The following is a 144179-nucleotide window of genomic DNA, read 5'->3' as shown; positions in this document are numbered from 1 at the left end:
TTGCTATTAAATCAGCTGTGTTGCCATCTTTTAAATGTTTGCGATTTAGGTCCTTGGTCTTGCCCACAGGAACCTGTGCTTCCATTTCCAATCCATTTAAAAATACGTGCTATTGTGTCAGAGACTAACAGCACGCAGAATATTTAGAAAAGTTTTTCTAACAAGTCATTGATTGTTTAAGAAAGGAACTTCCAACTTTAGAGCAGAACCTTTCAATTTACCTAGGAAGATCATCAACTAGGATAAATGATCTCTCTAGTCCCAATTTAACTATTTATTTATTTATTTTATTCACCAGTGATAAAAACAGGCCAGCAAGGGTGTCTATGCTATGCACCCCACTTAATCTATTTCAATTTTTTGCATAGCAAATGAAATAACGTTTGGGATCTAGATAGAAACTACTGTAGGTGTCTCAATCTTTGCTTCTCCCTTTGTGGGAAGTTGTCATCCAGCCCTCTCCCAGAAAAATGAAATATCCTAGGAAGGATTGAAAAGGCAGAATATTTATCTGGATATGAAAAGAAAAAAAACATGTTTTAAAAGACAGAATAGTTGCCTGTAGCTTCCTGCCCATCCCCACTGTTAATGGGCCATTGAGAAGGCCAGGCTAGTCCCTTTTACATAATAAAGACTTCTCCACTGCAGCTGCAGGGGGAAGGGATTAAGGAACTTTACTCAACTGACCACATGGCATCTGAGAACTCATCCATACCTGGATTCAAAACACAGCCTAGAGAGTAGCCCCTGCATGGCCCCATGGGAGTCTGACAACCAATCAGAATATATTTCTTACACAGGAACAGGAAACAGAGAGGTGGGACTAAACAGGTTATAAAAAGCCTAGCAAGCCCCTCCTTCAGCCCTTCTCTTCTTCTCCACCAACACTGAAGCATGTGATCACCTTTTCTGTTCAGGGCTCAAGCCATTTGGCCCTGTCCAACAATAAACCATCTTTCCAAGCAGCCTCCATGTCTCCAGTGTCTTTTTCCCCACTTGGAGCCGAACCCAGAAGGACATTTCTCTCATCACCTTCAAGGACAGAAAAGCAGGAAGAAAGGCTCGTGCGTTAGTTAGAGGTGCAGTCCTGCAACCATCATCACACTCCTTGTTTTTCCAAGTTGTTGGAAAAAGTATCGCCAAGTCCTCCTCTCCCTTCCTGACACTTCCACAGGCAGCAGTGCTGTCCTCAGCAGCTCGGTGGGGTGGTGGCTAATTGCCCCCGTAAATCACTGTGCAGCAGCACGCAACTCCGTTTATTTTTCTGACAGTAATTTAGTGCCTGCTCTTTTCCACACTTGTCATTGCGTATTTTTCCTCACATTAGAAGCCTATGGAAAAAGGACAGTAATTAACAGTGTGGTACACCCTCACGGAAACTCTTTCATCATATTGTGATAATTGTACTTCTTGTCTGTCAAGGTAACCCTTTCCCTCTGCCTTCCCAAGCATTCTTCACAATACTATTTGTCAACTAAAAAAATGGAGACAGGCCCTTTTGTTTTCCTTTCCTTTAATAATTAAAAAAACAACCCGCACAGCTGACAACTGTGCAGAAGCTTTCCCTACTTTATCCTCTCCAAACAGTTTTTTTTAAAATTTGTCCGAACAGGAGGTCATTTGTATTTTTAGGGGATGTGTCAACAATTTTTTTTTCGCCCGATCTGCACTGTTCAATTCATAGTGAAATGCACACCTGGGTTTTTGCTTCATGGTAGAGGCATGATTCCCTGGTCTTGGCCTTTTATTAAAAAAAGCAAAAGTCATCCATATTTTGCAGGTTTTTCAAGATGAGCTGTAGCCCTTGTCATATGGTAGCAGTGTCATATTGCAAATGCCGTTTGTTTTTGTACAGCAAAATCATGCTTACACCCACTGATAGTACAGGAACTGTAAGTAAGAGAAGGCAATACAAACTGGTGTAAGAAGAAGCTTGATGGGTGGATTTAGTTGTGTATATGCTGGTAAGGTTTCGAAGAATAAAGTGGCTTTCACCAAGGAAGCTTAAAAGGACTTTCTAGGGGAGATATGAATCCTCCTCCTCGTATTTCACTTATTTTCATCTCTCTGTTATGTACACCATGCGATGTGAGGCTCCAACTTATTTTTTCCCAATTCAACTTCATGTGCAACATCTTATTTCCCTGGTAGGTAAGAATAGATGGAGCTATCTTACCAAAGGCTTAAAAGTTTTAGAAGAAAGTAGATGCACCTGTGAAGGAAACAAAATTCTACATACCATTTCTTTTAATTATTTTGCTATTCTAGCTTGAGCCTTTTAACTGAAGTGAGGTGGGGGGGGGGGCGCAACCAAAACAGCCAAATCAAAAATTTGGTAGGAATATCTCCCAGTGTTTGATATAGTAATGGTGTGTATTATTGTGCAGTAAATAAGGTATATTTAGTATAAGTAATGTTGTAGGAAATCATCTTTAGAAGATGGAAAATAATTTAGTGTTGTCACCAAACTCAGTCATGTTGCTATTAACCATCCTTCTGCTTAAAATATTACAGGCTTCAAGCCGAAAAGGAAGAAAAAAAGGATAACTGCACATTTGGCTATTAAAAAGTGTTAATAACAAGAGATGAAACATAACCTACTAGGCAATTAGACACTAAGACTATCCAAAAAGAATATTTTTTTAAAAAAAACAAGATGACTTTATAACAGTGTTTCTCAACCTTGGCAACTTGAAGATGTCCGGACTTCAACTCCCAGAATTCCCCAGCCAGCAAATGCTGGCTGGGGAATTCTGGGAGTTGAAGTCCGGACATCTTCAAGTTGCCAAGGTTGAGAAACACTGCTTTATAAGTTATGTACCCACGACTAAAATAAACACTGATCCAAATCTTTTGTGACTGAAATCAAGCTTATCAGAGAAAACAACCTGATGCAAAAAAAAAATGGGCTTCCAATAATAAAATATTCTTGTGAGTCAAAAACACACCAATGTCAGAAAGAAAAACTTCTGCTGGACAAGCTTGCCCAAATTACCTCAAATGAATGAAAGCACATCTCCTTTGTCCCCAAAGTTATTGTGCATACTCATTTCTAGGATTCCAGCACTAGTTAGACAAAAGGCCTTTACTAACTAGCACTGGGGTTCATCCCTTGCCTTAGAAAAGGACAATTAAGGGCTGAATGCTATTTTTCCTGAGCATTAGATGCCCACTTTGTTTTTCCAGGAGTCTGTTCGTTTCATATGTAAAAGAGGAGGGAAGAGGTGATCAATTGGAAACACACATTCCCTCTTAATTTTCAGATGCTCCCTCCAAAAATCTCACCAACAACTCCTTTGTCAGGAAGTTAATTTAACAGTAGCATATGGGGTGTGTAACACTTTTGAAGAGAGGCTTCGGGTTTCCTTGTGGCGCTTCTGACTGATTTCCACCATTCATTCTCCCCCCCCCCTCCCTCCTCTTCCCTCTCCCTGTTTTAGTCTCTTTCTTCCACTGTCACCGACAGAGGCTAATGGGATGTATGGTCAAGATTTTGGGGGGATCCATCACTGCTTTTCTCCCGGCAAGAAATTAGCATGGCCCCCGATGCAGCAGCTGCCAAAACTGTCAGGCCCTCTTCTTCTCATCTTCATTAGAGAATCCTGGTGCGCTGCTACCTGTCTTCCTCGGCTGCTCCTGGAGGCCTGGCAGACCTGACAAAAGGGGCCCGCCACGCCCTTCAGATGTCAACCTCAGGCAGTGGCGGCGGGGAGCAGGAAGAAGAGGAGGAGGAGGAGGAGCAAAAGGGGGAGGAGGAGGAGGGGAAAAGAAGAGGGAGAATGGCCAGGGATGTCCCATCCCACCAGACCAACAATCAGGGCTATTCTGTACGTCCCAAAGCTTGACATTGGGAATTAGGTCCATTACAACCTATTACCGTAATTAAGGAATGGCTGCCCCTTGCGACAGTAAGCCCAGCTTGGCTTCTTTCCCGCCATTTCAGTCAGGCTCATCTTCCCACCTTATTTACCCTGCCTAGCGCGCCTGGCTCTCTTTTCTGTGGCATTTGAGGGCTGCTGGTTCCCCTTCATCCTTGCTTGGGGTGGGGGTGGGGATAGTTTTGGGGGATTCTTTCTTTCTGTTTCTTCCTTCTTTCTTCCTCTCTCCCTCTTTCTTTCGCCTCCCTCCCTCCTTCTTTCCTTCCATCCTTCTCTTTCTTTTTTCTTCTTTTCTTTCTTCCTTGTCCAGATTGTACCAGGGCCCTGCTAAGAAGGTCAGGCTGAAATGAAGAGAGTGAACCGGAGGGGTGCAGCTGGGGACTTCCCTGTTCTCTGCCTTTCCCTGATTAGCAAATCAAAGCTGCCTGAATGATTCACACTTTTCACCTGATTTTGTCCTTTTCACTAATCATGTAGCAATTTTCCCTTGACTGACAGTTTTCTTTATAATTGGCCCTGATCTAGTCGGGTTCTAATAACCAGAAAATCCCCTCTGAGGTCCCCGAGCCCTCCGACGAGCCGTCCCCTCCCTTTCCCGAGGCCATCTGTGGGCTGTGGCGAGGGCCGCGGCGGAAAGCTGCCTCATCTAAATGCTCCATAATGGGGCGGGAGGGGCGGCGCGGAGACCGGAGAAAGGATTGGAGGGAGCAGATTCTAATTACTGTTCATTTGCCAGAGTATCAAAGCCTAATTACTGTTCAGTTGATGCTCCTGAGGAAAGCAGGAGTCAAAGCAGGGTTCGCGGAGCTCCCCCAGAGATCGGCAGGAAGCCCTCTTTCCCTGCCTCTCTGTTTAAATAGGTTGAGTGTGGGACTCGCTTCGATTACATCCGAGAAGCAAAACGCGTTCTGCAAACAAACACCCGGGCCATCCCGGGTGTTCGGGAAGGAAGGAAGGAGGGAGGGAGGGAGGGAGGGAGGGAGGGAAGGAAGGAAGGAGGGAGGGAGGGAAGGAAGGAAGGAGGGAGGGAAGGAAGGAGGGAGGGAGGGAGGGAAGGAAGGAAGGAAGGAAGGAGGAAGGAAGGAGGGAGGGAGGGAGGGAGGGAGGGAAGGAAGGAAGGAAGGAAGGAAGGAAGGAGGGAGGGAGGGAGGGAAGGAAGGAGGGAGGGAAGGAAGGAAGGAAGGAAGGAAGGAAGGAAGGAGGGAAGGAGGGAGGGAGGGAAGGAAGGAGGGAAGGAAGGAAGGAGGGAAGGAAGGAAGGAGGGAAGGAAGGAAGGAGGGAAGGAGGGAGGGAGGGAAGGAAGGAAGGAAGGAAGGAGGGAAGGAAGGAGGGAGGGAAGGAAGGAAGGAGGGAGGGAAGGAAGGAAGGAAGGAGGGAAGGAAGGAAGGAGGGAGGGAGGGAAGGAGGGAGGGAAGGAAGGAAGGAAGGAGGGAAGGAAGGAGGGAGGGAGGGAAGGAGGGAGGGAAGGAAGGAAGGAAGGAGGGAAGGAGGGAGGGAGGGAGGGAAGGAAGGAAGGAAGGAAGGAAGGAAGGAAAGAAAAAGAAGGATTGTGGAGGGGGGGTTCGTTCTCATATTTTGCTTCGCGTCCCTCCGCCTGATTTGTTTTTTTTAATGGGGGCAATAAATATCTGGGAGAAATTTAGCCAAACTCCTCCGCAGCCTCTTCTGCAGTTGGCGCTTTCGCTGTCTCCCTCCCTCTCCTTCTCCGCCTCCCTCCCTTCTTTCCTCTTCTTTTTTTTTTAAGGCAGCGGTTAATCTTTGAAAGGATTTTCGCACCTTCGGCTAGGGCGGGGAGGGGGGGGGAAAGCTCCCGGAGTCGCTATCTGCCGCTTATTTGACAATTTCTGTCACCAATTAGCAGCTAAATCAACATCAGCACAAACAAAAAAAATAAAAAGCCAGCCGAGGCGCCCGGCCGTGCGCGGTGCCTCTTTTTCCCGCCTCTGCCTGTCTCTATATATTACACGGCGCGTGTATGTTTTCCCATTGCCCCATTAAGGAAGCATCATATTGCTATCAATTCACTGCAGCCCTCAGCAATAGATCAATGTGGTTCTCCCTTCTGCAGGCAGAGGATTGATGGGCCGGATTGAATTGTCTAGTTTGCCTTCCTCCAACCCTCTTCTCCCCCCCCCCCAAAGCCCCGGCTTCCTTTCCCTCCCCCTTCTCGGAAACTTTGTCAGGTAATCTGCTAGCTGCAGCCTGGAATTTACAAGCCTCCGACAACAACCTAATGAGGCAGGCAAGCTGTTAGGCGAGCTGCTCGCTCCATGATGAGATGCTAAATGAAAAGCTGGTGCGACACACGCAGTTTGTTATCATTCAATCTGCTTGAAACCGCAAACTGGTCATTATCCAGCCATTATTTTCGTTGATTTACAATCGGCGGTGGAGGAAGCAATTGCTGTGGCTTGTTCCCAGTCCCCTGGCGGGGAGATGGGAACCAGCTTGTAATTTGCATTTACACGATCTGACTGAGCAGCTTATTAGATCGGGATATTTATTTTCCACTTAACCGATGTTTGATTACACTTTAATAAAGTACAAGAAAACTGTCTGGGCTGCCTGCGACTGATTGATCCTGCCGGGTGGCTTCAACTGGGATTTTGGATAATGAAAACGAGAGCAAGAGACCAGCCAAGGATTGCCCGCTTCTTAAGACAAAGTGACAATAAAATAAAAATGAGGGACTCGCGCGGGGAAGGCGCGCCAGAGAGGTGAGAAAGGCCAAGTGTCAATCAGAACGGCAACTTGCCCCTCCATTCGGCACCGAGGCTGCCGCCGAAACGAAAGAGGCGGCTCGGTAATTAAAATAAATTGTTGACTGAGCCTTTCATTGCCCGAGATTGATTTGGGAAGGGCACCAGCAGGGGGCGCTCTGCAAAGGCGACGTCAACGGCCAGAGATGAGAGTTGCCAATTTTTCTAAAGCCTAATCCTCACCAGCCTTAATCTGCACAAGCGTATTATTTTTCAGGCCCTCTTTCCTCTTGGGGTTTTTTGTTGTTAATGGAACTGTATAAACAGAAGGTGGAGGAGAGCTCAGGAGTCCAGCCAAGTTTTGCCTCCCCCAATGCTCTATATGGCAAATGTAATTTTAAGCATCCTGGATTTCTATCCTCTTTTTGGAGGTAGAAATATTGCTAGTTTCAGCAGCCTTGAGAGTCTGAAATTATGAGCTTTTGAGAGATCCCAATTTGAAGGTTTAAAGGCTTTTTCTCTCACAGTTAATCTGCAGACTGTCGCTAAATACAAACTCTTAGACATCAGTATGGGTTCCCCCCTCACCCCATCAGCTGGTTTACCTAAGAAAGAATGTGAATGCTGGCATACTTTTTATGATCCTGAACTTCCTTAATGCAAATAATTCCTTAATGTAAGATTTTTAGATGTCTTACTCTGTAGTTACATCAGGTCCAATCCAAGATGCTGGTTACCGCCTATAAAACCCTTTGAAGCACATGGCTTAGTTCTCTGCCTCTTTGCCATTATTTATGCTCATTCGGTAACAGGATGGATGCACATGACACCCTATCTATTAAATAGAGGCATCTGATGGCTCCTTGGAAGCATGCCTTCTTTGTCAACACCATCCCATTGGAATAAAACCTCCTCTCAAAAGTTTCAGACCAACTCAAGCCTGCAAAACTTTGAATTTTCTTAAATTTTCAGTTTCTGGGATAAGTTGTTGTGCCTTGTTTGTTCTAACTGGTTGATGTTTCTCCCTGTTGAATGTTTTTTTAAAAAAAGATATTAATATTTTGAGGCGGGACAACCTTATACATTGAAACTATCTATCTATCTATCTATCTATCTATCTATCTATCTATCTATCTATCTATCTATCTATCTATCTATCTACCTACCTACCTACCTACCTACCTACCTACCTACCTACCTACCTACCTACCTACCTATCATCTATATATCTGGCTGTGTTTGTGTGTGTATGTTCCAGCATAACTCTGGAACGCCTCAAGCAATTTCAACCAAACTTGGTACTAGGTGTGCGTTCTGTTAAGAAACAGCCTGTTGTGCCTTAAAATGGCTTCTACTGTACTGCCGTAAAATGGCTTCTACTGTACAGCACAGTGGAATTGCTATGGTAACGGCTTCACAGTACTCCACAATGGGGCTCCCTCTGGTAAGGGGGGAAATCCAACATTAGAAATTACATTTGGTGGGGACATTTCTCCCCTATAAATAAATACCCTGCCAACGCCGAGTTATCAACTAGTAAATAAATAAAACTGACCATCACCCTCAAAGATTCTGGGTTGGCTCCTGAGCCTTTTAGAAGTACCTGGCTGTCATATTTATAAGGCATAGATGATATGATAGAAAAAGCTCTCTACAGCTGTTGAATTTGGGCTGTATGTTGTTCTGAGATAAGATCTCAGAACAATTCTAACGTTTTCAACGTCTACTAAGCATAGGTCAATAATATCTAGGCTGCAAAAATCCAGGCAACCACTAGATGGCAGTAAGAGATAAAATGAGGCCAGATCTAGTTGCTCTAGCTAAGAAACTGGGAAATGACTGTTGTCTGTAGATCCTTCCAAATCCATGTATTGCTCATGAGAATGAATTGCCTGGAAGAAACCAGGGTTGGGTTGGTGATGTGTGAGTATTGCCTCTGATCATAAGTGCTATGCAGCATTGTCATGCTGTACATACAGTTGCTTGTTATGGACGTCTATGGGTGATAAAAACAACTCTTCCCATTGCCATCTTTTGTCTTTTTAATTAATTGGTCTATTTTTAGATTCTTACCATCTCTAGAATTATGCAGCTCCTTTATTTTATCACTCAAAGGGAGTACCACCCACTTTCCTTCCTTGGTGATATCTGAGCATATTATGGACTTTCACTCCTACTTTTCCTATTACAAAATAAAATTTAACTGGTTTCATGTTTCTAATCCACCCAATGACCATGGGTCTCTGGGCGGATTATAACGTTATTTAAAACAAAGCCAGAATAAAATGTATTAACAAAATAGCTCCTTGGTAAAGTATTTTCTCCATTCTATGTTGCAGTCCAATATTTTTTCCTTTAAAATAATGAGTTAATGAGTCTCATTCTTTTCATCCTTTGTTAAAAATGTAGGTGGAAATGCTCCATTAGCAAATATGAAGAAAACAGAGAGCCATGTAACTATTAAATCTTGTTTGTATCATAAGATGTCCCTCCTTTCTGGGTATTGTAGGTCTTGCTCAAGTGGAAAAGATAAATCACAATCCATGGATTGTGGGACAGCTGCATTAAGTAAAAGACATGGACTTGAGACAATCAAGTTACAGTAGACTGAAAAGGTTGTACAAGTAATAATTTCTTACACTATTAATTTGGTGCTGCCCATCCCAATTTACTTCTTATTCTTATTCTTATCTTGGTGCTCTGTTGTGGCCCAGCAGGAGCCGTTGGAGCTGCCACCAGACTCCAAAAACAAGGGGCCCTATGAGTTGGCTCTGGAGGATGTGGAAGACCCTGGACAGGGTTCCGACTCCGAGCAGGGTGCAGAGAGGCTGGCTGGCCACCAGGTGGTGCCTGAGCCTTGGACCAGTGGGGAGGAGACAAGGGAGGGTGATCCGGACGCCAGCAGTGAGTTGTTCCTGGATGCCCGGCACCGAAGAGCTAACAGGCATCAGGAACAGTTGCGCAAGTACAGGAGGTAATTGCACTCAGCTGGTGGTCATTAGGCTCCTCTCCAGACTATAATAAGGACTGCTTGTGCACACGCCCCTCTTGCAGAAGTCAACATTATTTGATGAACATTATTGTGAGCTTGGCAGGTTGGATTGCTGCCAAGCCTTATCCGTGCTGGATTGCTGCCCAACCTTGTCTGTGCCGGTTTGCTGCCAAGGACCTGTCTGTCTGTTAATTAAATGCTGTAACTTATCTTTGGCTCGGTGTGTTGGTGTGGGATGAGGGGGGTCAGAACAGTGCTCTATCTTCAAATCATAACACCCTCATCCTTCATCATCCAACCAGCCACAAAACAGAGAGAAGAGCAAAAGGAATCAGGACAGTTTATTATTATGATCTGTTAAAAAGAACCCTAGTAAGAAAATAGTTTGTCAACTTTTTCCTTCCAAAAGATATGACTCTTTAAAAAAACAGGTAGAAAGCCAGCATAAGTTTCCCACAAATAGACCTCTTTGTTCCAAATGCCCTTTGTTATTGCATCTCCATGCCAGATTTTTTTTTAAAAAAAAATACAGAATTGAATCTTATTTTAAGTTGTGATTGTCAACTTTATTTATCAACCAGTTGGGGTTGATAAATAAAGCTCATTTTTTAAATGGTAATACTGAGTAACCACACTTATAATTTTCTTGGGAGTAAGCCCTAAGGATTTCAAGAGAATTGATTTTAATATACATGTATTTAAAATTACATTCTTCAGGCAGGGGAGAGAACTGTGCCACGTAACCAATTAGGACATGATTTCTGAAAAATGACAAAACAGCAATAATTAAATGCAAAGCTTAAGATGTCTATATTCTGATATTATGTAAATGAACTGCAAGCCGTCATAAGGAAAGTGAAGGAACTTGGTAACAAGATGGAACCAAGATTAAATATAAGGAAGACCAAACTAATGAGAACAGCTGCAAGAACCACCTTTCAACTGACAATGAAGATGTTGAAACGATGGGTAACTGCTCCTTTTTAGGATTGAATATCAATAGTAAAGGAATAAGTAATTAGGAAATGCACTGTAGGTAACATCTGGTAGACTAGGAAGGAAGGCCTTGATGTGCCAACCCTACAAAGATGGTTTTCATGGTTTTCCTTATGGAAGCAAAAGTTAGGTGTTCTTTTTTTTAAAAAAAAATGATAAAAACAGTATAATGTTGGCATTTTTAAACTTTGGCATTGGAAAGGCTCTTGAGAGTATCATGGATATCCAACAGAATCAACAAATGGATCACAGATTAAATAAACTAGAGTTCTCACTTGAGGCAGAAAATGGCTAGACTCAAAGTATCATATTTTAGGCATGTTATACAAAAACTTGAGAAGTCCGTGATGCTGCAAATAGTGAAAAGGATGGAAAGTAGCAAAGTGGAAGGACTTGATTACAGCGGAGATAGATGCACTACTGGAAGCCGTAGAACAGGGGTGAAAAACCCGCATTATCACGGAGTCATCACAAGACATAGCGTGACTTTCCCCCCCTTCGCTAAACCGGGTCTGAGCGTGGCCAGCGCGTGACGCATCTGGCCCATTGGGTGCGAGTTTGACACCCTTGGCCTAGAAGGACAGACTGGAGACAGATCATCCCAGATAGACTGTATGTATGCTGTCACTAAGAGTCGATATTGTCTTGATGGCACTCAATTAAACAATCAAGGTGCTTGATCTGCATTCTCAAAGAAAACCAAACCAGTGGGAGATATTTCTCACCTGTGGGAATTCAGCTCTAAGATACGCTGAAAAGTAAAAACAGCAATGGAAGGAAAATTTCTTTGCATTTGATGCAGAGTGGCTATCTCAGAGGGCCTAAAGTGCTCCCAATTCCTAGTGAAGTGGTTCACTGACAAATGGGCGCCCAACAAATGCGCGCGGACAAAACCATGCCGATGAAACCGCGCCCACAAAAAGCGCGCCATCCACAAACAACATAGTGGGACGTGAAAACAACATTCCTAGCCGTAACCCTAAAACGTTGTTTTAATGTCCCACTGTGTTGTTTGTGGATGGCACGCTTTTTGTGGGCGCGGTTTCATCGGCGCAGTTTCGTCGGCGCGCATTTGTCGGGTCACGTAATGAAGTTCAGGCTAAACAAAGCCTTGTACTGCTTACTAAGGGATTATAATCATTGTTATTTATGATATCTCCCCAAAGACTCTCATCTAGCTCAAGCTTAGTATTGCTGAAACATGGGGAAGAAACATTATAATAAACCCCAGATTCACTGAACTCAGAGAAACACAATTTAGTGAAAATAGGATGTTTTCCTGCCCAAACATCAGAATGATAAAATAGATCCAAATAATACAAAACAAATGCAAAGTAATAAAGACAGCTCAGAAATGGCAGAGAAGAGAGAATTAAACAATATACACTACATTGCCAAAAGTATTCGTTCACCTGCCTTTACTCGCATATGAACTTACTGTAAGTGACATCCCATTCCTAATCCATAGGGTTCAATATGACATCGGTCCACCCTTTGCAGCTGTAACAGCTTCAACTCTTCTGGGAAGGCTGACCACAAGGTTTAGGAGTCTGTGTATTGACTATTCTTCCAGAAGCGCATTTGTGAGGTCACACACTGATGTTGGACGAGTTTACGTGGCCTACCACTTCGTGGCTGAGTTGCTGTTGTTCCCAAACACTTCCACGTTCTTATAATACAGCTGACTGTTGACTGTGGAATATTTAGGAGCGAGGAAATTTCACGACTGGATTTGTTGCACAGGTGGCATCCTATCACAGTTCCACGCTGGAATTAACTTGAGAACGACCCATTTTTTCACAAATGTTTGTAAAAACAGTCTGCATGCCTAGGTACTTGATTTTATACACCTGTGGCCATGGAAGTGATTGGAACACCTGATTCTGATTATTTGGATGGGTGAGCAAATACTTTTGGCAATATAGTGTATATGGGGCATGTTCAAAATGAAAACACCTGGATAGTGCCAAATAATATTAAAGATTCCTCCTTATTTGCATGTGTGCCTATATATCTATACCCCAAGTAGTCCACTGCAGTATGAATACTACTAAAAAGTAGTACAGAAAATGATTAGGCTATTGAGTCATTTTGGAAGTATAGAGCAAAGGATGCTAACTCTTTTGAAAAACAAGCTACAGTTCAAGTCCAAAGAAAAAAACATCATTTCTATGCATTTTGTGATTTCTCAGCCTTCTGGCGTACTGAGTAAGGGAGAAAGCAGTAAAAATGCTAGAGAACCTTTATACTGCTATCATATCCAGCTACAGACCCAGCTCTCTATGAGACCTCCATCAGAGGTACAGGTTAGCCATCAAACTTGAAAGTTTCAATGGATTAGAAAACACTAGAGCATTAAAAATAGTAAAATACCATAATAATGTACTAGAGACACATACAGTTAAAGGAAATTTCAAGAGCTGCTATGTATTGCCAAAGCAATAAAAATGTGTCTCATGATAATGGAGAAAATTATGGCCAGATAATACCTATCTACAGTGTCTGCTTCTAGATGCTATTATATTTTAGTAAAGGACTTTAAAAGCTCTGGATCTCCTCTCTCATGCTCCTTTTTTTTTTTTATTAAACTGGATTTCCACATCAAATTGAGTACGTCTCTACACCAGGACAGATGACCAGCTTAAGTTGCATGAAGTATCTGTGTCAATTTTGCTATCTATCGCTATATTTAAGAAATACATTTTCCTTGTATCAATAGAATGTGTACTTCCCCTAACAAATATAACACATAGCTGTAATTCCTTGAAAATGCTGGCTTAAAAATTATCAAATAGTTTTCAGCTTAAAATATAAGTATGCACAATAGCAATTTTCTAAACCATGCACAATATATTCCATAGCTTTTTTGGGGGGGGGGGCTGTGAGTGATGTGTGGACTTAAAGGTTTTTCCAAATTGAACATAGGTTGTTAGGTTGCTAACGAGCCCATGGTTTAGCGATGTAATTATGTTACCAATATATATGATAGGTGATCTACTTGAATGAAACATTCGTGAGAATTTCTTCAGCAATTGTTCCAGAAATATCAGATGTGAGTCTTTGATACAGGAAGATCTACCCTGTATACAATATTTATTTATTCTGCGTTTGCTTCTATTTAGCATTAAAGATTATTGCAGTCAGCATGAAAGATGATTGCCTTGATTCATCGTTAGCTGAGTTCAGTTGCATCCCAATAACGTCAGAAGAAGCTATACAACTCCAGAGGTATCTGTCACATTCATTAGATATGATTCAGATACAGCCTTTTGACCAGGATGTATGGTTATTAAAAATTGAAATGCAATTCTGCGGGCATGATTAAATTAGTTATATAGGGTAGTTTTTTGCTTTGTTACAGGGCAATGCACTTTACTTAAAGCTGACCTTGTAATTCATACATTATAGTCCATACAAAATGTGAACTGCAAGGAGGTAGCCAGGAGTAATCAATATAATTTTGATCCTGAAAAAAAGGTCTCTGTTCATTTCCAGGATCAATTCAGTACTGATGGTGACTTATAAAACACTAAACAGGTTTGGACTAGTTTATATCCCTATATCTAAGCCTGCCTTTGTTTTTATCATCTGAGGCACAAGGGAGTATTTTCATGTCTTACCGTGAGTGTGGGTAGATATATAGATATATATGGCGATGTGTGATGCAACCATAGCTGTAGGCAGCTTTCAAATGTAGAATGTCACCCTCCAAGTAAAATTACAAGTGTCAATTCTACTGATATTTGGCAAAGAGAATAAAAACAAGTCATCCCACTAGTGATTTTTGGTGCCCATTGTAAAAAGTGGAGAGTGGGTTTCCCCCCACTTTCCCTGATAGCAGTTTTAGAGATAGCATATATTTGTTCATTTAGCAATAGCAGTTAGACTTATATACCGCTTCATAGGGCTTTCAGCCCTCTCTAAGCGGTTTACAGAGTCAGCATATCGCCCCCAACAACAATCCGGGTCCTCATTTTACCCACCTCGGAAGGATGGAAGGCTGAGTCAACCCTGAGCCGGTGAGATGTGAACCGCTGAACTGCTGAACTAGCAGTCAGCTGAAGTGGCCTGCAGTACGGCACTCTACCCACTGCGCCACCTCGGCTCTTTAAACAAGTAATTGCTTCTTTCACAAAAATGTGTGCTGCTGCAGTAATGGAAGCTGTAAAATTTATAATAATTGCAAAAAAAAAGTTGATTGCTCTATATCAGAGTTCCCCAATGTTTCAGGCATTGGGGACTGGGGGAGGGGGGGAGGGGTTGGTTTCACATGAGCAGATAGCAAGTGCGTGCAGCTTCATTTGCGCAAGCAGCGTGAACGTCCTGCTCAGGATCCCGCTCAGCGTCCCGCTCAGCAGCGTCCCACTCACACAAATGGAGCGTGCACACCAGTGGTGGGTTTCAAAAATTGTTCGAACCTACTCTGTGGGTGTGGCCTCCTTTGTGGGAGTGGCTTGCCGCCCATGTGACCGGATGGGAGTGGCTTGCCGCCCATGTGACCGGATATGAAGATGCCGACGACACTTGTCAGAACCACCTTAAATTACCTCACACACAGCACTGGCATGCATAAGAATATGATGTCAACTTGTTTTTTAAAAGGCATCTTTGGTTTGCGTTAAAACAACTTCAACACACGCAATGTTCTGATTGCACCACAAACGCAGTAGTCATCCTTACCTTTCACAGAGGCACTGAGTTTTATAAATATGAGCATGATAGTGTAGAATAATCATATCCAAGGACCAGTGGTGGGTTTCAAAAAATGTTGGAACCTCTTCTGTAGGTGTGGCCTGCTTTCCCGGTCCACTGGTGGAACCTCTTCTAACCGGTTCGGTAGATTTGACGAACCGGTTCTACCGAATAGGTGCGAACTGGTAGGAACCCACCTCTGGTGCACGCATGCACTCGCCTGCTGCTCACACAAGTGATACATGCACACATGCACTTGCCGCCCATTTCCACAGCCCATTTGCAAACCCCTCATGGCCCACTAGTGGGCCGTGACCCAAAGGTTGGGGATTCCTGCTCTCTATTACGGTTATCTACACTGCTGCTACTATTTTTATTACTTTATTATTTTGAAAGGGCGAGGTACAAATAATAGAAAACAATTTCGCAAATGTTTACATTATGGTCAATCTATATTTAATCAAATGTAGATTGATCATATACTTGCAGTGCATTTATATTCAATTTACAAACAAAGCATTGTGTGTGTGTGTATATATATATACATTACATACACACACACACACACACACACACATATATATATATATATAATTTATCACCCTGTTTACCCCTTTTACTCCATTTAACACCCAGAAATTTAAGACTTGCCTACAATTAGCAATTCCTCGCCTCTTCTCCCTCTAGATTTCTGCAATCCAAACTCTTAATAAAGCCAATATTGTGTGTTGATTGTGGACAAGGTTTTAAGTTACGGGTGATAAATAGGCGACAAGCTTTCATTAGGAAAGCTTAATTACAGCAGCTTCTTAGAAGGGAGAAAAAGCTCTGTGGGCTAATATTTCTCAGGCAACTTCTCAGCCGAAAGGTGTTCTTTTATAGTTGCTGGCATGGACAAAAATAAATATCTTCTCTCTCTCTCTTTCTCCCTCCCCTCCCTCCCTCCCTCCCTCCCTCCCTCCCTCCCTCCTCTCTCTCTCTCTCTCTCTCTTTAAAAAAGGAGAAGTAGGTTTCTTTGTGAAGCCTCTTAATATAGATTTCGTAATGAATTGAGTGGAAGTTAAGCAGTGATTGGATTGGGCCAGGAAAGTGGTGGTGGGGGGAGAAACAATTTTCACACTTTCACACATTTGCTGATTATTTCTTTGCATCCAGAGAGCTAGAACAGTTTTATTTATATCATGTCATTCCTGGCATAGATTTAAGGCCTGATCCAGCACTAGGAGGGAAAAAGAAACAATAGATCAAAGACGTTGTTTCAGAATTTTTTTCTTTTCGCAGGAAGAATTGCTCTCAATTATGTTGAATCCAACTGTCCGAATCCATTCAGAAGTAGAGAATTCTCTGTTCGCTCTTGTTTACACATAGGCCTACATTAAGTGCTCTTTTATATATTCCTTTGCTACCTGGTAGTTATATGATCTGAGTCCACATTAAGAAAAAGGTTTCATATAATCTGTTCTAATAGTCTTATTAATGACACGTGCAAATTAGCCTTTGACATTCCATTGTTAAGCAATAAATATCTATATGTGAATCAGGCAGGGTTGCCTGTGCAGAACAATTTGAATTTCCTATTTAGTACGCAAATTTCAACTTGTTTATTTTAAGCTGAGTCTTACTACCTATATGGGAAATAATTCTAGGACTGGGCCCTAAATTTATGAAAGTTTAACAAAGCCTGCTTTATTTGTTTGTTAAATTTGTTTGCCGCTTATCTTGCTTTGGGGCTGTTCTTGGCGGCTTGGCAACTACTAATCAAGAGAAATTCACACCAATTCATTGCAACGTATTCCCAAGCATTAAGATTGCAATTAATCGTTCACGTAAAAGGTGGCATTCCCATTTGACTATTAATTAAACGATTGTCACGGTATGTAGATACTGTAATAGGGACAGAGGTATTTTATTTAACATCTGTTATTTTCTATATCACACACTGAAATTGTTGCTTCAGTAGTCTTGTATTTGCTGGGATAACCCACAAGCTACATCAAGAAAGAAAGAGAAGGGCTGTAATACAGTATCTGAAAACATGTGCATTTATAGACAGGTATCCCATGGTGCATTTGTATGTTATTATTGCATTGTATTCTTGAATATTATTATATTTTAGATGCCGTGCATTCTGCATAGATTTCAACTTACCTGAGGGAGCTACATTTTTAATGCTTCTCATTAAATCTGATCGGCCAAGGTATTACAAAAATGGCCTGTATTATTCCCTTCCCTCTTCATCTCGAAAGGGGTCACCAAGAGTTTCTGGCCAAGGTAGTCCCTAGCTAATTTGTTTTCTTGTCTACCATCTTGAACTTTCCCCCATCTAAACATAAGGCTATTCAATCTATGGAGAAAATGGCCGCTTTTGAAGATCATTCTAGTGGAGGTAAGGTATACGATGTTGACTTCTACTCAAATCTTCTATTAGAGTTGAGGGAGTTGTTTGTACAGTACTCTATTCCACAGACTTCAAACTGTGTACTGCAACAATAAGTGAGTTGACATTTCAGCCCAGACTTCTTCAAGCATTCTTATTCTCTCTCAAAATCTGTCCCTAAGTTTGGAGTGAGAACATTCACTTATTTTGGAAAAAGTCCCGAAGTTCAGTTGTGGAACACTTGTTTCATACAGGTGGTGATGGTCCTTGACTTATGAAAAATCTCCCCAAATGCTACTTAACACCCAGATTTGAAATTCCAATGGCCACCCCCACCTCCATGGTCAGGTGATTGCATTTTGGGCACTCAAGCAAGTATTCTACATTTATGGCCATTTGCAGTGTCCCACAGTCATGTGACCACAATTTACGACATTTGGGGAGAGAGGAGAGCTGATGTTTACTTCCCATTCCTGGCAAAAAAATTTTTTTTTGCCAGAATATGGATTTGCTTAACAACCATGGCGTTTGCTTAATGACTGCAGTGATTCACTTAATATCTGCTGCAAAGATGGTTGCAACATCTGGCATGGTCAATAATGAAGCACTTAACAACAGACATGACTTATGACTGTAATTCAATTACGGTTGTATGTTGAGGTCTATCTGTAGGCAATAAAAGTTTTGATTTGAATACCTTAAGGTATTCCGTTTGAGAATGGATCTCTTATCTGTTTGAGATTCTAGAGAGCTTCTGCCCTCTAAAATAGACAATATTAGACTACAGGTTGTAAAGCAGTTTCCTATATTTATGACTGATACGAAAACACAGAGACTACAGTTATGGACTTTGCAGCAATATGATGAAAGCCTACTATTATACCCTCTCCAGCTGTTCTGACCTAGGCTTCCTGAGAAAGCATAAATCACAAACTTTGTCCCAAAAACTCTCTTTATTTAGATGGCTTGAATTACAGTCATTCACAGCCCATAATTATTCACAAACATTCTGTGAAGATTCCGACAGATGTCTGCTCGAGTTGACACAGTCTTTCAGGGTAATGTTGATAAGCACCAGAGGTGGGTTCCTAACAGTTCGCACCTATTCGGTAGAACCGGTTTGTCAAATCTACCGAACCGGTTAGAAGAGGTTCCACCAGTGGACCCGGAAAGCAGGCCACACCTACAGAAGAGGTCCCAAAAATTTTTGAAACCCACCACTGATAAGCACCTTTTTCTCCCTTGAAACGCTGCCAGAAACCTAGTTGCCAATTAGTTTTGCAAAACCAAACATAGCACAGAGTCAAACAGGACTTCTCAGAGCTTGAACCGACTATTTGAACGAATTGCTTCCTGCAAAGGCTCATGTCCGTTTGTTCCTCTTTTATGTCATATGGGAGGGGCCAATCATCTCTAAGCCTTACTCCTGAGTCGCACTTTTTTCTTAATTGTTCTTGCCTTCTGGCAGTTCTGTGCATGCACACACTGGGAACAGGCTCCCACTGTTCTTCTGCCTCGCTGATGTCAGACTCTGGAGATTCCGGAGGCAGCACATAACTACCAGATGGCCCTGGCCCCCTCTCTCTGCCTCTGATGCAGAGCCCTTGTCCGAACCTTCCCCAGACTCCAAGCCTGGCCCATGTTCCTCCCCAACCTCCTCACCGTCTGATTATGCTGTCATCTCTGCAGGCCGCTGGTGGACCACAACACCAGCAACATAATCCATAGATTATGAATAGCAGCAAAGTAAGGCTATTAATAATACAATCAGCACCTCCACATTCTTGGTGGATCTCAAAAAAGCTAAGCAGAATGTGGCCTCTTTTAATTGGAGGTTAACAGAAAATCCAGAGAGAGAGGCTACCCTGGGAAGTTTCTAAAAAAAAAAAAAATCCCAGGAAAAAGTAGTGGTGTATTGCTGTAAAGAAAACTACACCATCATATCGTAACCGGGAACTGAGTTCAACTCAAGGGAGTCTTTACATTTTATATACCTCCAGTTAGAAGTAAAGTCCACTGATTTCATTTGGACTTACCGTCTCAGAAAGGATCTCATAAAACGTTGCCCTGAAATATCATAGTTTTAAGGCTATCTTCCTGCATGGGAATCTTGTCACATTTTGGTAGAAAAATAAACCTATCATGTTCCTCACCACTATATCATACAGAATCGGGGGAGAAAATTAAAATCGTAATATATGTGTTGTTGTTATTGTCTTTGGCAACTCTTGAGGCTGGTTATCATAGCTGCGGCAATTAATTAGAAGTATTTCACAATTAGCTTGAATTATTCAAAACCAATTATCCGACGTGGCTATTCTTCGGTCAAGAATAGGAAAAAGGAAGAAGTCTTCCGCTTTTGTGAGAATCCTGATCATTGATAGTTTATTTGAAATATTAAAAGTCTAAGTTCACATTATGGGCCAGAAGCATCATAAAGCAGCATCTTGAAAGCACCTGAGTGGTCATCATTTTTTTTCTTTTATCAGTTCACATTTGATGAAAATCTGATGCCTGTAATAAACCTTAGACTGTAAATTTGTGCGATATATTCAGCTAGTAACTACAAGGCCATGAGTTCTAGTTTAGTCTCAGACATCAAAGCCAGCTGGGTGACATTGGGGGTGTCATTTTCCCTGATCCATGACATCAAATCTGAGTGACAAGCCGATCAGTCAATTTCTGTTGCAACCAAAGGATTGGCACTCAGTTGATCTCACCCCTGCCCCAAAAAAGCAGATCCCGCACTTGTGGGAAAAACCGCGATGAAAAAAAAAGATCCATAATAATAATAATAAATTAATATCAAACTTTAACATTATTAATCCATTAACGGTACTAATATGCTATTACTTTTAATTAGTTATTTTTAATCGTGGCACGACAAAACTGCGCCCGTCAAAATAGCGGTGATAAAATCGCGTCGCTAAAGCCGCGACGTCATCACCGCCGCAACAACAGCGCGGCAACAGAAGGGCGCTTTAAAACGGTGCCGCGGCAGAAAGCCGATTTCAATTAAGGTAAGGGTTAGGATTAGGTTTAGGGGTTTGTTTTAGGGTTAGGTTTAGGGTTAGGTTTAGGATTAGGTTTAGGGTTAGGGTTAGGGTTAGGGTTAGGCTTAGGGTACTGAGTGCTTGGGAATGCGTGGATTTGCCCTCCGCGATTATGTCATCGTGGTAGGGTCGCGTTTTTCCTTAGCGCTTCGAACGGCGCGAATTAGTCTTCGCGCTTATGTCTCCGCGGATAAGGGCTTCGCGGATTTGTGGTGGAACCATTTTTAATATTAATTGATTTAATATTTCTTAATATTAATAATAAATTAATAACAGAAATACAAATCATCAAATGCAGATTGCACAAAGAAGCAGAAGCAGCAGGAGATCATATGCTTCGTTCACCCAAGATTGCACAAACTGATTAAAATAAATAAATAAATAAAATAAACAACTGCATAACACCATCACCAAAATAATTCACCGGAACTTCAGAAGCCATGAGCTTCTTACTGTATTTATTAAACACGTTGCAGTCTTTTCATCCTACCCCTACCAATACTAAGTGTTTGGGCTTTTTGGTATAATCTATGATTTTCAGCTAAATTTCCCACTTTAATTTTCAGTGCATTATCAGAAAGCAACATTGATGTCGTATTAAATGTGAATGTAATTTATTTGAGCTGGTTAACATATTTTGCATTGGTCCTCCCAAGGTTTATGTTTTCAAATGATGGCTTATGCCTAAGGATGCTGAATGAATCCAGTCAATTACCATTGAGTTATCGCACCCCAAACTCTGCTGTTAGCGTGTGTGTAAACATCGAAAGGTATGTTGCAATTAAGAAACCAGGCCCCCCAAAAAACATCACATGTGTACAAACTACAATTTAGAGCTGCAGAGAAAGGACCCATGATAGGAATCGAGGTTAAGGACTATAATAGCTACACTAAACATATTTTGATATGACGATTCTGTCTTTAGAATTATGCTTTGATCAGAAAGTACCAAACAATGCTGGCTTTTTGGAGTTATTCTTTACAGAGGTCCTTCTTCAGATGCCTTTTTTTTTTTTTGGCTTTGCTGCTGTGGACCTGAAATCTCACTTGCTAATGCCTCTCAATCTGATTCTGTAGTTGTAGCTGTTTACGGAGTCTTCGGAATGAACCGTCCCTTTTGTTTATGATCTGGCAAACAAGCCTTGCTAATCCTTATATTTTATTTCCCTAACATATGGAAAAGCTATTTATTCCAGCCAATCACAATAAAGTGAGGGAGAGAAACCCCATTTTATGGAAAGGTATATATCACAAGTTTGTTCATCATTAAAGATATGATTACCCGAGAAAAGCCTCCAAAAGTGGCACATTTATGATGCCGGGAACAGATGGGAACATCCATTTTCCTTGCAAATACTTTGGAAATTGCTCTACTGGTAGCCATATAAAAATGATATACAGATGCAGCAGCCACGGGACGGGGACAAGAGGTCCAGATTTACACAGTAAAACCTTCCCAGGCACCCTGTCAGCTTTGATTGATCTGTCCTCTATAACAGAGAAACTTGTTGAGGTGGGGGAGAAAGCTGGCAAATAATTCAAAGGGAGAAGCTTTGCATGCCTCACCAGATCGGGCCTTCTGGCTACAAATCCTTCCTTGAGAAAGGCAACGGCTAATTTTTCTCTGACAAGAAGGTCAGGGTTCGCGTTCGAAGGCAAAAAGATGGAAGTGGGACGTGGTGCTCTCTGAATAGTAAGTGGGGTTGTTAGTGATGGAAGTTGAAACTCAGGTGCTCTGAGCAGTCCCAAGATATTTGGCGACCTAGTGAAGAAAGACACACCTATCAGACACAGGGGACTTCTGGACTTCAGGTAGTGATCCGTTTCAAAACAAGCCAGCATCATCTACTACTTTATGCTAGCTTGTTGGATGCAGAACAGATCAAAGGGTACTTCCAGCTCTTTCTCACCCGTAAGTCCCTCAGAGGCTCTCATGATCTACTGCAGGGGTCGGCAACCTTAAACACTCAAAGAGCTACAAAGGTCCTAACTGGAAGCCCACCACCACCACCACTGTTCAATTTTGGAGCCAACCGGAAGTCCGATTCCCCCACCACAGAGTCTCTTCCTAGCGCAGCGTCATTTTTCCTCTACCTGTCCTAACCGAAAGCCTTATCAATTGTGGAGCCGACCAGAGACAGGGAGCCACAGCAGAGGGATGAAAGAGCCACATGCGGCTCCAGAGCTGCAGGTTGCTGACCCCTGATCTACTGTAATCACTCTCAGAACCTCCTTCCCCCTTTCCTGAAGGAGTTAGTTGGCTTTAAAACAAGCAAATCAAATCGTAGGCCGAAGTCAGCCTAGAAAAATCTGATGACTTTGCCATTCCTAGAATTCCTGGACAGGTTTGACTTTGGCTGAATGAACCTGAGTCTTGAGGAAAAGGATTCTGGGAGCAAGAAAAACATAGTCAGTTTAGTACGGTTAACACAAAATCTCGATGGCCTCTAGCAGCTAGAAGTTTTGGAATTTGCTTTCTACCATCTACCAGGCTTCTAGATATTTGCAGTCCAAATCAGGTGATCCAGTTTAGGGACAAGCACCAAAATGTATTTTGATTAGGGCGTAGAGAAAACCAGGATGGCTTGGACATTGGCTGGATCCTTCTGATTGTGTGTTCAGTGATACTTTGCCATTACCACTGTTCTCTATCTATCCATCTATCCACCCACCCAGCCACCCACTTACCACCAACCCATTACACTTCTTTTGCCCCATTGTCCCTTCCTTCCTTGCAACCCTTGCTCAATCCATGCATCCGTTTGACCTCCCTGTCCTGCCTTTCCACCACTCATGCCTTGAAGCACCTCTGTTTTAGTACTGCTACACACATCTGGCTTTCTGTCTTCCCCTCTGTTTTCCAACCCAAAACACATCTCCAGGACTCCAAATCCACGCATAGATTAACCCTGGATCTCAGCCCCAAAGAACTCCCACATGCTTTGGCTTGAGTGCAGACTATTTGATGCTTCCTGAATTGAGGCTTAGGATCCTGTAGACACAGAACATGTGTGCATTATCAAATTTTGGTGCTAGTCTTCAGAACTTGGTTCCAGGCCTCATATCTCATCCATACAGGCATATATTTTCCATAAGTGCTATTTGATTAAACATGAAAAGCTGGAGAGATTGATTGGTTTGGTTTGGTTTGGTTTGGTTTGGTTTGGTTTGGTTTGGTTTGGTTTGGTTTGGTTTGGTTTGGTTTTGGTTTGGTTTGGTTTGGTTTGGTTTGGTTTGGTGTGGTGTGGTGTGGTTTGGTTTGATTTGATTTGATTCATTGAATCTTCCAAGCCTCAACAAGACCAATCAAAAACACGCTTTCTGTGTTGAGGAAGATCCAAAAATGACTGAGGAAGGCTGGGCCCTGGGCCAGAATCTCTCTCTCTCTCTCTCTCTCTCTCTCTTTGCAAGAAATAAAAACAAAGAGGTTCTTAGTAGGAACAATACATTCCAGCCCCTCTACCTGCTTCATTTCAGCCCTCTTTTTCTCTTCCCTGCTGCCTTTCTATATATGCACGGATACAGAGCAGAGAGGACAGCTCTAACACCCAATTGCCATTATCATATTGATGAAGTTCATCCGAGTGCAGTTTTGAGTTTAACGCAGACCGATTGGGGAACGGGAGCAAGGAATGATCTAAGGAGAGCACTGCATTCTTACCAGAGGGATGTTTCCCTGTTCCAGTTCATTGATGGAGTTGATTAAGTTTAAATGAAGCAGACACTGGATAAAAGTAAAGGGTATTGACCAGCGGTGCAATGCCGGGCTGTGCTTGAAAAGGCCTGATACATGCAGAAAAGCAAGATTTGCTAATGCTCTCACTCTCAATCAAATCTTACATCAATACAGACAAAGTTTGGTAATGAGAGATTCAATGAAGCTGCGGGAGAAGAAATTAATTCTTGGTCAAACTGGGTTCAACTTTGAAGCCTGTCCGAAAGGCAAGGCAGTTATCTAAATGCTAAATAGAAACTTGTACTTTTCAGGGCAGCCTAATCTTTTGTCTATTTCATCTCCATGATTTGTATGCTCATAGATGGCAAGTTGTCATGGTGATTATATCAAGGTACTCTGCTCAGGGGCCTTTAAAAAAAGGCAACTGAAGCACAGGAGGGAACAAGAGCACCATCTGGCTGGTCTCTCAAGATCAGCTGTGGGTGTGTGCTGTGAGGTTGGGGTTGGGGGGATTGGAGGTGGGGAGAAGCACTGCGTTCCTAAGTCCCTCTTGTTCCCCATGCTGCCTCAAGGAGGGCAGTGTGCAGAAGGAACCATCCCACAGAGATCCTACTTCTTCATCCTCCCTAATGACAGAGTAGCAATAGCAATAGCAATAGCAGTTAGGACTTATATACCGCTTCATAGGGCTTTCAGCCCTCTAAGTGGTTTACAGAGTCAGCATATCGCCCCCACAGTGGGTCTCTTTACCACTCGGAAGGATGGAAGGGGATCAACCTGAGCCGGTGAGATTGAACCGCGAACTGCAGCTTAGCAGTCAGCTGAAGTGGCTGCAGTACTGCACTAACCACTGCGCCACCTCGGTTCCTACGGTACACAGTAGGGTACACAGTGGCTCAGTAGCTAAGACATTGAGCTTGTCGATCAGAAAGATCAGCAGTTCAGCAGTTCCAATCCGTGTAATGGAGTGAGCTCCCGTTACTTGTCCCAGCTTCTGCCAACCTAGCCATTCGAAAGCACATAAAAATGCAAGTAGAAAAATAGGAACCACCTTTGGTGGGAAGGTAACCGCGCTCTGTGCACCTTCGGCATTTAGTCATGCGGCCACAAGACCATGGAGACGTCTTCAGACAGCGCTGGCTCTTTGGCTTTGAAACAGAGATAAGCACGTCCCCTGGAGTCAGCAACGGCTAACATATATGTTCGAGGGAAATCTTTACCCTTACCTTTATATGACAGAGATAGTAAATCCTGACTCAGGAGGCAGCTGGCTTCTAAGTATTCCAAGGGCTGGTCTCGTCCTTTGACTTAAAGGTGTTGGGAAGCCAACACCCAGCCAAGCAAAGGGAAGGGATCAAGCGGGTAGCTTGCGTTGAGTCTTTGAAAGCCATGCAAGACTTAGACCTGACCTCTTTCAAGTTCCATAGGACCTTCTCTGTTTGTTCCCAAGAGAAGTCAAGCAGTCTTGGGAGATTCTTGTACTATAGACAGAACACACTAAAGCAGAGGTCTCCAACCTTGGTAACTTTAAGACCTGTGGACTTCAACTCCCAGAGTTCCTCAGCCAGCTTTGCTCTAGGAGTTGAAGTCCACAGGTCTTAAAGTTACCAAGGTTGGAGACCATTGCATTAAAGTAGTTAGCTTGAACCCTTTACATGTGGATCTGGTTCCTTGTCGCTGACAAAAGATCTGGATAGCTAACCTAAGATTGAGGGCCATGGGAAAATATGTAATGTGTGAATATGTATCCTGTTTCCCTGAAATAAGACCTCCCGGATAATAAGCCCAAACGGGCTTTTGGAGCATGCGCTAAAATAAGCCCTTCCCTTAAAATATTGCAACACAGCAGCAGCCATGGGTTGACCCACTCGCCGCCTCCTGTACCTCAAAAATAATAAGACCTCCCGAAAATAAGGCCAAGCGCTTATTTCAGGGGACAAAAGAAACAAGACCCTGTCTTATTTTCAAGGAAACACGGCAGATGGTAACTAGCAATAGCAATAGCAGTTAGACTTATATACCGCTTCGTAGGGCTTTCAGCCCTCTCTAAGCAGTTTACAGAGTCAGCATATTGCCCCCACAGTCTGGGTCCTCATTTCACCCACCTCGGAAGGATGGAAGGCTGAGTCAACCTTGAGCCGGTGAGATTTGAACAGCTGAACTGCAGAACTGCAGTCAGCTGAAGTAGCCTGCAGTGCTGCATTTAACCGCTGCGCCACCTCGGCTCTCTGTTGTTTGGTAAGCGATGGCTATGCCTGCTTCTCTTGAACCCCTATTTCTAACGATGGGCAGGTCAGGAGACAGTGCTCCACTGTTCAAAGGTTCATATCCAGCTTTCCCATTAGACGTAGCAAGGCAGCTGACTCAAAGCCTGCTGTTCCTTAATTGCTTAATGATCATTGTATCCTTTTTTTTTTTTACTGTCACCAAGGGGGAAAATGTCCTTGTGAAATCTGATGCCTTGGGTGCTAAAATAATTCAGCTGGATTTAGGTAAAGTGTACCTTGACAGCAGTGGTGGGTTTCAAAAATTGTTCGAACCTACTCTGTGGGTGTGGCCTCCTTTGTGGAAGTGGCTTGCCGCCATGTGACCGGATATGAAGATGCCGACAACACTTGTCAGAACCACCTTAAATTACCTCACACACAGCACTGGCATGCATAAGAATATGATGTAAACTTGTTTTTAAAAGGCATCTTTGATTTGCGTTAAAACAACTTCAACACACACAATGTTCTGATTGCACCACAAACGCAGTAGTCATCCTTACCTTTACAGAGGCACTGAGTTTATAAATATGAGCATGATAGTATAGGATAATCATATCCAAGGACCAGTGGGGGTTTCAAAAAAATTTTGGAACCTCTTCTGTAGGTGTGGCCTGCTTTCCGGGTCCACTGGTGGAACTTCTTCTAACTGGTTGGGTAGATTTGACGAACTGGTTCTCTTGAATAGGTGCGAACTGGTAGGAACCCACCTCTGCTTGACTGGGGTAAGGGGAAATAGGTTGGTGCTCCATATTTGGGCAACAAGAAATCCTGGGCGACCTTTTAATGGTGAAAGTGTTAAACCAACAGCTCATCCACACTCGAGAATCAGTGATGAAAACGTAAGTTATTTTCATATTTTCATTTGGGCTGAATAATAAAGGAAAGGATTCTTCACTGAGTCAATTTTTTAAGTTTTTTTTAAAATCCTGGTTTTATTTTAATGAATAACTCAAGGCAGCAATCATACCTAATACCTTCTTCCTCCTATTTTTCCTCACAACTGTGAGGTGGGTTCGGCTGAAAGCGACTGATCGGCCCAGCTTGTTCATCTACTCAATGTGTCACCGATTAGAGATTGGAATGCAGCATAAGATCTTGTTAGCGAAGGTATCCCTAGGCATGTGAAGAGTGTTAAAAGAATACTAAATAACGAAGCAAGTCCATCTAAAAAGAATAAAAATACTCATAAGTTCGCTGTTGTTTCGGGTGCAGAGTGGGCACTTAGCTGTCAATTAATTCTAGCAGACATCATTATATTTGAACTTAGATTCGTTAAGAAATATGTCAGATAGGAAACCCTCAATTTTTACCTCAGCTACATGTTGAAGAGAGGGAAGTCCAAGAAAAATGAGGGTTAATTTCTCACTGCTCACTCCAGGAGTTTGAATATGAGTGGCTCAGGGTTGACTCAGGCCTTCCATCTGCAGTCAGTAAAATGAAGCCCCAGATTGGGGGACCGTGACCCGTCAAATGCGCGCTCGACAAAAGCGCGCCGACAACACCGCGGCAAGAAAACCGCAAGTTCGAAATCGCACCCACAAAATGGTGCCGACAAATGCGCACCGACAAATGCGCGCCGACAAAAGCGCGATTAGGGTTAAGGTAAGGGTTAGGGTAAGGGTTAGGGTTAGTGTTAGATTTAGGGTTAGGTTTACGGTTAAAGTTAGGGTTAGGGTTAGGGTTATTACGTTGTTTTTGCATTGTTTCTTGATGTCACGCTTTTGTCAGCGCGCATTTGTTGGCATTTTTCAGCGCCCTTCTGTGGGCGCGATTTTGACCTCGCAGTTTTCTCACCGTGGTTTTGTCGGCGTGCTTTTGTCGAGCGTGCATTTGTCAGTGAACCGTTGGGGACAATATGCTGACTCTATAAACCAATTAGAGAAGGCTGTAAAGCACTGAGAAGCATTATATACGTCTAAGTGCTATAGCTATTCTCTAAACCAGTGGTCCCCAACCCCCGGTCCGCGGACTGGTGCCGGGCCGCGGAGTACCTGGCACCGGGCCGCGCAGCGGCCGGGGGCCATGATCGCTGCAGCGGCCGGGGGCCATGATCGCTGCAGCGGCCGGGGGCCATGATCGCTGCGCAAAGGCTCCTGGGCCGTGCGCAAAAGCTCCTGGGCCGTGCGCAAAGGCTCCAGGGAAGAGAGCCCCGCGCTGGTACGCACGTGATATATAAACAATCAATGTGTCGTCGTGAATAACCCCCCCACCCTGCGCGCGCTCAGCGGGCCACGGTAAAATTATCAAAGGCTGACTGGTCCGCGGCGATAAAAAGGTTGGGGACCACTGCTCTAAACCAACAATAGGCCAGACACGGGATCTCTTTGAACTCTTTGCCTTTTGCCCTTATGGTCAAAGCAGGTCCTAGGTGCAAAAATATCATGCAGTCCCCCAGTCCAGAGGTGGGTTCCTATCAGTTCGGACTGGTTCGGCCGAACCGGTAATGGGTTGCCTGACATGCCTCCAAACCAGTTTCCTGGTTGGCGCAGCATGCCCCCCTCCCCCGATTTTTAATGTTTGCACATGCGCAGACCTATTATGGGCAACTGCACACGCATGCAAAATTGCATGCGCACCAAATCTGCAGTAATGCTGGCAGCATCCCACTCCTGCCCCAGTCACAGGCATTTCCGATAAGTTTTTCTCAAGATTGGCATCTCTGGGCCCACTCCATCTGAGGACAAAGATTGTCTAAACATCACTGGAAGAAATGGGTGCAGCAAAGAGAAGTGCAGCTCAAGGGCGAGGGTGGAAGTTGGAATGAGAAAGCTCCAGTAGTGGGATTCAGCCAGTCTGCACCTATTCGGGGAGAACCGGTTGTTAACTTTCTAAGCAGTCCGGAGAACCGGTTCTTGGAAGAAATCTCCTTTTGTTTTTTTTCCACTTTACAGGGCTAATCCTGTAAGGAAGGCAGGAAGGAAACATTCTGGTGTTGATTCTAGCCTAATCTTTATTGCCCTGCTTACAGAAACTGCCTCTCCGGTTAACCCTTATTACATGTCACAGCTAAGGTGAAGCGCCCATCGACCTGAGTCATGTTGAGTTGGCCATGCCCACCCAGTCACATGACCACTGAGCCCCCCCCCCTTGCTGGTCATTAGGGCAGAGAACCGGTTGTTAAATTATTTGAATTCACCACTGGAAAGCTCCTAAAGTTAACTTTCATACCAAATTAAGACTGTTTATGAACCCACTCCAGAAAAGCCAAGTAGACAAGATTCTAAGCCTGTAAATAAGACTTTGAAACGCCACCAGTGTTTTTTCAGCTTAATATGCGCCATCTTTTTAGCTCTATCATTGATCCACCAACTATCATGTTGGGATATAATCCACCACCAACTTTAATCTAACCTGTCTGCCTTACAACATTTAAATGGAAAATGTGATTTTTTTGCATGCTTTAAAACCAGATTTAAGGGAAGGGGGCCAGAAAACCAGCCAGGCTGAATACACAATCGTCAGCTATTTCCTTGAGAGAAACAGAAGGAAAGACGGTGCAAGAAGACTTAGCTCTACAGAAGGGACATTAGCATCACTGAAGAAAGGCTGTTCTTTTACTGATGTCACATTTGATCAACTTTCAGATGCCACATCTTCCCTAACTTTGTACCCTGAAACTAGAATTGTAATCCAGAGTTGTCTTAGATTAAAACTCTGAGAATGGCTGGGTCATTCTAGAATTGGTGCTCTTGTGATGTGGATAGACCGGGGGAACCTAGACTAAAATGAAGTCAAAACCTGGGCAATGTATTGGGAGGGACGTTTTCCCCTCTGTTTTGCTGAGGGCAGTCTAGGATTCCTTTGGGGTCTGGTCAGAGGTGGTATTCAGCAGGTTATGACCAGTTCTAGAAAACCAGTAGCAGAAATTTTGAGTAGTTCGGAGAACCAGTAAATACCACCTCTGGCTGGCCCCGCCCCCATGTATTCTCTGCCCAAGTCCCATCTGATCAGAGTGGAAATGGGGATTTGCAGTATCCTTCCCCCTGGAGTGGGGAGGGAATGGAGATCTTACAGTATTCTGGAGAACCGGTAGTGGAAATTTTGAGTAGTTCGGAGAACCGGTAAATACCACCTCTGGCTGGCCCCGCCCCCATGTATTCTCTGCCTCCCGAGTCCCAGCTGATCGGGGAGGAAATGGGGATTTTGCACTAACCTTCCCCTGGAGTGGGGAGGGAATGGAGATTCTACAGTATCCTTTCCCTGTCACGCCACAAAAGCCACTCCCACCAAGCCACGCCCACAGAACTGGTAGTAAAAAAATTTGAATCGCACCACTGAATCTCTCATAGAGATTTCACCCATACCTCTGCTGCTCATGGAAATCTCTAGAAAATAAATGAAATTCCACACCCAAAGAAAAAGAGCTGGGGAAAGAGATCAGCAGAAATTGTGGGGGGTGGGTTCCATCTTGTGGGTCTTCTGGGCTGTGATGGAGTCATCTGAGCGCACAAAAGTTGTGCCAGAGCTTTTATGTGTTTTACAAAAGTTGCTAAATTAAGGTGGGATTAAGGCTCCCTTCATCCAGGCGTTGGGAAAGGCATTGCTTTTAAAAGAGGCATGGATCTGAAAGCCTTGAGGAAAGTTAATCAAAGGGGCAGAAAGAAAGTAACATGTATAACTCTTTATTAAAAGAGCAGCTTGTAGGGAGGCCCATAGCTGTGAACTTGAATAACAGGTTGAACTTTAATTTGTTCATTAACAGGATTTGCCCCTCACTGAGAATGTATTAGTTCCTTTAAAAGTCCCAGGGACAAAATGCAAAGCCACGGTGAAAGCGTCTGGCAAAAAGTTAAACGCCTCCTAATTCTGCTCATGGTCTTGTGAAGAAGGAAAGAGACTGATGGAGGGGCAGAGGGGACAGGTTCCGGGGTAAAGGCTCACCTCAACTGAAAGGGCCTACTCCCCTGTTGAAATCTCGTCTGCGTTCAAAAGTTGCCCGAGAGACTGATGCAGAAAGAATCAGGCTCCTCCCGAAACAGGTGAGCTCTTTCCAGCTTCAGACAGACATTACAGCATTAGACTTAGAATAATTTCATTGTCACTTGAACGTACACTGATCGGCATAAGTTAAAATGACATTTTGATCATTCAGCTCTCAAAGGATCACCACCTCCAATATACGCTACATAAACATGACTAAATTAATAAATAAAAATATTCATATGCCCACATATTATATGACACAGACAGAGGTGGGTTCCTACCAGTTTGCACCTATTCGGTAGAACCGGTTCGTCAAATCTACCGAACCGGTTAGAAGAGGTTCCACCAGTGGACCCGGAAAGCAGGCCACACTACAGGAGGTTCCAAATTTTTTGAAACCCACCACTGGTCCTTGGATATATTCTACACTATCATGCTCATATTTATAAAACTCAGGCCTCTGTGAAAGGTAAGGACTACTGCGTTTGTGGTGCAATCAGAACATTGCGGTGTTGAAGTTGTTTTAACGCAAACCAAAGATGCCTTTTAAAAAAACAAGTTTACATCATATTCTTATGCATGCCAGGCTGTGTGTGAGGTAACTTAAGGTGGTTCTGAAAAGTGTCGTCGGCATCTCATATCCGGTCACATGGGCGGCAAGCCACTCCCATCTGGTCACATGGGCAGCAAGCCACTCCCACAAAGGAGGCCACACCCACAGAGTAGGTTCAAACAATTTTTGAAACCCAGCACTGGACACAGAGAAACAACACAGTCTAGTTTTGGATGTATACATCCACATTCATTTACATAGTGAGAAAAACGAATCTTGCGAGTTTACCAGGTGGATGGCATAGGGAACGAAGGTGTTACCGAATCTGGTAGTCTTGCTAGAAATACCTCGAAACGTCCCAGGGGAGGGACAGAAAGAGACAATGAAGTGGGTGTGTGGGGGACTCTAACAATGTTTTGAGCTCTAAGCACATAACACTTATAAGCAGTATCCTGAATAACGAAGCGAGCTTCTTGTATCTTCTCAGCTGCCCTTACCTCTCTCTGTATGGACTTTCTATCTGAGGCATGCTGCCACCAAACCAAACAGTGACACAAGACAAGTGTTTTGGGATTCACCCTTTAATTTACCCCCAACTCTTCTCAGTAAACATTTCAATCATCTTCAAAAGTTGAGGTTCCCTCAAGCCAACAACATTTCCATCTTAGCATGAGTGATGTCATTTCATTAAAATAGCATTTCAAATCCTGAATAAATCCGAGTAAGAGAAATGACATAGTTTATGCTTATAGATTGCACATTTGTCACACACACACACACACACACAACACACACACACACAAAACACCATACAGTTGTAGAGCTCCCTTGTGATACACAAGAATGGCGAATAGTAGATTTCTTACTACTGAGGTATGTATGTTTCGCATTACAAAGAGAAGATACAGAGACCAAATAGAGCTGTTGCTGGGGAATGCATTTTGGGGAAGAGATATTTTGGAAGCATCGGAATATTTCCTTTCTGGAGTAGCTTTTAGGAGTCATTAATTAAGGCTGTAATTGGGAGTGGAATATGTATTTTATTTTTGCTTAGGGAAAGGGTTTACTGTATTTTAATGCTATATTTTACACTTTTAATTACTCTTAACTGCCTCATGCCTTCAAGATGGAGTGCATAATAAAATCAGTGCAATGCTATAACTCTACTAACTTTAGCTATTATTTATTATTTATTACAGAAATATCTATACTGCTCTTCCGCAGAATTCCAAGGCACCTTGTATTTACCAAAAAAATATGCAAACACAAACAAATCAAACAACATATATAATATATATATATATATATATAATTATATATATATATATAATATATATATATATATATAGCTAGCTGATGAGAGCTAAATAGCTTGAAATAGATCTATACTAGTCTCCCTTTATTTATTATCAGCACAATATAACATATATAATATATATATATATAGATAGATAGATAGATAGATAGATATAGATGAGATAGAGATAGATAGATAGATGAGAAGAGAGAGATAGAGATAGAGATAGAGATAGAGATAGAGATAGAGATAGAGATAGAGATAGAGATAGATAGAGAGATAGAGAGATAGATAGAGAGATAGATAGATAGATAGAGATAGATAGAGCCTGGCTTTGATTTTTGGCTGCTAATAAAATCGGAAAGTGAAGATTGTTGCCAAAAGCTCGGCCAAGTGATACGAGGATGATGGTTAGTTTAAAGAGACCTTTTGCTCCCTCGTGTTCTTCTCCCACTAGAAAATTCTATAGATATATATATATATTATAATATATAGATATATGAGCCATCAGAAATTTTAAAAGCTAAATAATAAAAAAAATAAAAATAAAGAATCTGGAAAGCTAAAAGGCACTGAGAAATTAAAATAAAAACACGCTTTATCCTATGCTGGAAAAACCACACAGAAGGGGACCGTGCAGACTTTCCCAAGGATAGAATTTTACTTAGGGAGAAGAACACAGAGGGAGCAAAGGGTCTCTTTAAACTAACCACCAGCCTCGTGTCACTTGGCCGAGCTTTCTGGCAACAATCTTCCACTTCCGATTTATTAGCAGCCAAAAATCAAAGCCAGGCTTCCTAACTCTGGTGCGTTGTATGACCAATGAGGTTGTGCAGGATTTGCATCTATATTTTTTTAAATGAGACGTGGGTGGGTTGATCATCAAATCTGCAAAAGATGCTCAAGGATCCGTCCTTCTTATTTGGGAGGGGGGGTGATCAGGAGCTGCACGGGGGCCGGTGCTGATCCTACTAGCAAACGCTTGAGTGATTGAAAAGATCACGCTGCACTCTCTCTCTTTTTAAAAAAAAGAGGGGGGGGGAAATGACATCATCTTTCTCCTTTTGTTTTCTTTTTTTCCCCCACACAGCAGGAGAGCCCTGTCTTATTCCCCTTTAAAGTCCTGAGCGAAACACGGTGTCAGATCTCTGATCTCATCTGTATGTTGTATCGTAAACTGGGCCACTTTAAGCTCTTCTTCCTTTTCCCTCTCCTGTGCCGCATCACACAAACAGTCAATAAAACACGGGAGCTGCGAAAGAAAACAAACTCCGCAGAAAAGCTGGTGACTTTGTACTGATATGTTTGCCTGTGAACTCAGAACTGGCTGTATTCAGTTTATTCCCTTCTTGATGTGTGTAGATGTGTGTGTATCTGTGTCATCTGCATCCTCCTCAACGGGAACGCGCAAGCAGGTCACAATTAAATATACACATTTGGGCGTTGTTAGCAAGATGCCAGCCTTGCATTCCATTCAGAGGGGCAGCTGAAGGGGTGGATGAGCTTAAAGGAGAATTCAAACGCCCCTTTGATATTCAGTGGCTTTTCAGCCTCCCTTTGCTATGGTCTTCTTCTGCAACGCAGTTATACTTCATTTTACGTCTTTGTTTCTTACCCTTTGCAAATAAAACCGTCATTCAACTTCCTGGGAGTCTTTTCTTTCTTCGTAAATATTTTTTTTCTTTTCTTTTCAAAAGCAACACAACCCGGGGTTGGGGGGGGCATAGAAGTGCCCACAGATGGAGGAAAGGCAGCAGGATTCATCAGCAGTCTTGGGTATCACTATTTTTAACCAGTGTATACAACATGAAAAACAACTGGCATATAGAAAGAGATATACAGTAAACTCAGTTAATCTCTCTAGAACTGGACATAAGAGAGGAACATTTTTTAACTGGCTTGCTACCAAATTCCAGCCTAAATGGACCGAAGTGCAACATACAGTTTTTGATAGAAGTGTACCATCCATTGCTTCAAAAGATGGTAGGGGAGATGATTTGACCCTTGTGTTGATTTCCATATTCCATCAGTTCTTAATTTGCAAAGCTTCTGCTGGCATTTCCATGACTTATTTTAGCACAGGAACATTTCAGGTTCAATATTATGGTTTTTTGCACTTCACTGGTTGGGATGAATCCTGATTCTCCCTTACCCTGGTGAGTCACATCCACTTCCTGATCTGGGAAATCCCTATTGGTCTGGGTTGCATGCAAAACCATGTGAGAGGGAAGAACGTCCAGAGTTATGCAACTACGTTTAGTGCAGAAGTGTCCAACCTTGGCAACTTTAAGATTGGTGGACTTCAACCAGAATTCCTCAGCCAGCCATGGGGAATTCTGGGAATTGAAGTCCACAGATCTGAAAGTTCCCATGGTTGGATATCCTGATGTAGTGCATAACCAAGACATTAAAAAAGAAGTGGAGGCTCTTTGTTAGGAAAACTGGAAGTGCAGGAAGAATTCTGGGCCAGACCAAGGTTCCCATCCGGAGACTGACTCCATGGTGTGTCAGCATGGGAATCTTTATTGTCATCTGCAGCCAAACTCCTCCTTTCTGGAGACCATCCTCTGCAGCGAGGGGGTGGATGGGTGGGAGGGAGAGTGTGGAGAAGAAGAATCCGGATGATCCTTGAATGGAAGCCGGAGGGGAATTTACATATGCAAGAGATCAGAGAGTGGAGTGAGGAGAAAGGCTGAATTATTTATTTACAAGAGCCTGAATCATCTCCATCTTCACTCCAAAGGGAGGAGAAATGAAATTGCTCACTCACAATGTAAAAAGCACTTTTTTAAAAAAAGAAGAAGAAGAAGAAGAAGAAGAAGAGTAATTACAGAAAGGAATTTTTATACAGCAGCATCCAATTAAATCAATTAACTCCCATCAACCCGAGTTTTCTTACATTCTGGCTTCTTAAGCAACTTTCCGAAAGAAGTTTTAAACAGCTTTCCATGGACATTGGTTAACACCAGCCAGCCCCCCCTTGTGAATGAGATGGAAAGGAAGACAAAAATGCAGGGGGGAGCTATTTTCCTTTCCATGTACAGCCGATACTGCAAGGCAGATAGAATCCTTTTTATTCTACGCTTTGCTTCCCTGCTTCCCGAGTACCGGAACAATAAGCCAAATTCTAAAAACTGTACATTAGCAAACCTTTTTGAATAAAATGTTTCATTCTGCTGCTGGATAAGAGCAATGAGAGGCTATCATCAGCACTAAAGCTCTAGCAAAACAGGCTAGTAATATTAACAGGTATCGCCTTTTGGTTTTTCATTGTTAGATCTTTAGTCATCTATTTTAAAAAGCCCAGATAATTTGGGTGCTAAGTGTAATACAGTTCCAACCTGTACAGAGAAAAAAAAACCACCATACTTTTTATTCATCTTGAAATATATTTTAGAATAATGCACTGCCAGCTACTAAACAGAAGACCAGGGTATTGTTTTTTAATGATCTTTAAAAAAATGTTAAGTTTGGTTCTAGCAAGTCCTTGGAGGAATGTAATGTTAAGTACATCTGCACTAGCAATTTAAATGATAGTTTCATTGTCACAGGTTTCCTTGGAGGAAACAAGGAGTTGCAGTTTTTTTGAGAAGGCTGAGAATTATGTTAAAACCCTTAGCAGATGTACAGACCTTGTTTCCCAGGATGATATATAATAGCATCTCCTTTACATATCATGTCAGTGTGACATCTTATAATTATGGCATATCCAAATTATCTGAATTTCAGATGGTTATTTTTTTCAGATGTACCCAAAACCCTCTACAGAGTTCCCTGTAATATTTTTTTAAACAAAAGCAAGACAGAAGAGACGTAGGGAACTTTATAGCCTCCCAAATTAAAAAATTCTTAATTCCATTTCTTTTTCTTGAGAAGCAGAAAAAAAGGTAAGACCCAAAAGGTGCTTTAAAATTCCAGTGGATGGGTTTTGTATTAAACATGGGGAAGATCTTTTAACCACATCTATATTCAGTCATGCAACAAGTAAGAAGAAAGAAAGAAGATTCAGAACAAAAGGGGAAAATAATATTCACTTTTAAGGGGTAAATTTGGGCATATGGCTGCCTTTCCCTGTTTGACCACCTCCCAATACAGTAAGATTGCAAAGCCTATCATTCCCAGACAACATGTATTTGGTATAAGGTTACCTATTCCTAGGATTGTAACTGGATGAACAGGATCCTATAATTGTTGATAAGTCAAGACCACATGAATTGCGTATTTCTCAAGAGATTTTTCTGAGGAAAATTAAAAAAAAAACATTATTTCCCTTTTGCCCTTTCCTGGAAAACAGGCCCTTGATGTGCAGGCTAGCTGAGATTTTCCTTTTGTAAGAGTAGGGCTACATTTGATTTTTATAGGATAGCATGCTAGCCTAGCTCTTAACATTATAAGGGAGGGAGAGGAGGAGGGAAGGGAAAGGGAGGAGGAAGGAAGGAAGGAAGGAAGAAGGAAGGAAGGAAAGAAGGAAGGAAGGAAGGAAGGAAGGAAGGAAGGAAGGAGGAAGGAAGGAAAACAATGTTGACAAATTTCTTTTTCTCTACGCAACAGTATTTAAGAAATAATATCCACAGTTTTGCTAATTTTACTCACTAAATGTATATTTCCACTAATTAATTCATGTAATAAGAGAAAATAAGTGTGCCCTCCCCTCTCCTTCATTTTTCAGATTTGCTCACCTATACATTATGCTAAGTTTGCAAACACTTTATCTGTATTATCACCTAGATGCAAGCAGGTAATATAAAAGTATGCCGATAAAAAATGTCAGGAATTAGTTTGAAGATGAAATTGAGACAATATATTTTGTGTGATGTGCATGTCGTGCAACGAACCTTTAAAGTATACATCTGTGTTTACTACAACAGTGGTTTTTTTCCCCCTCTCTTCTGGCAGAAGGAACTTCAGAAACTTCACTCAGATGTCCTGGTTTTCCTTTCTTCAAATACATTTCGTTATGCCTGTACAAAAATTGTGCAACAAGGTTTGCATTTCACTGTGGCAGATTTTATGAGTGCAGAATTCTAGGTAGAAGGGGAAAAAAAATCCTGAAATCAATGCCCTGGAGTTCTTGCATTTTAGAGAAGGATAATTTCTCATTAGCACAGCATGAATAATCAGAAGTGGAATTATGTGTTTTGGCAATTCATACTCATAACAGCAGTCTTTTGACTGAAGTAAATGTTAACACTAACTCAACAAGAGTTTGCCTGAATAAAAAATGAAGATAAGTGCTGATGTTATGCTATGAATTATCTTTACCAGTTCAGGCATTCTTACATTTAGGTACTACAGTATTTTAATGGGGTAAATTCTGATTTAGTCGTGTTTATAGGTCTCTATGGAGATTCATAGTCATTTGGGTCATGATAGCCCCAAAATACTTTTTCAAACTAGCCTCTATTTTTCCTTGAAAAAACTTGAAGCTTCTTGGATGAGAAGCAAAATATCTTCAAGGAAAAGCAAAGTCCAGTTGCTTTTTGAAAAAGCATCTTTGGGACAGTCATGTTTAGAATTGCTCCACTGAAAACAGTGTGGATTTAAGCTAATTATGAATATCTTGTTGTTCCAATTATAGTCAGAGCAGCCTGTCACATGATATGAAGTCTTTCTTTGTATCACCTTGGTGATAACACATAACCCAAGGCTAGATTGATACAATGGCAAACTATGATTTGTTAAATAAGCCACAACTGATTGAATCCTTCCATAAACCAGGTTTAAAATCCACAATGGTTTGGCTCATGCCTTCTGAACCATGATTCAGTTTGTTCGATTTTGGATTAGTAAACTGTGTAAGCCTACCATTCTCTCATAAGTGGCCTTCACAACAGATTCTGACTAGGTGGCTCAGTGGCTAAGGCACTGAGCTTGTCTGTCAGAAAAGTCGGCAGTTCGGCGGTTCGAATCCCTAGTACAGGTCTCCTGCGTGAGTAGGGGGTTGGACTAGATGACCTTCAAGGTCCTTTCCAACTCTGTTACTGTTAATCTGTTAGATTTGATCAGGTGTGTTGTGGAAAAAAGTGGCACAAGCCTGAATAAAAAGGAAGGAAGTGCTAATTAAGAAAAGCTGTTGTGTGTTTCAACAGTGATAATTTCTACAGAAAGTTCTTGCATACATATTTTTCCCATAATACAAGACTAATCCTTTCAGCTCTTTGCAAGACTGCCCAAGGAAATGCCTGAAAGATTTATTTATTCACCTCGAACTTTCAAATACTTTAGGCCATTCTTCATCAGACAAAACTTTCTAAAGCCAAACACATCTGCCATATTGCCCTACTATAAACATGGTGAACTATGTTTACCTGAAAATCTGTGTATAACATATACACAAGTATATAGTTATATATATTATAGACAGGTATATTCTCTGTGAATTTGTGTATAACGGGAAGCAATATACTATGCGTTGTACCTTTTTTTTCAGAAAATCATTGATTTCTCATCAAGTCATTGGAGTTAAAAAATGATGCATTTAATTAAATAAATATCTTAATTCTTCTATATTAATAGCATACCCCTAAATGTACTAGTTTACCTACAGTCAAAATATTTTTTACTTTACATAATGGAAGAATTAATTACCTCTCTTGGCTTTTCATTTTACTATTAGATTACATGCAGGGGTTTTATTAAATTGTTTGTCGTTGATATGAACTAGCATCCTTAGGTGTACTTTTAAAAATATTTTATAAAGCAATAAGATCTGGAAAGAAATCAAAACAATTTCTTTCTAAGTGTTTAAGGGGCTTACTAACCCCAATTAGCTCTGCTTGTTTGTTTCCCCTTTGATCATTCAAAAAATGATCTATAAAAAATTGATCTACAGACCCTTCACATCCTGGACATAAATTGTTTCAACTTCCACCCTCAAAATGACACAATAGGGCACTGCACACCAGATCAACAAGACACAAGGACAATTTTTTCCTGAATTCCATCACTCTGCTAAACAACTAATTCCCGTAACATTGTCAAATTATTTACTAAGATTGTATTACTATTATCTTCTTATCCTTCCTAGTGTCTATCTTTTCCCACTTGTATGTTGCTTGTATCTTTACAATTTTTGTTTTGTTTCCTAGTATGATTTGATTGCTTATTAGTAACCTATGACTATCACTAAGTGTTGTATCTTGTGATTCTTGATGTATGTATTCTATTTTATTTTTATTTATGTACACTGAGAGCATATGCACCAAAGACAAATTCCTTGTGTGTCCAATCACACTTGGCCAATAAAGAATTCTATATTATATATTCTATTCAATTCTATTCTAAAAGGAGGACTTAAAAATTGAAGAGTGGTGATAGTGGGAGTAATCTCATTAGAATTTTTCTCTTACTAATTTGCGATAGTCACTACCTCGTACAATCCTGGCTGTTTTAAATTAATCCAGAATATTACTAAATCAGTTTCAGCCATGCAGTTAACTGGCAAAACTCAATCCTGTGTTTCCAAAAGAATGCAAATAGAGCGCCCCCTGTGGCCATCATAGGTAGCTGATAGTTGCTCAACGGTCCATCCAGTTAACAGCAACGTGGTTGATTTTATAACAAAAGACGAGCAAGGAAAGACACAGCCGGCATTCTACAACAAGAATGAACTGTGATATCCTTTTGATGGCTGTAATTTATTCTGCATAGTCCCCGGACTGAAACGATCAATTAGCAGCCTGAAATGCACTGTGAAGTAAATTGTCACACTCCCTATTACAGGATGGTTCATATATTTATAAGGTGCATTTTCTGCAATCAGAGCCAACAAGGTGTTGAGTGATAAAAGCAGTTCTTGGGGAAAGGAGGGGGGGGGTGGATGGGAGAATCCTGGCCTTGTAGAGGAAGATGAAATGTTTATGACAGTCTGATGTTGCCCCTTCTTTCTATAGATGCTACATTTTACATTTAGGATTCAAAAGGGAAGTTAAAATGGCAGCCTAACTTCTTGCCAAGTAGAAATTTTAAGATACTTCATCAGGTGAAATTCTTGGTGAAGAAATCTGATTTTTGTTTGAGACAGCACATGCCTCTAGAAAAAAAAAATTGTGATATTCCATCTAATCTTTCCAAACTTGTGTTGGTTACAGATGATGGGCTTTGTTATCCAACATATCTGAAAGATACCGGTATCAGTATGGAGATCTTGGAAATTACTGCATTTTTTAATGTTAGCTTTTTTCCCCAGTTTATAATACATGGACAGTTAAACCAGTCAAGTGTTGGTCAAATTGCAAAGCACACCTTTATTTGAACAATGCAGAGCAATACTAATGCTGATTAGAATAGCAACAATTTTCTGAACGGTTCTGTAGTTCAATTCCTTCTAAAAGAATCCCAGCACAGTAGGAAAAATTATACAAGCCCCTCCATCTCCATAAAAACAGCTACAAATTTAGATCCCTTACCCCCATTCCTCTCAGGTGTCCATGATTCCCCCCCCCAATTGTTGACTCCACAATTGTTATTTGATTTTAAGTTTGATTCTTGCTTCAAGTTGTGTTTAATGTGCAACTTTGATGGCCTGGAATTCAGAGACTCATATTTCCAGTTCTGTGTATCTAAAGGGGCTCTGGTGGCTTTAGCAGCAGTGTGCCTAATTTGCAGCCTGGAAACCAATGTTTGAAATAGAAGCATTTGTCGAACCAGTTGTATTTAAATAGAGGCATGTGGTCTGGTATTCAGCTAAAACATTTGCAAATTTCACTACATCCAAATTGGGGAACCTGTGTCCTTCCAGATGTTGGCGCATTGTAGTTCCACAACTTTCACAAGTAGCAATCGGATGAAGGATGCTTGGTTATTGCTCAGCTGGTTGTCAAGAGACACAAGTTCCCCACCTCTGTGCTAATTAGTCTATTTAAATTCATGGTGCATAAATGTATGTGGTCTTTGGAAGGAATCCAAACATGGCTACTAGTTTGGCCAAATGGTCAAATCAATTCATGGCCTGACAGAAAGACCTAAATGAAAACTATGAAGCATCTCCCTTAAAACAAGGTATGTTTTTGCTTCATGTGGAAAGCAAAGCAATTCTAGAGATTCTCTCAAAGAGAAACATATTATAAGTAGCTGTTTTTTAATCTAGCTAGCTATCAAGTATCTATCTATATCTAGGTATGAAGGGCCCTGGGTGCTCTCTGAGCTTGCTTGTATTCTTTTTTTCCCAATATATTTTTTATTATTTTTACATTTAAAACAATGCAGTACCGCGCAGTCGGAGTGACTATACATTCACATTATATACAGCTAGTCACAACTATTGACAATTAGCCTACTTAATACATTATCAATCCTTCTGTCCAATCACAGTAATACAGTTTGTTCCAGTCTTGTCACCTTGTCTTATACCAGTCATAAAATCTATTCCAGACTTCAAAATATTCTGATTCCCCTTTATTTTTAAGTTCAAGAGTGAGCCTATCTGCTTCCACACAAGCCAAACCTTTCTGATTATATTTAGCTCTGGTGGTGAGCTTGGTTGTGGACATCATCAATACTAGTCATATTCTATCTATCTATCTATCTATCTATCTCTATCTATCTATCTATCTATCTATCTATCTATCTATATCTATATCTATATCTGTCTGTCTGTCTGTCTGTCTGTCTATCTATCCATCTATCCACTCCATCCATCCATCCATCCATCCATCCATCCATCCATCCATCCATCCATCCATCTATCTATCTACCTACCTACCTACCTACCTATCATCCTATCTCTATCTCTCTCTCTCTCATGTATCTACCTATCATCTGCCTGCCTGCCTATCGGTCTCTCTCTCTCTCTCTGTCCTACCTATCACCTCTCTCTCACTTTCCTCTCTTCTACCTACCTACCTGCCTTAGGGAACAAGATCTAGCAATTATTCAGATAGGTGGATTTGCTGTTTATTTACCATGCTACACCTGCCGTAGGGGTAATCCTAAATCTTCGGTGACCATAAAAGCAATCATATATTTTCTGTACTTGGGGGGGGGGGGGGAGTATTTGATGTTTTATACTGCTACCAGTGATTAAGGTGGCATTTTATACATTGATGCCAGCATCAGTCACTTGTTCTGACCCCCCTCCTCCGTCCAGGAACAAAGCTGAGACAAACTAAAAAACAAATGAGAATGTTTTTTAATAAGTCCAGACTCTCGTTGGCTGAAAGCCAAATCAACAAAGAGATAAGCACTTTAGCAGCAAGTCCTACAAACCTTGGCAGCAATGCAAACAAACTCTGGCAGCAATCCAGCCTGCCAAGTTTGTTTCTCGTTAGTCCCTAACGTTGACTTCTGCAAGAAGGGCGTGGCACAAGCAGTCCCTTTTATAATCGGGAGGGGAGCTTAATGAGTATCAGCTGAGCGTAATTACCTCCTGTAATTACGTAGTTGTTCTTGACACCGAGTAGCCCTTCGACGGCGTGCATCCCGGAAAAACTCACAGGTGGTTTCTGGATCACTCTCTCTTGTCTGCTCCCCACTGATCCAAGGCTCAGGCGCCACCTGGTGGCCAACCAGTCTCTCTGTGCCCTGCTCGGAGTCGGAACCCTGTCCAGGGTCCTCCACATCCTCCAGGCCGACTCATAAGGCCTCTCACTGTCGGAGTCTGGTGGTAGCTCCAACGGCTCCTGCCGGGCCACAACAGTCACCTATATGTTTTGCCATGGTTTCTTCAGAGGCTTTCCCCCATTCAAGTGCTTTGCTTGTGTGTCCTGGTGCCCCATTTGTATGCTTTGATCTTGCAGAAGAAAATTAGTTTCTATCTATTTGCAGCTCCTTCTAGCTTCCATTCCCTTTACACATAATGGGTATTTCAAGATGTTTTTTTAAAAATCAATACGATACTTTATTAACAGATGTTTATTGGTATGGGGGAGGAGACATTTATCTCCCACTTGTGAGGTCTTCATGTTTCTACAGCTGTTTTTTTTTTAAAATAAAAACCTAGGGAGCTAGTGCCCTCTGCTTGGAAGCATTGAATGCTTGGGTGGGACTGCATACTGCAACAATTATTGATCATGTTGGCTGGCCATTTTGGTAGTGTAGCTCAGAGGTGGGTTCCTACCAGTTCACACCTACCGAACCGGTTAGAAGAGGTTCCACCAGTGGACCCGGAAAGCAGGCCACACCTACAGAAGAGGTTCCAAAATTTTTTGAAACCCACCACTGGTCCTTGGATATGATTATTCTACACGATCAAGCTCATATTTATAAAACTCAGTGCCTCTGTGAAAGGTAAGGATGACTACTGCGTTTGTGGTGCAATCAGAACATTGCGTGTGTTGAAGTTGTTTTAACGCAAACCAAAGATGCCTTTTAAAAACAAGTTTACATCATATTCTTATGCATGCCAGTGCTGTGTGTGAGGTAATTTAAGGTGGTTCTGACAAGTGTCGTTGGCATCTTCATATCCGGTCACATGGGCGGCAAGCCACTCCCACAAAGGAGGCCACACCCCAGAGAGGTTCGAACAATTTTTGAAACCCACCACTGGTGTAGCTCTAACATAGCTAGAAGTCACCAAGCCAGGGGAAAATGCATTAAATGATATTTCAATTATATGAGCCTTAACATGTAGATCTATTGTACAGTAAATTAAGTTTCTGGAGGATTAACTTATACTTCTTAATCACTTGGCAACAATATTATATCATTTACACATGTGGGTGAAATATTGAAAATTGTAGGTTGCATATACATAAGCAATAGCAGTTAGACTTATATCCCGCTACATAGGTTTCAGCCCTCTCTAAGCGGTTTACAGAGTCAGCATATCGCCCCCACAGTCTGGTCCTCATTTCACCCACCTCGGAAGGATGGAAGGCTGAGTCAACCTTGAGCCGGTGAGATTTGAACCACTGAACTGCAGATAACAGCTGAAGTGGCCTGCGTACTGCACCCTAACCACTGCGCCACCTCGGTTATACATGCAATCTACATATGGAGTTCCTGTATCTTTCCACAGTTTTTTCACAGCTAGCCTTAGACATGCAGCCAAGACAACTAATACCGGTATTTACTATAGAAGTAATAACATGCATATCAGAAGTGTCTTAGGAGAGATGAACAAGGAATTCATGGAATAGATATATGAGAACTTCTGTGAAGATTCACAGTCATCCAGGTCATAGTTTTCTCAAAGGTGCTTTCTTTTCAAAAGGCAACTGAACATTTTTCCTGATGAAGCTTCGTAGACACTTTCATTCATTCATTCATCATCATCTTCTCCTCTTATTCTTTGCATCACTAATATTTAGGGTGAACTGCCTCAAAATATGTAAGTTCCACATAGCTATTTAATTGTAGAACTGCCCTTGGTGAACTAAATTAATAGCTGCCACCGTATCTTTTGATAGTTAACTCCAAATTAATTGTATTTTGTATCTGTCTATTATATATTGCCAACTATATATATATATATATTTAAAGTCACAACCCCTGGTATGCCCAAATATGGGAGGAAGATCACTACTTTCCGTTCTCTGTCCTTCGGCTCATCACAAGAGACCATCCAGACAGAAACCCAATATTTTTTTTTATAAATCCAAAAATATTGGGTTTCTGTCTGGATGGTCTGTTGTGACAAGCCGAAGGACAGAGAACGGAAGTAGTGATCTTCCTCCCATATTTGGGCATACCAGGTGTTGTGACTTTAAATAATACCTTTCACCCTGGCTTCGCTGATAAGGAGTCGAACTCTGTAGCTCAGTGGTTAACACATCTGCCTAAGAGGCAATACAGCACAGGTTTGATTCCCAGCAAGGGTATGGCTAGCTGATGAGAGCTAAATAGCTTGAAATAGATCTATACTAGTCTCCCTTTATTTATTTATCAGCATAAATTAACATATATATTCTGTTTTTATCAAATACTATCTCATCCACTCTTTTCTTCATAAGTAAAGAAGTCTTCAACATCTTCGCTTCTTCTCAAGCTTGTTTTGGTTGCCTTTTTCTCTAATCTTTCCAGCTCTTGTGTTAACTATTTTTGGAGCTGGAACCTAAAAATCTATTTAGGGGAACCTACACTAATTCCCAAATCAATTAGATTGCGCACACAATCATCAGAAGATTGGTTTTATTGAAGTAATCCCAACCAAGTTGCCCCTAACGTTATTTCCAGTGAGCTCACCACTTTGAATTTGAGATGTGTTTCCTTAATTAGCACCAATTCCAGTTCATATGTTTTCTTTTTGAAACAATAAGCGAAGCTTTAGTTGTGCTCCCTGATCAACCTGATGGAAAACCCAGGTAGCGTAGTTCTTCCACTTCCAATTGCTTAATACTTCCATATGGCAGGTAGACATACCCAACTTTACATAAATGTGGACACATCATATGCCACCAAACTGTTGTTAAATTATTAAGTTTTTATATTATATCTTCAGTATATCATCACTGTCATTTGTTGAATGGGCCAGAAGAGAAAGACGTCCTTTGGTTTACAGGAGCTCTGGTTATTTTCATTAATTAGTTAGAAACTTGTATCCTGTCTATCCATCAGCAGCTCAGGGAACAATGGATATGGCCTTCCCCACTTCTCCCCAGAACCACCAGCTGACAAGGTAATTTATTTATTATTACTTATTTATTTGTCTTGTATGCCGCCCACTCCCGGAGGACTCCGGGCGCTCACAAAAGACAAGGGAAAGGGGGAAACGAGAACAAAGACAACATATTAAAATAAAACCAACATTCACAATTTCCATGGAGGTAGGATGTTTCTCAGACCCACCCAGCCTGCTGAACAGCCAGGACTTGGGTGGCTTTGCGGAAGGCCGGGAGGGTAGTAAGGGTCAGATCCGACAGGGAGCTCGTTCCAGAGGGACGGAGCTGCAACAGAGAAGGCTCTCCCCCGGGGAGTCGCCAGCCGACATTGGCTGGCAGATGGATCCAGAGGAGACCTAACCTGTGAGATCTAATTGGTCTGAGAGAGGTAATCGGCAGGAGGCGGTCTCTCAGGTACCCAGGTAAACCGGAATGATTGGCCTAAAGTCATGCCGACAACTTCAGTGACAGTAGATAGGCTAGAAGTTGAATCTCCCTCCTCCTGATGTTGGCATCAATCTTCTAGAGTCCTTCCATGCATGAGATGGGGGGGGGTGTCAACAAATTTTGGGATGCTTGGGGCTCACAAGTGTATTTTAATAACTTCTGAATAGAAGAGGAAGTCAAAGCCAATTCAGTGAAAACTGAGCATGCTCGTGGACCATATAAGGGCCAAGTAGACTGTAGATGATGCAACACTTGCTCGCCCTTGTGAAGGATTAGTTAGGTCAGTTGCAATATCCACTTGCCCACATTTCCATTTCTTGGTCCACCTAAGTATCTTATTATTTCATTTTTACCATATAGCCTTCCTCTGCTGCCTAAACGTTTGAGGCCTGCCAGTCATAGAAGCTTAGTGTGAAAGAGAGAAAGTGGCCAGGGTGGTGGTGGTGTAGGGCAGGGCAAACACCACCTTCCTCATAATGACTCAAAGCATGTAGAGGTATCATCAAGAGCTCTGGGAAAGGACCTCTTAAAGGAGTATCAATTAACGTCTTCATGGATGCTGAAGGGACCCGGAGAGGCTCTGAAACGATAGCATTGTTTGTAGTAGGTATGGGTGTTCTTCAAGCAGTTGACCTGGGCATTCGGAAGGCATTCCTGCAAAGCGGGCTCAACCATCCGGCCTCTTTCAATGCTCACACCAAATGCCCACTTTCCTAAATGTTCCTCTAATGGACTTATCAAGAGACACTGCTTGCTCCTCCTGCCAACCACTCCCCCCAGAGTGATCCTACCCCCCAACTCATTTTTTCTCAACTCTGTAATCAAGAGCCCAATTTTGTCATTTGAAGTACTAATTATCTAATCACGCCATGCTGCTGAAACGCACTTGTCTGCCCATTAGCTAGGACAATTATTAAAATTCAGAGGCCTAATTATGTCTCTATTTAATGCTGGCAAATCCTGCCACTGCAGCAGTAATTAAAATCCCTCTCTTTTGCCTCTGCCTTAAGGGCAGTGGCTGATTAGGAACCTGTCAGAGGCAGTGCTCAAGCAAAGCAGCCAAGCATACGGTGCAACATGACCCTGCGTTGTTACGCGTGTCAACATATTAACCTGAATTCCCTTAAGCTCAGACTCACACGGGCGGGGGGGGGGGGAATAAACTATGTATCATTTTATTTTAAAAAGTTCTTTTTAATTAATACTATTAAGAAACCTGATATGAGGTGTGAACCACGGAAGAAAGTCACAGGACTACTTCTCATTTAACTTATGAGCAAAGTGCTTTACAGCTCTAGACTTCCCTTTTATTTCTTTCTCCCTTCCCCAATTTTCTTTTTTTTTTTTATTAGAATTATATTAGAATTTGTTAGGCCGCCCTTTTCCCTGAGGGGACTCAGGGCGGCTCACATAAAACTAGGAAGGGGGATAGAGACAACAAAATAGAGACATATACTAAAAATAGTAGGCAACATCCATACAACATTCGGGAGGGGCAATTATCCTTATCCCCAGGCCTGACGGGCGAGCCAGTTCTTCAGGGCTGTGCGGAAGGCTTGGACGTGGAGAGGGTACGAATCTCCACAGGGAGCTCGTTCCAAAGGGCCGGGGCTACTGCTGAGAAGGCCCTCCTCCTTGTGTTGCCAGCCGACACTGGCTGGCCGATGGAATACGGAGGAGGCCTAATCTATGTGATCTTATTGGTCGTAGGGAGGTAATTGGCAGAAGGCGGTCTCTCAAGTATCCAGATCCACTGCCATGTAGGCTTTATGGGTGATTAATAGCACCTTGAAGCGCATCCGGAGATCGACAGGTAGCCAGCGCAGCTCGCGGAGGATAGGTGTTATGCGGGTGAATCGAGGTACACCCGCAATCACTCCGCGCGGCTGCGTTCTGCACTAGCTGAAGTCGCCGGATGCTCTTCCATCCGGATGCTTTTTTCATTTCTTTCCTCTCTTCGACTTAGAAATTTCATTTTTACCACCTTCTCCCTCCATTTTTTTCTTTTTTCCCCTTCCTTCCCTCTCTTCTACTGTTAATTGCCGAGAGAAAGCCAATGGGTCATCGACAAATGCGTGCACGACAAAAGCATGCTGACCAAACCACGGCGAGGAAAACCGTGACATCGAAATCGCGCCCACAACAGCGCGCCGACAAAAGCGTGTCATCAGCAAAACAACGTGAAAACAAGGTAATAACCCTAACCCTAACCTTAACCCTAATCGCGGTTTTGTTGGTGCGCTGTTGTCGGCGCGATTTGACGTCACGATTTTCTCGCCGCGGTTTTGTCGTGCAAGCATTTGTCGGGTCACGAGCCAATGAAACCTGAATGTTGAACGACACAGAGCCGGAGTCATAAAATGTGAAAATATGGATGTAACATTTTAAGAAGTTTATTAAAAGTTTAAATATCAGATTAGGATAATCCCCTCCTTTTATTGCAGCTGATTAACCTGGAAGCCATTATTAGACAAAGGAGTCAGGCCAAATTAGATGGCAAACCTCTCGGCTCTTCAGCCAATGGTTTGATCTTAAAAGAAGTTCCCTCAGGGCCCATTTTAAGTCAGGATTTTCAAAAGGATCACATCTCTGGGATGTCACAATGAACCTGGTCAGGGGGAGGAAATACCCAGAGAACAGCCTTCAGGTGTGTGGAGCGTGTATCAGATTGAGGTTTAATTCCAGAGCTGCCCTGGTACATGCCCTACATCTTGTCAATGGCCTTACTCCCACAGCCTCTTTTGATGAAGTGCAAATCTGCCTTCTGACTTGCTCTGTTGATGTTGGCCTGTCAGCATGTTTTCTTCTTGTCAGCAGCAATTGACTGGTTAGGTTCACCCTTGGACGGTAATTGTAACAGCTCATTGACAGGCTAGTGACCCAGCCAGACCCGATAATGGAAAAGTATTGATTTTTATGGGGCTCGGCAGATCCGGAATGTGTGGTCCATGTAATGCCATCAATTGCCTTGGAGTCTGATAGACGGTGGATCAAAGATCTTCTTTTTGGCTTGACAGTTTTGCTGGTGAAAAACACAAACTGGACTTTTATCAGCTTCGCCTCAGAATTAACTAGCAGCAATAAAGTTCTCAGTTGAACGATAAAGGAACACATTACTTTTTGCAAAGGGTAAGCAATGAAATGGAAGGTTTCTCCTGTGTTACCTTAGGCGAAACGTGAATATTTGTCAGAACATGCGTAAAACAACTGTTTGGAACAATCAATCTAGCATAGACATGGTACTGAAATTGACTAGAAGTGGTAAAACCGGATTAATTTCAACAGGAACACTTGGTAAGACCAAATTACAGCCCATGAAGTTCCTTTTAACCATAACAAATGGGCCAGCGCTGAACCTTGCTTTATATTCATTGGACATAACAATAGGTTTGATCCCACCCCAGATTAGGGTTGTTGTGGGGAAAATAGGAGGAGGAAGAAGTCTTATGTACGTTCCCTGTCTTGCATTACTTACAAAATAATAAAGGTAGGATAAACATCCAATAAATAAATGACTTTATTCACAAATCATTCTAAACAGAAACAAACTTTTCAAATGAAGGTTGTTGCTATAATTGTTTTTTTTGCTAATTTAAAGTAACTATTTAGGTAAACAGCTATGTATACTGTAGTAAAAGGATAGAGAAATTGTTAGTGTCAGCTCCGTTGCCTCTTAATAATGTGCATTGTCTATAGACAACACTACCATCTTTCTCCTGATTTTTTCAGGATAACATTAGCAGTTTTACACAGTAGGGAAGATCAGATGTTCTTATCTAGAGTCCACTGTGGACTATAATAATCATGTTTTGGACCTTTGTGGCCCTTAGATCTCATTAAGAACCAAAATAACTGTGCCAGCGAACTTCCATTAGATGGACCTGGGTGACTTTTATTCTCCAAACAGCCATAGATGAATTACAATGGCAGGTTGTAAGTTGATAATTGGTTTAGAAAATAACAATAGGAATAACAATTAAGACATCTGAAATGCCCTACAGCAGTGGCCTCCAACCTTGGCAACTTTAAGACTTGTGGACTTCAACTCCCAGAGTTCCTCAGCCAGCAAAGCTGGCAGAGGAACTCTAGGAGTTGAAGTCCACAAGTCTTAAAGCTGCCAAGGTTGGAGGCCACTGCCCTACAGCGCTTTACAGCATTCTCTGGACAGATTACAACGTCAGCCTATTGCCCCCAACTATCTGATCCTCATTTTACCAAACTTGGAAGGATGGAAGGTGAAGCCAACCTCGAGTCTCTCAAGATGAAATTCCTGACTGTGGGCAGAGTTAGCCCGTAATACTGCACTTTGACCACTGCGCCATGAGGGCTCATATAAAATAAAGGAAATAAGCTACCAAATGTGGTCTCATTTACTCATTCAGATCCCCTTTATGTGAAACTAGGACTCACTCAGAGTGAGTAAGCTCTGATAACATTTAGTCGCAAAGGGGAAATTAGAAAAAAAAAATACAGACAAAAGAGTGCCAATTCTTCTTCTGTCCACAAAACCGTAAACCTCTAAAATAAACATAATACGGTTGAAGAAATAAAATACCACATCTGACAAACCAGTGGTGGGATTCAAATAATTTAGCAACCGGTTCTCTGCCCTAATGACCAGCAGGGTAGGTGGGGCTTGGTGGTCATGTGACTGGGTGGGCGTGGCCAACTCAACATCACTCACGTTGATGGGCGCTTCGCCTTAGCTGTTACAATGTAATAAGGGTTAACCAGAGAGGCAGTTTCTGTAAGCAGGGCAATAAAGATTAAGCTAGAAACAACACCAGAATGTTTCCTTCCTGCCTACCTTATAGGATTAGCCCTGTAAAATGGGGAAAAAAACAAAAGGAGATTTCTTCTAGCAATCGGTTCTCTGAACTACTTAGAAAGTTACTAACTGGTTCTCCTGAATAGGTGTGAACTGGCTGAATCCCACCACTGTAACAAACCTTCAAATCCTGAGCATTCTGGGTAGGCTACCTATCTTCAATTGCAACTTTCAGTTTCTCCAGTGTACTCCCCCACCACCACTAAGAAATTGAACACAAGGCATAAGCCCCCATCATTACCTGTAGCTTTCCCTTCCAGGATGAAGCTGTGTGGGACACTCTTTAGCATTACAAACCATTATGAGGCCACCTGGGGATTCACAGCCTTCCTTGCTGGATGTGCATAGTGCAAATGGAACTAGGCAAAGAGTTATCTCCTCACATCTGGCGCAAAGCCATTGTTGTTGGTTCTGAAGCATGCCAACTGAAGCAGAGGGTGAGTAACTTGTAGCCTGAAGCTCATCCATGGCCCCAAACCCTCTTTTTGATCATTGGAGCCTCCAGAAATGACGCTTGTGAAATTTGGCAGCAAATCATTTGATTTTCAGTAGGATGATTTTTCAGGTTATGAAAACAAAAAGTTAAGCCTCTAGTAGGCTTAATCCCATGTTTTTTGCTTTAAAACAACCTCTATTAAAAGCATTTAAAAAAACCATAATGACACAGTTTATGGTGATGTTACTGCCATGCCTTCTGCAACCCAGAGGCCTAAAACAGGTTGGCAACAAGGACCAGCTCCTGACTGGAGAAAAAAAAATGTTTATTTGTGTCCTAAAAGATCACCTATGAATTCAATCCTGAACAGTGCTGACTGCTTATAGCAGGGGGGATTAATTTCAGTCTTCCAGGATGCTATTTACAGTAATAGTAGTGCTAGTACACTACTATTAACTCCATAATGAGCAAAACGATGAATGGGTTGCTCCTACATATGACTTTTCATAAACACATCATAGTGAAAAGTGGAAATGCACAAAATTTGATCCTCAAAAGTGCATCGCTTTAGAACAGTGGTTCCCAAACTTGGCAACTTTAAGACTTGTGGACTTCAACTCCCAGAATTCTCCAGCCACTGGGAGTTGAAGTCCACAAGTCTTAAAGTCGCCAAGTTTGGAAACCACTGCTTTAGAATTTAAAAAAGTCAAGGCTGAAAAGTTGTGGTAACAGCTATTTGTGAAGCTTCAGGCAATATACATGTAGTAGCAGAAGGGTTATTCAGGGGACAGATAGACCAGGCTTAAATTTAACCCATCTTTTGGGATTTGTTTTCTTGTTTCTTTTTCTTTTTTTTAATATGGCTGTAATTTCGTCTTAGTAACTGCCAAGATCTCAAAGTGTATTAGATTGACACCGCAGTGTTCATACTCTATTTTATAAAACAACACCTTGAGCAAGCGGAATTGTAAAGCCAGCATTTTTTTTCCACCCCTAATTAAATCATTTGCCATCTGCTCCATATTGCAAAGAAATTATGTTAGCCTGTAGGTATCTTAATTTGTTTGCTTCTGGTGGTGATAGTATGAGCTTATCTGGCATATTTCCAGGAAAAATAGTCAGAAATTGCCTTGAATTTTTAATATTTTAGTGACGTCTTAAACATTCATTATTAAGTAGAACCTCACTGTTTGGGCCTTTATACTCAAGTGTTTTTATTTAAGGTTTCCCAGTAAGGGCAGGATTAGAGGACATAACTTAGTAACTTAGTAGGAATCAAACCCTTTCCATGGCAAGATAGTGGGAAGTAGTACTTCACTTCCTTGGTTCTTCCTTGATTAACCATGTTATTAATTCGGCTATGCCAGCAAAGAACGACACGAGTCTTCATAAAGAGTAGTCTTGCATGAAAGCACACATAAATATATGCAAGAAATGCTGGCCATTCCATATTAAAGTTGCACTGCAGCTTTTAAGAAATTGCCAATAGGGTTTCCAGCCAATATTTTCTAATAACTTTCAGCTGTATTAAATTTCAAGGATATAATTGTGAAGGTTATGAACTATATGGCGAACCTTTTTTGGCTCGCGTGCCATAAGCGGGGGCAGCGCTGGCGGGTCGTGCGCGGGCATGCCACACCCATAATGCAATGCGTGACACACACCCCAACGCACATGCGTGCAGGACAGGCACTTCCTCCCGTTTTTTTGCATGCTTTTTTCACCCTCCCCAGGCTCCAGAGGTTTTATAGGAGCCTGGGGAGGGCGAAAACAGCCTCTCCCCCCCAGGAGGCTTCAGGAGCTTCCGGTTTGCTCGTAGGGGCGTTTTTAGTCCTCCGGAGCCCTCGGGAGCCTTGAGGGACCTTCAGGAGACTTCCTGAAGGCTCCCGAGGACTAAAAATGGTCCTATGAGCAAACCGGAAGTAACTTCCAGTTTGCTTGTAGGGGCGTTTTTGTCCTCCGGAGCCTTCAGGGAAGCCTCCGGAAGGCCCCTGCAGGCTCCGGAGGCCTTAAACAGGCCCTACGAGCAAACCGGAACTCCGTCCCCAAACTTCTGGTTTGCCCGTAAGGCCAGGTTTTTTGCGCTCCAGAGGCTTCAGGGAAGCTCCTGAAGCCTCCGGAGGGGCCGGGGGGAGGCTGTTTTCGTCGTCCTCAGGTTCCTATAAAGCCTCTGGAGCCTGGGGAGTGTGAAAAATGGCTTTTAAAAAGGCTGAACTCAGTTTGCCAGCACATGCGTGCCATAGGTTTGCCATCCCGGATATAGCTGCTTAACTGAGGGATGAACAGCAAATTAAGACAGTAACAAGTTAGACAGTGAACTTGATTTTGTGTTGTTGTTGTCCAGTTGTTGCTACTTGAGTTTTAATTGTGTTTCTTACAGCTTCTACAACCAAGTAGTTAGTTCTAATTTTACATATTACTGGTTTCTTCATGGAAAAAGGCATAACAAAGGGAGTTCGAGTAAGTGGCGCTACACTACAGTATGTTGGCACAATCAGTTTAATCCTATCAGTTGCTTTATCAGTCTTTCCTTTTCACATTCCAGTCAGAATGAGAAAAAATGAAAATTGTAGGGTTCCCCCCCCCCTAGAATAAATAGGCTAAACAAGCTATATTGGGCTGTATTTCGGAGAACATAATAATTTGTTTTTGTTAATTAAGAGACACAGCAACAATAGATACAGTAATAGATAATTAAGAGATACAGTTAACAATGGAGGTTACTTTAAATGTCTCAAAATTGTGCTTGTAACAAAACTCTAGAAAAACAATTCACTCAAAATGTATTTTTTGCATCCAGTTTCTCCAATAAAATATGGTGATTGGAAAGGCCCAACAGAGACTTCATTTCCTTAGAGTCCTGTGAAAAAATCAGGTGGAACAACGGCTGATGATCTCTTTCTATCGGTCCACCATAGAAAGCGTCCTCACATACTGCTTTACAGTATGGTATGCTGGTTTAACAGCTGCGGACAGGAAGGCACTATAGAGAGTGATCAATTCGGCACAAGAAATCATTTGTTGCCCTCTGACACCACTGGATGACATCGCCAGATCTCGCTGCTTTAGCAGAGTAAGGAAGATACTCAGAGATGATTCACATCCTGGTCAGTGTCTCTTTGCACTTCTACCAGAAGACATCAAAGTATAGCCAGCCGAACAAACAGGTTTAAAGATAGTTTCTATCCTTGGGCTGTCAGACTTTTAAATGCAACCACAATCCCTCCATGCACACGCTAGTTTTTTTCTTTTTCTTTCTTTTTTCGTTTCTGCTATAATTTTGCACCAGTGAGGTTAAAACCAATTTCGTTGTATTTATTTTGTACAATGACAATAAAGATCATACTTATCAGTGGTGGGTTTCAAAAATTGTTCAAACCTACTCTGTGGGTGTGGCCTCCTTTGTGGGAGTGGCTTGCTGCCCATGTGACCGGATGGGAGTGGCTTGCCGCCCATGTGACCAGATATGAATATGCCGATGACACTTGTCAGAACCACCTTAAATTACCTCACACACAGCACTGGCATGCATAAGAATATGATGTATACTTGTTTTTTAAAAGGCATCTTTGGTTTGCGTTAAAACAACTTCAACACACGCAATGTTCTGATTGCACCACAAACGCAGTAGTCATCCTTACCTTTCAAAGAGGCACTGAGTTTTATAAATATGAGCATGATAGTGTAGAATAATCATATCCAAGGACCAGTGGGGGGTTTCAAAAAACTTTGGAACCTCTTCTGTAGGTGTGGCCTGCTTTCCGGGTCCACTGGTGGAACCTCTTCTAACTGGTTCGGTAGATTTGACGAACCGGTTCTACCGAATAGGTGCGAACTGGTAGGAACCCACCTCTGATACTTATACTTATCTTGAATCAGCAATAAAAACTATAACTAGATAGCTGCTAGCTTTCTTTTATTTTGAGCCACGGTGGCACAGTAGTTAGAGTGCAGGACTGCAGGCTACGAGTGCTGACTGTCAGCTACCAGCAGTTTGGCAGTTCAAATCTCACCAGGCTCAAGGTTGACTCAGCCTTCCATCCTTCCGAGGTGGGTAAAATGTCCTAGTTAGCAGGGGCCGCAAAGACCCTCTGAAAGACCCTCCTTCCAAATGAAGCCTCAGTCGAGGCAAAGGAGTCCAGTTCGTAATTTTGAATGAACGGAGACGGTGAGGACCAAGTAGCCGCCCGACAGAATTCCTCAATAGGTGCTTGAGTGGCCCAGGCGGCCGTCGTCGCGGCGCTCCTCGTGGAGTGTGCTGTTATACGAGGAGGGACAGGCTTAGCTTGTTGTTCGTAGGCCAACTTGATTTGATTGATTGATTGATTTTATTATATTTATATGCCACCCTTTTCCCCCAAAGGGGACTCAGGGCGGCTCACAATTCAAATCAGGGAAGGGGGGTACAGACAAAAAATGAAAAACGAAACATAACAATACATAATTTAAAAACACACAACAGTCATACCATTCGAGACGGGGGCAACAGTTCTTTAGCCCCAGGCCTGCCGGAACAGCCAGGTTTTAAGGGCTATGCGGAAGGCCTGGAGGGTGGTGAGGGTTCGAATCTCCACGGGGAGTTCGTTCCAGAGGGTCGGAGCAGCCACAGAGAAGGCCCTCCTCCGGGTAGTCGCCAGTCGGCACTGGCCGGCGGATGGAATTCGGAGGAGGCCTAATCTGTGGGATCTAATCGGTCTAGTGGAGGTAATTGGCAGCAGGCGGTCTCTCAAGTACCCAGGTCCAATACCATGAAGGGCTTTATAAGTGACGACTAGCACCTTGAAGCGTATCCGGAGACCAATAGGCAGCCAGTGCAGCTCGCGGAGGATAGGTGTTACATGGGTGAACCGAGGTGCACCCACGATCGCATGCGCTTGATGCATGCGTGCAGCCCACGACCTATGGTGGAAGATGATCCTTTCCTGCCCATTGAAGTGGGCTGGAATGAAATGAAGAACGATTCCGACTTGTGAAAGGAGGCTGTCCTCTTTTTGTACACCCGCACAATGCGGCACACATCCAGTTTGTGCCAGACACGCTCTCTGGGATGGCTAGGGTGCGGGCAAAAGTCGGGTAGGATCACCTTCTGCGTCCTGTGGAATAAGCTGATAATTTTTGGTAAAAAGGCTGGATCTAATCTCAGAATGACCCTGTCCGAATGTATAATACAAAGGTCCTCCCTAACGGAGAGTGCAGCCAGCTCCGAGATTCTGCACACCGAGGGAATGGCTACGAGGAAGGCAGTTTTGAGCGACAAATGCCGTAGACTAGCCGAGCGAATAGGTTTGAATGGCGGTGATGTTAAGGTCTGCAAGACAATTGACAAGTCCCAAGTTGGGTAATGGTGCACCATCAGAGGGCGTAAGTTGGTAGCCCCCTTCAGGAAGTTGAACAACCTCCTGCATCGCTTGGGATAACTCAGGAGCCTCCCCAGAATTAGGGCCAGTGGGAGGAGCCTCCTCCCCCATTAGAGAACAAGCTCTTCCATGTCTACCTCCTCCAGAGGAAATAGGAGACCTGGGGGATGCCCTGGAAGGGTTGGGAGAAAATCCAAAATCCCCTTCGTCTGCCAGAGATGGAGAGCCCTCCCGTAGAGTCTCCACCAAGGGAATGTCTGTAGAAACTGGTGGTGGAGGTGGTCCCTGGCTTATATAGTTTGTGCCTGGGCACTAACTGCCTTTTGAAACTGTTTCTCCAGGACCTTCTGCCTCCTTTCAGCCAACCTTTCTGCAGCTTTTGAGACTTTCTTGGCTTGGGGCCGTTTCCCTTTTGCAGGGCAGCCTGCACTGTCCCCCTTAGCAGCAGCAGGGTTGGGCCTGCTGCGCTTGTTAGCGGGAGGGCCAGCTTGATCCCTGGCTTCAGAAACAATCCTGCTGGCCATGACACACTTCTATCACAGTCACAGCTTAGTTGTAATATTCCCAGTATATGAAATAGTTCTGGAAGTATGCCCCTTTAATTCAGTCCAAGTTCTGAGGAAACGGGCTTTGCAGGGATCAGTAACAGTCAGTAATATTTTTTGGCGCCAAAATTGGAAATCCCAAGGCGCTGCAGATCTGCGCTGTGATAAAGGAAGGAATGGCCCAAGAAAGCCAAACTCCTTGCAGCCGCTCTCAATAGTTTTCCTGGGGAGGGGGGACCTGCCTGGAGTCCCAGGGCGAGATCCCAAATTAAGAAGCCCTCCCAGCGGCGATCTGCTATGGAAAACAGGTTGCGGCAAAGCAAACGGCTTGAGAATAAAGCGTGCCGCTTTTTTCCTGTCCAAAATGGCCGCCGTAAGCTTCGGAGCGTAAGCGGGGAGCTGTTGGCAGTTCGGAGAGCTCAGTAGAGCCTCCGTTCTAATTTTTAAAACAGTGACAGCGATCTCAGGGGGTCCCCAACCTACCTACCTGCCCCCAGAGCTCGCCAGCAGCCGCTGACAAGCCTCCCGGTGGTTTCTCAACTGCGGTGGTCGCGGAAGACAGCAGCGCTCAAAGCATCTGTTCCGCGCTTCAATTAGGAGGGAACTTTCATCCAGAGGGAAAATAAAAAATCCTAACACTTCCTAACCTATGCGCTAAACACAAAAATAAGAAAAAAGGCTACACTAACTGCTTGGAGAGTCCAACTTGCTGTTCAAGGACTGGAGCTTCCCAACTGCATCCTTTTAGGGCAACTGAGTTTTTAAAACTGAGCCTCTGTGGGGGAGCAGGAGGCGTGGCTACACAAAATTTGAACTCAGTCCTTGGGCAGCAAGCTGAAGTTAACCCATGCTTGGACACTCCAAGCAGCGCCTAGAAGGATAGCTAGTGTATCACTGAAAAGGGGCAAAACGATTCAAATGTAATAAAGGTTGTTATATATAGAATATATAGAATGTTATGTATAGAATGAAGAAAAAAGTTGTATGAAATAATATAAATGCACATATGTATAACATTATAGCTATACAAGAATTATGTATACAGATAAAAGAATCACAAGAAATATGTAAAAGAAGTGTAATGTGTTGCAAAGATGTGAAGTTTGCATAAACAAACTAAAAAGTTTTAAAAACGAAAAAAAGGAGCATTCATTGATCCAGTCAACTTTCCAATCTTCCTCCAGAGCAGGACTGAGCCCAAAATGCAATCAGTCTTGCATAGAGTTAAGCTATCTCAACCTCACCAGCCAATAATGGAAACCCCAAAACCCAGTTAATTGCTCCATTTTGTCAACTTAGCTCACCAAGAGAAAAAGCTGTAGAAATTAGAATGTGGATGCTGCAGAATGGGCATTAGCTGTCTACTCTTCAAGCAATCCACACATCATACAATTTAACTGAACTGTGCCACATATCAATGGTGATGATTAATATTGGGTTATACTCAGGGGTGGGTTTCAACCGGTTCGCGGCGGTCCCTGCGAACCGGTTGGTCGGCGAACCCGGAAGTTACTTACTTCCGGGTTCGCGGACTGAACGGCGAAGGGCGCGCCCGCCCGCGGTCCTTACCCGGTTTTGATGAGTTCTGCGCTTCTATGCATGCGCAGGACGCATACAGCGCCTGCACGATCCTCCAGGAGCAGCTGGAGCGTCGCGCAGACGCTAGTACGCATGCGTGCACCGTGCGTGTGCACGAGGACGCCGCCGGCTCCGTTCCAACCGAACCGGTTGGAACGGGGCGAGAAACCCACCCCTGGTTATACTATACAAACTGGAGTCACTTGCTACATTTTATAAGCTAAAAGTTCAAGTAAATTCTTTTTCTAGTGAATAAGCAAATGCCAAATCCTTGCTCTCCCCCCCCCCCCAAAAAAAAACTAAAGCAGGACAGAAGTGCAGTAGATTGAAGAGAGCAAGATTTCAGGCAAGAACCACAAGGGAAAAGTACAGCTCTAACCACAATCTACAGAACATATAAGAAAATGTGAACAATAGGGACAACTGAGAAATAAGGCTTGTAAGAAAGGTGAAGCCTAGGAACAAATCTCTAGCTCTTGAAAGGAGTTAGAATTGAAATCCTTCCAGGTGACGATCGTCAGTCATCATTATATGATGTCAGCTCCAATCCCTATTGGTAATTAAATAATATACTTCTAGATGCATATGTATGCAAAGAACTAGCCATTGCATTCATTACCATTTCATTTAAAAAAAAACACCATTAATTCCATCCTTTTTCCATCTGAACAGCTAATCAGTACTATGTCTTGTTACTTCCCTTGGCTGCTACTCATGTATAAAGAGGAAGTAAATGTCTCTCCATCTGAATGTGTGTTTCCTGACACCAAATCCATAAAAGGTGACAATAACTGCAAACATGTGTGATTGCTTAAATTAATTGACATTCTGCACTGGCAATTGGATTTCAACCAGATCCAAGAACTATATTTAGTTTATATCCTACAGCACTATATCAGAAGATAGATTTGTTTTCTAAAATAAAACTGATAAACATGGTATATTTATATGGCTACTTATGTTTTAAGAGAGCCAGTCTGGTATAATGGTTAAGGCATCAGGATAGAAACTAGGAGATGGTGAGTTCTAGTCCTTGGGCCAGCCATTCTCTCTCAGCCCTGAGAAGCAGACAATGAGAAGCCCCTTCTGAAATCTTGCCGGAAAACTGCAATGACATAGTCAAGCAGTCCCCAGGAATCAATACTGACTTGATTGAAGGCACGTTCACACATGCACCCACCCCAACAAACACACATCTTAACATCAATTAGACATTTTTAATGTCTAATTTCATAATGCCTTACTTTCAATTACAAAATTTCTCTAAAAAATAAGCTTCATGTAAGTTTATTTATTTATTTATTTGACTTATATACCGCTTCATAGAGCTTTCAGCCCTCTCTAAGCGGTTTACAATTTTTTTAGCAAATTGATTCAGCAAATTGCCCCCACAGTCTGGGTCCTCATTTCACCCACCTCGGAAGGATGGAAGGCTGAGTCAACCTTGAGCCGGTGAGATTTGAACCGCTGAACTGCAGATAACAGTCAGCTGAAGTGGCCTGCAGTACTGCACCCTAACCACTGTGCCACCTTGGCACAGTGTTAAGTTAAGAATAAACTGGCATTTAATTATAAAAGAGCACTTGGCTTACCTTATAGAAGCTGTTGTTCTCTAGAAAATGCATCAGACAGCAAAGAGCTAATTCTAATCAGAAGGCAGGGCTTAAATTTCCATAACCTGTGGAAATAGCCCCACCCAATTCAGTGGCCTATTAACTTCATCTACAAAAATAACAATATATTGTATGTATGTATGTATGTATGTATGTATGTATGTATGTATGTATATAAAATACACACACACAAACAAACACAATTATATATTAGCCAGTAACACTGAACTGCAATGAAGAAAATGAGTTATAAAAATCACACATTTATATTGCAAACCGAAGACAATTCTGCATGCTCTAAGCAAGCTTTTACACTGGGTCCATATTCTGGTAACCAAGATCACACCCCACATCAGTGGTGGGATTCAGCCAGTTCGCACCTATTCGGGAGAACTGGTTGTTAATTTTCTAAGCAGTTCGGAGAACCGATTGTTGGAAGAAATCTCCTTTTGTTTTTTCCCACTTTACAGGGCTAATCCTGTAAGGAAGGCAGGAAGGAAACATTTTGGTGTTGATTCTAGCCTCATCTTTATTGCCCTGCTTACAGAAACTGTCTCTCTGGTTAACCCTTATTCCATTGCAACAGCTAAAGCGAAGCGCCCATCGATGTGAATGACGTTGAGTTGGCCATGCCCACCCAGTCACATGACCACTGAGCCCCCCCCCCCTACCCTGCTGGTCATTAGGGCAGAGAACCAGTTGTTAAATTATTTGAATCCCATCACTGCCTCACATTAACTGTTGTTCTCAGTCCCTGAAGAGGGAGCCAAGAATGAAGATATATTAAAACAAATTAAAGCAGAACAAAGGTGCAATGTGGGCTTTATAACTACAGTAGATCATGTATCCAAAGGAATATTTCATGGAGGCAAATGCTTGATTAAGGTTTGTGTCTCATGTTGATTTATTGCTCAGTTGCCAACACCATCGAAGTTGCAACTCATTTTAAGACCATTCTCGGGATGGCCCCCCCAAAATTACTAAAAGTGTCTTGTCTCTCATGATTTCCGGCATCAGTTCGATTTTTTTTCTTCTGTTGAGGCTTCACCTTGGGCATCATCTATCCTTACTGACCCAAGAGCACTTTCCAGAATAAAAAAATGACAGATTGTCATAAACCGTGTCACCCACATGCCTGTCGCAATTTTATGAACTTTTCTTGTGAAGGTCATTAAGCAAACCCTGTGATCGTTAAGCAAACCAATTATTAGTTATGGATTAGTTTTCCTATGTTGCAAGGAAATGGCTATGATGCAGGCCATTTGTAATAAGCATCTGAAATGTAGTCATGTGACCACGGGGGGGGGGGACATCAGAAAAGGCTCATATGTACCGATTCTAAATTCTTCATAATTTTGAAAAGTTGCTAAGCATATGGTCATAAGTCAAGGACTACCAGTACAACGTTGATGGAAAATTTAACCTCCCTTTACACTGGAACTAGTGTCTACTTGTAGGTAAGCTGAGAATTTTACGTGCCAAATTCCACCCTCACCCCCAATTGGGTTCAAATTATCTGCAGATGGGCTTTTCCAAAAGTATAAACAACCGTCTTTCCCCTTGGTTTTGTTAAAATCCCGCTTATTCCCTACATATTGGCACATAGGCCTATCTGTAGATAAACAGACCCTTACATTTTTAGCCAAAATACCAAGAAAAATGGGCCACCCATAGATATGCCAAGGGTAAAAATTAAAACATAAAAACATGCACCTGCGCACACAATGCATTTACTGCTAATAGAATCTTTGTAGTCTCTTAAGAGAGTTTCAGAATTTCCAAATACAATGTAAGTTACAGTTAGTCTTTAGCAATAATATTACAATAAACTGACTTATTTAAGAAGAAACATAAATTCCTTTCAGTTTATGAAATTGAATCAGAAAGAAAATAGGTGTTTTTAATGAGCCTAGAATAAGGCATGCACTACTAGTATGAGGGCATTTATAATTAAGCATCTATTCATTTATGGATATTATCAGTTCATTAAAGATTTAGTCACATGGGAACTTTCTACACAGTGCAATCCTTAGGCACTAGAAGAACGAAAGTCTTGAGTCTCGAGATGATGCACAATTATATTTCCTAGCATCTCTCATCAATGACCATACCCTTTGAGGCTATTGACAATTATATTTCTATAATATCTGGAGGACAAGATTCATTCCTAACGCACATCACCAAAACCATTTAATTAATTGCACACTTAACTTAACATTAATCAAGAACACAGGTCAGGAATTAAAATGTGGCCAGAATTCTACATTTTATAAACTCAGCAATACCAGTCATTTGACTGAAGTAAATCAATTTTCCATTAATTAACCTGTTAGATATTGTTACCTAGAGAATGCAGAGAGAAATTCTCTTTACTCAAAATCTACCACTTACAAAGGTTATTTTTAAAGTACAAATAAATACTTAGCTGTATAACTAATTATTTTGCATTACCAAGTATGTCTACAGGAATGAATTCTCCACCTTTCAATATGCTGAGAGTACTTTAGAGATGCAGATGAAGGTGGTTAGAAGTTAGGAACTACAAATTTGTCATTACTTTGAATGGCCTAATAAGCTGGAAAGAATGAATCCCTACAGAAAAAATGGGATTGTGATTATGTTGCAAAGATAAAACTGGATACTACCTATGCCCCTTTGGGAGAGTTAAAATATAATGTAAAAATCAACCATTTGAAAAATGTTACTAAATTCCCCTGAAATACTAGTGTATTCACACACACATCCCCAACCATATTAGGACAAGAAAAGCTCTAATATCCGCAGTATATAAAATATTGAATGCATTGAATAATTATGAAGTGAAATCTAATCACCATCATCAATTAAACTTGTATGCTGCCCAACTCTTAAGTAACTGTTCGGCTCACAAGAAATGAAGAAATTAGAAACATTAAAAAAGGAAAAAAAGATGACAAGCAAAATGAAGTATAGAGTCTCTCTCCTATGCTGCCAGTTTGGACTATAGATAGTCCTCGTTTTACAACCACAATTGAGCCAAAACTTTATGTTGTTAAGTGATACATTTGTTCCATTTTACGACCTTTCTTGCCACAGCTGTTAAATGAATCACTGCAGTCGATAAGTTATTAACTCGGTTAACAGAATCAGGATTTCCCATTGACTTTGCTTCTCAGAAGATCGCAAAAGGGGATGACAATGACCACAGGACATAGCAATGGTTGTTAAGTATGAACCAGTTGCCAAGCGTGTGAATTTTGATCTCATGATCATAGAGATGCTGCAAAGCTTGAAACAGCAAAAAATGGTCATAAGTCACTTTTTTCAGTGCCATTATAACTTTGGTCACCAAATGAACTGTTATAAGTCGAGACTACCTGTAGTTGAAACCTAGGTGATTTTCAAGAGCAGCCCCATGCAGAGAGCATTGTAGTTGTCAAGCCACAAGTTGATTAGTTGATGAGCCAAAGAGCCCTCTGATCTAGGAAAGGGCATAACTGCCACATCAGATGTACAGATGTACACATCAGTGTTGTACAAAGGCCTTCGTAGCCACAGCTAACATCTGCTCTTCAAGCAGAAACTGCAAGTTCAGGAAGATCCCCAAGTTTCATACCGGCCTTGAAAGGAGAAATGCAACCCCATCCAAAGTAAAAGATGGTGTATCTCCAGATTTGGGCAGTTCAGACACTTACATTCACTCAGTCTGTTAGGATTACATCAGAGATGGTTCTTCCCTATCCAACTTACATGCACCGGGGCAGACCTATCGGGCCCGTGATGAGACAGAATAGGACACCATCAGCATACTGATGATACCAAACACCAAAATGATGCATAATGTCACTCAGTGATTTCATGTAGATGTTGGAAAGGAGGGCTGTGTGTGTAGAACCCTGTGGCACCATCTCACACAGGAGGGCTTAGGGAGTGATCTCTCCCCCACAACCACCACTGACTGGAATTGGAGAAAGGAAGAGAACCGTCATAAAATGGAGACTCTGGAGCTGGCTCAGAATAGTGTGGTCAACAATAATGTTAGAGAGAAATAAAGGCAGAACTGGACCAGAGCAAAAGTTACCTACTATGTTTCCCCAAAAATACGACAGGGTCTTATTTTCTTTTTACTTACAAAATATGGACTTGGGCTTATTATTGGGGGGGGAGGGGTCTTATTGTTTTGGGGTTGCCGGGCGGCGGCTTCCTTGCAAACTGGCTCCTGAAGAGCAGAGCACAGCCTCAGGGGCGAAGCAGCCATGAGGTAACCAAGCTCACGAGCAACCACCTGGGAAACCCCCTCTCCAGCCGGGCAAGAGTACCATTCACTGACCTAGGGGGTATCCCTAAGACACCAAACCAAGTGGTGTTCTGCCCGCTCCCCTGCTTCTGCGGCTTGGCACATTACGGATACCCCCTAGGTCAGTGCATGGAGCTCTGCCGGGCTGGAGAAGGGGGTTGCGCGAGCGCCTGTTCCGCCCCCAGCAGGCATGCCTCCTAGCCTCAACATGTCCAGGCCCAGCTCTCCCTGCAGCAGCTGCCGCCGCACTCCAAGCATAACGTCTTCTCCGGTTCCAAACTCCCAAATTCAGCTGCCGAGTCTTCCAGCAGCGTCCGCTCTAGGAGTGCGCTCTATGGTTGTGGGCTGGCTGCTGAAAGATTCTCTGTCCGGAAGGCTCTCTTCCAACAGCCAGCCCACAACCATAGAGCGCACTCCTAGAGTGGCCGCTGCTGGAAGACTCAGCAGCCGAGTTTGGGAGTTTGGAACCGGAGAACAGATTATGCTTGGAGCGTGGCAGCAGCTGCTGCTGCTGCAGGGAGAGCTGAGCAATTCCCCCCTCTGGCCAGGCAGAACACCACTCCCCAACCTAGCGGTATCCCAAAGGCAGCAAGCAATGTGAGCGCCTTTCTCCCCCCCCCCGGCTCCTGCGGCTTGGCGCCTTCATGATACCGTTATGTCGGTAAGCAGTGCTCTGCCTGGCCGGAGGCGGGGGGTTGTCCAGGGGGTATATTTTCGGGGGTGGGCTTATATTTTTGCCCACGTGAAAAATGTGGCAAGGCTTTAATTTCAGGACAGGTTGTATTTTGGGGGAAATACAGTAGGTCCAGCCAAAAGTAAAACAAGCCCATGCCACCATTCATACTGAAATTTTTAGAAACTGATATAGTGATACAAGGGAACCAGTTGATTAGTTCTTCTCAGTTCTAGCTTTTGATCAGAAGTGGAAAGCAGACTGAACTGACCAGTTCAAATCTGTAGTACAGGGGTGTCAAAATGGCGGCCCATCGCAACATGTGATGGCAATGTGACGTGGTGAGTTTGACACTCTTGCTGTAGTAACATAACAAAATATATGAATTGTTGCTCTGAATAGACTATATAGCATATAGTGATTGATAATACAGAGAAGCACATATGTTGCTTTTAAATGTATTCGGTATTTCCATTTAAAATTTAATTTGCTAAAGCACCCATAACTGGCAATTTTCTGCTTTGTAGTTTATACAATGGACAATGAAGAACTTTGTAGTTGTCCCGCCCACTTCTCTCTGATCCATATATATAATTTGTCTGTACTGCGATTTTTCATGCCTCAGTCATGTGAAATACTTTCCTTCTTATCTTCATTGCCTGGTCTTAAAAACCATGATCAAATTTAAAAAAAAAACAATTTGATTAAAATACATGATATTCATTTTGATAGATCTGTTACAGTTATTCCCCAACCTGGATTCCTTCTAGAAGTGAACTTCAACATGGCTGTTGCTGAGGATTCTGGGAGCTGATGTCTACCTGACTGAAAATTGTCCAGGCTCAGAGGGTTGATTTATTCTAATCACTGCAAGAAATCAAATGGAACAGTATCTATTCCTCCTGCCATCTTAACAGCACTGCATTGGTTGAGTTTTATTCTGGTGGTTTCAAAATTCCTCTGGCAAAGTGGAATTTTTGGTGACATACAATTCTATAGAAAAATATGGGGAAAAAGCAATTTATACAACAGTGGATTCTGTCCAGATATTAGTTCCCCTGCGAATGATATATTTTGAACATATTTCACGTTAAAACTTTCTATAGCATGTATTTAGAAGAGATTAATCAACTTCAGAACATGTACGTAATGCAGAACAAGAATTACTTCACATTACAGACAAATATCACATTTTCTTTTAACCTTTTATTTAGAGAGATATAGTCTTGGTTTGGAGATATACCATGAGGAACGCAATTTCACTGGCTGTGAGGTATGTATATTCTCCACCAAAATACTCCTCACATCTCAACTGTTTTATAATTTTATTTACACGCAAAACAATATCAATGCATTTCCTTGGCTTAACTACAGTATTAATCACCCTACATGAATAAAAGGAAACATTACTTGCATTACAGAACCAGTTTTCAAAGAGGAATTTGCTTATCTGCTGAAAAGTGACATTTTTGTCAACAGCCAATATTAATTTTGATCAAGACACTTGCACCATATTTTTCTATCCTCACAGCACATTTATTTTAATAATTCTGTAAATAGGTCCTTAGCATGAGCATAGTGTTACAGTTTTCATACATATAATTACACCCAAAACAAATTCTAAAATTCAAATTGTAAACATTCTCTTCATATGTGGAAACTTTTCTATTTATGTCCAATGATATTATGATTTATTTAAAAACAACTGCAAAAAGGCTAGTTTAACCTAAGCCATGTAGTGAGCAATGCTTTTAATACATTTCTATAGTATTAAATAAAAGGCAACAAAAGGACTTGTATAAGCAACATACTTTTAAGCAAAGCATAAAGGAACAATGTCATTAGCATGTTCTACAATAAAAAAAACCATGAGTAAGTATGTGATGCTACAAATGGAAAGGGTAAATACCATTACTGCTGACAAAGTTGGAGGTAGCATGGATGCACCATTTTATTGTCAGTGAGAAATGCAAGTGAAGTAAAGAATCTTTCCTTACCACAAATAATTTCCAGTATTATGTACATAGGTTTTAGAAATTTGTTTAACAAGTTTCCCTCCACTTTTAGTAAAAAAGTCTCGTGTGATTAAAAAACACATACACAGCTAAATAGTACTAATTGCCCTATTTGAATGGAACAGTCTCCTGATCTATGAAGTACATGATTTTTAATGCCCTAAATTTAATAAATTGCATTAGCATTTCTTGGTATTGTACAAAACACTACATACATACAAACAAAATAAAATATTTTACTAAGCAAGTTTTTTTTTTAAACAAAGCATTGATTCTGGTAACACTGTAAAGAATGCTTTCATTTCATAAAACGTATCTTAAGATCCCATGTGCAACAATTTAAAAACATCTTCTTACATGTGATGGGTTTGTATCAATAGTGAACACAGTAATTGACCCAAAAACATAGTAAACTTTAAAAATACATCTTCCACCCTATATAAAATATAAAGACTACTTACGGTAACTGTGTTAAGTACTCAATTGTTTGGATGTTAACTGTCATTCTCCTCCCACTCCCATTTTCTTGCTTCAAATTTTATAAACAGATAATTTAACTTTAAAAAAATTAACAAAAGGATTTCAAATGTACATCCAATGCAATATGAAGTGTTTCCGTATTCTATGAAGCTGCTTCAGCCATCAGGAAAGAAAATGAAGTTTCAGTGATTGAGGCAGGTTTTTTAAGCAGTGATGTCACTTCCACCATGCCAGCCCCAGTCCGAGGAAGATTTGCGTTGACAATGTGGCGTTGAAGGTGCTTTATCCAATCTTCTTGAACAGATAAGGGTCCTCGAAATACTAGACCACAAAACCTATATAGTTTTTAAATGATCCAAACAAAGTACATTAATGTTTTTAAGCAACTCTGTATCCAGTATAGCGATTGCACAAAGTAACGTAAGGAAAGTTTGCTTTAGCACAGATTGTCCAAATATGGATTTTATGTATATTAATACAGTGATTTTTTTATTCTGGATTTAAATTGTTCTTGATATACAAATTGCTATAATTTTATACCCAAACTTTATCTCTATACATAATCCATAGTTAATGGCTCATTAGCAGTGATAAGCTTTTTCCCCTAAGAATTTCATTTTTGGATACATCAAAAACATGATAAATCTAGGTAAACTTTGAATCAAGATAAAATATTCATAAATGAAGGTTCTGGCATACTGGAGTATGGGTACTGTACATTAAAATGTCCAAAGTGCAGCTGTACCCATAAATCAATTCTTTTCCTTAAGATCAACAAAAAATATCACACTTAGCAGAATATTTGGTATTTCTGCTAACTAGCTAGAAAATAACCAGTGTACAAAGTTAAACCACATGTAGTGCAATATAGTGTTCTTCACCATCTATTCTTTGTCTCTAATGATAAATCACTTAGTATTATCTTTCCAAAGATAATACTACACACTTCACTCATTTGTTCATTTGATTTATATGGCTGCCCATCTTAATAAAAGCAATTCTAAGTGGCCATAACATAAACATAAAAATTCCAAAAACAGAATAAGCAATACAAAAAAGTTTAATAGCAACGAAGAACAAAAACAAGGATAGCATCTCATCTGTTCAAATAATCTCCCATACCTCTTGCCTGGGAAAACATTCAGGTCATTAAAGCTTTCCTAAAAGATACCAGGGTCAAAACCTCAAATCTAAACTTGAGGTTTTCAAAGGACAGACATTGTGACAGTAAAAGCCCATGTCAGAAATTTCTGTTCTCCCAATGAGAAAGTCCAACATACCTGTTGTCACTGACAGTGTAAGAAATAAAAAGCTTTTAAAAGTGCATCTTTTGAGAGAAACTAAAAGGTTTATCCTATGTTGGATAAACATGCACTGTTGATGGAAGAGAAAGTGAGCAATAGAAAGCAATTAGCTGAAATATTATAAAGTTGTAGTTTCCTGAAGTATGCCAGATTCAGAAACAGGACTTTATAGAATTAATAACTAGCATTTGAATTGGAATTAAAAGTCAATGATTTAGTTGATTTGTTGGAAAGTTTTGTTTTGACATGAACCTGATACACTCTAGCAATCTACAATAGCAGAGGGATCAAAACTTTGATTTCACCCAATATAAGAAAAGTACCAATCCACCCAATAAAGTTAAATAATGGTGCAGAAAACTGATACAAAGTTACTAAAATTTTGGAAGATACTGGCAGATATGGTGGTACTTAACTACTGTACTTGCTCACAGCATTATTAATTCTTTATATCCTCTTTGGCTCTCATCAATGTTTTAACTGAAAATTGCAAAACTTCCGGTTTGCTGGTTTTATAAGTTTTTCAATGACATGTCTGTATCTTAAACCATGTGGCAATATGCCACAGACTCAAAACATATTCCAGTCTTCTTTTGTTAAGATTTTATCTGTATTATTAAATAGTGAAAGTCATTTAGTTAATACAGTTATTCATCTCAAGTACGTACTCGGAACATAGATCTACTTAAATAAAAACTCCAATAAACTCTTATTAACAATTAACTTATTATATGTCTATATATACCTGCACCGGAGTATGTAAACTTCATCAGCACCATGAGGTAATGGTAGAATTTTTTTCTTGCTTCCAGATCTTGATCTTGATTTTTTTTGCTTACAATCTATGGCTATTGAGAGAAAAAAAGTCCATATATAGATATAAGTATATATGTATTGTTCTTGACAAAACTATTGCCCCTGAAAATGCATTTAAGATTTTTTTGTACTTTCTATAATTTTACAAAGCTGTAGAAAATATGCATGTTACAGTTCTTCATAATGCTGCGGTATGTTTTTTCTAGCTTCATGCACAACTAAATATATGTTTGAACTTGCTATTAAACTTTCATTTCTCAACATACATAATTCTAAAAAACACTTAATACTTTTAAGCTATTATAACCGATCACACAAACATCATGCTTTGCTTGTGAACAGGGCAATTTTGAAATGTTATTTACTGTATTGGAAATGTTATAATTTGTTCTCAGCATGCAGTCATAATGCAAAAGGATCAATGATTAAATGCAAAGTATGTTTTGAGAAAATTCATAACTAGAATTTTGGTATATATTAGTTTGAAGTGTTTTCTGTTCTTCATGCTAAAAGGAGTCTCGTATATTGGCTATAGTTTAAAAGCTTGGAAGTTGTCGAAGACTTCAGCCATCATCTATAGTCATTGCTCAATATTTCTTCAATTAAATGTACCAGAATAATGCAGAATATTGCCTCACATGGAAAAGAAAAAGAAGAGGAGGAAGGAAATTTTTGATTTGGAAAAATAAACTCTTAGCTATATACTGTATTTAAATTCAGATGCATAATATACCTAAGTTCCTTTCTCTCCAAATAACTTGCCTATTCTCTTCTCTCTTTTTTCCTCATCTCCAACTCCACCCCAGGTGTCAACATCTAAAATGCAGTAAACAAATCAAGAATACTACTTGCTAATTCCTACATATATGTGTAAACCTTCAGGAAAAAAGGTCAATAGGTACAAAAACTGGTCTTAACACAGGACACCATGATTTTTCTGCCAAAACACCTATGAGCAGAACCATTTGTAATTTCAAACTAAAATATGTACTTACTATTACATACTAACTTTCAGGCATTTTGTCAGATTAGTAGATAAGATAGAATCAAGTGTGTCAAAAATACCTGAAAATCTTAAGGATGTCTTAAGGAAACAGAAAAAGGAAAGTGAATGCTGACTGATAGTATTAAGTCTTTTCTATCACCTTCTAGGTGATTGGAAAAAATATAATATAAAAAAGCAGAAATGTATTGGCCTGTATCTGTATACAGATATATGAACATCCAGAATTTCTTCTCAAAATGAAATATGAACTATATTGATTCCTAGGGACAACATACTATGTATACAAATAGTATTTTTGGACATTGCTAAAAAGACAGACATTGACAAAAAAGTAAAGAAGCATAACTATATGTATATTTTGTCTCAGGGATGACAATGGTAATACATTAAAACTAGGCTAAGATATCATTTAAAATGCTATTTGAAAAACACAGAGGTAAGTCCCACTACTGTGCAATGATTTATTCCTTACCTTTTCTTAAACTTGATTTCCCAAGATAGCCAGCTTCCAAAGCAAATTTTCCACCCTGCTTCCCAACTCTCACCAAATGATTAGATTTCTGCCAAAGCAAATACTCTAGGGATTTAAGATTACACTAGTTATCTGTTCTAATGCTAGCTTCTTTTACACAGATTACTGAGAGCTAAAATAGTTTTGGGACTCTGATGTGAAACTTCTCCTGAAGGCAAAAACGTAGGTTTCTATAGGCCTTACAAGAAAGCGAGCCCTGAATCGGAATGATTCCCAACACTTGGTCTATGCAGGGCTCAAACACAAAACACTAGAATCTGATTTCAAATTCATATTATCAAGTGGTATTGCCACCTGATCAGGAAATATGATAACAAATTCGCATCTGCATTTGATCAGCAAAACTTATAAATATGAATCTAATACATTGTGTTTACAAAATAAAAATTAATGCTGACTGCCATATATCTACCTTTCATATTTTCTGTAGCAATGCCTGCCCTCTGGAATGAGGTCCCCCCCACAAAATCCAGATGGACTCCATTCTGCTGATGTTTAGAAGTCTCACAAAAGTCTTCAGCCAGACCTTCAGTGAGGGAGAGTGAGACCCTGTCACTTCATTATGTTTGCAGAGTTGTTGAGATATTATTTTCACTTGGTGAGACATTAATGATTGGTGATATTCTATTCAAACTTTACTAACATAAATTATGCAGGATAAATTAGAATAAAACAATGCATTAGATATTCCTTGAAGAATAAATGTAAGTATTTGACAAATGGGCTGAAACATCATTATACAATTTTGAAATTTAGTTTAGAAAAGCCAACATAATGGGAACTGAATAGAGCCATGTTGCAGTAACCAAGACTTGACATGATCTTTGCTGGGATTCCTCTATTGGAGGTGGATTCTTTTCCACCATTAAATAAACATATTCTATATAGTTTTGACTTAATTGTTAATTCATGAAATATCTTAAATTATCTCCAGGTCTGTTACTATAAAAAATTCTATATTGAATTCTATTCTGTTTCTTGCTTGCCAAAAAATTTGATGTATTTGTCACTGGGTTGAAAGAGCAAGCTATGGGGAGATTCAGTATCTGAAACCTGTCTCTCAGTGCATTTAAGAAGATACTTTGTATAGATTCAAAGAGTCCTCATTGTATTTAAATCTGCGTTTAAATGTTTCTACCTAATGGTGAAATTTTAGAAATTGGAAAGCATGAAGCTTTGATAATCTTTCAGTTGACTTAATAAAGCATTTCCTTTGTGGATTTTAGGGTTTTCTTAAGCCCCACACAACCTCTTTGCTTTATATATTTAGTACTCTTTCACTTATGACTGTAATTAAGACCAGAATTATGGTTTTAAATGCCAATCATTGAGCAGGTCAATTTTACAACTTGATTTTATATTTTTTTGCAGCACTCATTGAGCAATCACCATGGTTGTTAAGTGAATCTGCAGTCATTAACTGAACCCATTATCCATAAAGGGCATGTTTTACTGGAAACTGTAGGTAAATGCTGGTTTCCAACAAAAAAACCTGAGGTAAGAGGGCGATGGCTAGGAGATTTTCAAATCTGGATCATAAGTATCTTTTTCAGGGTCCATCATAACTCTGAGTGGTCACTAAGCAACTGGTTGTAAGTCGAGGACTACCTGTACGTGAAAATATGTATACCTTTTTTGCAGTAAAAAAAGGGCAACATCTCTGCCAATGAATAAAGATACTTCCATCTTTAGACTTCCCCAAGGCAATTCTAGTTGAAAAGTTATATTAACTTCTTTTAAACATGAACGAAGTCAAACATTTATTAAACATCATTATCAAATCTGCAAGACCACTCAACCCCATGATTCTAGACAGTGTACAGTATAAAAAACAGATGGAAACAAGCACACAACAAATAAAAATGGTGAACATCCATAAAAGAACAAAACAAGTACTTTTTCAAGCATAATAGCATTCTCACAAGGGGCCAACCAATCAAATGAGCCCAAGGCAAAAACTGGTTTTAAATGAGTCAATTACGGGCAATATGAATCTCTGGTGAACATTGTTCCAGAGGATAGGCACTACAATAAAAAAAGGCCCATTTCCTGGGTCCCATCAAATAACACAGTTTAATTGACTGACCCCAAAGCATTCTAATTATGTAATATCTAACAGAACAGGCAGACACTACAGCAGAGACAGGAGGTCCCTCATATACTCAAGTCCTGTGCAACCAAAGGTCTTGTAGGTGATAATGAGCACCTTGAGTTGTATCTGAAACTCTACTAGTAGTTGTAGCTCCCGGAACAGAGGTATTACATGGGCAAACCAAGGCATGTCTGTAACTGTCCATTCTGCCGCATTCTGGACTAGCTACAATTAAAAATATTTTCCTTTCCTATAACTACTTGCTAGAGATAATGACTCCTTGAGTCAACCTCAACCCATACTGATCACACAGATATTTCCAGAAGGAGAATTTTCAGTATCTGTACTAGAGGGGTTTCTCAATGCTTTCTTGTGGGATGTTATTTTTGACTTTCCAATTTAGTAGCCCCAATCCAAATCTGATCCTCTTTAACTTTTAAAATCAACTAAGGACAGATAGGCGCTGCCATCTGCTGTAGACAATTAGTAGCTACAATGAATTATTAATATATTTTTATTTGGGAAAAATAATTATCGCAAATTAATTTTTTTCTTCTATACCAGAATAAGAAATATTTTGTTAAGCAGTAAGAATGCATAAATATATTTTAAAATAATCCATATTAACATTATCTTGGGTAACTGAGAATTTTAGCCACAAGGTTCAGTGAGATCAAATGAAGGTAAACATCATTTCTTTAAAAATGCTGTAAATAAATTTTAAGAATTATTCTATGAAAAATGCAAAAGATTTACATGCTATGAGAATAAACCACTAGAACAGGGGTCCCCAACCGATGGGCCATGGTCCACTGCTGTTGAGAACTGAGCCGCCCAAAGTGGTGGGCCAGAGCTTGTGCACGTTCCATTTGCGCGAACGGCGGGTGCAAAGGAGCTGCGTGCATGTGTGCTTGCCCACCACTCACAAAGAACCATCCCCTCCCCACCATCCCCTGCCAGCTCACAAACCTGGAAAAATTGGGGAACACTGCATTAAAATGATGAAAAAAAATTCTACCAACAAATATAGGTGTTGAAATGAATATCTATTATTCACCTTATAAAGAGGATGAAGCAGAATAAGCTTACATCTTACTAACATGTTATGTTTTAATTAGAAGTATTAATTTGATTACTTGCAATGATATTTTGACAACTTCCTGATTTGAATCTCTCCTTATTCTGAAATAAAGGTTTGATTTTCTACTTTTGGACTTGTACAAATGTATAAAATCAACAAAAACTTAAGTAAAACCTATTTTGTCATTGGAGCACTTGTAGAGGTCAAAGTAATATTTTATTGTTCTATGCCGATTTAACAGGAATCTCCCAAACTAGCACTTTTGCCTGGTAAACACTAGATATGGCTTAGGGTACCAATATTTGCAGCTCAGGATTCAAATGAGGGGTCCTTGGTGTTATCTGAACTTGGCTGTTTTTTGCGCAGATGTTTCATTACCCAAATTAATAATGTTACCTAGTTTGGGTAATGAAACATCTGCAAGAAAATAAGTGCATCCTTACAGTTTTCACTGCTACAAATACCTAAAATTAGAATTAGATTAGGTGTACATGAATAGAACATGGCTAGATGGGATCTAGAAAGAACGGTCTTATTTAAACCACAGACATTTAGTTTGATTTGCTCTTTGTTGTAGAAGTGTGTGGTATTCCCATGCATAGATCAAAAGAGCTCTTTTGAGGTTTTCCGAAAGGAGGTTATAGATACCTATGAATCCAGGAAGGGATTTAAAGATTCTCAAACAATTGGACATCAATCATTCCGCTGTCTGGAAGATCATCTACAAGTAGAAAAGATTTCAGACAGCTGCCAGGGGAAACCATCTCAGCAAGTTCAGTCCAAGAACAGATGTATTTTCAGAAGTCTTTAAAAACTCCAGAATTTCATGAAGTAATCGATAGGTAATTCTTGCCACTATTATTGTCAAAGTGCATGCATCTTCTATTAGAAACTGTGTTAATTAAGTGTAAAATGCATTTGCTTTCATCTTGGACAAAAATTCATTTCAGTGATGATATAATGAAACAGTTGCAAGAGACATGCAAAGTAAGCTATAGGAACTCTAGAAATATGTAAAGCTTTCGGATTTGGCAAATATTTCCTGGATAAATTTTTAATATAGGTAGTAGTTATGCTCATCATGGAACATTTTAGAAAAAATATTTCTGAATAGGATTATTCTGGAAGTATCCTGACATTGAAGCAGATCATTCAGGTCCAGACATTTCTGGATTCCCCAGAACAGACTATTTCAGTGTCAGAATAGTCCAAAAGACAGAACATTTGGACATTTAATAGGCAAAGCATGTTAAGCTCCTACAGAAACACTAACAATCCCTAAATCTCTAGGGATTTTGAGGGCAGAAATCAGAGAGCTAGCAGAAATGCTGTACGCATTTAAGAAATGGGAAGCCTTGGGATCCAAAAGATCCTCACTTTTGCCTGGGCCACAGTCCGCCACATCTTGTTTTGGACCTGTTTGTGGTCAGAGATTTCAGATCTTGGAAATCCGACCACTCTGGAAGTTTATGGAATGCTAGAAAGAAAGAAAAAATCAAAGTTATTTGTCAATCAAAGATCAGAGACTTCCCCAGCAATGATATGTAAAATTCAATCTATCCTATGAGTCCTAGAATCATGGTGCCAAGAACTATGTCCTAAAGCACAAATGACATTGATATCATCATCTTCTTCTTTTAACAAATCCATAATCCCTTGCGGGGTGGAGGCTGGGCAATTGAATGGAACTAACAGAGTGCTTTAATGGCCGGATGCCCTTCCTGTCGCCAATGCAGTTTTGTTCAGCAGATATCTTCTCAGTGTGCCCAGAGAAATATCTGCCTCTGCCTAGGATCGAACTCACAGTTTCCTGATTGTGAGACTAGAGCTCCAACTCTAGGCCATCGCACCCACTCCAAAGGACATTAATTGATATCAATGACAAATATCCCTCTGTACCTATATTTCTATTCTAGTTTAAAATGCTTCAGAATTATCAAACTTTTTCATGTATAATCTTCAACAGAATATTAGTGATTCACTAAATAAACAATGAATATCATACTCTTATGTAATATTGGGGATATGTAATATAGGTGTAATCATTCTATACTAATGATGATAAAATGAACCTAGGAAAAGTACAAAGCATCATTAATGTTATACCACTTTCCAAAGCAGAAGAAATTTGGAGATAGATTATGGCATGTTAGTGTTAGAAATACAACTATGATAAAATAGAAATTATATCGGATACCAAGTGCTCCAAAATCCACCAAATGAAACTTTTGTAGAATCATAGTTATTTTGGAATTCAATATCCTGTTGAGTATACTCAAATATAACATAGAAGTAGATATTTTAATTTTATGAACAGTTGTGATGGAATATAACATGGTATCATTTCATATTTAGCATTTGTGATTAATTATAAGCTATTTGTCTGCAGTAGGAAATTATAAGTACAACTGCACTGTATTTTGTTTTAAAAATCATCCGCTCCCTTTAAAAAAAAGAAAGAAATGTAAGCTTGATCAAATTCTTCAATGGGCCATGAGTTCCACTTTAATCTTTTTTATTTATATTACATTCAGATTTCATGTTTTAAAAAGTAGCTTACTTGAAATCTATAAGAACTACTTTTCCCCTTTAAAAAGACAGTTCTAATATTGAGTTTTAGTCAGCATGAATTAAGAAAATTGAAGTATGCAGTCATTCCATCCCAGACTGAAATTATAAGCAAAAGAGCAAGAACTTTCAGTCTCTCAACATCAAGCTAGCAAAAGTGATGCCATCGTGACTGGAGAGGCCAATTCTCTAAGCAGCTGGCCAGGGACACTGCAATGTTTGTACTGACACTGACAATCCTTATTTTAAAAGCTCATCCAATTGTAGCATCTCTATCTGCTACTGGTGTACTACCCATAAAGAAAAAAAAGGGGTATACTGATATTCTTTACAAGCCACAAAATAAACAGAGACAGAAAAAAAAAGTCAGTGTCTTGCCAGAAGCAATTGTAGCCCTGGGAAGACATTCCATTCAGCATCAATGACTTTGATAGTTGATAGCTCTTCTTCTGCTGAAACACAAAATATAAAAAGCTCCTATAGCAACTGTCAAACATAAAATAAAGGTCATTTATGCATACAAATATTTAACTGGGGCACAAAGTAACAAAATGCTCAAAGGGACTTATGGCCATGGTATTTTCGTTAAAAATGTACAAAGAAATCAAAAAGTAGTACAAATTGAAGAAATTATAAAAGGCAGAAAACTCAGTTATGACCTTTAATGCCAAAAGCATTATATTTTCATCACAATCAATGTAATTTTTTTTCTTAAATTGCAACTGAATTTGCAGATAACATTGAAAGTATAAAATAGTCTCAAAATATATTGATGCTGGAGGAAGGATAGCTCTGCTATCAGCGGAACTGATGACAACAGCTAAAGAGGAGCTGGCAAACAGATTGGTGCCTCATAATTGTTCTCTAAATAAAGGGAAGGAGTTGGGACCACCACACAGAGTCCATACAAGGCTTCCCTTGGGGAGACCATAAAACAGTGGTCTTTGGTAGGTTTTACAGTTCTGGGAGCAGAGGGGGGGTTAACTTTGCCCAAGCCTCAGTTCAGTTTTTTCAAACAATATAAGGTTCATTTATTTCTTAATCGCTTTTGGAAATTGCTTGTTAACTACTTTTTGGATATTATGAACCTTCAGAATGACAAGTTTTCTTGGTTTCTCTTTCAATCCTGAGTGAAGTTCAAGGACTAAAAAAATCATTTTGAAATAAAACAGCAAAAAGTATTCTTGGAATATTGATTTTGGAAAGTTAAAAATGTACTAAGGAGCCAGGTGGATGGGAAATAAGATTCTGAAATTAATTATAAGAATCCTTCCAGGGTTGTTTAAAATCCTATTAAAAATATATGAAGATTTTGAATCTAAGTATAAGAAATTGATTAGAGAAAAACGCTACAAAAGGACTTTGAAGGTTGGATACTAGAGGCAACCAGAAAAAACTAAAGATTATAATTAAAGAAGAGATCCACTAATGGAGAATTGAGAAAAGTATTTTAACTTTGAGGGAAACCAGTTAACAGCTGTTTTACCCTGCTCTAGAAAGGGTTTTTTGCTCAAGTATTGCAGTGAAATGAAGTCCCCCTCAAGACGTGCATTATCATTAGTCTTTAAACCCTACTCCCTACTACCATCATTGTTCAAAATCTGCCAATTATTAATGTATCCATTAATTTAATATATTTCTGTGTCATCTCACATAAACAAGTAACACACTTAAATACTTTACATGAGCTACATTCATTAAAAGATGGGAAAAGAAAAAAAAGAAAAAAGCAATCCTATTCAGCCAGATAGAGTATTTATCACTGATACAATCCCGAGTTTCCATTGAGAAAGTTAACTCTACAAGCTCTCTAAAATGATGCACATATTCCTGCTAAAGTTATATCCCATTTTAAACAAAGAATCCTTACTAGTTTTCACAATCACCTATGTGTATTTCCATCTTGTTACGGTTCTTCTTCAATTTATTAGCTGAGCTTTATTACTTATATAAATTTGCATATATAATATATACATAAATATAAAATTACTTATATAATATATATGTAAATATTACTTATATATTAGTTTTACACCCCATAATTTAGTTTACACAACTAATTTTTAGTTCAGAATATGCATTGCTTCTCCCGACTCTGACATTACAGAGCTGAATGTCACCAGTATATTAAAAACATCTTTTCCCCTCTCAAATTGTCATTTGCCCTCAAGAACTTCAATTAAATATTAAACTCTGATAGTAACAAAGCACAAGTATCTACTCCAAAACTGCCAGTATGATGCAAGCAGAAATTATATTAGTGGCTTCATCTTCCAATTTAGGAAATAATCTAGAATACTGTTATCAACAAAATCAAAAGTGTCTAAAGCACTCTAAGACTTTCCCAGAAAGATAATCCATTGATGAAATTAAGGTTAACAATGTTTCAAGTTAAAAGGGCTGAGAGAATGAATTTCAAGAACTTCACCTTACTCCGAAGTAGTATCTATGACTTCCCAACAATCAGCTAATCCTCTTACGACCAAGGATACAGATAGGAACTAGTAGCAGTTTTTAAACTATGTTCCTTGCCAAGCAACTTCCAGTGAACAACCCTATTAATTTCTACATGGCACTGCTGGTCCTCTTTCTTATGGAAAAAAGTGTTCATATACTACACATCTGCTTATTCCAATACAGATAGTCCTTGACTTACAACCAATTGTTCAGGGACTGTTTGAAATTATGATGGTACTGAATGAAGGCACTTATGACCTATGTGACCAGGGGGGCATTTGCCCAGGTTCGCCTGGTGCGCCAGTTGCGGCCCTACCTGAACCGGGAGGCTCTCACAACAGTCACTCGAGCCCTTGTGATCTCTAGGCTGGAATACTGCAATGTGCTCTACATGGGGCTGCCCTTGAAGAGCATCCGGCGACTTCAGCTAGTCCAGAACGCGGCCGCGCGAGTGATCATGGGCGCACCACGGTTCGCCCATATAACACCAATCCTCCGTGAGCTGCGCTGGCTACCTGTTGATCGTCGGGTGCACTTCAAGGTCTTACTTACCACCTATAAAGCGCTCCATGGTAGTGGATCTGACTATTTGAGAGACCGCCTCCTGCCAATTACCTCCCTGCGTCCCATCAGATCGCACAGAGTAGGCCTCCTCCGAATCCCATCCGCCAGTCAGTGCCGACTGGCGACTACGCGGAGGAGAGCCTTCTCAGTTGCTGCTCCGACATTATGGAACAACCTCCCCGTGGAGATCCGTACCCTCACCACAGTCCAGGCCTTCCGCACAGCCCTTAAGAACTGGCTATCCCGTCAGGCCTGGGGATAGGATTACTCTCACCCCGCCCGAATGTTGAGTGAATGTTGTGTTTTTATGATCAATTCTCTTTTAATCACGATTCTTTTCTTTTTAAGTCTTGTCTTGCACTCCCTTCCCTTCACTGTTGTAAGCCGCCCTGAGTCCCCTCAGGGAAAAGGGCGGCATATAAATTTCCAATAAAATCTAAAATCTAAATCTATACTTGAAGCTGTGGCAGTGCCTCTGTAATCATGTGGTCAAAACATAGCCACTTGCAAGCCCATCTGCACTTACAACTGTATGGGATAAGCCATCTACTTATCTGCCCCATCTATGCTCTTTTGGCCACCTGTTGCCCTGCACTCTGCTGTCCCAGCTCACCTTTGCCATCTTCTTGCTCCTACTGCTAATGAGGTGCATCCAATCTGAGGCTGGCTAGAGGGGGAAGAGACTAAAGCAGTCCTTGAGCCATAGCATCCCTTTGCAAAGAGTTCGAGGGTAGGTCTGGGTCCGGCTTCACTCTGAAAAGGGGGCTAAAAGGCTGCATTGGGCTCTTTATTTAGGGAAAAGCAACTGCCCCACCCAGGAATCTCTGAAAGGGATGTTTCTTTGCAAACAACTCCTGGATAAGTTAGGGCTCCAAAGGGGGACAGGGAGCTGAAAACAGCCTTTTCTTTTCTTTTTCACAATGGGGGGCCAATCCCAGTCCATCGAGGAGTTGTGGGCAAAGAAACTGCCACATGTAAAAGGGTACTGGGTAGGCTTGGGGTTGGCCTGGTGCTGAGAAAAAGGAAAGAAAAGCCAAAAAGCAACCTCTCCTCACTCCTTTTTATAGCGTGAAGCCGGACCCAGACACCTCATCATCATCAGGAGCAAGAAAATGGGGAAAGTGAGGTGAGGTGGTAAAACGCAAGATGGCAGGCATCTCAGAATGCAGAGTGGCAAAGATGACAGGGACTGAGCTGGGGCAACGGCAGTTTCCAGGCTGTGGCAAGCAATTGTGCAGCCATGTTTCTGGGGTTGCTTACTACCTTGCAAGACGAAAGGCAGGGAGATGGGGTGGAGACAGATGGGTGGGTGGGGAGTTGGAAGCAATCCCTTACCTTACTGAGGCTTGGGGCTGGGATGGACCAAGCTTATAATGCATAATGTCTTGAATTGGGATGAGTCCTCGACTAATGACTGGTAAAATTACTGGGATTTTGGTCACTAAGAGATGGAGTCACATGACATCCAGTATTATGTCTGTATTGCTTAGCAATCAAAATTCTGGTCCCACTTGTGGTTGTAAGTTGAGGACTATCCGTACTTTGTCATTTTTTTTTTTTACTTTCATTGTAACAGTCCAATAGTTGGGTTCACAGGAAATCCCACATCATTTAAAATCCAATGCATAGTATAAAGTAAACAAATCCACACACGAGATATAACTGTGTTGTTACTCTTACCTGCCTGTCCAACATTTAAATAAATACATATATAATAAATATGAGAAAGCAATGGAGTTTTGATTGAACATGTTGTATTGACAATTGTGGAAACCACATAAATGCCTGTGTTTACTCTGATATTAATTTATTTAAAGAATGAGATGTGATAATTGGTAAAGATTCTTGATCAAAACTTGGCAAATTCCTTTAATTAAAAATTCAGCTCCTTTTGCATTTAGCCAGAAAACAGAGCATTCACTCTTGAACTGTTCATATACATGAAAATGTTTGATAAAAAAATAAAAATAAAATAATTCATGAAAAAAATGGGATAGCAACATACTTTTATAAGTTGCTATAATTTTAAATTCAATTTCTTCAGAGAATTTTAAATGTCAACTGAATTATATGAGTTCTTTCAAGTCTGATGAGGAAAATGTAGATAGACAGACTTGAATTTACATCTGTAACAAACATACCTGTCCCAGTCAAAAGTCCAGCACTCTTCTTTCGTGCATAAGCGCGCAAGTGGTTGGACAGGCTAACAGCACTTGTAAACGCCGCATTGCAATGCACACACGTTCTAAGCTTCATAGGCATACCTATCATTCAAAAGAAAACTATAATCCAGTTCTCTCTTTAAAAATGAAACTCTCAACTCGTTTTGAAAAACCCTGAATTAAAAGTTGTTTTAAGTATGTTCAGTGCATCAGTGCAATTGTTTCACAAGGAAGGATCTAGCTCATGGTTATTATTTTCTTATCTGGCACAAAATATCCTTTTGGGTAAGAAAAATGAAATGCATGATTTGAATCCCTAAGCTTTGCTGAATTTAACAACTATTATCACTTTGCTGCTGATTTTTGCATTACACAGATTCCTTTCCTAACTCCAAAATACAATTCTGCAATTTGAATAGGCACAGTTCTGTTAAGAAGTTTGAAAGCTTGCAATGTTCCCAATAAGGAGAATTAGAAAGTCTAGTTGACAAAGTGGTAATTAAAGTGTTTTACCCACAAGACTGTAAAAGGCTCAATACTAAATTAGGTTGCTGATGAGGGCTTGGAGAAAAAGGTGGTAAAACACACCATTGCACAGCTGTTAGACAAAACATTTTGTTCCGTGCATTTTATCTTCATTACTCTGAATGCGCAATCAATAATGAAAGTTAATGATTTGTAGTTTTTGCTAAAATCTGTGCTAAATAAATGATCAACAAACATCAGTTATCACAGAAAAGAACACACAGTGAAGCAATACCAAACTACATCAGAAAAAATACTACCAATGGTTTAACTGTATTTCCATGCACATATAAAAAAATAGTCTTGGACAACACTGTCAATAATTTTTTTCACATTATTCACATTTCAGTATGTTAGAAAAAAATTTGGTGCTATTAAGATTTTATTTTTAGATGTACACAACACAAAAACTAATTCTCATGTATTTTAAACATTACTGCTCAAAAGCAGGGTTACAAAAGTTTTAATAACTAAGTAACAGTATAAAGTAACAATCAAATCCTATATTAATTAGAATTAAAAGTTGTTATTATGCAATTTCTTTTATTATTTTTCATTGAAGTCTAGAGAATAGCGCTAATCAGTATTAGGCAGCATAACACAAATATCAAATACTTCATTTTTAGCTTACTATTGTCTAACTGACAGGCTTTATTGAACTCCTACCTCCTATTTTAAAGCAATTCATTGCCATTATTCATGTATTTCATATTAACTCATCTTTTCAGTCCATTGTAGTTAGTTAATAGAGGTTTTCCTGTAAAGCTAGGTTATCTTACTTAGGTGAAAGTAAAAACATAATCAGGAGTCTCATGTACTGTACCTGGTGACTTACTATATAATTTCAGACTGCAAGTAGAGAATCAAACACTTTAATGCTTCCATTTAAGACACCTCATTTTAATTACAACAAGTTTTATATGAGGAGGCATTTAATTCATATAAACATTAGACATAAGCAGATCCTTCAACAGGACTCTTCACGTCACTCTTCCAACATACTCTATTGGACCAGAAAATGACAGTACCCACAAGCTCGTAAAACCCCAAGAGTGTCAAGCTGCTGACTTCAGCCTTTGAGCGATGTAGCTTTTTGTAATTTCATGCCACAAATCCAGAGAGGCAGTTTGTTCACTGAAAGATCTGCACAGGCCTAATACACATTTGTTTTCACTACCTGCAATCTGTAGTGGTACAACAAGCAAATCACATGAATCTACTGATCGTGTAATGTCTTCCAGTGACAGTCTGATTGTTGCATCATACTGCTACTGAAAGACCCATAAAACAACACCCTGCATTTTCGACGCAATTACAAAATAATTACTCAAACTAGAGCAAGATATTATAGTAGCTGGAATACACATTATGCAGAGATCTTGGGAAAGAACTCCAGCATAATCGCTGAGAATTATGATTGAAAGACATATTTAAGAAGAGCATTCTAAAACTATACTAAGGACCCTGAAATAAAGAGTGAAATTACTGACTGAATTTCTAGAGAACCTTCATTCAAAATAGATTCTGTATCAGAACCCTGATGGTAAACAGAGCTATGGCTACCAAAGATGCCAAATATAATCTAACAATAGCTCACATATAACCACACATCATCCATTTAACCAATCAGGCATATATCAACATGGGAAATGCTGACATTTTTTACTACAGATAAAGAAACAACGTCTCAGCTTTTTTCGGTTATTTGACTACCAATACATTTTATCAAGTATGTTATTAATTATCATGCATTCTTTTTATATCAAACATAACATTAAACATAAAACAAAGAATTAAGAAGATGTTCACATGTATCTATTTCAATTACCCCTCAGCAATTACAAAGCAAAATTGTTTTCTATTCAGAACTTGGCCTGCACGTTCAAAATATAGGTAATTTTGGATAAGAAAGTATTTTTTTTCCTGAGAAGAACTTGTCAAACAAAAAGTTTAATAAGAATTGATTTTGGAATAAAGAAATACAAACACACAAACATACGTATCAACATGATTCCAATTATAATAGAATAGAACAGCAGTTACAAAAACAATCTCTTACCTGACTGCATAGTCAAATCCATTTTTTGTGGGTGATACATCAAAGGACCATCTTCATCTAATGGAAGAACACATTTTTGAACAAACCTCTTTCTTGCGGTTTGATTATGAATCTTTTGAGGAGAGATATCAAAATTTCTTTCTTCTCCCATTCGTTTATTTTTCAAGAGTTCTATCAGTGTAAGTGACTGGGTTTTTTTTTCATCATGCAATAATGATTTTGCTTCATCACATTCATTGAGGCAATTCAGCCTTTCTTCCTCTGATGCAGACACTGATATATCTTCAGTCTTTAGGCCATTGCGGTATGCTTCAAGAGGTAAAACATTTTGAGACAAAAAGTCATCATCTGATGAAATTTTCTGAGCAACAAATGGTCTGGGAATAACACGACGACTGTTCAATGCCTTAAGGATTTTTTCATATTTTTCTTCATTTTGCATCATTTCATTTAGAACACAGATTGGAGATTTATGCGCATCCCATTTGGTTTTACCAAGCCTTTTTAGGTGTCCTCGCACATGATTAGATAATCCAATTTTAGTGTCAAACCAACCTCCGCAGAGCTGGCATGTGTGTTCTGTAGAACTTTCAGATTTCTCAATTGCTACAAAGAAAAATGAGTGATTTATCCATTTGCAAGACATTAGGATGTAGTTTGTTTAAAACATACACATTAAAACATTCAAATAAGAGAACAAATAAAAAACTAGTCAGGATACTATAACATGAGGTAATATTTATGTTAGTCTATATTTCTTGTATGCTGAAAACCCGAAGAAAAAGCTTACCTTTTCTAACTCGCTTCACTGGAGTTCCCGTCACAGTTCTTTTGAAATGCTGCATTTTGTCACTTGTAGCTATTTGCTCAGGTGAGACAACATGGCGTGCCTCATAACTTAACCCAGCTCTGTGAAGATGTCCACGGACATGATTAGATAATCCAACACCAGTTTCAAAAGTTGCTGGACAGTATGGACAGTTTTTTTTCTCAAGTGATAAATCAGTCCAGTGAAAAACGGAATTATGCTTTGGCAATGTTGTACCTATGTTTTCCAAATGATGATGATCTTGGAAATCATGCAGATAATTGTTACTTTCGCCATCTTCATAATATTCAAAATAAAATCCATCATTTTGTTCATATCTAAGAGACGATTTACCACCACCTTCTTCTTCCATTTTACCTTTAAATAAAGGGAACAGGTTTACATGGTCCTGATTAATATCACTGTAAGAGCCATCCTCCACAGACCGTGTAGTGTAATCACACAGTTCAACATTATCCCATGAACTTTCATCGTCCGTTTCATAGCTGTCTTTTTTCCCAGCAAGTTTCTGCAAAACAACAACAGTCATTTTATGTAGAATGTCTGGAAAACTGTCCAAATCATCTCCTGCTACAGATCCTCCCCTTTTGGGTCTTTTAATTTTAAAAAAAAAATTTTTTTTTTACAGTTACATGCTTATTTTTATAGACTCTTGGTCTTTTTTCATCACAGTTAAGAGAATCCACAATAAACCTTAAGAGAATTATTTGAAGACAATAAAGGTAATAACCTGACAGATCTTGCAGTATCCCCTTTTAAGTGTAAAAAAAAAAGGACCACTATATTTCACAATCCTAGATATGCCTATGTGTGTGTATGTATATAAACACAGACACATACATGCATCATTTTTAGATTTCCTGTATGATGTAAATCTTTAGGATTTGGGTCAGTGCTATTTCTATTCAAAATAAACCTGTCTGCAGAGCTTTGACTATATACACTTACAGCTGACTGTGCAACGCTTTTCCGAGCCTTCTGTATCCTGGAGGGTCTCTTGTGGAGTTTTGCAAAGTGACTCATCTGGAATGCAGAGCCAAAAGGTCGTTTCAGATCTTGTTTTAAAACCGAAGTCTTTGGAAAGGCAGATGCTTGCTTGATTAAATGTTTAGTCCTGCTACCAAAATGTAGAGCTTCTTCTATACCGAGCCTTTTTCTTTTATCTAGTCTAAGGCGACTACCAAAGGGATCTATGCAAGCTGATGGGTGCAAATATTCCACATGTTTTTTTAAAATGCTTCGGGCTGACGTAGTAAAAGGACACATTTTACACATATAGTCAACTGTCTTTTTTGAGGACTCCATATAGGAATCTTTCACTAATGCCTTTTTGTGTGTTTTTCTCTGGGTAATGTCTGTAGTGATCATTGCACATTTCACTACTGCCCCATGAGCAAGCCCTCGATGGCATTCAAGTTCATTCTCTGTCACAGCCATAAAGTTACATTCTTCACAACAGTAGTATCTTTTATCTTTTTCATGGGTTTTAGCATGCTGCACAAAGGTTTTGGGACAATTGGTACCAAACACACATTGTGGACACTGTAACCGTGCACTCCTACCCTCATCCTGAAGTTCTTTTAATTCACGAATTTCCTCCATCAATTTCTGTCTTCTTTCCTGATGAATTATCATATGTTTAAGAAGGGAATTGCGATCTCTAAAGGTCCGGCCACATTCCCTACATGCATAAGGCCTCGAAACATTTAAATGACGAAAGTGTCTGTTGCCATCCAAGTGATACATCATGTGCCTGTGCAGATGTTTCTTTTCCCTAAAATTCACATTGCACTTTGTACAGGGATAAAAAGATGGCTCATCAGAAATGAAGTTAGAGGGTGATTCCAAGTCATCTTGTTCACATTTGTTCAATAAAGTATTAGAAAGGAAAGTGCTACTGTGAACAGGGGAAATATCATCTGCACACTTATTACTTGGATTATAAATCAGTTGCTGGATGGCATCCACAACTTCCAATTCCTCATCTGTAGATTCAGGCTTTACTCTGGCTAATGAATATTTTTGTGATTCTATTATTTGTACATTCTCACTCTGTTCCAAAAACTCAATATCTACTGATTCAGAATTGTCAGGAATATAATTGGATTCGTTAAAACAGTCCTCAGTATAGCGAGTTATTTTGCTAACGTCCATCTTTCTTTTTCTCCTTTTCTGTATGGCAACTTTAGGTTGAATTGGTGGCTCTTCTACAGTTTCTTCATTTGTCATAAGGAATTCTATGTATTCTTTCTGTGGATCCCAGCTTACATCACTTTCTGATCTGAAGTCACCTGCAGCTGAGGAAATCCCTGTTAGTGATTTGCTACCATCATCTTTTCCTAATAATTTTTTGCTATCCTCACTCACATCTACTTGGCTTACTAAAGTGCTATCTGATTTTATGCTTTTTCCTATTGATGGCTCTACGTCACAAGCAACTGAAGCAGAGGGAGGTAGATTTTTCATGGAATGTGATAGGTTCTTAGCATGTGCTGCTTCAGGTAACAAGAACAAAACCGGACTTGAATTTTGGGTCGATGGTTTTGTAGGAAGTTGAAGATCAGGTACCACTGTGACAGATGATGAAGAATCTGTTTGATGGCCCAAAGCTTGTGCATTAGTTAATGAAATGCTGCCTTGTTTCATAATGGAAATCTTAGTTAAACTGGAGTGTGGTCCATTAACAGAAGTTTCTGTAGGCAGAACAAAATTTTCACTAGAAACAGCAGGAGCCCCAGTATGTATAAATATAGATGTTTGGCCCCCACTTAAGGCGTTTTCAGACTTGTCTGTTGATAGATCTTCAGGCAAAGTCAATGTATTATTCTGAAATGATGTTTCACTCTCTTCTAATTTGGGAATGCCACACTTCTCAGAGATGAAATTATTGTCATCTAGCAGTCCTTTAGCACCAATGATCTCAGTGTTGATTTCTGCCTCATCCATACTGCTGACATTCTCTGTCCATTAAGCACTTTTAATCTAAAGTAAAAAAATTAAAAAGATCCATATTAGAATGCAAATTAGCATAACAATAGTTTTAACATTAAACATGATAGTTCAAAAATATTCTTGTCACTGAAAATCACACATACAAAAACATACTACCATATTAACAAAGAGATTAATAATTTCAGAAGTGTACCTAGTTCCAAAATTCAAATTCAATGTAGAATTATAGAGCAGACATGCACAAATCGTTCAAGAGAAATGCATTGAGATGTAAACAAAGCTTCATGTACTACGTATGCACTTTGTATGGAAGTATTTCTTCAAGTGGATTTCAGTCTTCTTACAAACATTCCACAAATTAAAATCAAGGAAGATTTTATGTTTAACAGAATAAAACACCATATTATAATATACATAGTTGAAAAGCAAAGCATCATTTTATATAATGAATACACCACACATTTTCATCAAAACAATACTTTTAACAACATGTGGGGGAAAAAAATAAAGTTTACAAATAAAGATGAAATTCGACAAACACTTCTACAAAAGTAAGATGATCATTTCTAGTCAACAGTCTACCTTACATTCATCTCAGTACTCAAGTATGTAATCATATTTGTACACCCATTATGTAACATGAAAGATTAGATTTTTTTAAAAAAAACTATAAAATCAGCTAAAGTGCTTACCACTTATAAAAGTTTTCCCCAAGCAACAGTATATGAGAAATGCATGTAATAAAAAGAGTTGAGATTTTAAATGCTAAGTTGTAGTCTCTTAAATTATAAATGTCACTGCATATGCAGTAAGTGAAGAAATGTTGTCCAATTTAATATTGTAGGCACAATGAACACACTGGAAAAATCAGGAGATAAGAAAATTAAAAGGAATATAAAGGATTTACACTGTATGTTCTATCAATGTTAGATTATGGATTTATTTTTCCCATTCAGAGCTACCGTACACATGTAAAAAAAAAAATACTAATACAGAGTGAAAAACCTGCAACCTTCCAGTTATTGCTCCATTACTAATGTACCAAGGACAAATGTTCATAAGGTTATTGAGAAAAAATAATGTCTAGAGCAGCGGTTATCAACCTGTGGGTCGCAACCCCTTTGGGGGTCGAACGACCCTTTCACAGGGGTCACCTAAAACCATCGGAAAACACATATTTTCGATGGTCTTAGGAACCGAGACACCAATTTTATGCTTGGGGGTCACCACAACATGAGGAACTGTATTAAAGGGTCGCGGCGTTGGGAAGGTTGAGAACTACTGGTCTAGAGTATTCTCAATTCTCAATATCAATTTAAAATTATATTTGGAGAACATACAGAGAATCCTTGATTTACAGTCATTCGTTAAAAAACTGTTCAAAGTTATGACAGTCGTGAATAAAATGATTTATGACTGGTCCTCACCCTTACAATATCCCAGTGGGCAACTGATCTAAGTTCAGGCACTTGGCAACCAGGGTATTTTTACCACAGTTGCAGCATTCTAGGGTCACATGATTGCCACTTATGAGGTCCTCTTAGAGCAGGGGTGTCAAACTTGAGCCCATCACAGGCTGCCTCAGAAGTTTGTTTGCTCTTGGGGGGCATGGATTGGTCATCATGGTTGATTGGGGGCATGGCTGGTCCCAGGGAAGCAGGGGCCTGTCTCTCGCTGTCTCCGGGATGGCTCCGCAGGCTAACCCTGCAGCCTAGAGCCGAGGTGGCGCAGTGGTTAGGGTGCAGTACTGCAGGCCACTTCAGCTGACTCTTATCTGCAGTTCAGCGGTTCAAATCTCACCTTCCATCCTTCCGAAGTGGGTGAAATGAGGAACCAGACTGTGGGGGCAATATGCTGACTCTGTAAACCGCTTAGAGAGGGCTGAAAGCCCTATGAAGCGGTATATAAGTCTAACTGCTATTGCTATTGCGGGTCAAATGCGGCCCATGGGCTTGACACGTCTGTCTTAGAGGGCTTTTGAAAAGTAAAATCAATGGGGAAAGCCAAGTTTGCTCAACAACTATGGCAAAAAGCTTGTAAAATCAGGAGGTTCTAGTCCAGTGATGGCGAACCTTTTAGAGACGGAGTGCCCAAACTGCAACCCAAAACCCATTTATTTATCGCAAAGTGCCAACACAACAATTTAACCTGAATACTGAGGTTTTAGTACCTAAAACAATGATAAACAAGGCAGAGTTCAGCTAATTGTTCTAAGAAAAATGTGATAAATGCACTTTTATGCCCCTTCATTTTTTTCTGCTTTTGAAATATTATGTTTAGCAAAAATAAAAAAGAAAAACTTTGTAATATCAGGGCAGTTGGTCTTACCTGAACTACTATTTTCAGGGCTCGGACAGGAGGCTCCAGTGGATGCTATTAACACGCCCATTTGGCCAGGAGACTGGGATGAAGCTGAAGACACACCTCTGTGCTCCACCCTTTCATCTCCAGTTCATCGAAGTGAGCTCCTCCCAGACCTGAAAACAAGGCACAAAGGAGAACTCCCACCACCCCAGCTATCCTACTACCCAGGGCGGGAACTAGAGCCTTCTGTCCGAGCCCCAAAAATAGCAGTTCAGGTAACCAACTGCCATTTTCCGGAGCGAGGGACAGGAGGTTCCAGTGGATGGGACCTACCAAAGCTAAATCCCATGGGCGGGAAACTCATGCTCTGCAATAACCTGCTGTAACACCTTGCACCCAAACGCCGCATCAGCCGATGCGAACGCGTCCAATCTATAATGTTGGATAAACGGCGATGGAGATGCCCATGTAGCTGCTCTGCAAATGTCGTTTATCGGGGTCTGGGAGGCCCAAGCCGCCGAGGTGGCAGCGATCCTCGTCGAGTGTGCCGTGATGCTGGCCAGCATCGGCAACCTCTGGGATTCGTATGCTAGAGAGATGGCTAAGGAGATCCACCGGCTCATGGTGGAATGCGTTACCCTCTTACCCAGAGATGAAGGTTGGAAGGATAGGAGGAGTGTTTCTGACCTCCGGAAGGAGGCTGTCCGCTTCAAGTAAAAAAGGAGGGCCCGTCGTACGTCCAACCGGTGCCACTGCTGTTCCCATTCCCTAGCCGGATTTGGGCAGAAATCTGGGAGAACAAGTTCCTGGGAATGGTGGAAGATGGAATTCACTTTAGGAAGGAAGGCTGTGTCTAACCTCAAGACAATCCTGTTGTTGTGGAACATGCACAAGTCCTCCCTGGAGGAAAGTGTCCGTAAGTTCTATAGATGCCATGTAGTCCCCCTCCCGTATGCCTGCTAGAATGGATTTAACGAGGCCATCTCATCTTGAACTTGCGGTAAACAAGATGTTGGTTCAAGAGCTTCAAGTCGAGAATAGCTCTCCACCCCCAAGGCTTTCAGCATGAGGAACAGGTTTGAATAGAACCCCCAGCCCTCCTGGTCCAAGGGGACCGGTTCTACTGTGGCAATGTCAAGCAGATGCTTAATAGCCTGACGCATCTGCCTGCGCTTGTCTAGATTTTGCGCTGGGGGAAATATGAGAAAGTGGTTTGGGGGAATGGGAATGGAGAGGAACTCTAGCCAAAGCTCATGTGAGACTGTGCTAATTACCCAGGCGTCAAGAGGAAATCCTCGCCCAGGCTTTGGAGAAAAGAGCCAGGTGACCGCCAATGGGTGGGGTCAGGTTCGACCTATTTGCCCCGGTGGTAGGGGCGCCCACCTCCTCGTCAAAAGGGCCGCTTACTCTGAGACTGGAAGCTGGATCTGTCCCTATTGAAGTTGTGGTCAGATGACCTCTCTGACCTGGGAAAAAGTAGCTGCTCTGCTGAGCCTCCTGTTCCGGGGGATGGTACGAAGGCTTACGGTAAAACGGGGTTGAGCCTTGCTCCGCCTTCTTCACGGAGGTGGATAAGACTTTTCTCTTATTTTTATCCTCCATGAGGAGCGGTTCCAGGGCTGCCCTGAAGAGGGAGCCCCCATGTAGTCGGCCAACGCCAGCTGCCATTTGGACTTGCTGTCCACCTGCCACCCCGAGCCAGAGGAGGCAACGGGAGGTCACGGATGATGCCATAGCCCTGAAGCAAACTTTATCACGTTTAGTATGGCATCAACCCAAAACTGCGCCACTGCCACTAACTTGTTTAAATCCTGATGCAGTCGCACATCTTCTGGGGGAATGCGTTCCTGGATCTTCTCCATCCACAGGATAGCCGTGCGATTGAAGAATGAGGCCGATGCTGCTGCCTTCATGGCCCAGGCCGCAGACTGGAATGTCTTCCTCAGGGTCATCTCCACCTTCCTGTCATCTGCCTTAAGGTTGTCTGCTACGTCCTTGGCCACCAGAGATGCAGGAGACACCAGGGCCACCACAGGTGGGTCCACAGTGGGTAACTGTAATGCTTGGGAGAAATCTGCCTGGTTGATGGTCCCTCCCAAGGGGAGCACGGGAGTGAAGGAGACCTCCCCGCCTCCTCCGCCATCTTGGCCACGTGGGGGAATAAGAAAAATAAGGAAACAACTACTCACTCTCCTTGCGCAGCCTCCTGGCTCTTCCTCTTCTGCTGCAAACAGTTAAAGGGCTGGTTTCTCCCCTTCTGGGAACCCCATGCCTCAACATCAAGAGTGGTGTGCTTGGGGGCTGCCGCCGAGGGTTGCCTCGGCTCGGGTAGCTTTGCATGCTCTCCTCCATTCTGCAGCACGCTCAGTTTGAAAAAAGCTTCTTCACGCTCTTCTCAGTGCTCTGCACTCACCGCGGCTCAAATCCAGCCACCAAAGGTTGATTAGAGTGATGGGGGGGGGGGGGACTCTGGGCTGGGAATCCCTAGCCTCTAGCATTCCGATCACAGGAAAGCCTCAGGGATTGGGGCCACGTGTTTGGCTAAGCCGGAATGGCCGCCACAACCATTGGCGCTCTCTCCGATCCCTGGGATGCAAAGTAACAGTCCCTGGTGGTTAGGAAGGAAAACCACGTAGAGCTACTTAGAGGATAGAGCAGAGAGCTAGATTCAGAGGTTGCAGAGGCAAGGAGGTTCCAGTAGAGATAGAAATTGCAGGAGAGGTTTAAAATACGACTTGCTATTTGGCCGGACTGAGATGAACTGAAGAAGAATGGGTGGAGCATAGAGGAGCGTCTTCAGCTTCATCCCAGTCTTGTGGCCAAATGGGCATGTCAATACTGGAACCTCCTGTCCCTCACTCCGGAAAATTTCTTAGTTTTTCTCTTCATTTTCTTATCCCAATTTTCTCTGTATATTTTTAACAATAGCAATAGCACTTAGACTTATATACCGCTTCATAGCCGATTTACAGAGTCAGCATATTGCCCCCAACAATCTGAGTCCTCATTTTACCCACCTTGGAAGGATGGAAGGCTGTGTCAACCTTGAGCCGTTGAGTTTTGAACTGCTGAACTGCACCTAGCAGTCAGCTGAAGTAGCCTAGAGTACTGCACTCTAACCACTGCACCACCTCAACTCTTTACTTCTTTTCTTGTTAAAATAAAATAGTTTTAATTTCTGTTATTGAAAGAGACATTACCTCCCTCATAACTAAATACCCATCAATTATTTATCTGGAAGAAAACTGTATCACTATAAAATTTCCTGTCCAGGACAATCTAAGCCTAGATACCTTTGGTTACAAGCCAAAAAAAAAACCAAAAAAAACAATTACCTTTGGACAGGAAAATCAAAACAAGAAATGGGGGAGGTCAAAGCTATTGGTACATGGCCTGTATCTTGCTGGAAAAGACAAGGTTAGGGATGCTTTGAATCCACGGTATGGAGACCAGATTTTTTGTCCATCGCAATCCGCGAGGGAAAGAAAGGTGGAAGAAAGGGCACACACGGCTGAGTGCACTTGGTGGTAGGAGAGGCATGGCGTGACTGTTTTGTTCATCGCCAATGGAGCCACTAGCCTATTGAAGCTGAGCCCAATGTAGGGGAGACTATGGGGTTAGTTTGGCCAAGCAAATTATCCGCCCACGCTATCAAAATGGATCCTGGGCACTGCGCTGCAATGTAGAAACTGGAAATGGAGGGACTAGCACAAGGGGAGGAGGAGGAGCAGGGAGAAGAGAGGGAAAGCGGTCTCTTCTTACCTCATAGCAGCCACTCAGTTGCCCTTTTCACCATTGCAGCGCCACACCATGGACCATGGACCTTTCTCCACCCACCATCACCGCCCAGATTCCTTCACTTCCCCCAAGCAGGAGGAGCAGCATTGCTTGTTTCGCCATTGCAGCGCCACGTCATACAGCTTGCCCCACCCACTACCACCCAGACCCTCGCTTCCCCCAATCATTTCTTTGCCTAGCTGATTTCCAGCTTCATCAAGTTTCTGTCGCATTTCTTGCTATTGTGTGCAGGGAAGCAAAACAAACTTCGCAAGATCTTTTTCTTTCACGAGAAGTTGGAATTGAGTGAACTTTTTTTTAGCCCCACAAACGTTTGTTTCCATGCAAACAACGGTGAGAAACACGATGGAGCTGGGCTGAGATGACAGTGTGCGTGCCCAAATTTAGGAGAGGTTGTAAATAGATTTTAAATCCAATCTATTAACAGTACACAAGCAATGTCAGAACTATGCTTTAAATCTAGTCTAAAACTTATCCAATTTCCATATAAAATAAAGCAATACATATGCAAGTATGAAATATCCATTAGATGAATGGATACGGCTCCATTAGATAAAATTGCTTAATATTTTCACTTTTAGAATTCCCTGCAATTTTCTAAGTCTATAAAAGAATAAACATCAATTCCTAACAAATTACGTATTGTGTAATCAGTACAAAAATGACAATAAATCAGAATTCTAATTAGTAAATCATATGCATAGAAATTTAAAAATAAGAACAAGCTCAGGCAGCAGTAAAATATTGCAAGGAGAATAAAAAATGAAATCTGAAGCATCACATTTCTATTCTTCAAAATGCAAGTAGAGAAATTATTTCAGTTTCTAAGATACTTATGCTGTAAAAATATTTTTATTTTCTCCAGCCTCATGACATTCACAGACCTAGACAAATATATGCTCAGTCAATTTGAGAAACTATATTAGCTTTTCTCAACAGGAAGCAACGTTGTTAACGAAGTGGTAAATTCAGTGTTAATGAGTGGCTTCACTGTTGCCACCTCTGAGGTAAAACCTTTCATGTTCCATGTTCCACCCATCTGTTCTGGTGTTAGGGGTTCAAAAAAAGAACAGACGCTTCCCATTTAAAACAATTTTATTGGTGCCCCCTGAACAGCAGGGTGATAAACTAAGAATATTATATTTGCTTCAAAAATACAATGATCATTTTCAGAATGACTTCAAGAAAAAATTTCCTAACTCTACATGAAGACATCAAGCTGCACTATTAACTTGTTTTGAGTTCAAAATTGAAAAATACAATGGACAAAATTATTAAATTGGATAATTATTCAATTATATTCTGTAAATACTGTGTAAAATTTTGTTTACATACAACAAAGCTTGTTCAATTGACATTTAACTGGATAAAGTGTTCTGAAAATCAAACAATTGGATAAAAAAGTCAGAAAAAACACCCAGTTAAGAATATAGCTATGCATCATTTTTTCAATATTCAGTTAATTAATGTATCAAATTCACTGTCCATATATCAAACTATTTTAAGCTGTAGTCTTATCAAAATTATTGTTAATTTATACAAAGACAATGTAACATCACCCGTTTCAAATTGTTGATTTCAGCATTTTAATCCCTTTTACAGGACATTTCAACACTTCTGATAGTGCTTTGAAATACCCTGGAAAATTGAGATGCACATTCTCACAATTAAAAATTCTGACTTTGTTTATTCCATAGTAAATGTAGATTTAAGTTTCTAAGATTAACTATAGAAGAGACTACAACGCATTTGTGTACTTTTCAGTTCAATGCTAACAAATACAAAGCAATGAATTCCATAGACAGAGTTTATGTGTAAAACTAGCATGTTTTCAACATGCTAGTTTAGATTACACTTTAGAAAATCTGGATACAAAAAGCGCTATATTTAAGAAATTTAATAAATGCCATAAGATTTAATTACATAGTGAAAGCATTTAAATTAGTTCCATCCTAATTTGAATTACTGATTTAGAAAATTAATCGGATGCTTTGATTCAAATGTGATTGGGTAAAGGGTAAGTAAATGTAGAAACCTTGAGTTGAATCTTCAAATTTAATCTTTGAATAATCCTTTTATACAGGTGTAGCATTAAGAAAATCAAGTTGTGCAGATGAGATATAAAACAAGCTACAATATCTCCTTAAAATTTTATTAACTGTAAAAGACCCATCCATCTATACCATCATTGAAAGTATTTTTCCTTCCTGTTTAAAAAAAATGCAAAACACTGATGACAAATGGATAAAGCGTTACATGACAAATAAGTACATTAAAACAAATAATTTATTTTCCTTCCATTAAAGCACTTTGAAATGCATTTCTCTTTATATACTTCTAAAATAAGATGACACATGTATTAAAATTCATTTAATTATGGTCTCTTTTTTAGTCACTGAATTATAAATTATACATTCAAATCCAGTTATGACATCATATATGCATACTGATATCATACTTCCTTCACATTCTAAATGTAGGAAGTTACATCCATCCCACTCCTAGAAAAATGAAATATTCTAGGAAATGTTAAGGCAGAATATTATATTTCCCTGGATGAGAAATGGAAAAATATGTTAATTTAGGCAGGAAGCAGACTCACTCTTAATAGCCCACAGCAGATGTCAGCCCTTAAGAGATAAAGAGAGAGTTAGATCGATTCATAAGCAAATGTCTTCATCCAAGATCCAACTAAGGTAGGATTAGTCCTCTACCCATCTAGCAACAGAACTCACCACATGGCACCTGGGGAGGCTACATCACCCAGCAAGATTCAACCAAGCTTGGGACTCAAGACACTACAAAGTTACCCCTGCATAGCCCCATGAGAGTCTGACAACCGATCAGAATACATTTCTTACACAGGACTCCAAGGCGGGGCCCAAAAGTACGTATAAATCTCTCTCTCTCTCTTTCGCCCACCCATGTGCCTTTTCACTCTTGCCCAGGATCTCAAACCATGGGGTCCTGTCCACCATTAAACCATCTTTCAAACAGCTTCCATGTTTCCAGTGTCTTTCTTCCCACTTGGAAATGAACCCAGATGGACATTTCTTACAACATAAATATGCAATAACACTGACATACAGCTGGCTTATTAAGGTTACTTTTTGAAATTAGTTTTGTATCTACTTAGAAGTAAGTCACATTGTTTTCAATATAGCTTGCTTCCAGGTAAGGGACCAGTTCTTAAAACATTTTGCCATCATATCACCTTTTTGTACAATTTTAATATACAGACCTGTCCTAAATGAACAATGAAAATAATACCATAAAACCTTGGGAAAGGTGGATTTATTGCAACAAGATAATTAAAGGGTTATCCATGCCTCCTCTGAGCTCTGCACCTACTCTAGGAAGGTATACTTCTACTTTTGGGAAAGTCTACTATAGATGAAGTTGCACTGAGTCAAGCTCAACTCCTGGTGACTGTGTTGGTAAATCAATATAGTTTTCTTGGCAACAATATAGAAATTGCAATGGGTTGACATTGCCTTTTTTCAGTTTAGCTTATATGTCTAGTAGCCCCTAGTGAGCTCCCATTCATATATGGCTCTCCTTAAGTTTTAAGTCCACACAAGGCCCGTCAGTGTTACATCTTTACATAAAACTCTTGATATGTAACGGACAAACATTTCATTCAAACTTTTTAAATTGTGAGTTTTCCCATTAAGCTTTTTCTGCAAATAATCTTATTTTTAAGAACCACATAATAGAACAAATAACGTAAAATCAGATTTAACAGCCATTTGGGTTGAAGGGACATCTTCTTTACCCAAGTGATATATTAAATCTTCATTTACTGATAGCTATTGAACTGCAGCTCAAATGAGTTCAAATAGACAGCTCTACAAAGAATCGTCTTGAGATATTCTTTCCTTTTCCCTTCAAAACTGAAAATAAACTTTTTAAGTGGTTCTTTTAAAAATGATTTTATTTTTATAGAAAATATTAATGAGTTCTGCAGTTAGAGCTGCCTATAGCCATTTCATGGAAGCTTTAAGAAATGAAGCACAAAGGTCAGATCCATCTTCAGGATGACAGATTATCACTTAAATGCCCTAGGCTAGTCTTATTGTCTAGGAAATCACAAACATCACTATTTTTGCAAACTATCAGCACTTGCTATAACACCCTTACTACACTACATCTTGAAGTTACTACAAAAGAAATGAGGTGATAATTGCATATTAACATAATTATTCGGTAATCCCCTCTGAGCAAACTTCCTAGGTCATTCTATAATTCAGGTTAGATTCAACCTTCCTGTCATATCCATGCTGCCCACTTTCTTTTGATGAAGAATTTTTAAAAATAAAATGCACATCATTTTTCTTCTATGTACATTATTAATTGTATTTATTACAAGTAGGTTAATATTCACTGAATACTTACTGCGTAAGTGACAACCTTTTCTAAGGTATTATTATTACACACGCTATAACGGTGTCCTCATTCAAATGCTAGCTCGTTTAACCATATAACCAAATTAAATGCTATGCTGATGCCCACTAATACAGGTAAAGTTAAAGATTTGTCAGATTCAATTAGAAATTATCATAAATTGGATTTCAAGCGTCATGAGCAGAGGAAAAATAGATTCTAGCATTGTGTGGTATAAAATAACTGATTAGCAATGAAAGTACATGTATACATACTCACAGTCATGCAAATTACCTACTACTTTTCTTTCCAAATAAAACAAAAGAACCCTAAATAGATCATTGCTTTCTCTCCATTTTCTTACACAATATTTTTTTTTGGGGGGGGGGGGGTTTAACTTCATGTTGAAAGGATATAAAGATTCTACCTTACGCTTTATAACTTTAATATATGTATTATACATAAGAAGATATAGCAGTTGTTCATTAGGGATGATAATGGAGAGAACAAGATGGTTATGACTAAGTGGATCCAAGTCCACGCGGAAGCAGAAGTCATGATATGAGGAACCAATACTAGACAATAAACTTCAATCAAAAAGAAATTTCAATATGAACCATATAAAAAGCAGATGTTCACTAGGCATATGGTGTAATCACATATAGTTAATGTGAGGGTTTCTAATGGGTAAACTAATGATTGGCAGAGTAACCTCAAGTTTAAGAATGTAAAAGAGAGCTTGGCTAAGGCTATATAACTCCCCTTTTCTGAAACAATTTTTCCTCATTTCAGATGGAAGGTTGGCTTAAAAAACATTAACAAGAATCATCAGGCTCCTGCTGTATATGCAAGATTAAGATTTAGTTCTAAAGAAAGAAAGAAAAAATAGGGAAATGGTACATCTTTTGAAAACAAGATGGTCAATTTCCTTCTTTTTATCTGAAATCATTCACACCTTTCCAGAGAGTTCCCCAGCAATTCAATCAATAGAGATAGATATCCTCTCTGATTCTCGTAACTGCAAAAATCCTCTAGACAAAATAGTAAGACTGACTGCTGAATTCTCTAGGCTCACACATCTCACTGTTCTCTCACAAGCCTCTCTCCCTTATTTCCATTATACTTGGGAGAGCTTCATGAAACTTTGTTCGCAGAGAAGAATGTTTATGTAAGGAAGCAGACAGAATAAAATAAGATTACCAGCAGTTTCATTCTATTAAAAAAATAAACAGCTCTTCTATCCATTCACGTGTAGAAGCCTGCATGCTGAAGGTTAAAGGAATTTAAGGAATAACAGATCCATCATCAAATAACTGGGATCCTTGCAACCATTTTTAACTTCTGATTAAATAACAAGAGCACAGAAGAATATCTGATATACACACACTGTCATTGCAATACCATTTCTCTATTACAATAATAAATCTGAATCTTTTGGATGGAGATGGTTACCTTCTTTCCCTGAATTCTTATCTTTCCCTCCTCTAAATCACTAGGTACTTTATTACAGTGTTTTTCAACCTTTTTTGTGCAAAGGCACACTTTTTTCATGAAAAAAATCACGAGGCACACCACCATTAGAAAATGTTAAAAAAATTTAACTCTGTGCCTATATTGACTATATATAAAGTAATTTTCCCACGGCACACCTTACACTATGTCACGGCACACTAGTGTGCCGCGGCACAGTGGTTGAAAAACACTGCTTTATTATTAATTTCTACTTTCTCTGAATTGTGTGAATAATTTAAATAATACTCCCAATTTCAGCATTGAGTCACAATTCAGCCCTATTAATTTAGGAGCTGTAATGGCGCAGTGACTAGAATGCAATATTGCAATCTAACTCTGCCCACTGAAATAGTTCGATCCTGAGCAGTTCAAGGTTGACACAGCCTTCTTTCCTTCCGAGGTTGGTAAAACGAGGACCCAGATTGTTGGCGGCGATATGCTGACTCTGTAAACCACTCAGAGATGGCTGTGAAGCAGTATGTAAGTCTAAGCGCTGTGGCTATTATTTAGGCAGTGTCTTCATAAGTATTATGGATGGAAAGGAATGGAAATCTGTTAAATTCCACCAAGCAAAGGATTATTGCTTCATTTTTCATAAGCAGTAAAATTGGCACATTTAGGTATCACCACTTGAACTGAGCTTAACATCTGGTGCCTTTATGGACACAACATTGCAACCATACAGAAGTAATATGCCACTTCTTTTTTCTTTTGTCCAAGTTTTTTTCACAATCCAAATCTGATACATTCTAAAATGTACTAGTTTCCAATCCAAGTACTGTCCTAACCTTAACTAAACTAAATGAGACATTGCCATATCTACATCCCAATAAATAACCCAAACCTTTAATCTATTCAAAGTGGGTTATTCTCTTTGAACATAAATAACACACATTATGTTCTATTAACAAACCTTACCTATCTGAAAAAGGAAAAACAATTACCTGAAATAAATTAATCCCATAGTCTTCTCAATTTAGAATAGTGAAATGTTACTGTTTTGTGTACTAAGAATTTGCATAGCATGCACCTTTGTCACATGACTATCTTTAAAATGAGTATCTTTTCAGTGGTAAATAACTAGCAGTTTTCTCTAGCTGCGATTCAACACTCATTAAAGCTGCTAACAAGTTTTTGCTTATTACATACGCAATTTTTGTTTCACTTGTGATTGCTGAGAGATCCGTTTAGTATAAATTTCAATAATTTAAGACCATACCCATAGATGTTGCTCTAACAACCATTATTTATGTTAATCAGAAAAACATCTAGAACAGAAACTACATTTTTTTAATTGGTATTACATTAATACAGAATATTTATACACCGTTCATACAATGACCTCTAAAATTGACTCTCTCCCCTTTAATCGGATTTGATGTAATCTTATGTTGAAAGAAGATAAAACTTGTTACTTATAAATCACAATCACAAGGTTTTTTTTTAATGGAGATCCTTCTTATATAATCCAGTATTTTGTTCAAATATCTTGATCAATATTTTCTCCAGTTATATATATAGAGAGAGAGTTACAATCCCCGGGATGACCAACTATGGGAGGAAGATCACTACTTCCATTCTCTGTCCTTCGGCTCATCACAAGAGACCATCCAGACAGAAACCCAATATTTTTACTGTTGCCTTTTTGTTACATTTGTGCTGATAAATAAATAAAGGGAGACTAGTATAGATCTATTTCAAGCTATTTAGCTCTCATCAGCTAGCCATACCCTTACTGAGAATCGAACCTGTGCTGTATTGCATCTTAGGCAGATGTGTTAACCACTAAGCCACAGAGTTCGACTCCTTATCAGCCAAGCCAGGGTGAAAGGTATCTATTTAGAATTACAACCCCCGGTATGCCCAAATATGGGAGGAAGATCACTACTTCCATTCTCTGTCCTTCGGCTCGTGGTCTCTTGTGACGAACTCAAACGCCGCCATGCTGAATCTTAGTGGGGGAAGAGCCCCCCCCCGCTCAAAATTGTCCTTTTGTTGCTCTCCTTAGCTAGTTAAAGCACTAATTAGAAGAATCCAAGTATGGATAATGAGTAAAACATGTCTCTCTAGCCAGACCGAAAAGAAAAACTGAGATCAGCCGAGAGGAAGAGGTGTGGCCAAAGGTTTTCACTTCTCAATCTCTGGCTAAATAGACAGAAGATAGCCCATGCTTGGACTCTCCAAACACCACACACCTTTTAGCCCACCTCACAATGTTTCCACTAAAAAGCATTGCTACCATGTGTGAAAACTCTTATCTTATGGAGACAAATGTTACATACTGTATTTTTCGGAGTACAAGACGCACCTTTTCCCCCTCAAAAAAGAGGCTAAAAATTGGGAGCATCTTATACATTGAATACAGCATTTTTTGCCTCCTGAAACTCCACCCCTTCACCAAAATGGCCGTGCATAGCCTTTAGGAGGCTTTCAGAGTACTCCTAGGGGCTGAAATTTTTCCGCTGAAATAAGCGGAAAAACAGGCCTTTTTTTTGTTCAATTTTGCCCCCCCCCCCCAGTTCCCAGGACCACTCTATAAGCCTCCTAAAAGCTATGCAAGCCTGTTTTTTGCCCCCTCCCCAGAAGCATTCTACAAGCCTCCTAAAGGCTATTCATGCCCTTTTTTGAAAAAAAAAAGGCGTTTTTGTGAAAAACAGGTCATTTTTGGGAGGTCTGCAGAGTGCAAAAACTTTTTTTTTAATTTGCCTCTTCAAAATCTTGTTGCGTCTTATACTCTGAAAAATATGGTAATACATTTTCAAATCATCATCTAATATTGTAACTATCAAACAATATCTGAAGTTTATCTTCTCCATTAGACAAACATGAAGGATTTCAAAATAAAAGGAATTTTCTCCCATTAAAATAGTAAAAAGAATAGTCCTTTTAAAATAATCCTACCATTTCCAATTCTTGATGTTTCTTTCTAAAAGTCTATCAAATGCACAATATTTATCTCAAAAAAAAGAAATATACAGTAAATTTGAAGTATAGAATTTCAGTTAAAACAACCTATAAGTAATTCAATCTCTAGAGATTTTTTTAAAAGGAAGATGAGTATAAGAATAAAGGATTATCATTTGGGGACATTATGTTTTAAATTCAATTTCTCAGGGATAAACATTCCATTTATTCCAAGAAACTGAAGTTTAACAAAAACCTGTATAGATACAGATAGTCAAAATCTGTATAGATATGGAATCTATTCTCTACTCTCCCCTATTAAAACCAAGGTAAGATTGTCAAGTGTTCTGGGAATAGGAACCTACTGATTCCCATGACAACTTCACCTAAGAAGGAACTGGGACACCTCAACTAATTCAGAAGTTGTACTGAGCTGCCTGGAAGAGATAAATGACCAAAGCAGCAGACTCCAAAAGTTTGCACCTCAAATTATATGTAAAATCGATGGATGCACGTCCAAGAAAGAATGTAATGAAAAATTAAACTTCACCTTTTAATTCAGATAATTACACATATTTTTATTTTGCATCAGCTCCAGTGATTCTTCTTGTATGCATTACTGTTCAGTTTCCAGAACCAAAATACTCCTTGCTTTACTTGAAACCAGGTAGTGCCACCAAGTGGTAGTCATAATCTGCGTTCAACAGACAATACCACTAAAATCAAAACTCACTTCTGCAGACTGAAAGTGTTCACTATCAATCATGAAATAAATGGAATTATTAGGAATGCAAATACTTAAAAGTAGGTGGATAAGATTCAGACATTACAAAAATCATTTTTAATTCAATATTAATTTTAATGTTTTTAATTTAAACCACTGTGGCTATTATTTTACTTACCACTATTTATAATGCTAAAATAAATGATCTAGGAATTTACATGGAAAATGGATTTGAAGCAAAAAAATGTTGTAGGTTGCACTGAATGGAATATACTTGCTTTAACGGTTGACAATAAAGATGCCAGAAAAATATACATTTTTATTAAAAAGCTACCACAATGACTTTGTGGTGATGACATGGCACAATTTGTTTGCAGCATCTTGATGGTTTCTTAACACAAACAAGTGTTTTTCTTGCATATAGCAACTGCTGTGCATCCGGGTAAAACTGAAGCTTCATTAAAGAGGCTTGACAGATACAATGATCATGTTCATATCCCCTTTGAAGCATCTTTTCATCTCTGGATTCAAATAGTCTTAAAATATTAGTATACTGCTTACTATTACTGTAAGCAGTAATAGTAAAATAACAGTCTTGTGAGAGCGAGTTTGTGCAGTGGTTAAGATACCAAGTTACAAACTATATTGAGTCCCACCTTAAGCACAAAGCCAGCTGGGTCACTCTCTCTAAACCTTAGGAAGGAGGCAATGGCAGACCACTTCCAAAATCTTGCCATGAACATCACAGGGACTTGTTGAGGCAATTGCTAGGCGTCAACACTGAAGGCACTGAAAAAAAGAATTACTACCCCTCAAAATTGTATTATATGGTAATTGGAGCTACTCTTTAGTCACAGCACAATTTTTCAGCATTTGAATCACTCAGCAATCTATTCTCACACAGAAATAAGGCCATGTTTAGCAGCAATGCCCTCCTTTACAAAACATTATCTCTCTCAAAAGCTGGTTATGCCAGTGACTTGTTTAGATGGCTCCACTACTGAAGTGGATGTATTCATTCTATCTCTACTTGGGATTTGTATGTATTTTAGTTTTAATTAATCTCTATTTTTAATGTTGATTTTTATTTTTAAACTACATTTAATTATTAATTATTGTACACTGACCAGAGTCATTTTCATGAGATGGGTAACTATATAAATTTGATTAATAAATAAATTACCCATGCTCTAGGATTAAGATACTCAAATTCATTCTCGCATAGAGAAATCTATTTTTTCTTTGCCGTGTGACTTAAATAAACCATAGTTGAAGTGATAATAACGCACAGGGAAAGTGCAGGATAGGAAAACGTTTTTCATTTACCCTTAAGCATAATAGGAGATAAAGTTATATTTGAAGAAATAAAGCCACACTGTAGAAAGTAGAACACATTTTTTTATTTAAATGAAATCAAAGCTAGTCATAAACATGCAATAAATAGCACTTCAAAGCCAAATACCATTTCTAAAAAAGAGGAATGTGACATAAATGCATGTATAAGAGACAGAGACGTGCACTGTGTTGCAGATCCTATCTATCTTCCTTAATTTTACCTCCTCCCCAAATTACATGCCCAATCGCCTTTCTGTAATAAGTTTTCTTACTGGAAAATAGACCCAGACAGGCTGGTATGAGAATAAAACACTTTTATTTCCCATATTCATTTGGAAGGAGAGCCATTAGAGTTCCACAAAATCAATAACTCCTTAACACTCAAATTAAAATAGATATTTAAATATTAGATATTTAGTGAACTTTTCATTACTCACCAATGCTTGTTTTGTCCGTTTTTAAGCTTCAAGTCTGGATTCAAAACTCAGATAAGCCTATAATAGTAAATTAATGTTATCTATAATATTTTTTCAAAGCCATTATACCATATTCATTATTGAGAGCCAAACTATATAAGTAGTTATTACTAATGTCTTCTTATAACAAATATACAGTATGTCATGCTAATACTTGTCCCTAAATTTTTATTGAAACTATTAATGATTCAATTTACTTTCAAGTTTTCTGATGTGTTCCTTCTTTAAGTTTTAAAAAGAAATGCTACTGTTACCTTATTTACCTTAGACGTCCTTGCTGTATACATGAAGAACGAGAGGAAAGTTAGCATTCTGTCTTAGCCACCATTCTGGCTTACAGAAGCTAGGTAAAATCACATCAAACATCCATTCAAATAGCACAGGTGCCCCCCAGGGCTGTGTGCTCTCTTCATTACAGGTAGTCCTCGACTTAACGACAATCGATCCTAACATTTTTGTTGTTAAATAAGACATTTGGTGAGTTTTGTCCCATTCTACAACCTTTCTTGCCACAGTTGTTAAGTGAATCTGGCTTCTCCATTAACTTTGCTTCTCATAAGGTAGCAAAAGGTGATCACATGATCTTGGGACACAGCAACCAGTTGCCAAGCATTTGAATTTTGATCACATGATTATAGGGATGTCGCAAAGCTTGTAACTGTGAAAAACTATCCTAAGTCACTTTTTTCAGTGCCGTTGTAAATGAACTGTTATTAAGTTGAGGACTACCTGTACTCTATTCTCTCTATACCAATGACTGCATCTCCAATGATCACTTGGTTAAAATACTGAAGTTTTTAAATGATACAACAGTCACTGGTCTCATTCAAGACAGTGATGAGTCTGCATCAGACTGGAGCTTGAACTGGCCCAGTGGTGCAGCCAGAACAATCTGGAGCTGAACAATGTAAAACTGTAGAGATGAAACTGGATTTTAGGAGTCCTCCTCCTATTCCACCACTTCTTTCAATATTAGACCACACAGTATTAACAATAGAGACCTTCAGGTTTCTGCATTCTCTAATCTTCCAGGATTTGAAATGGACACCTAACATTAGAACCATCGTTAAAAAGGCACAACCAAGAATGTCCTTCCTTGTGTCACAGTAGAACGTTCAGACTGCCCCAGGAGCTGCTGTTATAGTTCTACTGAGGAATTATTGAGTCTGTCATTTATACTTCTACAACTGTGTGGTTTGGTACAGCAACTAAACAGGACAGGTTCAGACTTCAATGGTTAGGACTGCAGAAAAAACAATTGCAACCAACCTGCTTTCCACTGAGGGCCTATATATTGCATAGGTCAGAAAAGGGCTGAGAAAGTATCTAAAGATCCCTTGCATCCTGGACATAAATTGTTTCAATCCATCTCCCCAGGACACTGCTATAGAGTATTGCATCATCTAGTTGTCCAAACTAAAGACAAATGCAATTTTTCCTCTTGTGCCATAATCCTGCTGACACCTAATTATCATTGTATAGTCTTATGTCTAAGCATATTTACCCACATATTATGACTGTATTAATATCTTTCTCATCTTTTATACTACCTTTTCCTATTGATACCCCTTATATTACCTTGTTTGTATGTTAACTTGTTGTTTGTATCTATATATTGCTTATATGCTTGTATGTATGTATACTGATTATATCACCAATTAGTGGTCCGCAGCGCACCCGGGTGGACGACTATTCCGGGGTAACCAATGGGCCAGTCATGTGACTAGAGGTCTGAAATATGGGACCAGTCAGGCAGCTTGTGATGGGGCTGGAAATCTCCATCATAGAGGAAGGTATATGCAACTTGCAACATTGCAGGTGATGAACGTGCAAGGAGTAGTGCAGCCCTTGCCAACCAGAAAGAGGTAATGGTGCTGTTACGGCAAGGGGGGGGGTAGCGGCGCAGGCGTGCTAAAGCACCGGGTGCTGGCAACCCACAGTTCTTTCGTTCCCCCTGCTGTGGCTTCCTGTCAGCTGACTCCACCCCTCACCTTCCCCTCCTAGTCACTCCTCACCTGGTCTGAGAAGAGAAGGGCAGGGGATGGAGATTCACTCCATATTCCAGAGCGGAAGCAAAGCTTCATCTCTTGCTGGTTCTTGCGGCTGTTTCTTCCAACCCTTGTTGGTGTTCCACACACTTCAGTTGCATGGGGAGACACGTGACTTCCGCTCAGCCCAGAGCCACTGGCCCGACAGAGCCATTTCTCTTTGCTGCTGCTGTTGGTACCTCCATGGCCTGCCTGCTGCTTATGTAGCAGTTAAATTTAGTGCACTTCACAATGGATGAAACAACATCCCCTCCTCCTCCTGGAGCCCATTACAATGCAGAGCATCGGCTGCAGCCAGGTCAGGCCAGTGTCTCAGGGCGGAGAGCAGGTTGTGCATCTCCCCGAGCAACTGAGGTGCATCCAGCACCAATAAAGGCTGAAGAAGCACCCGCGAGACCCAGAGAGCACCGGAGAATCAGAATGAGAGAGGAGAGGGATGAGAGAAACAGAGGCACAGAAAGAGAGAGGAGAGAGATGAGTAAGAGGAGACAGAGGGACAAAGAGAGAGGAGGGAGAGAGATGAGAAAGATGAGAGACAGAGAGACAAAGAGGGGGGGAGATGAGAGAGATACAGAGATGAGACACAGAGAGATACAGAGAGGGATGAGAAAAAGATGAAAGACACAAAGAGACAGACAAGGAGAAAGAGGAGAGAAATGAGAGAGAGAGGAGAGAGACACAAAGAAAAAGGGGGGAGAGAAATGAGAGAGACAGAAAGAGAGAAAGATGAGAGAGAGAGATAGAAAGAGATGAGACACACAGAGAGAGAGACAAAGAGATAGGGGGAGAGAGAGGAGAGAGATACAGAAATACAGAGAAGAGAGAGAAAAGAGATCCTGGTGTTTTGTTTTCTGTGGGAAACTGGTCCAAATTGATTAAGATTGCAGAAACAGGCAGCCAAGCTAAGTGCCTGAAGGACCCCATCCCATCACTGGGAGTCCAGGCGCTTCAGTGAGCGGTGTACTGGATTCATATTAGTGGTTCCTGGGATTTAAAATTATGTATGTAGTGGTCCTTGGGGTCCAAAAGGTTGGTGACACCTGGATTATATTACCTTGTTGTTTATTCGAACATTAAGAACTTAGGAACCGGAGACAAATTCCTAATGTCCAATCAAACTTGGCCAATAAAATATACTATTCTTATTCTATTCTGTAACCTGGACAGAAAAGGTCTCTCCCTGATAACAGTAAAAGCCTAGGGAATGGTCCTACAGAGTAAACGCATACTGTACAAGTTTATATTTGCTCAGCCACAGGTCCACAGGCTTTTTGTCAACAGATTGGAACATAAATTTTGCAGATGGGTCATTCTTTACTATAAGTAATTTTAATCAGTAGTTATTAATTTAATTTAATATTATTATAATTTTTTGCCTTTAACTGGATACAGCTTATGACCAATACACACACAGATGTATCTGTACAAAAATATATAAACATTTCATATGCACACAATTCTCTGTCTATATGCATGTATGTGCGCACACAAGTCTAACAAGTAGGAAAGCTGGGCAGCATACAGAATGGGCGTTGGTCTTACCTGGATGCTACCTCCACCATTCTCTTGGCAGTGGAGATAGTATCCAGGAATGGATTAACTCCACCCAGTATCCAATTGGACTGAGTCTACAATCTGTGATGATACGCCTTCTCTGGTAGTTGCTCCCAGCTTTTGACAAAGGCAGCACTGTGGACAGATATGTTAATTGACCATGCCTCTCCTCATTAGTCCAGAGCCGGACACCAATAAGGGTGGTGCTAGATGCTACCTCCACTGCCAAGATAAGGGTGTCTCAGGAAAGACCAATGCCCATTCTCCATAATTGGTGGAGATAGCATCCAGGAATGGGACATACCAAAGCCTGGCTTATCCTTACAGGTGGGCCATTGTCTGGGCCGAGACCCTCTGATCTGTGCGCATATGTTGAAGAACTCTTCTGCCGAAAGTGTCCTCCACCAATACATATTTGTCTAATTTGTAATGACGAATAAATGGAGACAGAGAGGTCCAAGTGGCGGTCTGACAGACAACTCAATTAAGGTCTGTGGTAGCCCAGGCTGCGGTCATCGCCACACTCCTGGTGGAATGAGACGTGATGTGTCTTGGTGGAGATAACAACTGTACATCGTAGGATTTTTCAATGCAGGCTGATACAATTACCCAGGGAATGACCGTTGGCTTACCTGAATGGTCGTTCTCTAGGCACTACGGGAGTGTCCAAGCATGGGTTAACTTCAGCTTGCTGCCCAAGGACTGAGTTTAAATCTTTAGTGTAGCCACGCCTCCTGTTCCCTTTGGAGGTCAGTTTGAAAAACGAGGAGGTGAAGTCCAGAAGGATGTTGAAGAAGGTGAACTATGTCTTCAAGGGAGGTGATTCGGCTCCGCCAGATTACCCCAGGCCAGGGTTGGACACTCCCGCAGTGCCTAGAGAATGACCATTCAGGTAAGCCAATGGTCATTCTCCTAGGCGCTGCTTGGAGTGTCCAAGCATGGGACATACCCAAGCTATATGGTCCCAGGGTGGGAAACAGAAACATTCCATTGTTCCGGAGCCGCTAAGACTCGCTGTAGGACCCTCCTTCCAAAGGAGGCCTCCACTGCTGCAAAGGAGTCCAATTTATAGTTACGAACAAATGGGGATGGCGAGGTCCAAGTCACTGCCCTGCATATCTCTTCGATGGGCACCTGGGTTGCCCATGCGGCCGAGGTCGCGGCACTCCTCATGGAATGAGCGATGATGCGAGGAGGAACTAGCCGGGCTTGATGTTCGTAGGCGAGCTTAATGCAGGCACGCCGCCAACGCCCAATAGTCGAAGAAGAAACCTTCCTGCCCATTGAGGTGGGCTGGAAAGAAATAAAGAAGGATTCGGACTTGCAAAAAGAGGCTGTCCTTATATATGCGTATTGCCCGTCGTACATTGAGTTTGTGCCAGACCCGGTCTCTGGGATGTCTGGAATGTGGGCAGAAATCAGGGAGAATCACCTCCTGTGACTGGAAGAACAAGGTGTTGACTTTAAGGGATGAAAGAGGGGTCAAACTGAAGAATGACCCTCTCCGGATGCACAACACAAAGGTCCTCCTTGATCGACAGGGCCGCCAATTCAGAGGTTCTGTGAGCCGAAGTGATTGCAATGAGAAATGCAGTCTTAAACGGTAAGTGGCGTAAAGAGACAGAACAAAATGGTTTGAATGAAGCAGAAGTCAATGTCTGCAGAACAACTGCCAGGTCCCAAGTCAGGTATCGGTGCACTGTCGGGGGACGTACGTTGGCAGCTCCCTTCAGGAAGCAGAGAACCATGGGGTGTCTGCTGAGCGGTGTAGATGGTCTCTGGATAAGATGGTGGCCAAGGCGGCAGTCTGCCTCCGAAGGGTGTTAGGGGCAAGACCTTTGTCCAATCCGTCCTGAGGGAAGTCAAGGATTTGTGGTATAGTTGCGGTCATTGCGACAATTTGACGCGGTAGACACCAAGCTGAAAAAGCAGTCCAAGTAGCACCATAGATGCGCACCGTGGAGGGACGTCTGGATGCATGAATGGTGTGGATGACCCTGTCCAAGAAACTGTCACGCCTCAGGAGTTCCCCCTCAAGTGGCAGACGGCCAACTGGAGCCATTGAGGATCCCGGTGTTGAATGGCCCCCTGGCTGAGGGAGATCTGCTCCTGAGGAATGCGCCACCATTTGGTCACGGAAAGCTTGACGAGGTTGGCGAACCAGGATCTTCTCAGCCAATGGGGCACGACCAGCAGCATCTTGGCCCCCTCCAGCAGGATCTTTTTGATCACCTGAGGAATGAGGTTGAGAGAGGGGAAGGCGTAAAGGAGACCTGGAGACCAGCGACAAAGAGCCAAGGTGGCACAGTGGTTAAATGCAGCACTGCAGGCTACTTCAGCTGACTACAGTTCTGCAGTTCGGCTGTTCAAATCTTACCGGCTCAGGGTTGACTCAGCCTTCCATCCTTCCAAGGTGAGTAAAATGAGGACCCGGATTGTTGTTGGGGGCAATATGCTGACTCTGTAAACCGCTTAGAGAGGGCTGAAAGCCCTATGAAGTGGTATATAAGTCTAACTGCTATTGCTATTGCAGGGCATCCGTCCCCTCCGCTCCGAGGCACTGGTAGCGCAAGAGAAACCGGGGGAGTTGTGTGATCAATGGACTGGTAAACAGGTCTATCATCAGAAGACCGAATCGCTCGGACAGTTGGTGAAAGAGAGATGGATGGAGCCACCATTCCGAGTTGCTGATCGTCGTTCTGCTCAGCCAGTCTGCCGTTGTGTTCTCCTCCCCCGAGATGTGATCTGCCTTCAGCAACCCCAAGTGGCATTTGGCCCAATGCCCAATAGCCTCTGCATCCAGCATCAGGGCCTTCGATTGAGTGCTGCCCTGATGGTTTATGTATGCCTTGGTGGCAATGTTGTCTGTCATTATTGGGACATGTGCACTGGATATCTGTTGGTGGAAATGTCGAAGTGCCAGCCTGACCGCCCTGAGCTCCAGCCAATTTATATTGTGGGTGAGCTCCGCTGGCGACCATCTGCCTGCGTCAAATGAGTCTGAAAGTAGGCGCCCCAGCCATATAGGCTGGCATCTGTTGTTACAACCAGGCACTCTGGATTCTTGAAGAGGAGACCTTAATGCAGAGCCGGCAACTGCCACTATCTGAGCGATCGGATGACTCTTGGAGGTACGTTGACCATCCTCTTGGAGTTTCTGGCTTTGCGCCGCTGAACCAGGAGTAAGAATCACTGAAGCTCTCATGCATGCATTCGAGCCCAGGGGACTACCCCTATGCATGAGACTAATTTCCCCAGCAACTGGGATACGGACACGATGGAAGCTGACCTGGACATCCTGATGCGTCGCACAAGGGAGGTTATGCTGTCTGCTTACTGTTGTGTGAGGAAAACCTTGCAAATGGTGGAGTCAATCACTGTGCCCAGATACTGAATTCTGGAGGTTGGAGTCAGGTGTCTTTTCTCCAGATTCATGGAGAAGCCGTGCTGTTCGAGGGGGGAAATGGTGAGGCTGAGGTACCGACGTGCCTGTGGGACAGATGACAATAGGAGAATGTCGTCCAGGTAACAAACGAAGTGAACAGGACAAGACCTGAGATGTGCTGCAACCACGGCCAGGAGCTTTGTGAATGTCCTTGGTGCCGATGAGAAGTCAAAGGGGAGGGCCTTGTACTGGTATTGATGGTTTGCGTACTGGAACCTCAAGAACTGGCGGTGCACTGGGTGAATGGGGACGTGCAGGTATGCCTCCTTCAGGTCGATCGATGTCATGAGATCGCCCTGTCTGATGCAACCCAAGATGGTCTGTAGCGATTGCATCTTGAAGCGCTTGTACGCTAGATAGATGTTGAGCTTCTTGAGGTCCAATATTGCCCCCCCCCCCATGCCTTGGGAACCAGGAAGAGGATCGAGTAAAACCCTCTGCCCTCCTGCCCTGAGGGTACCTGCTCTATGGCCGCTATGTCTAGCAAATGCCTGATCTCCACCTGCATCATCTGGCATTTGAGGGGTGATTTGGGAAGGGGACAACAAAGGAATCTTCATGGAAGTATCCAAAGAACTCTAAGGTTAGCTCGTAACGGACCATGTTCAGCACCCAAGCGTCCGTCGTTGTCTCTTCCCATTGGTTGACATACAATTGTAGACAGCCCACAATGGGAGGGGACCATTGCCGGTCACTTAGTCCGACGAAAGGAGCAGTTGGAATATCCCCCTCGGAATGACCTGCAATTCCCCTGCTGTCTATTCTTGTCCATGAAGGAGGACCTCTCATGGGAGTGGTCCTGCGACTGGGTGTAAGGTCTAGAGTAGCCCCCTGATGTATAAGGGGCATCTGCATTACGAAAGGGCTGCTACGAAAGAACTGTTGCCCTTTCTGTTCCGGTTTCTTTGTAACAGCCGGCAAGACCTTGTGCTTATCCTTGGACTCAATTAAAAAGGAGTCCAAGGCCTCCCCAAAGAGCTTGCTTCCCTTGAAGGGAGCGAAAGCAAGCTTTCACTTTGCCTTCATGTCCGCCCGCCAGTGACGAAGCCACAGCAAGGTCACATTGGAGGCAAGGGCCCTGGCTGAGAATTTGGTGGCATTAAGTGAAGCGTTGGCTGAATATTCGACCACGACGATTATTTTGTTGACATCTTGGCGCGACCTAACGTTGCTAGCTGGGAGAGTGGACAGCAATTTGCGCAGCCAAAATAGTGCTGCCCTACCAAAGCAGGAAGAGGAAGCCTTTATGGCCCACACTATGGCCATGTGAGTTTTGTGACAGGCCTTCTCCACCCTCTTGTCCTCAGCCTTAAATCCTTCCAGCAGGTCGGCTGGGAGAGATGAATTTGAGGTTAGGGACACTACAGGGTCGTCCACCTGAGGAAGCTTCAGGATATCCTCCATGGCAGTCTCCATAGAATACAGCTTCTTATCCACCCCACTTGGATTTGCCATGAAACCCAGCTGGGCACATTTGCGCTGAATAATGTCCAGGAAAAACTGGGGAGCTGGAACCAGCTCCTGTGGGGGAGTGGTCTCTTTGAACAGTCCTGCACCTAGATCCTGAATTCCATCTGTTGGCTTATTGCCCTGATCGTTTGAATTCTTATCTGATTGGGCGGGAAGCCCCATTTAGATAGAAGAGGCCCTAACCTTGGTAAGAATAGCCCGGAACATGGAGAGCTTGAATAAACCCCAAAATGTGGGGACGTCGTGGGTCAGATACTCATCCTCTGACAAATCTGGGGCATCTTGACCACCCTCCTCTATGTCAGATGCTTCACTGATGGCCGAAGAGGCCGGAGGGGAGACCCTGCCAGTTTGCTGCGGGGGAATCAGGAACCTTTGCCTTGACTTTGGTTCAGCTTGGGAGGGGTAGGGAGAGACCCAATTGCTGGATACCATCAGCAATCCCTTGAGATATGGCCCTCCTTCGTGGCTGTGGTCAACTCGGGGGTGTGATCCTGGTCCTGGGGGAAAGCCCTGGTGACAGGCACAGAAAGAGGGATTTCCTCCTTCAATAGGGAACCGACCTCCTCCAAGTACTTCTCCTCTAGGGATGAGGCTAAAGATCTGGGAGAGGCTCTAGAGGGGTTGGGGGAGAACCCAAAATCACCTCCTCTACCACAGATGGGGGTTCATCTGGATGAGGATCTAGAATGGGGGGGTCAGCAGGAATCTCAGCAGGTGGAGGGAGATCCTGTTGAAGCCCTTGTTTGCCCTGAGGCTTTTGAAACTGCTTTTCTAGGGCTCTCTGGTGTCTCTCAGCCAGCCTCTCCTGCCTTGGACCCTCTCTTTGTTCTAGGCTGCTTCCCTTTAGTGGGGCATGCTGCACTGGCATCCTTGGCCACAGGATTGGGTCTGCTGCGCTTGCTGCTGGTTTGCGGCCTTCTTCACACTCTTGCTGGCCATTCAGCCCTCAAACCTCGGTATTCGGAAGGTTGCTGGGAGTAAGTAGAGTCCCAATAGGAGATGAGTCTCTGAGGCAACGGCTTGGCAGGGAATGCAGCAACAAAATGGCGCCAATAGGAAAAGTCCTCAGGGCACTGCAGATCTACGCTGTAATAAAGACAAGGAATGGCCCAGAAAGCCAAACTCCTTGTGGCCACCAATCAAGATCTTCGAGGGAGGGGGAGGCCTGCCTGGCGACCCAGAGCAAGCCACTTGACCAGCACCCCTCCCGGCGGTGATCTGCTAAGGGGCCAGGCTGCAGCAGAGTGAACCCGTGATCCCGCAGGATCTGGATGGTGACGTTAAGGTCCCTTGTTGCTAGGACTGCTGATCTGGACTGAAGAAGGATGTCATCCAGATAGCACTGGACTCTAACTGATCTGGAGAGGAGGTGAGCTGGCAATGCTGCTAGCAGCTTAGTAAGCACCCTGGGGGCCGAGGACAGACCAAAGGGGAGGACCATGTACTGGAAATGTTTCCCTGCGCAAGGGAAGCAGAGAAACTGTCTGTGGCTGGGGTGAATGAGCACATGGAGGTAGGCCTCCGTCAGATTTATTGACATGAGAAAATCATCCCCCCTGGACATCTTCCAGAATGTCTGGAGAGAATGCATCTTGAACTGCCAGTAGACAATATGGCAGTTCAAGCATTTGAGATCGAAAATTGCTCTCCAGCCCCCAGAGGTCTTTGGAACAATGAACAAGAGGGAGTAAAACCCCTGTCCTTGTTGCCCCTAAGGAACTGCCCTAAGGATTCGATCGCTCGAATCTCCAGGAGATGCTGGCTAGCTTATTCTACGAGAAACTGCTTGTCCCGGTCCTGAGATATGGGGCACTTGAAGAAGCACCTCGTGGGATTGGATAGAAACTCCAGGGAGAGTCCAAATTTCACCATCTTCCTTATTCAGGCCTCCGTGATTATCTCCTCCCTTCAGTTGGCAAGGAATGCTAATCAGCCCAAATGGGAAGAGGTTCTTCAGTCACTTTTGTTACTGGAAGGGATGACCTCCCCCACCCCTGAAAAATCTCTTGGGTGGGAATCTCTGGACGCTTCTGCTGGTTCTAGCCTGCTGCTGACCCTGTCTGGGGGGAAGTTGATGTTATGGAAGAGGGAGGTTAAATCCGGCATCCGACCCACAAAAGGATGAGTAAGGAGTAGTAAGGAGAAGTGTGAGTCTCCGATTGTCTATAAAGTGATGCCAGAACCTTGTGCTTGTCCTTAGACTTGACTGGAGAGGTTCTAAAGGGCCCCTGCAAAGCTGACTCCCCGCAAAGGAGGAAGACACTAGTCTCCACTTGTGCCTGGAGTGCGCCTGCCACCGTATAAGCTAAAGGAGGTGCCTGATCTCTACCTAATAGAGATCTAATAGACTTGGACGCAAACCAAGCTGTGTTCAGGGATGTGTCTGCTGAAAACTCCATAGCTCCCTTTAATTTATTGAGGTCTTGATGGACTCTGGTATCAGTGAGGGGAATTCTACCCTGCAGCTGCTTCAACCAGAGTAAGGAAACTCTAGTAAAGAAGGATGCCGCTGTGGAGGATCTGACCGCCCAGGCAGCGGCCTGGTGACACCTGACCAGGGTCTGCTTGGACCTCTTGTCCTCAGGGCGGAAGGCTTCCTCAGAGGAGCCAGTAATCACCATTGTCAATGACAGGACTGCAACAGGTGCATTCATGGTGGGAACCTCAAGTGCCTTGGCTAAATCAGGACCAATGTTGTAAAAATGTTTGTCCTGATTGTTAGGGAAGGGGCCAGATCTCGAGGAAGCCCACTATTGTTGGACAATGTCTAGGAATAACTGGGAACCACTTCTTCTTCCCACAGCTGATTTGGAAAATAGAGGGTCCATTTGTTCTCCCTCCCTAGCCAAGGATTCCTGTCTAAGTTGGGAAGTTCCTATATTGGCTGCTTTCCTGGCCTTAAAGAGGAGGGAACGGAACAAGGATGGCTTAAAGAGATCTATAAAGGCCAGTTGGTCAGGAACCAGACCCTCTTCCTCAGACAAGTCTGAATCTCTGTGGGGTTCCTCCTCCTCCCCAAATAGGGAGGGCTGCCTGGGGGAAGGGGATCTTGGGATGGTCTGGTCTCCCAAGAATGCTTTGGCTCTCTGTGATTACTGGACCTGTATCTCTCAGATGACCCAGGGCTGGCCCTATGCTGAAGCCCAGCCTCTTTTCCCAACCTGATAGACTGGAAATAATGGCTGCCATGTATGGAGGTGGATTGATACCTGATGGTTGCTGAGGCCTGGAACCTATGGTTGCATACAAGCAGGAGGCTCCTGGAGAGGGGCTTCTGTAGCCCATTGATACATCCCTACTTGGCGGAATATCGGAGAAAACCCCAGGTTCCGCTGGAGGATCAGATAAGGGAAGGAAGCTCCTCCTCACTGTCGGAGGATAGATCTGCCTGCTTGGGGCTAAGGTAAGATTTCTGAGCATCCACAAAAGATGAGGGCTGCCCTGCTCCAATGACACTGACTCCGAGGGCCTTCTGGCTGCCTCCCTCTGGGCCTTCTCAAACTCCCTGTCCAGGGCCTTTTGAAGTCGACATCAGCCCGTTTAGTGATTTTGGAGGTCTTTGAAGCACACCTCTTAGGTTCGAGTTCTGGGGCTGCCTGCTTGCGAGCAGGCCTTGATCCCGAGGATCCTGCTGATGGTCTGCTCTGAGGGGAGGAGCTGTGAGGGGTTTCAGTCGCCAAGGCTGAGTCCCCTGTCATGGAAGTCGCCATTGCGGGTTGCCACATGGCAGCTGCCTTGCCTGGAGAATGCCCCCCCCCATAGTTCACTGACTTAATTGGTGGCTCAGTGGAGTTGGGGTGAGGCATTAGATGCTGGACAGAGTTAACCCATTCCTGGATGCTATCTCCACCAATTATGGATAATTTTTTCATGTCTAATTGTATTTTGTGGAGATCATTTCAATTAACTATTCTATTAATTTTAATAAATCAGTTTCATATATTTCAAGGAACTACCAGTCTCATATCCTCCAAAGGTATTTACAAGTTGATTTATAATTACCATGTTTTCCCAAAAGTAAGACAGGGTCTTCTTAACTTCTTTTGAACCCCGGAAATAAGTGCTTGGCCTTATTTTCAGGGAAGTCTTGTGCAGGAGGCAGCGAGCATGGTCACCTCATGGCTGCTGCTGTGTTGCAATATTTTCGGGGAGGGCTTATTTTAGCACATGCTTAAAAACCCAATTGGGCTTATTATCCAGTGAGGTCTTATTTTTTTGGAGAAACAGGGTAGATTTTCAACATTTTTTCCTCATATTTACATCTATTACTATAAAGTATAATCAGTCAAAACCCAAGCAGCTCAAATATCTTTGCACCAGAATGAAAATTTTCTGATAACATAATTCAGAAATAACATGTACAACAATACGGCATTGAAGCTACGCAACAGACTGAAATTATAAATCGTCTTCCCCAAATAGGAATCTATTTGTGTGCCATATTACAATTTACAGCATATACAACAATCATGACCATGATGATCATATTGGGTGAGGAGCCTTGCAATTATATCTAACACATCTGAAAGGTGTCTGTTCAGGGAAACTTCTACAGGCAAAACAGGAACAGTGATATATGTGTATCATGTTATTATGTCATATGTATATGACCTTATGTTGTTATTATAGAGTTCCTTCTAGAATACCTGGGAGATTTACAAAGAGGCATTATTATGGTCCTATTTCTTAAGGTGGCATCAGATCACATCACCAGGAGACATTTGTTTCTTGAAACAGAATTCATTACTAAGAAAGATTATCAGATTTAAAGTTGGAAATTATTAGTGTTTTTTTTAAAACATACCCAGGTAACAAAGTGGCTCCCCAAAATGCATGTTGCTATCAGGAATGTGCCAAATGAAAGGTAATAAATTGACTTTTGCTGAGGGTAAGATCTAAACAGCAAATGTGGAATAAATTGAAGTTGCAATTTTAAATCTAATTCTTAAAATGTGAGGGATTATTGACTACTTACAATCTGGATAGAAGCAGTATATAAATACAATTGAACAAAGTAAAGTGTTACCTGCTTAAGAGTTTTGGGATTGAAGTAGTGTTTAAATCTAAGCAAGTATATAAACAAGCAAACTAGCTTGTTGTGCCTGATTGTGTGTCTGAGCAGATACACAGTGTCTAAGACTATCTTCTTCCAATTTATCCTTGTTGTAGCTTTGCATTCTTTGAGAGCCGAATAAAAGCTGCTTCCTGCATATTGCTCACTCTACTGAGTTCCTCCTGCCCCCCCCCCACCAAAATAATCAAACAGCTAGAACAGGAAAAGAGAATAGCCCATGCATGCACTTCTGTAAGATATACCCACTTTTCATTTAATCCGGTTGCTTAGAATTGCCATGGCCTCATCTCACAGCAATTCAAGATCAAGACTACTCCGTAGCCGAAATGGGTGACTGGGATATGTCCCCAACTGATATGGGAGACTGACTTTTTCTGTGTGTGTGTGTACACACATACATATAACACAGCAATAGCAATAGCAGTTAGACTTATATACTGCTTCATAGGGCTTTCAGCCCTCTCTAAGTGGTTTACGGAGTCAGCATATTGCCCCCACAATCTGGGTCCTCATTTCACCCACCTTGGAAGGATGGAAGGCTGAGTCAACCTTGAGGCGGTGAGATTTGAACCGCTGAACTGCAGATAACAGTCAGCTGAAGTGGCCTGCAGTACTGCACCCTAACCACTGCGCACCTCGTGTACATACGTACACACACACACATATATATATAAATAATTTTTTCAATTAATCTAAGTTTAATTAATTTTTTATGCTCTTGGGTTTTAAAATTTTGAACAGAATTGATAATCAAATACATACATATTGAAATGGATAGAAATTTACAATGTTTATTTAAATCTTGCCTTTATTATTTTACAAATAACCCAGCACACCTTTCTCCTCCTACTTTTCACAACTACTACCCTATGAGTCAAGTTAGGCTGTGTGTGTGTGAACTGGCTCAAGGTCACCTGGCTGACTATCATGTCTAAGGCAAGACTAGAACTCACAGTCTCCTGATTTCTAGCCTGGTGCCTTAACCACTAGACCAAACTGGCTCACATTAGCTTTATTTTTGCCACTGCCATTTAACAATAATTTGAAAACATTGATAAACATATTAAAGTTCCAAGTAGATTTCGAATGTTAGGGTTGTCTAATAAAACAAGATTCATCTCTTATTTTTCACAACAAATTACACTTTTCTATCCAACTTCTTGTAGAGAAGTTGTAAATTGTAGAAATTCTTGTAGATTAAGTCTTTGCATTTAACACATATTATCATCATAAATATTCTAAAATATTTTACATAATTATACTTTTTGAAATAATAAAGTAGAAATATAATAATTCCATATTTCGATCATAAATAAAATTAAAAGCATTACTACCAGTTTAATAATTATGCTGCATGGTCATTTCTGTATTCTATCAAACGTTGACCAGGCTATATTTCTTACTGCACTCTCCCTTTAAACCTGAAGGTGGCAATGATAAACTTCTGCTCATTTCCATTTTCCTATACTGTATCCTATTTTAAAAATGAATTCTGTCTAATAAAGTTCCATCTATATTTGTACTGAGTACAAAATGGCTGAATCAATTTTTAAAAATAAATACATTGGGTTTTTTGCAATTATACAGTATGTATCAATTATACAGTAAATATACAGTATGTATGTATCTCATACTGTATCATTGCAAAACAAAAACCACAACCCCAATGTATTCCTATTTTAAAACTAATTCAACCTTTTTTGTAGTCCAGTACAAATCTTGATATACGTCCTCCGGTGGAATGCGTGCCTGAATCTCCTCCATGCAAAGGATGGCCGTATGGTTGAAAAACGAGGCGGAGGCCGCCGCCTTAATGGCCCAAGCCAACGACTGGAAGGTCTTCCTGAGGATCATCTCTGCCTTTCTGTCCTTGGTACTAGCGATGCTGGGGCAGCCAAGGCCACCACCGGCAGATCCACAGAGGGCATCTGCAATGCTTGGGAGAAACCTGGTTCGATGTTATAGAACCATCTGTCATTGCTGCATGGGGTGGGGAAAGCCCCGGGTGTCTCCCACTGTCTCTTAACTACTTCCAGGAAAAGGCTGGGAGCAGGAATCTCCTCCTTAACCTCTTTGGGCTCAGAATAGACCGTGCCCTGGGGCTTCCTTGCTGGCTCACCTGCCTTGGCCCCCTCCTCAGCTGAGCAGTGGCATGCGCCTTGTGTATGAGGGACCGGAACAAATTAGAAGGGAACAATCCCATGAAGGCTGGAGGTTCAGGCTCCAGTTCCTCCATGTCCTCAGAGAAATCTGGGTCACGCTGCGCCTTATCCCCCAGGACAGACCCCTCACTTGCCAAGGACGGGGACCCAGGGGGCGGTCTGGCTGGGAGGGGCCCCGTGGCTGGGCTGATGAAGAGCTGGGGACCGTGACCTCGCCCTGAGAGGCAGAGCGAGGCCTCTGGCACTGCAAATTTGCAGCCACACCAGATGCAATGGCTCTTTCAATGAGGTTCTGAAGACCCACAGGCAGGTCCTCCATATCCAAGGAGTCCCAGCTGGATTCCCCAGGCACCTGACTATGGCTGGGGGTAGGTGCCAGGGTTGGCCTGGACCGATCTCTATCTCCCAGCTGAGTCTTTAGGGATAGAAACCCAGGCTGGTTATCTACCTGGTCAAAATCCTCCATGGAAAGGAGAGGGGAATGGGCAACCCCCCCAATGCACTCCCTCAAGGAATCTGATGACTTAGAGGGAGAATCCTGCCTGGAAGGGCTCCCTAGGGGTGACCTGGACCTGGAGGGGAAGGGACTGATCCTGCCCTGCAGAGCCCTCAACCTCTCTGCCCTGTGCCTCCTAGCTTCGTCTCTTTGGCTGGCATGGGAAGGGCGAGTGTCAGTCGAGGCTTTAAGCCTCCTGGAAGAGGCAGTGGGATGCTGCCTGGTGGAAGTCCCCTCCCCAGGAGACATGGGGGGAAGGGGATCTACCCACCATCATGCAACTACTTATAACTACTCCTCGTGCTTCCTGCGATTTGCTCCTCACCACCACCTCCACAGCTAGAATGACAAGGTCCTTATTCCTTTCGTCATGTGCCCCAAAATTTAAAACACTACTGGGGTGCATTTCAGGGTTGTTGCAGGTTTCCAGGGAGTCTGCTGCTGTCGCGCTGCTTCCCAGTTGCCTCTGCCATTCCTGGGGCTTCCTGTTGCTGCTGCAGCAAGGTGGGCTCTCCTTTTAGGCTTCTGGATTGTCGGGCTGGAAATCAGAGCCCTTTAGCCCCCACTGGCGCTGATCTGCCTTCTCAGGGCTCCACGTGGTCGCCAGCCAAAATGGCCACTGGGACAGCGACCCAGCCACCAGAGCCTCCAAGCCCTGAGATTTAACCCTCGAGTAGCTGGAAAAACCGCAGCTAATAGCAGGGACTTACTGGGAAGTGAAGGAAGGGTCTCCTTGTGAGAAGGAAGCAAGTTGAGTTGAGGATGGTCCAAAAAAGTTGAATCAGATCAGGAGTCAAGAATTTACAACCTCTCTTTGGCCAGACTGGATTGAAACTGGAGTCAGAGGAGAGGAGCCCAGAGGCGTGGCTTCAGCTTCAACCCAGTCTCGAGGCCAATTAGCTATGATAATACCATCTCTGGCCCATCCTGCAAACCCACTCTGGAAAACTAAAGCAAAAATTTATCTCTATCTGTCTAGGGAGATTCCCAGTCATCCAGGTCATGGTTGTCCCAAAGGTGCTTTTTCAAAAGGCAACTGGCTGTTCAATCTTAATGTAGGTGGCCTCTTTGACTCTTTTTTCAAACCAGTGGTCTTCTCTGCCCAAAATGTAAACTTTGCTTTGTTTGGTTTGAAAGAGAGGTCAAAGAATATAAATCATGAAATAAAATCCTTCCATTCTCCATCTTTCAGTCAGAATTGAAGAACCTTCTTGGATGAAAACCAAAATGTTTTTAAAGAAAAAAAAGGAAGTCCAGATGCCTTTTGAAAAAGCACCTTGGGGATATCTCGATCTACTAAAACTGAACCAGGAAACCTAAAATCTTCCCTTAACTATTATACCTCTCTCATTTAAAAATAAGCAATGGTAAATTCAGGAACAGTTACAAACATCAATAGCAGATATCTTTATCTGAGCTGACATGCCTCTTTAAGCAGAATGCAACTCTCATTTTAGCCTGTTTTAAAAATGCTATCATATTCAAAAGCTAAGAGAAGATATTTGTAAGTCATTTTGTGGTTTAAAGTGCAGATACAGTTAAAAAAAACTGTTACAGTTTCAGAAAGCTGTTACAAGTCATTGCTACAGTTGATTACTCCAGTAGTTTACAGCAGGCAACTACAATACATATAGAAACTGCAATACTAGTAGAAACATGCACAACTATATAAGAATAAAATATATGTACACATGGAGCAGAAATATCTGTATAAATGTATGTCATCTTTTAGTTGGTGATGGAAAAAGGATGGAACTGTCTTATGGTTCCCAGATAGGAAACTTGTTGGAATATAGATACCAAGCTTGGATTCCACTTCCTTAGCTTTTATTTCTTCTATATTGGAAGAATATTAAATTTTGCACTTGTTCCCAAGAAATCCCAAGTATTTAAAAGTTTGCAATTGGACTTGGTTCCTGAAAATATGCATATTTTTTCATTAAACAGCTAAACACTGTAAAACACTTAAAAATTAAACTAGTGGTATGTTCTACTGTTTATTCACACACATATGTATGTATGTATGTATGTATGTGTATGTATATGTATGTGAAAGTCTTTAGCACCATTTAGCTATAATTAAGCAAGTTCCACGGGCGCATATACCATTGTTATTTTCTCTTTACACAACAGGTCATAGAACAATGTGAAAAAGGGTCTCTGAGAGTGTTTTTTTGGGTAGTATAGGCAACTACTGAACCAAATGAAATTCGTATACAAACAACTTCAAATGTTGCATTTTCCCCCGGTAAATCTGCTATGATGACACAAATGCACATTTGGTAGACATATTCCGACTATCGGCTTATCACAACCTTGCAGACAACAACTTTCCTGTAACAATCAACTGAACTCTCATTCTTCCTTCTAGGCTTGAAGAACTAATAGTACAGAGACAGAAGTCTGAATTACTGTACAAATAGCCTCTCACACTTTAAGGAACAGCAAAGTTCTGAATTCAAATTTCAGAGCATATCCTTTTTTTTTCATGTGTGTTTGAGTCAAGCTTGACTCCTGGCAACCACCTGGACGAGTCCCTGCACTTTTTTTTGGCAAGTATCATAAATGATTTGCCACTGCCTCCTTCCTAGAGCTGAAATGTGATTGGCCCAACTCGCTTGGTGCCCAAGGCAGACTAGAATTGACTCCCAATTTATAACCTGATGACTTAACTATTACACCAAACTGGCCTTCTATCCCTCTTTTTAAACAAAACTACATTCTGAAGACTTGTACAGGTGTCCATTTTCATTTTTTCCAGGAAGTAAAATACAACATGATAAAAGTTATTAGTAAAGGCACAGAAACACAGAATGTGACAACTATTCAGACACTACTTTTTGTCTGAGTTAGGAAACATCATTGAGTATCTGGTTCATAGGTCTTCCTCTCTACCCTCTGCTAGGTAAAGAGGTCTCTCTGGAGATTAATGCATGAAAATGCATTGTTTTATATTCTACATTTATGCCTTTGGTGTTTGAACCTTAACTCAAACTCAAACATGTACCTTTTCACATCCAACTTGCTCCCTCTTAAGTCAGATAACATTAATCAGCAGATAAAGAAAATATTTGCAAAGTGCAAGATATTCTCAAAACAGAATATCTAATGATCAAGATCAGATCTAATAATCTGAAGGTCTGCACTAAATAATTAACCTTACAACTTAGTTGTTGTTTTAAAGAAACTTTGTGCGAATGCAAAATTTATGTTCAGGTTTTGTTTCACATTTCTTAAATGTAAAGGAAAAATATTTTTTTTTCATTTGGGCTATGCTTTCAAAAAAAATTGAAACACACAGGACCATTCACAGAGAATCTGTCAGAAACTTTTCAAAATAGCCACACCTTTTCCCTGTCCTCTACAATTACATAAGGAAAAAATGCAGTTGGTTTATGGAATTGCCAGCAAGTGCTGAATACATACCCACTCATCCTCCACAGAACCTTTTATTTACTTCAACATTGCTGAAGTGATTCACACAGAATAATAAAAGAGAGACTTGTGTCTGCATTTTAAAGAATATATAATATTAGGGATATAAGTATATTAAAACATAAAATATTTTAAATATGCTGAATCTTAAATAATTCTTCCTTCTACTGCAAACCTATTTCGTTCTTCAAATTATACCGTATATACTCGAGTATAAGCCGGGTTTTTCAGCCCACTTTTTGGGCTGAAAAAAGCCGCCTCGGCTTATACTCGAGTCTACAACTGGATCCGGCAGTGCTGTTGCCTGTTGGAGGAGGAGGAGGCGAACCAGCCTGCCATCGCCGGCCACCGCTAGCCCCGCCGCTCTTCCCGACCCCTTCCAAGCCCCACAGTCCAGCGGACGGAGCAGAAGCAGCTCCGGGGCTTCGCTGCTGCTCCCCGCATTTTCTGCACGGGGATCCCTTGGAGAGGGGATTCCAGCCTGCCATCGCCAGCCACCGCTAGCCCCGCCGCTCTTCCCACCCCCTTCCAAGCCCCACAGTCCAGCGGACGGAGCAGCGAAGCCCCGGAGCTGCTTCTGCTCCGTCCGCTGGACTGTGGGGCTTGGAAGGGGGTGGGAAGAGCGGCGGGGCTAGCGGTGGCCGGCGATGGCAGGCTGGAATCCCCTCTCCAAGGGATCCCCGTGCAGAAAATGCGGGGAGCAGCAGCGAAGCCCCGGAGCTGCTTCTGCTCCATCCGCTGGACTGTGGGGCTTGGAAGGGGGTGGGAAGAGCGGCGGGGCTGGCAGTGGCTGGCGATGGCAGGCTGGAATCCCCTCTCCAAGGGATCCCCGTGCAGAAAATGCGGGGAGCAGCAGCGAAGCCCCGGAGCTGCTTCTGCTCCATCCGCTGGACTGTGGGGCTTGGAAGGGGGTGGGAAGAGCGGCGGGGCTAGCGGTGGCCGGCAATGGCAGGCTGGAATCCCCTCTCCAAGGGATCCCCGTGCAGAAAATGCGGGGAGCAGCAGCGAAGCCCCGGAGCTGCTTCTGCTCCATCCGCTGGACTGTGGGGCTTGGAAGGGGGTGGGAAGAGCGGCGGGGCTGGCAGTGGCTGGCGATGGCAGGCTGGAATCCCCTCTCCAAGGGATCCCCGTGCAGAAAATGCGGGGAGCAGCAGCGAAGCCCCGGAGCTGCTTCTGCTCCATCCGCTGGACTGTGGGGCTTGGAAGGGGGTGGGAAGAGCGGCGGGGCTAGCGGTGGCCGGCAATGGCAGGCTGGAATCCCCTCTCCAAGGGATCCCCGTGCAGAAAATGCGGGGAGCAGCAGCGAAGCCCCGGAGCTGCTTCTGCTCCATCCGCTGGACTGTGGGGCTTGGAAGGGGGTGGGAAGAGCGGCGGGGCTAGCGGTGGCCGGCGATGGCAGGCTGGAATCCCCTCTCCAAGGGATCCCCGTGCAGAAAATGCGGGGAGCAGCAGCGAAGCCCCGGAGCTGCTTCTGCTCCATCCGCTGGACTGTGGGGCTTGGAAGGGGGTGGGAAGAGCGGCGGGGCTAGCGGTGGCCGGCGATGGCAGGCTGGTTCGCCTCCTCCTCCTCCAACAGCACTGCCGGATATCCGCCCAACGCTGCGGGGGCGCCAGCGGGAGCTTTGGCGGCTTCACCTCAGCCGCAGCGCTGGGCAGCAAATGTGCTGGTGCTGTTGGAGGAGGAGGAGGCGGCGGCAGCAATAGCACCTGAGGACAGGACAAGAAGCAATGGAAACTTGTCAGAAGGAGACTCAAGCTGGAAATAATGAGAAATCTGACAGTAAGAACAATTAAAATCCTAGGAAAATGTCCTTTCATGAAAAATTACTTTTTCAGTTAACTCTGCCTGACATCAGTTGGGCGAACAGAAATATTAGTTGGCCAATTCTAAAAGGGAGCACCAGAAAGAACTTAAAATATTTTTTAAGAAAGCTGGGTTTTTCATTTATATTATATGTATGAACAGAATTAACACAAATTGCAGATACCAATCAAACATAAAGAAAAAAAGGATGAAATAATGCTCATTTTTAAAAACTCAGTGAAAATAAAAACAATATACCAAGAAGGTGGCATACTGGTTGTGATTTGATCTCTTCGGGGGATCCCGGGGATCCCCTATACAAGTATTTTAATATTGCAGACTTGCAGTATTATAAGTCATACTGATATTATAGAACACTTTAATTAAGCGGGTCCCTTGAATAAACATAACTTTGAGTTTCAAATAACACTGATTTTTTATTTTTGAAATTTACCGTAGCTGCTGCATTTCCCACCCTAGGCTTATACTCGAGTCAATAACTTTTCCAGCTTTTTGGGGTAAAATTAGGTGCCTCGGCTTATATTCGGGTTGGCTTATACTCGAGTATATACGGTAATATGGATTACTGCACTATTATACACAGGAGGATATATATTTATCAATATCTTATAATTAATAATGTTTGAATTACTTCAGTTGCATTTCAGGGACATCATCAATACTGACATTAATAGAAGCTCCCTTCATCATTTGAAGCCAACAATATGCCAACAGTGGCATATTGTTCCTCTGTATTTCTCCCAGGAAATTTTTTCAAGCTGAGGGACTCTCTAAGACAAGACACAGAGTATATACAAAGAAAATGCAAGTAATGGGATATCTGTTCATGAACGTTGGACATCATATTTGTATAGCTGTTCCATAGAGTTCAGGGCAAAATAAATGCTTGATCTCATTTTATCCTCACATAACTCTAAGAGAGAGTCAACTGAGAGAATGATTGCCTTGGAATATTCAGTAAACTATGTAACTGAGTGAGATAGGTCAAATTTCAAATTCCTATTATATTTTGGAGAGCTACATGAAAACAAATGTAACTGGAGACAACTCCAACTATACAGACTGGTTTTAACTGTTTATCGTAATGACCCTGCAGTCCATCTATGTTTTATCTTAAGTGTCACATACTCTACCTATGCTGCTCATGAACACCTCCCATTTATTTCAGTTGACATCAAGACATGAAGCCTACTCAAATCACTTTTACCAGTTAAGCTCAAATGAATCTGTTAAATATATAATAATGTATATTGTGCACTACAATATTAGAAAATATTCTGTGTACTGATTCCAGGTCTTACAGGAACTTAAGACTCCAGGTAAAAGAACATTGTAAAAAAAAAAGAGGAATGGCAACCATTTCATAGCCCTCCTAAGGAAATCATTATTCACACTGAGCTGGCATACTGTAACTGCTACCAGGATAATGTATGCATCTTCCTGGAAATGATATGCAATACTCTGATTAGAAGAATGACAGTTTAATCTCTAGAAATATACATCAATGTCCAAAATACTCCCACATGAGAATCTCAAAGTTGCTTTTTCAAGAGGCAACTGGACTTTCTGGTTTTTCTTTGAAGACATTTCACTTCTCATCCAAGAAGTTTCTTCGGCAGAGACCTTCTTGGATGAAAAATGAAACATCTTCAAAGAAAAACCAGAAAGTCCAGTTGCCTCTTGAAAAAGCACCTTTGGGACAACCATGACCTGGATGAGTGATAATTTCCCTAGTCGTACATGAGAAGTTTACTAATTTCAATTTAACCCGGAAACTGTTAATGTAGAACAAATATGTACATTGCTTGCCATCACACCCAAGGTTTCAATCGTCTTAAAAAAAGAGTTCTTGATGTTTTAACTGTGATTTTTATTTATATTGTATGGATTTCTCAGCTAATCTAAAGTTTGACTTTAATAACAGTTAAATATAACAGTTTTGAAAGTGCTAAAATGTTAAAATGTTGTGAAACTATCTTTATCTTGATTTTAATCTGAGGTGATATATAAGAATTAATGTGTTTTTCCCCAATGGAATAGTTTATCTTATACTACTCTGCAGATTTTTCCATATAATATCTATATTCTATGTATTTTCTTCTCTTTTCTTTTAAAATATTTTTACAAGAAAATCATGATAATATTCCAAAATTATCTACTTGCAAAATAGTATAAACCACAAGTGAGCCACAATTACATCTCTTTGCCCTAGGTTTAGTTGCTCCTTTCTAGTTATTCTTATAAATATTTGAAGATAGCTATCCCAAATGCTCTCAGATCCATGAAAACATCCAGAATAAACTTAACTCCTAAAACCAAATCTCTTTAGAGCCATTAATACTGTCTATTGGTCTAAAAAATGTTACAATGTCCTAAAAATCAAATTGTTTTATTTAGGAGTATTTGCTCTGTTGAGAAGAGTTTTCATATCAGGCAATGTATGGTCGGTTGAAATCTTACCTATGCTATAGCAGCAGAATTCCTCTGCCCCATATTTTCACATTTTGAATCTTTCATCTATCAAGGAGAAAATATGCAGTAAAGAATTCCAAACATTAGTGTACCCATCCAAATTTAAATGTTTGTCTGGATCCCTACACTATAAGTTACCTCATCAATGATACTATAAAGAAAAAGTACATAAAATATAAAATAAATTACCAAAATTTAGAAGGACAACAATGCACATGTGTGTGTATATGTGTGTGTGTGTGTCTATTAGTACCCAGTAAATTGTCTTCTTCCATGATTTGAAAAGTACAGTTCTCCTCTGTATTATTTACTCCTACATCAGATTATAGGTATTATTTACTTTTTCCATGCATTAAAATAAATGTACTACAGTACCCTGCTTTGGAAACTGGAAAGCAAGCCAAAATCACACACCAAAGCCTTGCCTGGGTCTTCAGTGGAGAACACTGGTGCAACAGAAAGTTCAGAAACCAGAGGAAAGGGAACAGGAGGAGACAAAGTACATTCCATCCATACCTTCCGTCCAATAAGTTAAGACAATTTCAGGATCACCTGAACTTCTTACAATTGGCTAGTGGGCACCCTAGGGCAGCAAGAATGGCCACAGTGTCCCGAGAAAACCTACAGAGGGTCGAAAGGCCTGACGCCAATATGAAGTTTGCTTGTTTCTTTAAAAAAAAAAAAAGCATGGCTGTGAAGTGTATGCTTCAGCTTCAACACTCAGGTAACGCCGGCTCAGGTTTAACGTTAACAATAATTATGAAATAATATCAAAGAGATCAGGATATCTCCCGGGAGGGGAGCTGGAGGCCAACGATGGCCCGGGACTTCTTCCCCACTACAGTATCCTGCTTTACATGAACGATATTCCTCTCCCCCCCCCCCCAAACCAGGCGCTGCCAGGGTGACCTCATTCCCTCCGCGGCCTTCTTCGGGTCGCCCAAGTCAATTCCTGCTCGGGGCTTCCCTCTCGAACTCCAGCCGAGGCTCCTTTTCGGGGGGCCAGCGGCGTCTCCCAACTCCGCGTTCACTGGCTACGCCGTTTCATGTGACCGCCGAACAAAACCCTCCTCAGCGCAGCGGCTCTTTGTGCCCGGCCCAGTCCGACCCGTAAGCAGATTTGTGGAGGAAAGCAAACCGGGGCCCCGGGGGACTCCCTCGCCTTTCCACACCCCGAAGTCTTCAAAAGGCCGGCCTAGTTTCCCAAGCCACCCCTGCCAAGGCGCCGTTTCCCCCCCCCCCTTCCCGGCTCTCGGCTACTTACCTCCAACGGCCCAAGCCCGGCCTGGTCGAGCCCCTTTGCCGCACCAGCGGCAGCCGCCATGTTCTCTGATGCGACAGGATGGAGTCAAGACCCCCCCCCTCTTCTCCCCGCTCTGCCTCCTCCCTTTCGCGCGCGCATTCCATTCCAACCTCTTCTCGCTCCTGGCTCCCCGCGCGAGGTTCCCTCCCTCCGCCTTCGCCCCCCCCCTCCCCAACGCCCCTCTCCCTGTTTCCCCCCACCCCACTCCCCCGCCCCCGTTGAAAATAACAATAATAATAATAACCATAACGGAAAACTCACGGGCTCGAACAGGGCGTGCGTCAGACGGAATGGGGGGAGTTGCGTGAAGCGTCATGACGACATCACGCCGCCTCGCCTTGGATTCCCCCCTCATCAAGCACATCCTCCGCCCTACTTTGGCCGGCAGGACGCATGTGCGGGAGCCTTCTCAGCTCCCAGGGGGAAAAAAATGTTCCTTTCCCCTGGAAGGGTTGGAGGGAGGCTTCCCAGTTCCCCTCGACCGCAAAAGAGGCGCTCGCCTTTATTCTTTCCACTGGCTGAGCTAGAACCAGGCAGTTGGATCCATGAACATGTCTTGGTTCTTCTGTTCTTGGATAGTTAAGTTTGGGGTCGTTGACTTAGCTGATGGCTGATCTGACCCCATCTTCCATGAGGTTTTCCCTTAAAAAGTTTTAGGAAGGCGGTATATTAATGGTGTTGTAGAATGGTGGGTGCATTTTTTTGTACACAAATATTAAGAATAAAGGGATAGAAAATCACACACACACACACACACACACACACACCATCCACATCACAAATTAAACAATGAGGTTCCTGATGCTTGTCTTTCATTTCAATGTGGAGTAAATGTCTCTTGAGTTTTTACTCTTATAAAAAAAATTCAATGTATTAGGTCCCTTGTGCAAGCAATGTGATGCCTGAGAATATATTTTTGGTGCCTTTGAATAGCAATAGTTAGCAATAGCAATAGCAGTTAGACTTATATACCGCTTCATAGGGCTTTCAGCCCTCTCTAAGCGGTTTACAGAGTCAGCATATTGCCCCCAACAACAATCCGGGTCCTCATTTTACCCACCTTGGAAGGATGGAAGGCTGAGTCAACCTTTGAGCCGGTGAGATTTGAACACCCGAACTGCTAAACTGCAGTCAGCTGAAGTAGCCTGCAGTGCTGCATTTAACCACTGCGCCACCTCGGCTCCCAAATCAATTTTGACTCCTGGAAACTTCCCGAACAAGTCCCTGCGATTTTCTTGGAAAGAGCTTGTAGGAAGTTAATCCCCCCCCCTAGAAAAATGAAATAGCCTGGAAAATATTGAAAAGGCAGTATATTATATTTCCCTGGATCAGAAATGGAGAAACATGTTTTTAGGCAGGAAGCAGACTCGCTCTTAACAGCCCCAACCTCTGTCTGGGCCATTTAAAAAGCCTGGGCCAGTCTATTCTACCTAACAAAGACCTCCCCCCTTCAGCTCCAGGGTGATGGGATTAAGACATGATAGTATTGGCCCTTTACCCATCTCACCACAGGGCACCTGGGAAGAAGTAATGCTCAACCAAACTTGGACTCAAGACAGCCTACAGAGTTGCCTCTGCATGGCCCCATGGGAGTCTGAATACAAGATCAAGATCAAAGGCCAGAAAGGGCATAAAACCAGGAACTTTCAGCATGTCGCTCTCTCCTTTATCCAACATGTGGAAGCATGTGATCCCCCTTTTCTGTTCAGGAACTCAAGCCATGTGATCCTGTCCACCATTAAACCATCTTTGCAAGCAACCTCCATGTTTCCGGTGTCTTTTTTCCCCACTTGGAACTGAACCCAGAAGGACATTTCTTCCAACAAGCTGAAGAAGCTTTTTGGATGAGAAATGAAATGTCTTCAAAGAAAAGCCAGAAAGTCCAATTGCCATTTTTTGGACAACTATGACCTGGATGACTGAGAATCTCCATAGACATTTTCTTGAAAAGGTTTTTCCAAAGTGGCTTGCCATTGTCTCCTTTCTAGAGCTCAGAGCGAGTGGCTGGCCCAAAGTGAATCAGATCGCTTTGTGTCTAAAGCAGGGCTATAATTCACATGACTGTAAATGCGCCCATTTGCTGAGCACCTGGCGGGGAGCAACTGTCAGAACTTTGGAACTGGGTTATAACTTCCTTTTTCTTGGTAGGTCCTAACACTAAGTGACCAATTATAAGTTGAAGACAATTTGTATTGGAGAAAGCGATGTTTAGGTGTTAGATTCTAAGGCATTTAGAGATTAAAGGTAATATTTAACATCATTGGTTGGATTCAGACACAAGTCAGAAGCTGTTGCAGTCATATAGTTGCAATAATTAGTCCTATGTCTTTTGAATACTCACTTGCTATGATGTCAACAGAAAACATTCCCACTCCAGCGTGCCAACTGCCAGGATACCATTCATGGTAATAACATTCACAGAATCAAAGATGTATTGCTTGTAATTTTATTCTCAGATGAGGAAGTAGGACATTACATTTTCCAGCCACTGATATCTAATACTGTTTCATTCTACAGTAGTTTATAGATATGCAAGATGGCATTTGGTTATTGTAAAAGTATCCACATCTTATTTAATTTTCAGATCACATGGTATTACATCCCATAATGTCCAAAGAGCTAACACAAAAAAGTGTATTATCTACAAATCAAACATACTAGACTTCTACTGATGTCTTTTTAAGTTAGTGTCTGGTTCGTCATATAAATAAATAGTATATTCAGTAAAAGTTTAAGCGACAGATATATATGCCATTTCGTGTACACTATATCATGCAACAACTAGCATAAATTAAACCTTTCTCATGTGGTAAATGTGAACATGTTTCATTAAAACATTTTGTAATCTCACAATACATTATGTACAATAATTGATATGTAAAACTAAAATTCTCAACAAAACTTACAAAGAATTCGTTCTGAATTTTCTTTCTTCAAACAAAGTGGACTCCCAAAAAAGGATGCATGATCAACTGAATAAATAGAAATGAAAATATGTTGTAAATGAGGGTATCAAACTCAAGGTGTACAAGGCCAGATCTGGCCCAGAGGGTGCTTAGATCTGGCCCATCAGGCTGCCCTGGAAACAGCAAAAGACTAGCCCGCAAAAACAGCTTGCAGGGTGGGGGGAGAACAGGAGGCTATTGGGATTCAGTGGTGGGATTCAAATAATTTACCAACCAGTTCTCTGCCCTAATGACCAGCTGGGTAGGCGGGGCTCGGTGGTCATGTGATCACGTGGGTGTGGCCAAGTCAATATCACTCAGGTCGATGGGCACTTCGCCTTAGTTGTTACAATGGTAATAAGGGTTAACTGGAGAGACAGTTTTTGTAAGCAGGGCAATAAAGATTAGGCTAGAAACAACCCCAGAATGTTTCCTTTCTGTCTTCCTTACAGGATTAGCCCTGTAAAGTGGGAAAAAACAAAAGATTTCTTCCAACAATCGGTTCTCCGAACTGCTTAGAAAGTTACCAGCCGGTTCTCCCTAATAGGTGCGAACCGGCTGAATCCCACCACTGCTGTTGTGGCCAAATATGGGACGGGGGGAGGGCTGCACCTGCTCCTGCCTGAGTTCTGTTTTTATTGGCAGTGCTTTAATAACAAACTAAAAGCAAAACAAATGGAGAAATGTTTCTCCTGTTACATTTGGATTGGATTGGATTTATTACATTTATATGCCGCCCTTTTCCCCGAAGGGGACTCAAGGCGGCTCACAATTCAATCAGGGAAGGGGGTACAGACAGGGGGATAAGAAGACGAGACATAACAATACAAAATTTAAAAACACACAACAACCATACCATTCGAGAAGGGGGGCAAAAACTCTTTAGCCCCAGGCCTGTCGGAACAGCCAGGTTTTAAGGGCTTTGCGGAAGGCCTGGAGGGTGGTGAGGGTTCGAATCTCCACGGGGAGTTCGTTCCAGAGGGTCGGAGCAGCCACAGAGAAGGCTCTCCTCCGGGTAGTCGCCAGTCGGCACTGGCCGGCGGATGGAATTCGGAGGAGGCCTAATCTGTGGGATCTGATCGGTCTATTGGAGGTAATTGGCAGCAGGCGGTCTCTCAAGTACAATTTGAACATGCAAGAAAGGACAGGAAAGGAGAAAGAGAAAGAGGAAAGACAAAGAAAGAAGGGAAGATGGGAAGAGAGCAAGGAAGGAAAAATAATGAAAGAAGGGAAGAAAGAATGAAGAGGGAAAGAAAAAGAAGGGGAGGGAGGGAGGGGAGGAAGGAAGGAAGATTATAATGAGAGTGAGGGAGGATCTGAAGGAAATCCTACCTTAGCACTTGGCCACCCCAGGTGCCGCCAACACGAGTGATGTTGAGCTAGCCACGCCCACCCCAGCAGTGCCTACCCAGTCACTCCCACCCTGATCCTCTGAGGTCAAACACAACGGATGCAGCCCTCAATGAAATCAAGTTTGACACCCCTGTTGTAAATGGTGGTATAATCCAGCCATGTTTCTTATGTGCATGGTTTCCCTAGAAATTCTGTTCCTACATTTTTATGTAGATAATACTTTTTAAAAAACATTTCATGGTCAAAGTAGATGATAACATTTAAATACGATAACCATAAGCATGAACAATTTTCAATCTTTGTATGTATTCCATTTGGAATTATGTTTCATCCACTATTGCTTTTTTAGCCCAAACTAAATGTAGAAGTGGTCAGTTTAAATGTTCCATGTTCCCATTTAGTGATTCAACTTCTTTGAAATGACAAAGCACTTTACCACTTCCACATTTGGATCATGTTGATTCAATGGAAAAAGGTAGAAAATAAGACTTCTGGTGAAATTATAGCATAAAGTAGAGCCTTCCTCATAACAGTATCAACATCTTGCAAGTGTCGATGCTTGTTATTATGACTACTAAAGGCTCTAGTCCCCATGAATTTATAAAAGTATGGGAACTTTCTTATGGGAGCTTTGAAGCATTCAAAGAAATGCACTGTTAATTTCCATAGATCACCTCAATGCTGCTGCATCTTTCTATACATCAAAATGTATTCATAGTTTCTTGAAATAGGAAGTACTAGATGTAAAAATATAGAATTGATTGGTCATTTTTATGACCTTAATTTTAAAGTTGCTCCCAAACACATTAACATAGGGAATATTGTAGGATATTCTAATGTTCTATTAATATAAACACACTTCTGTTGAAACAGTTTAATTTAATTAAATGTGCAGCAACCATTTCAAATTTTATTTATGTATTTGTTAGATTTATATCCCACCTTTCCTCCTTGTGTGAGCCTGAGAGATTATGATTGGCCTGGGGTTAGTGAGTTTCCAGGGCTGAAGGTGGACTTCAGGATTCACCAGGTTTATCCATTCTTTCTAACTTTTCCTTCACTTCCTGACACAGTACTAGCGCCTGTGCGATGCTCCAGCTGCTCCTGGAGGATCACGCAGGCGCTGTATGCGTTCTGCGCATGCGTGGAAGCACAGAACTCGTCAAAACTGGGTAAGAAACACGCGCGGGCGGGTGGATGCTTCGGCGTTCCCGGAAGTTACTTACTTCCGGGTTCGCCGACCAACCGGTTCGCGGGGACCGTCGCGAACCGCCTGAAACCCACCCCTGGTTTGGACCATGCCTGGATAAATGAGTATTGGGCGTTCTGCATATTCCATATCAAATTGCATGAAGGAAAGATCACCTATGTATGGGAAGAAAACTACAATTGTGAAGGTTTCAGGTGAGATATGTCTGTTTCAGAGCAAAAGCAGGAGCTGGAAGTTTAATTTAATGAAACTAATCTTGAGGCCATAACTCTGGATTCTGCCATCACAGAATTCTGCAACACTGGCCAGTTCTTAAAGTAGTTCTTAAAGTCATGGCTGCAATAGTGTTTGAGTCATATATTGGTTAAGGTGACCAGACATCCCGCTTTTGGTGGGACAGTCCCGATTTTGAACAATTTGTCCCGCGTCCCACAGCGTTTTTAAAAAGTCCCAATTTTTTTAAAAAAATTTAATCAACCCCCCCAATGGTGTCCCTCTTTACCAATGTTAAAATCTGGTCACCTTAATATTGGTGAATACCTTATGCCTTGAAGCACCTACATCAAGGTTTTCCAGCTCTGGCACTACAACTCCCAGAATTCCCCAGCCAACATACTAAAGTTGGGAAGTCTTAACCTAGATACAATAGTGTTTCAATTTGGATATTCTGATGTCCAACATATCCCTATTAATATCTCTGTTCCTCAAGTTCTGGACTAAATCTCCAGCATTATAATTTTCCTATAAGCCCCTGAATTGGTATCCTGAGTTTGGTTTATTTGATAGTTGTTTGACTAGCTTATGAAGTAAGCAATTATGTTACCTACGGTTCCTTAAAGTCCTTTCGAATGAAACTTTATCAATTAGAAGCAGCTGTTGCACTAATTAAAAAAGAATAAGACCAATTTAGATTTGCCCATAACTATATGTCCCAAAGAGGTACATGCTCCAATGGCATTAATATTATCTCCACCAGAGACTAATATATTAATAGCCTTTTATTTTTACTGTATTCCCTCACAAGTTCCTGACACATATAAACTGAATCCTCCCTTGTCTGCATTAGTTTAAATAATTCCTGACAGGTCTGACTTTAAAAATAAGATAAAACACAGAATCCGTGTTACCACACAACTGACATCTTCCACTATTTTAATTTTCTAATCTGAAAGGCTCAAGCATAGGATGTGTAGAGAATATTTCTGCACTGTCCTTCACACTTAAATTCAAATTTTCTATGCTTTAATGAACTGCTTTCAAACAGGAACATTAATTTTCAGAAAGGGAGGGAGATGATCCTCATAGACTAATGGTCTCACATCTTCCTGGACGAATCAGCCAGCAGAATAAGATACCGAAGCTGCTTTACATACGCTGCCAAATTGATTAGGTATTAGTCATTCATGAAGTTTCATTTTGACAAATACCTAGAATTTAGGCCTTTTCCTATTAATTGTTTCAAAAGCTGCTCATCCTCTGAGAATACGGTATTATTATTAGCCTTCCTACTGCTCAAAGTCTTTGGGAATTGGGTGGGCTAGAAACATTGGAAATAAACAAATTAGTATTTATTTATTTATTTATTTATTAGACTTATATACCGCTTCATAGGGCTGTCAGCCCTCTCTAAGCGGTTTACAAATTTTTTAGCAAATTGAGTCAGCAACTTGCCCCCACAGTCTGGGTCCTCATTTCACCCACCTTGGAACGATGGAAAGCTGAGTCGACCTTGAGCTGGTGAGATTTGAACCGCTGAACTGCAGATCACAGTCAGCTAAAGTGGCCTGCAGTACTGCACTCTAACCACTGCGCCACCTCGGCTCATTTATATGGTTTCTCTCCTGAGTGGATCCTTTTATGGGAAGTAAGAGGACATTTTTGAGCAAAAGTCTTTCCGCACTCCATGCATTTCTATGGCTTCTCTCCTGTGTGAATCATGTTATGGCGAATAAGATGACGTCTTTGAGCAAAGGTCTTTCCACACTCCATGCATTTATATGGCTTCTCCCCTGTGTGGATCATCTTATGGGAAATAAGATTACCTCTTTGAGCAAAGGTCTTTCCACACTCCATGCATTTATATGGCTTCTCTCCTGTGTGAATCATGTTATGGTGAATAAGATGACATCTTTGAGCAAAGGTCTTTCCACACTCCATGCATTTATATGGCTTCTCCCCTGTGTGGATCATCTTATGGGAAGTAAGATTACCTCTTTGAGCAAAGGTCTTTCCACACTCCATGCATTTATACCGTTTCTCTCCTGAGTGAATCCTTTTATGGAAAGTAAGAGGAGATTTTTGAGCAAAAGTATTGCAGATTACCCTTTCATAAACTTTGTGTGATTTCTAGTCATGAAATAAATTATAATAAAAACCATAAAAACCTATACAAACAGTACAGTGATCAATGATCCACACACTACACAATAATATCGTGGGGATTTATTATGTTTTGTGTTGGGGTTTTATTTCTCTAAGCTGCCTGGAATCAGTGTGAGTTTGGCAGCCATATAAATTTTCTTAATAAAAAATAAATAAATAAATATTCACTGTCATTTAAAACACCATTAGCCCAGACCTTGGAAAAATATCTTTTTTTCTGATACAGTGATGGTTTTTTTTGTTTTTTGTTTCTAGTCCAAAAAGGACATTAAATCTATAAGTCTCAGGGCAAAATACTAATACTGTGCAAAAGGTCAAGAGATTCTGTTTCTTTGGGAAAATCATGCTGGCTCTAATAATTGCATAGTGAGTCTCCCTGTGGCAGATGGCATTCACTGCTTATAAGTGCATGCCCCTTATCTGTTATTTCCCTGATCTGTTTTATACCACTTACTTTGTACCAAATCTGTTCATTCCCCACTTTTATTGTACATTAATAAAACCAAGAGACTGTAATATTTCTAAGAACTGCAGTTTGTGAGATTACCCATATTACGCTATGCTTCCAAAATGGTAAATGCATTCATCAACCTAAAAAGCAGCTGCAGGTGGTCCTTAAAGTGAAGAATTCTTCAAGACATAGAGATTAATAGCCACCTACGGCAGTGGTTTAGGTTGGTGAATGCACCTGGCATTTTAAAAGCATGTTGTGGGCAATCTCACAAAATGCAATTTTTAGAAATAGATAGTGCAGGAGACTGGGCACTTTGGTTTCAGGTTCTCATTTGTGTATGCATCTTTAATTTTAAAATGTGAAAAAGGAAGTTAGAAGATTGTACACAGTGGTGGGTTTCAAAAATTGTTCGAACCTACTCTGTGGCCTCCTTTGTGGGAGTGGCTTGCCGCCCATGTGACCGGATGGGAGTGGCTTGCCACCCATGTGACCGGATATGAAGATGCCGACGACGCTTGTCAGAACCACCTTAAATTACCTCACACACAGCACTGGCATGCAGAAGAATATGATGTAAACTTGTTTTTTAAAAGGCATCTTTGGTTTGCATTAAAACAACTTCAACACACGGAATGTTCTGATTGCACCACAAATGCAGTAGTCATCCTTACCTTTCACAGAGGCACTGAGTTTTATAAATATGAGCATGATAGTGTAGAATAATCATATCCAAGGACCAGTGGTGGGTTTCAAAAAATTTTGGAACCTCTTCTGTAGGTGTGGCCTGCTTTACGGGTCCACTGGTGGAACCTCTTCTAACCGGTTCGGTAGATTTGATGAACCGGTTCTACCGAACAGGTGCGAACTGGTAGGAACCCACCTCTGATTGTACAGCATATGTCAATGAAAGCATTTTTTGAATGGACTCGTTCACTTTCTGACAAGACAGAGGGGATCTTCTCATTACTATTCAGCTGAATCTAGGGTGATTTTGTGATCACTATTATTCAGAGGCCTCATGGAATTTCAGTTTGAGATCAGCAGGATTTCTACGATCTAAAAATATTGTAGATCCCTTAGCTACAACATCACTCTTGAGATCCTTACTTTCTTCAAGCTGTAAGGAGTTTTGTTTTGATTGACAAATTATCAGGTCTTTCTCCTACTGTTCAAGCCTGTTTCAAGAAAGGCAGACTTAAATCCCGAAGAAGAAAAAACACTAAGGGAAGTCAAGGTATGTGTGGTGGAATAGAATTACAGACTTAAACATAAGCTCCATCTTTTCCCGACTGGCCTAACTCCATAATGATCCTCAGTGGCAATGTAAATATACTTTATTTTATATTATTATTTCAGATGTTCTTGGATTACGCTCTGGTTGACACTGAAGAAATGTGCTATTGCGGAGTTCTGAACTAGCTAAGCCCTGGTCTCTGTTCTCCATTTGGCTGAGCCTTTTCCTCTCTGATTCCCTGCTTCAGAGTAAACCAACACTTGACAATATATCAGGTAGATAATAAGAATTTTATAGTCAATGAAGTAAACAAATATTTTTTCGGAATAAATCTTAATAGCATTTGAAAATCCCTGAGAATCTTATTTTAGTGAAAAGACCTCAAAAATGTTTAAACTGAGAGAACCTCCAACCTATAACTTGAAAAGCATTTTTTCAGTGCTTCTGGTACCTACATAAGAACAAAAGAAGATCTATAATGGATCCAGCTAAAGATGTATTTAATCCAACTTTCTCATTCTGGGATGTCTATGGGAAGGAATACCACCTGCCTGAAGTTCACAAAGAGCTAGTATTCTTTCAGTACTTTATTTGGCTATCAATAGGCTTCTCCCCCACACTTGCTTGCTTTTTAGGTTCCCTCAATCTTGGTGATTGCAAGAGTCTAAGATCATTTCATCACTTGTGACCTCTAGCATCATCTACATTGTGACCCGTCAAATGCGCGCCCGACAAAACCGCGCTGACAAAACCGCGGTGAGAAAAGAGCGAGGTCGAAATTGCACCCACAGAAGCACGCCGATAAATGCGCGCCGACGAAAGCACGATTAGGGTTAAGGTGAGGGTTAGGGTTAGGGTTATTATGTTGTTTTCGTGTTGTTCCTTGATGGCGCGCTTTCATCGGCACGCATTTATCGGCGTGCTTCTGTGGGCACGATTTCTCGCCGCAGTTTTGTCGGCGCGCTTTTGTCGAGCGCGCATTTGTCGGTGAACCCATCTACATTCGTCTAGCCATCATTCCTTCAATATGAGCATACTGGAGACAGATTTATATTAATTTAATGATGTATGGATGATGCTATATGATGCTCGGTCACAACTGAGGAAGTTACATACCTATAGCTTTAGACTTTCCATATGGGCTTCCCTCCAAGTTCTAAAAACTGGAAAACATGTCAGGTCAGCTGTCATTAATGCAGAATTTGCTAAAGGATTTTGGAGAGATCACCACCCAGCCTTTGTGTTCAGATGTCCAGAGAAGAGAACCTCTCTCTCTTCACCTCTTTCTTCTGAAGGCTAGCCCTGACACTAGAAAGACTGAGGTAGTCCTTTAACTGGCAAGTGCTGGGAGGCTACGTTTCATGCTACTGCACTCTTGAAACAGCTTTCAGATGAATACTGTTCTGTTGCTATGGAATGGGAGAACAAAATGGCAGCCTTTTATACTTTGCCTCAGGCAATTAAATATCTTGGGCTTCATATCCTTAGGCTAATATTCTAACTGCAAAGTTTCCCGGGCAGGGTTAATATAGCATCGGTTATATATATATTCTGGTAACTTTCTGGTTGGATTACAGCAATGCATTCTACCAGCTTTGAAGGTGACTCAAAAACTTTGTACAAAGCGAAGCTGCTAGGTTATTAACAGAGACTGGCATGCTCTGATCCCTGGGGTGTGAGTCCTTTGTCAGTTACACTGGCTGCCAATTTTATGCTTTTTTTCTCCCTCACATGCATCA

At 41.3% G+C, this 144179-nt stretch overlaps 1 protein-coding gene across 5 annotated transcripts; it reads right to left on the bottom strand.

Moving 5' to 3' along the window:
* Positions 1-68629: 68629 nt before the first annotated feature.
* Positions 68630-132938, bottom strand: ZNF644 (zinc finger protein 644). Of its 5 annotated transcripts, none has more exons than XM_032217544.1 (8): positions 132824-132936; positions 107537-107593; positions 88136-90169; positions 87149-87695; positions 86359-86964; positions 83754-83876; positions 71242-71344; positions 68630-69527 (listed from the first exon to the last, which is right to left on the bottom strand). In XM_032217544.1, the coding sequence occupies exons 3-8, from the start codon at positions 90131-90133 to the stop codon at positions 69335-69337; spliced, it is 3570 nt and encodes a 1189-aa protein (XP_032073435.1). In that variant the 5' UTR covers positions 90134-90169; positions 107537-107593; positions 132824-132936; the 3' UTR covers positions 68630-69334. The 5 variants fall into 5 exon arrangements, with proteins under 5 accessions (XP_032073435.1, XP_032073436.1, XP_032073438.1 ...); XM_032217545.1 differs by lacking the exon at positions 83754-83876 and adding an exon at positions 73263-73376; XM_032217547.1 differs by lacking the exon at positions 83754-83876 and having other exon boundaries at positions 132824-132931.
* Between the last annotated feature and the right edge of the window lie 11241 nt (positions 132939-144179).

This window comes from Thamnophis elegans, chromosome 5 (assembly GCF_009769535.1).
Source record: "Thamnophis elegans isolate rThaEle1 chromosome 5, rThaEle1.pri, whole genome shotgun sequence".
In the NCBI taxonomy this organism is placed as follows: Eukaryota; Metazoa; Chordata; class Lepidosauria; order Squamata; family Colubridae; genus Thamnophis; species Thamnophis elegans.
The sequence above is the reverse complement of the archived record's forward strand: the minus strand, read 5'-3'. Positions and strand labels throughout refer to the sequence as shown.

Bases quoted from the DNA above. Each gene is read 5' to 3' on its own strand.
- ZNF644 (XM_032217544.1), bottom strand. From the start codon at position 90,133: ATGGATGAGGCAGAAATCAACACTGAGATCATTGGTGCTAAAGGACTG. The intron at 87,696-88,135 runs GTAAGTGTATAT...GTTGTTTTGCAG, and splicing joins AAAGCGTTGCACAGTCAGCT to AAACTTGCTGGGAAAAAAGA. The intron at 86,965-87,148 runs GTAAGCTTTTTC...TTTTCTTTGTAG, and splicing joins AGTGAAGCGAGTTAGAAAAG to CAATTGAGAAATCTGAAAGT.